The sequence below is a fragment of the Saccopteryx leptura genome, chromosome 13 (genome assembly GCF_036850995.1).
Source record: "Saccopteryx leptura isolate mSacLep1 chromosome 13, mSacLep1_pri_phased_curated, whole genome shotgun sequence".
Taxonomy (NCBI): Eukaryota; Metazoa; Chordata; class Mammalia; order Chiroptera; family Emballonuridae; genus Saccopteryx; species Saccopteryx leptura.
The window spans coordinates 31,744,028-31,869,025 of record NC_089515.1 but is presented as its reverse complement, the minus strand read 5'-3'; the positions used below and the strand labels follow the sequence as shown (position 1 = coordinate 31,869,025).

The 124,998-nt window shown below is 43.4% G+C and overlaps 1 protein-coding gene across 1 annotated transcript; it reads left to right on the top strand.

The window, feature by feature from the left end:
- Window positions 1–7,010: 7,010 nt before the first annotated feature.
- On the top strand, window positions 7,011–121,873 carry ENTPD1 (ectonucleoside triphosphate diphosphohydrolase 1). Its single transcript, XM_066354837.1, has 10 exons — window positions 7,011–7,640; window positions 70,905–71,032; window positions 91,410–91,527; window positions 93,087–93,237; window positions 96,319–96,478; window positions 97,132–97,371; window positions 98,550–98,807; window positions 111,756–111,872; window positions 116,124–116,261; window positions 119,257–121,873. Exons 1-10 carry the CDS (start codon window positions 7,625–7,627, stop codon window positions 119,461–119,463), a joined length of 1,533 nt encoding a protein of 510 aa, XP_066210934.1. The 5' UTR covers window positions 7,011–7,624; the 3' UTR covers window positions 119,464–121,873.
- Window positions 121,874–124,998: the final 3,125 nt, after the last annotated feature.

The following is a 124,998-nucleotide window of genomic DNA, read 5'->3' as shown; positions in this document are numbered from 1 at the left end:
ATTGAATTTGTATAGTGTCTTTCAACACAGTTTTCTGTGCCCTGAGTCTTATAAACTGGTAGTTATATCTAGAGGTTTCAATTTTTTTGGCAAGACTACATCAGAGAGTGTGGCATGTGTTCCCATCAGAAGGCCTGCAATGAATATTTGCACTTGCTTTTGTGACATAAGCAGTCATTGATTGTTGTTTAGCATCATTACTTGGTTATATGTTTGTACAATTTTATTCTTTCATTTATTGGAATAGTTTAAGGACACTTTCCCTCATCAGCTATTTGGTTGTCCTGTAGTACAGTTTGTACAGCAAAGACATGTTGAGTGTTGATATTTCCTCCTTTTATTTACTTGTTTTCCAAATAATAAATTGGTTCCAAAGGTGAACAATGATTTATTTATAGCATCTTTACGAACATCTGGGTGACTAACATACCTGATATGTTTCAGTCCATTTCAGTTATTATTTCTTTTTGCTGCTCAAATTTTTTACTGTGTTGGCTAGTTGGCTCCTGACTCCTTTTGACACACCCTAGTACTTTTAGGCAGTGTCCTTGCTTTCTGGTATGACAAAATATTCCATTTCATCTTTTATACTTACTGCCTCAGAATTGGAATCAGCCATTTTAGAGCCTTGGTTTGTTTCAGTGGAAAATAGTACTTAGAGCTCACAATCTTGTGAGGGGTAAAAGGTAAAGTAAAGACCTACAAGTAATGAGAACGTGAGCTGTGTGGATATGTGGGAGAACAGCACTCCAGGCAGAAGACACAGTGGGTGCAAAATATCTGAGGCTGGAACAGAGGAAGCAAAGAGAGGCAAGTAGGAAAGAAAGTCAGAAATGCGAAGGGGAGCAGGCCACTTGGAAGGTCTTTAGTTTGTTTGGAGTGAGATGAAAGCCATTGGAGGGTTTTGAACAGATAAATGACATGATTTTTTTTTAATTGAATTATTATACTATGGGTTCTGGGTTGAGAATGTACTGAACAGGGTTAAGATTAGGATCTGGAAGAAGAGTATCACAGTAAACCAGGTGGGAGCAGTGGAGGAAATAGGAGGTCAGGTTCTGGATATGTTTTGAAGATGGAAACCAAAGAATTGGACTTGGATTGTGAGGAAAGAGAATTGAAATGTGACTCTATGGTTTATGGTCTGAGACATAAATGAAATTGTAACACATCATGGTACTATGACTGGCATCTCTTCTGTGAGTCAATCCTATGTTTGTAGAAAATTGGGGGAAGACTGAAGAGGCGTCAGGCAGAGCTTCACAGAGGACTACGTAAACTGAATCATGAAGGGTAGGAGGACCAGGTGAACAAGAGTAGAAAGAGCATGCCTGACCAGGCAGTGGCGCAGTGGGTAGAACATCGGACTGGGATGTGGAAGGACCCAGGTTCGAGACCCTGAGGTCTCCAGTTTGAGCGCGGGCTCATCTGGTTTGAGCAAAGCTCACCAGCTTGGACCCAAGGTCGCTGGCTCAAGCAGTGGGTTGCTCGGTCTGCTGAAGGCCCACGGTCAAGGCACATATGAGAAAGCAATCAATGAACAACTAAGGTGTCGCAACGACAAAAAACTAATAATTGATGCTTCTCATCTCTCTGTTCCTGCCTGTCTGTCCCTATCTATCCCTCTCTCTGACTCTCTCTCTGTCTCTGTTAAATAAATAAATAAACAAAAAAATAAAAAAAAAAGAGTAGAAAGAGCATTCAGAGCAGAAGGAACAACTTGTATAAATGCAGTCGTGTAAGGACTATGGATTGGGAATTATAATTCATTTTTAGGGGCAGGGACCTAAGACAGGAAATGAGTCTAGAAAGGTAGAGAGAGACCCTATATATTCCATGATAGGAATCTGAATTTTATTTTATTAATGCTAGGAAGACTACAATTTTCTAAGCCTGGGAATGACATTATCAGGTATATACTTTAGAAAGATCATCTGGGCAGCAGAGTGAGAGAGAATGAAGGTATAGAAAAGAATGAAACTTCAATCATTCTAAAACTTATCAAAGACTGTTTTATCATTAAAAAAATGAATATCTTCACCCCTTTCTAACAAGCCTCTTTATTTTTGTGAGTGCAGTTTTTATTTTCTACTTTTTACTACAAATAACAATAATCTAAAGAGTGATAATCTTTTGTTAAGAAATAGAGTTTATTGCCTGACCAGGTGGTGGCGCAGTGGATAGAGCGTCGGACTGGGATGCAGAGGACCCAGGTTCGAGACCCTGAGGTCGCTAGCTGGAGTGCGGGCTCATTTGGCTTGAGCAAAAATCCCACCAGCTTGAACCCAAGGTTGCTCACTCCAGTAGGGGGTTACTCAGTCTGCTGAAGGTCCATGGTCAAGGCACATATAGGAAAACAATCAATGAACAACTAAGGTGTTGCAACGCGCAGTGAAAAACTAATGATTGATGCTTCTCATCTCTCTCTGTTCCTGTCTGTCTGTCCCTGTCTATTCCTCTGACTCACTCTCTGTCTCTGTAAAAAAATTAATTAATTAATTAAAAAAAAAAAAGAAATAGAGTTTATTTTTTAAGATGAAGTCTTAGGCCTTTACAGAGATGCACAAAAACCTCATCTTTTTTTTTTTTTTTTTGTATTTTTCTGAAGCTAGAAACGGGGGGAGACAGTCAGACAGACTCCTGCATGCGCCCCACCGGGATCCACCCGGCACGCCCACCAGGGTGCGACGCTCCACCCACCAGGGGGCGATGCTCTGCCCCTCCGGGGAGTCGCTCTGTTGCGACCAGAGCCACTCTAGCACCTGGGGCAGAGGCCAAGGAGCCATCCCCAGCGCCCAGGCCATCTTTGCTCCAATGGAGCCTCAGCTGTGGGAAGAGAAGAGAGAGACAGAGAGGAAGGAGAGGGGGAGGGGTGGAGAAACAGATGGGCGCTTCTCCTGTGTGTCCTGGCCGGGAATCAAACCCAGGACTTCTGCACACCAGGCCGACGCTCTACCACTGAGCCAACCGGCCAGGGCCAAAATCTCATCTCTTTTTAAATTATTCTTAGATAAAGGAGAAGTAATATTTATTTAATCATCATGTTTTTTTGTGTGTGTATGTGTTTTTTTGTTTGTTTTTGTACCTTTCTAAAGCTGGAAACCGGGAGGCAGTCAGACAGACTCCTGCATGCGCCCGACTGGGATCCACCTGGCATGCCCACCAGGGGGCGACGCTCTGCCCATCTGGGGCATCGCTCTGCCGCAATCAGAGCCATTCTAGCGCCTGAGGCAGAGGCCAAGGAGCCATCCCTAGCGCCTGGGCCATCTTTGCTCCAATGGAGCCTTGGCTGTGGGAGGGGAAGAGAGAGACAGAGAGGAAGGAGGGGGGGGAGTGAAGAAGCAGATGGGCGCCTCTCCTGTGTGCCCTGGCCAGGAATTGAACCCGGGACTCCTGCACGCCAGGCCGATGCTCTACCACTGAGCCAACCAGCCAGGGCCTAATCATCATGTTTTATGATGCTGAGGAGGGTGTGAACATGAGACAATATGATTAAAATTGTAGCACAAAGCGTGCTACCATAAAAGCATTAAATGTCAAAAGGTTCACAAAATATAAGTTGGGTGTTAAAACTATGCTTCTATTACTGTATTTTCAACTCTGATGAACTTCAAAATTTTATGAAGTGTTAGTTATTATAATGAGATTTTTGCCTCTTCTGGTTGGACTAGAAATTGGATACATTACTTGATAGCTTCTCTCTCTATGATGAAATTGAAAGAGATTGAGTCAATTGTTAAAGTAACCTTTAGTCAATGATGTTCTATCCAAGTAGAACATGATAGGAGTCTTTGAATTTCAAATTTATTTGAAATAGAGAACCGTTGCCCCAGTGCCCAAAGTGGAGCTCTCCCTGACTTGTTGTTCAGGTGCTGGTCTGTTTCTTTTACCTAACCCCTCACTCACTTTGGATCTTCCCCGCCATCATTATTTTCTTCTAGTTTCAATGATCTGTTCTTCATTCAGTAGACACACTCTTTTCAAAATTTTCTCCAAAACAATGATGACAAGAGAAAACAATGATGACAAGATAAACCCATTATAAAAATTGTTTTCCCCCGCCTGACCAGGTGGTGGCGCAGTGGATACAGCGTCAGACTGGGATGCGGAGGACACAGGTTCGAGACCCTGAGGTCACCAGCTTGAGTGCGGGCTCATCTGGTTTGAGCAAAGCTCACCAGCTTGGACCCAAGGTCGCTGGCTTGAGCAAGGGGGTCACTCGATCTGCTGAAGGCCCACGGTCAAGGCATATATGAGAAAGCGATCAATGAACAACTAAGGTGTTGCAACGAAAAACTGATGATTGATGCTTCTCATCTCTCTCTATTCCTGTCTGTCTGTCCCTATCTATCCCTCTCTCTCTCTTTCTGTCTCTGTAAATAATAAAATTTGTTTTCCCCATATATCTCATTATATTACTTAAAAACAATTTTACCACAATAGGATGAAATCAATGTTCTTTATTAGACAGGAGTCTAAACTGGCTCTGGATGAGGCATCCATCTTTTTTCTATTTATTGTAATTAGTTATTATAAATGCAAAATCCTGCAACTATGAACCATTTAGTAAGATAAAGAGTCTTACTGTACAGACCCAGATTAAGGTAGCAAACATTTATTAAGCATATACTAGGGGGCAGGAGCTGTGCAAGGTAACAAAAGAGATGCCTAAACTAAAGTTATCTCTGCCCTTATTAAAAAAATGAAAGTGATTGAAAGTACAGGCATGTACCAAATAACAATGTTTTGGTCAACAACAGACCACATATATGAAGGTGGTCCCATAAGATTATAATGGAGCACCCTGGCCGGTTGGCTCAGTGGTAGAGCGTCAGCCTGGCGTGCAGGTGTCCCGGGTTCGATTCCCAGCCAGGCTACACAGGAGAAGCACCCATCTGCTTCTCCACCCCTCCTCCTCTCCTTCCTCTCTGTTTCTCTCTTCCCCTCTTGCAGCCAAGGCTCCATTGGAGCAAAGTTGGCCTGGGTGCTGCGGATGGCTCTGTGGCCTCTGCCTCAGGCCCTAGAATGGCCCTGGTTGCAACAGAGCAACGCTCCAGATGGGCAGAGCATCGCCCCCTGGTGGGCGGGCCAGGTAGATCCCAGTCGGGCACATGCGGGAGTCGGACTGCCTCCCCATTTCCAACTTCAGAAAAATACAAAAAAAAAAAAAAAAAAAAAAATTAGGGCCCTGGCTGGTTGGTTCAGTGGTAGAGCGTCGGCCTGGTGTGCAGGGGTCCCGGGTTCGATTTCCGGCCAGGGCACACAGGAGAAGCGCCCATCCGCTTCTCCACCCCTCCACTCCTCCCCCTCTCCTTCCTCTCTGTCTCTCTCTTCCCCTCCCGCAGCTGAGGCTCCATTGGAGCAAAGATGGCCCAGGTGCTGGGGATGGCTCCTTGGCCTCTGCCCTAGGCGCTAGAGTGGCTCTGGTCACAACAGAGCGATGCCCCGGAGGGGCAGAGCATCGCCCCCTGGTGGGTAGAGCATCGCCCCCTGGTGGGCGTGCTGGGTGGATCCGGTCGGGTGCATGCAGGAGTCTGTCTGACTGTCTCTCTCTGTTTCCAGCTTCAGAAAAGAAAAGAAAAAAAAAATTATAATGGAGCTAAAAAATTCCTATCACCTAATGATGTCGTAACCATGGAAACATCATAGTGCAGTGTATTACTCAAGTGTTTGTGGTGATGCTGTTGTAAACAAACCCATTGCACTGCCAATTGTATAGAAGCATAGCACATAGAATTATGTATAGTGCATAATATTTGATGATATAAACAACTATGCTATTGGCTTATGTATTTACTATATTTTATTTTATTTTTTTATTTTAGAGTGTACTCTTTCTACTTTATATAAAGTTTGCTGTAAAAACTGTGCTGTTATGTCATAGCAGCCTCATAATCTCTTGTTTACTATGTCTCTTGATTGCATTACTTTATCTTGTGCTTGATTTAATCTCTGTTGTTTAGTACAGTAACACACTGTACAGGCTTGCACTCAAAGGCAATAGGCTCTACCATATAGCCTAGATGTGCAATAGGCTATCATATCTAGGTTTGTGTAAGTGCACTCTGTGATGTTTGCACAAGAATGAAATCACATAACTGCATTTCTCAGAACATATCCCTGTCATTAAGCGGCACATGACTGTATAGTTAAGAATATATTTTCTGTACAGAATCAAATACAAATTTCAGTGGTCACAAATTTACTAGTTGATGTGAACAAAATGTCTTGTGGTATGATTGGGCTTTAGACAAACATTCTCATGCTGGAGAAGCAACATAGAAAAAACATAAACTGGGAATCAGGAACCAGATCTACATTCCTGCTTTGCTGCTATTCATTCATTCTTTCATTCATTCATTCAACCACTCATCAAATATTTATTGAGAGCCTACCAGGCGTCCCCAAACTACGGCCCGCGGGCCACATGTGGCCCCCTGAGGCCATTTATCCGGCCCCCCACTGCACTTCCGGAAGGGGCACCTCTTTCATTGGTGGTCAGTGAGAGGAGCACTGTATGTGGCGGCCCTCCAACAGTCTGAGGGACAGTGAACTGGCCCCCTGTGTAAAAAGTTTGGGGACCCCCCCTACACCATGGAAGAAAGGTATTAGGTGCTGCGGAGCATGGTAGCAAATAAGAGAGACTCTTCTTTATCTTTGTGAACATGTGTGGCTTAATTTTTCCACATCTCTAACTTTGGTTAGACTAAATGTCTGTGGTTTCTTTCAAATTTAAATTGCTAAGGTTTCTGACAGCCTCTTGTAGAGACTTGAGGACCTACCTTCCTCTCGGATGATTAGCTCTTATCCTGATTTCAAAATAACTTTGTATACACAGTTTTAAACTCTTTTGGTCAGCTTCTTATCTTGCATTTGGGTCATCTTAGCAAAGCCTGGGTGTGGCAATTCCTGTTCAGAAGATTTCTGAGGTAGGAGGTCATAGTTTGGGGTGGGGTGGGGGGGAAGGTGTACAACTTGCTCAGTACAGCTGGCGACCTTTTCCCAGCAAGCAGTCTCCTCTGTTGTTGCATCGGCCTTCTGTCCAGTAACACGACTTCTGCCACAGCATCGGTTGCTTGGGTGAGCCCCTGCTCTTCTGGTCTAATAGCCTCCTGAGGGATTGCTCATCAGGGGTCAGAAGGGATCAGCCTCATGGGTCGGGAAGAACAGTCCCTGAATCCCAGTTTTCCCAGTGGGTATCAAAGTAACAAGTTTCTTGTTATCTGGCTTCAAAATTGCAATAAGTAAATAGCATTTTTGCTTGCAGTCAAGAAACATTTTTCAAGGAGGAAAATGGATTTCTGTAACAATGAGAGGAAGAGAGCGCGAAAGAGATTATTTGAGCACGAATACAAAAAAAGTTACAACCCTGGGAAACCTGGTAGCTTTACGGAAATGAGCTGCTGGACTCCTCCGCCAAGGCCAATCTGTCGTTTCCAGTCAATGAAAAAGACAGAGTTTGAGGTTCCTTCCTAAACGGGCCGGCTATTTTAGCCCCTCCCACGAGCCGGAGGGTCTGTTATATCTCTGTTCCTTGAGTACCTCTCTCACTGAGACCGACCACAGCAAGCAGAGGCTGGAAAAAAAAAAAGAGCAAAGAGGAAGAAAACAAAAGCTGCCAATTATGGAAGATGTAAAGGGTAAGAGCAAAATTGATTTGATCTGAATCCTTAAGAACAGCAGCAACAACAAAAAACAGAGGGAAAAAAACCCCCCAAAAGCCCAGACCAAAAGCAAGTACTTGAAAGAGCAAGAGGCAAAAAGCCCTAAATGAACTTTCCCACCCTCTCCTTCTGAGAGGAGGCAGAGATAGAACGTCGGGAAACTTTTTAAGAAGCAAAGCCCCGTGGTTGATGTCAAGAGAGGCTCTTGAGGCAGCTGAAGGAGCTCATGAATATTCATTACCATTTGTAGTCAGATCTGTTTTTTTTAAAGAGGTAAATGACTTCTTCCGTCCTCTTCCAGTTTAAGAGGCAGCTGCCTCATTTATAGTCCAGAGTCGCCTTGCTTCCTTTAGTACCTCGGCGTATTTTCTTTGAAGATGCTGGGCTCAGTGTGTAGATTTGTTTTGTTCTCGAATTTCCTGCGTGCTTTCCTGTTGTGAAATTAGCAAAGTCTTCTCTGCAGGGAGTTCGAGAAGTTAATGTGGCAAGAGGCTGTCACTACAGGATGCCAGAGCACGTCTTGAAAAGACTGAAAGTTTCTTAGGAGGAGTGGGGGGGAGTGTGTATGCACATGCGGGGGCGGCAGCGGAGAAACGGGATGGAGGGCCAGGGAAGAACAGTTTTATCTTTAAAAGCAAGGCATATTTGACTGACTATATTTAGATTTTGTCTAAAAACTACAAGAGCAGCCTGCTTTGCACAAATGGTGTGCAGCCTCTGCCTTTTACCTCTTTTGGGCATTTTCTGCCAGGACGGAAAGCTAGCTGCTTGCTAGTCTGTGGGAGCCGGGAGGAATCTCTGCAGCAGTGTGGGATGCAAACCTTCTTCTTCGTTGTCTCTAACCTCTAATATCCCCAATCTGTTCTGTATCACATAGAATGAGAAGGAACGGGATGAGCAGCCAAGAGGTTTCTTAATAAGGGTAATAATGATAGTTGGTAACGTTTACTAAGTCTGGGTGCCGGGAGCTGTTCTAAGCATGTTACACGTGTGATTGATTGCTTACATCAGTTTAGGAAATGCGTGCTACATTTCCAGCCCGATTTTACAGATGATGGAGTTGGAAGTGTGGGAGAGGAGCTTGCTTTGGGATCACACAGCAAGTGGGGAATTCGGATGCAGGTGATGTGGACGCAGAGTCCACGGGCCTTTCTGTTCCCTTAGACTGTTGCTATACTCTCAAGGCTCCTGCAACTGCCCTCCCTCCACTGTTGATTTCAGGTTTTGCAAATTCTTAAAGCTTCTGGGGTTATCATACTGATGAAATTGCAAGTCTGGGAAGAAATTTGTGCTTCCCTATCAAGTTCATGTACTTTTTTCTCATTTGGTATTACTCATGGCCTTTTTTCTACAGTAGAGCCCAAGTGATGTCATTATTGCCTTTTTAAAAAAGAGAGAGATTGAGGCCAAGAGGGTTAGGTGACAAGAACCACACAGTGAGGCGGGACCAGAAATACCCTGCCTCTGGCTTCCCCTCGAAGCTGCAGAGCAAGCCCAGTCACCACTGTACTTCTGTCCCCACCCCCAGCCACTTTCAGTTCCCAGAAAGACCTTGCTGCTTTCCTCTCTCCCGGACTGGTGCAAGGAGCTTATCTCTGTCTTGAAGGCCTATCTGGCTTTCTCCTGCCTCTTTAGTCTGGAGCCACGTTGCCAGGGTTTGAATCGCAGCTCCACCATTTATTAATTGTGTACTTTAGTTTCCTAATCTGTAAAATGAAGAGAATATGATATCTTCTTCATAGGGTTGTATAAGGACTAAATGAGGGACTCATGCAAGGTTCTTAGAACTGGGCTCTCAGTGGTAGAGCATTGGCTAGGCATGTGGATGTCCCAGGTCCAATTCCAGTCAAGGCCACACAGGAGAAGCATCCATCTGCTTCTTTATCCTTCCCCCTCTTGCTTCTCTCTCTCTCATCCTCTCCTGCAGCCATGGCTTGATTGGAGTGAGTTGGTCCTGGGTGCTGAGGATGGCTCCATGGCCTCCTCCTCAGGCACTAAGGAGAGCTCCGTTGCTGAGCAACGAGCAGATGGGCAGAGCGTCGCCCCTTAATGGGCTTGCCAGGTGGATCCATGTTGGGGCTTTGCAGGAGTCTGTCTCTGCCTCCCCTCCTCTCACTGAATTAAAAAAAAAAAAAGAATTGGGACTTATGCATATAGTATATGCTCAATAAATGTTAGCTGTCACACTCACTCCTCATGCCTCGTCTTGGTTGTTAGGTTCCCCTTTAAGCCTCCTCTAACCCTTGGAGCCTTAGATTAGGCTCCGTCTTAGATGTTTCTACAATACCTCACCACTTAATGCCTAAGGTAGCTTGTTATACTTGTCCACATTCCTGCCTTCTGCATTGCCTCCCCACTCCTCCAACTATAATTTATTTATTCACATGTGGATCTTCAGTGTCTAGATCAATGTTTAGTATACAATGGGCACTCAGTAAATATTTAGTAAACTAAGTATTATTTTAGTTTATGTTCATCCAAGAGTTAGGAGGCTGATTTAAAAGGGGACCTTTGAGTTTGCTCTAGAGTTCCCGCCGGTACATACAGATCTTGTGCAAGCTATAAAGACATCCCTCCAAGTAAATACTCTGAAAAACAAAATGCATCCGTACTGGGTGGTGATATTCAAAGCTGGCGTGGTCCCATGCCAGGGCACCTAGTTTGGCCAGTCTAGCTCTAGCTGAACTTCAGCCCCCATTCCTCCCTCAGCCAGAGGACAGTTGGAGATTTCAGATGCTTTATAGCCCAACCTCACCCTCTCTGAATAGAATATCTGGAAATAATGTCTCCCAGCCCCATTTTATACCATAGTCTGAGACAATGGACTCCGGTAATAGAATAAAACAAACACAAAGAGGTTGGCTCTGGGTAAAATCATGAAGTACATTAAATTTGCTTCTAGCACCCTCCCTTTCCTCTTCCTGGCATACCTTCAAACCAATTTGACAAATATTATTGTGTCTACCATTTGTAAGTCCCTATGCCAGATGTGTGGGATATAAACAGTTTGCTCACAGTCTAGTAAGAAAGACAGACATATATACAACCAACTCTAATTGAAGCCAGACTTTCTGAAACCTTAGTAATAATAGCTAACATTGATTCAGTATTTATGTGCCAGGATTTTTATGATGCATTGTCTCATGTAAGCTTCAGAATATACCTATGATATAGTTTTCTGCATCTCACAGCTGTGAAGGGAAGTTACGTGGCCAAGGTCACACAGCTAGTAAGAGGCAGAGGGGGAATTTAGACCTATATAGTTAAGCTGCAAAGCCTGGGTTCCTGATGCATATGTTCTCCTACCTCCCTAAGAGCTTTAATGTGAGTCTAAAGAAAATGTTTTAAGAAACAATAGAAAGTGATGGTTTCTGGGAAAACTTCTCAAAGAGTGGGACACTTCAGTTGGACCTAGAAAGATGGTGCCCACAAGTCCTTTCCCAGTCTGAGCAATGCTTAAAGATCTTTATTTTTCTCTCTTTTATCAAAACCACAGCCCAGATTTAAGAATAAAAAGCTCTTTCACCTTTTCTTAGTTCTGAGTGGGGAAACTATTTGCATGTCTATCCTGGAAATTTGAAGGCAGAGTCCAGAGTTTAGCTTTGACTATTAATTTGAGATTATCAGTCATATAATCAAATAAACTTTTACAAAGTAATCAGCTGCATATTAAATCATTTCCTTAATTATGATTATCTTGCCTGGTCATTAGGTACATGTGGTAAATAGTTTTTACAAATGCTGGTGATTGGTTTTGCTTTAACTTGGCTAAATCTCATTTTAAGACTGTTTTCTCCCTTGTATTGTCTTTGGGGTTTCTTCTTCACTCTCTTTAACCAGTAATTGTGCCCAAGGGCATTAGATATAATCCCACTTTGAGTTGGGTGGTGCTGGGCTCAGCCTCTCAGAGTGGTGAGACCTGGGACAAGTCACAGTCACAGAGGGTCTGTTCTGTTGTGAGCTGTGCTCCCTGAAACAGTTTGGAGCGAGGCCAGAATTGAGGGCAGCCCTTGTGGAGAGTCACCCTCCCTCTTGATGGTTTGATGGAAGCGCAGAAGAGCGGCAGGCACGTGCTTTGTGTTGGTGAGTGTGTGTGCATATTCTGAGGCAGGGCTTTTCAAACTTTAACATACATGGTAGCATTGGAGAGACAGACAGAGGAAGAGAGAGAGAGGAAAGGGGGAAGGGAAGCATTCATTTGTTGTTCCACCCAGTCCTGCATTCCTTGCTTGCTACCTGTGTGTGCCCTGACCAAGGATTGAACCTGCAACCTTGTTGTCTTGGGGATGATTCTCTTAACCTACTGAGCTAACGGGCCAGGGCCTAGTCTGTATTTCTTTTTCTCTGTGTGTGTGTGTGACAGAGCCAGAGAGAGCCAGAGAGAGGGATAGAGACAGACAGACAGGAAGGGAGAGAGATGAGAAGCATCAATTCTCCATTGTGGCACCTTAGTTGTTCATTGATTGCTTTCTCATATATGCCTTGACCTGAGGGCTACAGCAGACTGAATGACCCCTTGCTTGAGCCAGTGACACCTTGGGCTCAAGCTGGTGAGCCTTGCTCAAACCAGATGAGCCTGGCAACCTCAGGGTCTCGAACCTGGGTTCTCCGCGTTCCAGTTCGACGCTCTATCCACTGTGCCTGGTCAGGCTAGTCTGCATTTCTAACCAACTCTCAAGTGATGGTAATGCTGCTTATGGAGTGGCATGTTATAGGGTCATTGCATGCTTTATTTAGGTATCAAATGACCAATTTCTTCCCTAGCCATCAATTTGAGTCATTGGTTAGCTGTGTCATTGCAGGATAACAGAAAGCCTAATTCATTCATTTGTTCGTTCATTTGTTTGTTCTTTAGTCAAGATATGTCCAGCCTGACCTGTGGTAGCTCAGTGGATAAAGCGTCGACCTGGAATGCTGAGGTCGCTGGTTCAAAACCCTGGGCTTGCCTGGTTAAGACACATATGGGAGTTGATGCTTCCTGCTCCTCCCCCTGTTCTCTCTCTCTCTCTCTCTCTCTCTTTCTCCTCTCTCTCTAATAAAAATGAATAAATAAAATCTAAAAAAAAAAGTAAGATATATCCAGAACAGGAAGTTGAGGCCCCCAATTAGTCACACGAGAAACAAGTCTGAATATCCCACAAAACTATTATTATGAAGAAAAGGCCTGGGTTGGATTTCCTAAACATCTCCCATCTTTTCTCCATGGCTCCAAATTTCCCTGAGCGGCTTTCATTCCCTGCCTCCAACCTGAGAAGCACCGGAGCAGAGCCTTTGTCTGGCTCCAGACCCTTTGCTGGGTGTTTGGAGTGCCAGGGCCCTGGGGTAGCGAGGACACAGGGTCTGCGACTGGGAAAGGCATGCCTGGGGCGCTGTCTTTGTGCTACAGAAGTAGAGTGGGAAACATCCCAGGTGCAGAGAAGCAAAGTGGGTGCAGAGAGGATGAATGGAATTTCTTTAGGTTTGGAAACTTGAAGGGATTATCAGGAAAAAAAGAAGTTGCCAAAGAAAAGATGACAGGGGAGAATTTGCCTAACGTGCTTTCATCCTGCAGTTTCCGTGCTAGAATATCAAAATAACGTTAGAGACCCAGGAACAATGGCAGTACACGCCCTATATAGAGATGTTTCCTTTTGATTCATAGGAAGAATGTAGACAATTCTTTCAAGTCTATGAGGTTGCCGTTTCGTGATTCATAGGAATAATGTAGACAAATCTTTCATGTCTATGAGGGTGTAAGTAATATGGCACATGTCCATTAAAGAAAACATGAAAATATAGATTAGAGGAGAAAAAAAAAACCTAATCACTTGTGACAATACTTTGGTGTATGCCTGAGTTGTTTCTCTCAGCACTTACTTGACTAGGACCTTGAAAAATTGCGAGACGGCTTGCCTTGTGGTTAGGCTGTGTATAGGTACAATTTTAAGCCTGGCTTTTAGTGTAGCAGTGAAGCCCAAGTACTTTCCACCTTACAGCATAGTCTTTGTTATTATAATTTTATAGTTAAATCGTTTATTTAAATATTCCTCCTTGCTTGACCTGTGGTGGCGCAGTAGATAAAGCTTCGACCTGGAAATGCTGAGGTCGCCAGTTCGAAACCCTGGGCTTGCCTGGTCAAGGCACATATGGGAGTTGATGCTTCCAGCTCCTCCCCCTGTCTCTCTTTCTCTCTCCCTCTCTCTCCTCTCTAAAATGAACAAATAAAATAAAATAAAAATAAAAATAAATTCATTAAATATTCCTCCTTTATTGAACATTTATTTTATTGCCATTTTCTTTTTTTTTTTTAGAAGTTATTCTTTTTTTTTTTAATTTTTCTTTTATTAATTTTTAGAGAGGAGAGAGAGTGAGTGAGAGAGAGTGAGAGAGAGAGAGAGAGAAGGGGGAGAGGGGGAGGGAGGAGCAGGAAGCATCAACTCCCATATGTGCCTTGACCAGGCAAGCCCAGGGTTTTGTTTTTTTTTTTCTTTTTCTTTTTTCTGAAGCTGGAAACAGGGAGAGACAGTCAGACAGACTCCCGCATGCGCCTGACCGGGATCCACCCGGCACGCCCACCAGGGGCGACGCTCTGCCCACCAGGGGGCGATGCTCTGCCCATCCTGGGCGTCGCCATGTTGCGACAAGAGCCACTCTAGCGCCTGGGGCAGAGGCCACAGAGCCATCCCCAGCGCCCGGGCCATCTTTGCTCCAATGGAGCCTTGGCTGCGGGAGGGGAAGAGAGAGACAGAGAGGAAGGTGCGGCGGAGGGGTGGAGAAGCAAATGGGCGCTTCTCCTGTGTGCCCTGGCCGGGAATCGAACCCGGGTCCTCCGCACGCTAGGCCGATGCTCTACCACTGAGCCAACCGGCCAGGGCTGCCTATTGCCATTTTCAATTAAACATCTTTGTGCATGCCATTGTTCCCTATGTAGGGTTGCACGCTGAGGACAGGGTCCCAGAAGTACAATTACTGGATTAAAACCTGTAAATGCCTTTTGAAGTTCTTGATTACTATCGCCTAATTGCTATCCCTCAGAGTAAATCCTTCATGTTCCCACAAGCAGTTCCTGTTTTGATGCATTTCTGATAGTTTTGGTGTTTTTCTTCATGTTTTAAAAATAATCTTATCTACTTTTACGTTGTTTTAGTTTGTGTTTCTTTAACTACCAGTAAATTTGACACTTTTCACATAATGTGCTACTTCTTTTTTTTTACCTTTTTAAAAAAGTTTTTATTTAGAAAATTAACTTTAACAGGGTGACATTGATAAATAAGAGCACATAGGTTTTGGCCCTGGCCGGTTGGTTCAGTGGTAGAGCGTCGGCCTGGCGTGCAGGAGTCCCGGGTTCGATTCCCGGCCAGGACACATAGGAGAAGCGCCCATCTGCTTCTCCACCCCTCCCCCTCTCCTTCCTCTCTGTCTCTCTCTTCCCCTCCCTCAGCCGAGGCTCCATTGGAGCAAAAGATGGCCCGGGCGCTGGGGATGGCTCCTTGGCCTCTGCCCCAGGGGCTAGAATGGCTCTGGTAGCGACAGAGCGATGCCCCGGATGGGCAGAGCATCGCCCCCTGGTGGGCGTGCAGGGTAGATCCCGGTTGGGCGCATGCGGGAGTCTGTCTGACTGCCTCCCCGTTTCCAGCTTCAGAAAAATACAAACAAACAAAAAAAAAAAAATTAAAAAAAAAAAAGTACATAGGTTTTAGGTAAACATTTCAATAGCATTTGAACTGTTGATTATATTGTATACCCATCACCCAAAGTCAAATTATTTTCCGTCCCTCTTTACACCCTTCCTCCCACCCCTTCTCTGCACCCTCCTACTGTCCCCGTCCGCCTGGTAACCACTTTTATCTATGCCCATGAGTCTCAGTTTTATATGCCACCTATGTGTGGAATCATATAGTTCTTAGCTTTTTTCTGATATACTTATTTCACTTAGTATAATGTTCTCAAGGTCCTTCTGTGTTGTCATAAATGTCACTCTGTCATTGTTTCTGATGGCTGAGGAGTATTCCATTGTATAGATGTACCTTCTTTATCCAGTCCTCTGTTGAGGGACACTTTGGTTGTCTCCATGTCTTGGCCACTGTGAACAATGGTGAGATGAACATGTGGGTGCATGTGTCTTTACATACCAATGTTTTTGAGTTTTGGGGATAGATACCTAGTAGAAGGATTGCTGGGTCATATGATAATTCTATTCTTTTTTTGTGTGTGTGATGTGCTACTTCTTATGTATTGTATCTGTTTATATTCTTTCCTTGTTTATTACTTATTTGGATTTGATATTTTTATTAAGTTTTTTTTTTTTTTTTTTTTTTTTTTTGGCGAGAGAGAGAAGTATCAACTCCTAGTTCTGGCACTATAGTTGTTCATTGATTGCTTTGCATACGTGCTTTGTCTGGAGGTGGGGGGCGGGATGTGGGGTGGGCTCAAGCTGAGCCAGTGACCCTTTGCTCAAGCCAGCAACCTTGGCTCAATCCAGTGACCTTGGGCTTCAAGCCAGTGACCTTTGGACTCATGTCAGTGATCATGGGATCATATCAATGATTCGATGCTCAAGCCAATGACCTTGGGGTTTTGAACTTGGGACATCAGCATCCTAGGTCGACATTCTATCTACTGTGCCACCACTGGTCAGGCTGGAGATATATATAAAATATAAATTTTTTTTTTCTTAAGTGAGAAGCAAGGAGGCAGAGAGACAGACTCCCACATGCACCCCAGCCAGGTTCCACCTGGCAAACCCCCTATGGGGTGATGCTCTGCCCATCTGGGGCCATTGTTCCATTGCTTGGCAACCAAGCTATTTTAGTGCCTGAGGTGAGGCCATGTAGCCATCCTTAGTGCCCAGGGCCAACTTGCTCCAACTGAGCCATGGCTGCAGGAGGAGAAGGAAGAGATAGAGAGAAGGGAGAGCGGGAGGGGTGGAGAAGAAGATAGGTGCTTCTCCTGTGTGCCCTGACGGGGAATTGAACCTGAGATATCCACATGTCAGGCTGATGCTGTACTGCTGAGCCAACCGGCCAAGGCCAGATTTTATATTTTTAAATTAATTTATGTGAACCCTTCATAAAATAAAAGTATTCAAGTTTTTCTGCCATATTTGCAATTGTTTTTTCTGAATCTTCTCTTACTGTTTTTTATAAAGATTTATAGCTAAGAATAGATCCAATACATTTTTATCTGTGGTGTTTTAGTTTTCAAAGTAGTTTGATAATGCATTTTTTTTTTTGACAGAGACAGAGAGAGTCAGAGAGAGGGATAGATAGGGACAGACAGGAAGGGAGAGAGATGAGAAGCATCAATTCCTCGTTGCGGCACCTTAGTTGTTCATTGATTGCTTTCTCATATGTGCCTTGACCGGGGAGCTACAGCACAGTGAGTGACCCCTTGCTCAAGCTGGTGACCTTGAGCTCAAGCCAGCAACCTTGGGCTTCAAGCCAGTGACATTTGGGCTCAAGCCAGTGACCATGGGGTCATATCTATGATCTCAGGCTCAAGCCAGCGACCCTGTGCTCAAGCTGGTGAGCTCATGCTCAAGCTGTATGAGCCTGCACTCAAGCCATTTACCTCGGGGTCTCAAACCTGAGTCCTCCACGTCCCAGTCCGACACTCTATTCACTGTGCCACTGCGTGATCAGGCTGATATTGCATTTTTATTGTCTTTTTAACACAGGATAATAATTTTTTAAGTTCCAAGTGATAGTTATTTTTCTTTAAACCATTAGTTGTAACTAATTTAAAATTTATTTTATTATAGAGAATATAGTTTTATAATTTAAGGCTTCTTTGTACCTAAGCATGTAGTGAATTTTTAGAAATCTTGTCAAATATTAATGGATCATAAAGGTTTATAAGTTTCACAATAAGACAACTCGGCATAGACTCCCTTTCATAGATTTTTGCCTAGGATATGGTGAACCTGCTTGATTTCCAAATTCAGGACTTCTTTAGGAGCAAGAAAGATTCCTCTTGTCATAACTTTGATCAGTGTTTCTGCCTTGTTTGTTTTTCTTCTTCAGAGACCTATTATTTAGATCTCTGATGTCTGAAACCAATCTTTTCCCTTCCTTCCTTCTTTCCTTCCTTTTTTCCTCCCTCCTTCCCTCCCCCCTCCTTTTCCTCCTTCCTTCCTTCTTTCCTTCCTTTTCCCCTTCCTTTCTTCATTCTATTCCCTTTCTCCTTTTCTTCATTTATTTTTCTTTGTATTCTGAGAATATTTTCCTAAGGTTGTACTCTACATGACTGACTGATCCAATTTTCCTTAATTATCTCTAAACTTTCATTCAGTCACGGTGTTTTTGGTTTCCATGAAATATTTTTCTTCCTCATGAAATCTGTTATCTTAGTTTGCTCTCTTCTTGCAGCAACATCCTCTTGTATCTAACTAAAAAAACCCCAGATTTTTCCAGTTTTTTTCTTGCATCATATCTATTTGAAAGGAAAGATTTTTCTTTTTTTCTTTTTTTCTTTTTTTTTTTTTTGTATTTTTCTGAAGCTGGAAATGGGGAGAGACAGTCAGACAGACTCCCGCATGTGCCCGACCGGGATCCACCTGGCACGCCCACCAGGGGCGACGCTCTGCCCACCAGGGGGCGATGCTCTGCCCCTCCGGGGCATCACTCTGTTGCGACCAGAGCCACTCTAGCACCTGGGGCAGAGGCCAAGGAGCCATCCCCAGCGCCCGGGCCATCTTTGCTCCAATGGAGCCTTGGCTGCAGGAGGGGAAAAGAGAGACAGAGAGGAAGGAGGGGGCGGTGGTGGAGAAGCAAATGGGCGCTTCTCCTATGTGCCCTGGCCGGGAATCAAACCCGGGTCCCCCGCACGCCAGGCCAATGCTCTACCGCTGAGCCAACCGGCCAGGGCCAAGATTTTTCTTTTTTATTCTGTCTACTTTATCACAAAATTATATAATCTAAGACTTTATTCTTGAAAGAAAAGGGATTCCTTTTGTATGAGTGTACAAATGAATATATGTATTTTCACTTTATTCTAAAAGGATTTAAGGAAGCATAAGCGAGATTCATTGCCGTCCAATCAATGTTAGAGAGGGTGGGAACGCGTGGTCTACCCTCGGCTCAGATTCTGTTTGCATCCTGTAAGAATGCAGTCACCAGATGCTAGATTCCCCTTCTGTGTGTGAGGAGACAATCTTCTAGCCAAAAACACTCTTTCGGATCCAAAAATCAAAAGTCCTGTCATCATATAGTCATGTTTCAGAGAATAAGAGAGGCTAGGACACTCATAATTCTATCAATGTCGTTTTCCAGAGATGTAAAGATATTTAGGAAGGACCCTTCTCTGGGCCCATTTCCCTGCTCTTGCCCCCTCCCCACTGACGGCAAACCTCTGGTGAACTGGGGAGCGAGCGAGCTCCTATTTCATTTAGTGCCTTGCCCAAGTAATGCCTTTTGCTAGAGATCACTTGTAAAGTCTTTATACTCATGGTGGACATATGGCTGCCAGTTCACAGAGGAAACAAACACCCAAACAAACAAAACAAAGAAAGACAAAGCAACAAATCCAGGGTTTCCCAAGGAGGACCCATCCCACTCTGCCGTTCTTCTTCCACAGTGCACTTTTGTTGTTCCAAAGTTAATGGGTTGGGAGGGCCAACCTAGTCCTCTACATGCTTGGCTTTAGTCATGCTGCCTTGTCTCAGAAGAGGCGATACTGACCATTAGTGTCAAATATTAATTCTAATGTATTGGCATTTCATTTGGGAAAAATAAACACTTCTTTTTTTTTTTTTTTTTGGATATATATAGATGTAGGTTTTCACAAGAATGTAGGAGGGTGTGGCAAAGTATTTAAATTTATGTTATTATTACATTCAGTGGTCATAAGATTTGACTTTATGAGTCTGGTATTAGTCTAAGGAATGAACCAAGAAGTTGGTGAGCAATGAGGAGAGACAAGTATTGGGCTCCTGCATTAGTCCAGTAGGTGAGAGATGATGGGAGCTGCACCTAAGGCATTAAGTGGGGGGTGGAGGGGAGGGGCCATCTTTAGACAGTATTCCAAGGTAGAGTCTGAGGTAGAGGGCTAGGCGGTTTGTTGAGAGGGAAAGAAAGGAAGATGTCAAAACACTTTCAAGTTTAGGCCCTGGCCGGTTGGCTCAGCAGTAGAGTGTCAGCCTGGTGTGCGGGGGACCCGGGTTTGATTTCCGGCCAGGGCACATAGGAGAGGCGCCCATTTGCTTCTCCACCCCCCCCCCCTCTCCTTCCTCTCTGTCTCTCTCTTCCCCTCCCGCAGCCGAGGCTCCATTGGAGCAAAGATGGCCGGGGCACTGGGGATGACTCCTTGGCGTCTGCCCCAGGCGCTGGAGTGGCTCTGGTTGCGGCAGAGCGACGCCCCGGAGGGGCAGAGCATCGCCCCCTGGTGAGCAGAGCATCGCCCCTGGTGGGCGTGCCGGGTGGATCCCGGTCGGGCGCATGCGGGAGTCTGACTGTCTCTCCCTGTTTCCAGCTTCGGAAAAATACCAAAAAAACAAAAAAACAAAAAACCTTTCAAGTTTAGATTTGGATTGGTGGGTCCATAAATGCTTATCTATAAGGTTGGGAATGGGGGAGGGGAGTAGATTAGGCAGAGGAGGAGGAAGATAAGTTCATCTTGGCATATGCTAAATATTAATGTTTACAAGACATCAAGGAAGAGATATTCTGTTGGGTGCTAGAAATTTGGGTCTAGAGCTTGGAAAGGTCTGGCAGAAATGAAGAGATATTAGGAATTGGAGGTGGAGCATGGAGTCAGTGTTAAAAATATGGGCATGAATACATCACCCTGGAAATTGTAGAGAATGAAAACAAAGAGGATGAAGGCTGGGACCTCAGGAAACACCAACATTAATAGAGGAATGGGAAGAGAAAGAATTTAATAGATTCAGAAAGAATGCCTAGAAAGGTAATTTCTTGAGAAAGCCAAGGAAGGAGTCCAAACCCTGTAGCCAAAGGAGAGAGAGGGTGTTTTGAAAAAAGTATCAAGAAGAAGTACCAGAGTTGAAGAATAGACAAGAAAATAAGAATAGTGTCTATTTTCTCCTCTTCAAGCATACCTCCTCCTGCCATCTACCCTTGTTCCGCAGTGTAATTGATGTGTTGAGGAATTGGGATACATTATATACTATAATGTTTCCTACCCATAATCTCTTTATCACCCCCAACAACCCCACCCACACCCCAAACTTCAATGGTACATTTTACAGTGGGAGAAATGTGGTGATTTTTTGGGAAAATTTGGAGTTTATAAGTGTCCTTGGTGAAAACAGATTCAGTAGAATATTTAGCCATATTAAGAAGTTAAAGAGCAGAAGTTAAGAAAGTAGGAATGGTGAGTTAGTGGAGGGAAGGAGAGAGCCAACTTGTGGGATGAGTTGGATCAAGGAAGAAGGTTAAAGCTGGAGTGAACTTGCTTACGTTTGATAGATAAGAGCCTGCAGAAGGGAGATAGACTCATCCATTCATTCAACAAATATTTGTTGAGCAAAGAGTACGTGTCAAGCACTTTTCTAGGCACTGAGAATATAGCAGGAAATAAAACAAAATCCTTAACTTCATGGGGCTTATGTTCTGGGTGGAGGTGTGGGGGAGACAGACAATAAGCAAAAAAAAAAAAGAAAAAGTAAAATGGATGGTAGATTATGTAATGATAAGTACTAAGAAGAAAATGAAAGTAGGGAAGGGAGAGTAAGAAATGTTGGGAGATTACCATTTTAGATAGGGTAGTAAGCTAGAAGGTGATTTTGAAGAAGGATCTTAAAGAGGTGAAGAAGTGGCTATCTCCAGGAAGAGCATTCCAGGCAAGCAAGCACAAAGTCCTGAAGAGAAATGAGGTGTTTAAGGAACAGCTTAAACAAGAAGTCTGTGTGGCTGGGTTGGAGAGAGAGCAAGGAGGGGAGAGCTGAGAGGTGGGTTTGGCCTAAACAGATCTTCTAGAACCTTGGAGGCCATTGTTTATTTAGCTTTGCTTTTACTTATAGTGCAAGAAGAAACCGCTATGGGTTTTTGGCAAGGAAGTGACTCAGTCCAACTCACATTTTAAGAGGATCACCCTGGCTGCTAAAGAGAGAATAAACTGAAAGGGGGGCTAGGGCAGAAGGGGAGAGACCAGTTGGGGGAGAACCTCAGCAATACAGGTAAGAGATGATTGTGTCCAGTTCTAGGTGGGAGCAGTCAGAGTGGGGAGAAATGATTGGATTGCGGATCTATTCTGAAGATAGAGCCAATAGCATTCTCTGATGGAATCTGGCTGGGAAACCAAGGGGAAAGGAAACTGATGCCAAGGTGTTGGGCCTTTAAAGAAACCGGAAGAGTGGTGATGCTTTGAGCTGAGTTGGAAAGATTGTAGGCAAGAATAGGTTTGAATGGGAAGATCAGAATCCCAGTTTAGATGTTTTATGTTTGCGATGCCTATTTAATAAGAAATACCTATCTGGCTTGACCAGGCGGTGGCGCAGTGGATAGAGCGTCAGACTGGGATGCAGAGGACCCGGGTTCGAGACCTCGAGGTCGCCAGCTTGAGTGCGGGCTCATCTGGTTTGAGGAAAAGTCCACCAGCTTGAACCCAAGGTCGCTGGCTCCAGCAAGGGGTTACAAGGTCTGCTGAAGGCCCGTGGTCAAGGCACATATGAGAAAGCAATCAATGAACAACTAAGGTGTTGCAACGCGCAATGAAAAACTAATGATTGATGCTTCTCATCTCTCTCCATTCCTGTCTGTCTGTCCCTGTCTATCCCTCTCTCTGACTCACTCTCTGTCTCTGTAAAAAAAAACAAAAAAAAAACCTATCTGACATGGAGATTTTTGAATTGAAAAGATGAATATGATAGATATGTAAATTCCAAACTGCCCTCTTGATGTTCCGCTTATCTGTCAGACCTCACCCTTCCTGGACTATCGCCCCTGAGACAAAGGAATTCCAAAAAGCTGAGAAGCCACCCCAAGGAGGGGCTCCGGACACACCAGGACTTTTGATTCATCACCCACAGGCTCCAAGCCCCCAAGGAGGAGCATTCTGGACATACCAGAACTTTTGGCTCAGTATCCCCTCAGGCTCTCCCAAACACTATATAACTCGCCCCTAGTCTGTAACCAGCACTCTTCTCCCCCGGGGGAAGTGCCCGGCAGGGTTCCTTCCTTCCTTTCAATAAAGCCTGTTACTCTGGTCTTTCGGACTCCCATGGATTCCAACAGAATATACAAGTGTGGAGTTCAGGGGAGAAGACTGGGCTGGGGATACAATGGGCCATCAGGTGTGTTTAAACTCAGATTGGATTGCGATGTGATGAGAGTGGATGAGATCACCATGGGAATGGTTGTAGGTAGAAAAGAAATTTCAAGAACTGAGGCTTGGGATGCTTAAACTTTAAGGGCTGGGGACAAGAGGAGAAACTATCTAAGAAGATTGAGAAAGCGAGAGGAGTGTTGGGGTGAGGAGAGTGGGCTAAACGAGGAGAGAATGGTGTCCTGGGAGCCAATTAGAGTATGTCATAAAAGAGGAAGTGGTCAGCTGAGACTAATGCCGCTCATGGGTCAAATCGGGTGAAATTGAGAATTGACTATTGTATTTAGCATACTGGACGTTGATGGTGATCTTGATAGGAGCAATTCTAGTGGAATACTGGGAGCAAAAGTCTTACTGGAGTTCATCCTATTGCTGCTCCTTCCCCGCCTTTCCCATCCCCCACCTCCCTCCCTGAACTAAGGAGAAACAAGTGACAGCTGAAGAACATGATTGAGTGTGAGGAAGGCATGGTTCCTCACAGGAAGTTCAAGAGTCCTGGTACTAGAAGGGGAAATAGGTAGACACTTGGCAGACAATACAGCATATGTTCACTTCAGCTAGAAATAGCCTGTTTCTGTCTTGTGTATCCTTTCCACAGCCTCTAGCATCAGCTATCTGAAAACTGTTTGAGGAATGGAAACTTTTATGGGAAAGTATGTAACCTGCTGCTGAAAGACCATCCAGATTGCGGACGTTTTCTGTGAAAGAAAAGCCAGAGTCCCTAGGACCAAGAACTGCGGTCTTTTATATACAAATGTGTCTTTCGCAGTGAGCTCACTCCAGGATTCAGACTGTGGAGACAACCCAAACTCCAGGCCCCAACCTATTATTGTTGCATTCCCTTATGGTTTTGGAGTTTCCCCAATGATCAGAGGACTTTGCACTTTATGGGAGAACTATGGTAGGAAAGGAATGAGAAATCACAATTTAAATGTGGTTTAGGTATCGCTGCATTTGGCATTTCAAAAAGACTCCATCAGTGCTAGTGTTGGAAGAAACTTGAGTCTTCTCAAATCTCATCATTAAATTAAACTTAATTACATTTGCTATCTTTTGCTATTATTTTAGTTTTATTTATTGATTTTAGAGAGAGAGGAAGGGAAAGAGAGACAGGGAGAGAGAGAAACATTGATTTGTTGTTCTACTTATTTATGCATTCATTGATTGCTTCCTGTATGTGTTCTGACCAGGGATGGAACCCACAACCTTGGTGTTTCTGGACAATATTCTAACCAACTGAGCTAACCGGCCAGGGCCTACCATATAATTTTTAATTGCTGAAGATACTATTTCATCATTTGAACATATACCATATATTTAACTATTTCCTTTTATGAAACATCTAGGAAATGTCCAAATATTTTACTATCATAAATAATGGCTTGTGGATCAAACTTAGTGCATGTCTTTGAAGATTTCTTTAGTATAAATTCCTAAAAGTTAAATTGCCAAATTGCTCTCTAAATTACAATAGTATAAGGATGACAAAAATACCGAAATCTTGAATTGAGAAGGATTGTGCCCAACCTACCCAGCTGATCAGTGGTTGAGTGAGTTTTGGAGTACAACTTCTCTGCCTTTTAAAGGACCCCTTTTCTTTTTATTTTTTTAATTTTCTTTTTCTTTTCTAAGTGAAAGGAAGGGAGATACAGAGACAGATTCCTGCATGTGCCCTCACCGTGATCCATGCAGCAACCCCCATCTGGGGCCAATAGTCTGCCCATTTGGGGCAATGCTTGCAACCTAGCTATTTTTAGCACCTGAGGCAGAGGTTCCAAGGAGCCATCCTCAGTGGCTAGGGGGCCGATACACTCAAACCAATTGAGCAGTTGCTGTGGGAGGGGGAAAGAGAGAGAGAAGGGAGAGGGGTAGGGGTGGGGACGCAGACGATCACTTCTCCTGTGTGCCCTGACTGGGAATTGAACCTGGGACATCTACACACCAGGCTGACGCTCTACCACTGAGCCAACCAGCCAGAGCCCAAGGGCTTCTTTTCTCGACACCATGCTTCCTGTTACATTTAGCCTGTAGTTATTGAAGTCCTGTAGACCTTCATGACATAATTATTTCCTGCGAACTCTGTGGCTCCCACAGATACTAGACTAGTTCTCTAATTCATCTGTGAATATAATCTGAACAATTAGAGATATATTTTTTTCATGAGAGAAGATGGTGTTCCTCAGATACCTTTCCCCTTCAGAGCTATAAATGTTTCCAGCATTTTTCGAGAGCTTCCACCCACTGCACATTCCCTCATACACCAGAAGCATTCCTGGGTTTTTTCTAACTTCTTTTTAGCTTACTGGTTATATATTTTCTGTCCAAAATCCTCCTTCACTGTAGTACTTCTCTATAGGAAGACCATCTTTCAGTAGATGCCAGAAATTGAGTCCTCATCATACCCCAGTTGTGGTTCACTTTGATTCACCCAACCCATCTGCAGACTGGCAGTGTGTGTGTGTGTGTGTGTGTGTGTGTGTGTGCGTGTGTGTGCGCGCGCGTGCACGCGCGCGCTCGCGCACGTGTCTGTAAGTTGGGGGTGGGCAGAGAATGAAGAAACTTTCCTATACCTTTTTGGTTTCTAACAGCTTGTCTTATAATGAAATAAACTCACAGACATAGAAATGGGGGAGGAGGACAGGAGAAGGGATGGGAGGAGGGTATAAAGAAGGACAAATATAAGGTGACAGAAAATGGTTTGACTTCGGTGATGGGTGTACAGCATAATCAACAGTTCAAATGCTATAGAAATGTTTACCTAAAACCTATGTACTGTACTCTTTTTTTTTAACTTTAGTTATTCATTTTAGAGAGGAGAGAGAAAGAGAGAGAGACAGAGAGGGAGAGAGAGAGGAGAGACAGAGAGAGAAGGTGGGGAGGAGCTGGAAGCATCAACTCCCATATGTGTCTTGACCAGGCAAGCCCAGGGTTTCGAACCGGCGACCTCAGCATTTCCAGGTCGACGCTTTATCCACTGCGCCACCACAGGTCAGGCACTGTACTCTTAATTATCAAAAATGTCACATGTTAAAGTTCATTTTCTAAATAAAATTTAAAAATGAAAAAGGAAATCAACATGAGACAGATTAATAAGAGAAAATAACCAAATTTAATTACATGCAAACATATGGGAACCCCACATACATAAGAGAGTCAGAGACTTCACATACATGAGAAGTGCAGAGACAGAAAATTAGAGTGAGGTATACATGGTATTCTGAGCTCAGGGTGAGATAAGGCAGGTCAGGACTTCAGAGGGAGAGAGGTCATCCTCAGGACAGTAAGAAGAGCAGATGTTTGATAATTATATGTTTGCCTTGTCCTTGATAAGACACAAAAAGTTATCTCTGGTAATAACTTTTATTATGGAAAAGGCCCCTAATTTAAATTCTTTAAGGGAGACGTAAAAGTTTTTTTGTGAGCCCGCAGGGTCTCCATTGCCTTCTGCTGAAAATAATTCACATGGCAGAATGGCACATTTCCAGGAGGTCTGTGCTGAAACCCTTCTGCAGAAGCACAGCCGGGCCTTCACATTACAGCAGGCTGTACCAGCAGCTCTTCCATAACCAAGAGGCTTTTAAAAGACAATGGCAATTTGGCCAATTTTTAACCTGTAATACCTTCCCCAATTTTACAAATATATTTCTTTTTTAAAAATTTTATTTAGAAAATTTAATGGGGTGACATTGATCAATAAGAGTACATCGGTTTCAGGTGAACATTTCTATAGCATTTGAACTGTTGATTATGTTGTATAGCCATCACCCAAAGTCAAATCATGTTCCGTCACCTTATATTTGTTCCTCTTTACGCCCCTTCCCCCGGTAACCACTTCACTTGTATCTATGTCCATGAGTCTCAGGTTTACATCCTGCCTATGGTGCTTTTTCTGATTTACTTATTTCACTCAATATAATGTTCTCAAGGACCATCCATGTTGTCGTAAATGTCACTATGTTATCATTTCTTTTTTTTTTTTGTATTTTTCTTTTTTTTTTAAGGTTTTATTTTTTGTTACTGTTGTTGTGTTTTTACAGAGACAGAGAGAGGGATAGATAGGGACAGACAGACAGGAACGGAGAGAGATGAGAAGCATCAATCATTAAATCATTAGTTTTTCATTGTGACATCTTAGTTGTTCATTGATTGCTTTCTCATATGTGCCTTGACCGGGGGGCTACAGCAGACCAAGTAACCCCTTGCTCGAGCCAGCGACCTTGGGTTCAAGCTGGTGAGCTTTGCTCAAGCCAGATGAGCCCGTGCTCAAGCTGGCAACCTCGGGGTCTCGAACCTGGGTCATCGGCATCCCAGTCTGACGCTCTATCCACTGCGCCACCGCCTGGTCAGGCTTTTTTTTGTATTTTTCTTAAGTTGGAAACGGGAGGCAGTCAGACAGACTCCTGTATGCACCCAACCGGGATCCACCCAGCATGCCCACCAGTGGGCGATGCTCTGCCCATCTGGGGCGTGCTCTGCCACAATCAGAGCCATTCTAGCGCCTGAGGCAGAGGCCACAGAGCCATCCTCAGCGCCCCGGCAAACTTTGCTCCAATGGAGCCTTGGTGTGGGAGGGGAAGAGAGAGACAGAGAGGAAGGAGATGGGGAGGGGTGGAGAAGCAGATGGGCACTTCTTCTGTGTGCCCTGGCCGGGAATCAAACCCGGGACTCCCACACGCCAGGCCAACGCTCTACCACTGAGCTAACCTGCCAGGACCTTGTTATCATTTCTTATGGCTGAGTAGTATTCCACTGTATACATGTACCACATCTTCTTTATCCAATCCTCTATCAAGGAACACTTTAGTTGTTTTCATGTCTTGGCCACTGTGAATAATGCTGTGATGAACAAATATATTGCTTAGGCTGAACCATTTGAAATTGACAGGTTCTAAGTAAAAACTGTCAAGTATTGGTAATATCTTATGATTCATCTTAATACGTAAAATGATGCTAGATGTCAAGAATATGCCATAGAAAATATCCCAGTTTGCCCTGGCCGGTTGGCTCAGCGGTAGAGCGTCGGCCTAGCGTGCGGAGGACCCGGGTTCGATTCCCGGCCAGGGCACACAGGAGAAGCGCCCATTTGCTTCTCCACCCCTCCGCTGCGCTTTCCTCTCTGTCTCTCTCTTCCCCTCCCGCAGCCAAGGCTCCATTGGAGCAAAGATGGCCTGGGCGCTGGGGATGGCTCTGTGGCCTCTGCCTCAGGCGCTAGAGTGGCTCTGGTCGCAACATGGCGACGCCCAGGATGGGCAGAGCATCGCCCCCTGGTGGGCAGAGCGTCGCCCCTGGTGGGCGTGCCGGGTGGATCCCGGTCGGGCGCATGAGGGAGTCTGTCTGACTGTCTCTCCCTGTTTCCAGCTTCAGAAAAATGAAAAGAAAAAAAAAAAAAAAAAAAGAAAATATCCCAGTTTATCCTTAAGATAAATTCTGGAAGGTCTGCCATGATTCCTAAGCACCCCATCAGGGCTGTATTTCTCACATAACAAAAGGCAAAATTATTTATTTTAAAATGTCCATTATTCTTGAAAATATGGGGGAAATTAATATTCCCAAACTGTTTTTTTTTTTGTTTTGTTTTGTTTTTTGTATTTTTCTGAAGCTGGAAACGGGGAGAGACAGTCAGACAGACTCCCGCATGCACCTGACTGGGATCCACCCGGCACGCCCACCAGGGGCGATGCTCTGCCCACCAGGGGGCGATGCTCTGCCCCTCCGGGCGTTGCTCTGTTGCAACCAGAGCCACTCTAGCGCCTGGGGCAGAGGCCAAGGAGCCATCCACAGCGCCAGGGCCATCTTTGCTCCAATGGAGCCTCGGCTGCAGGAAGGGAAGAGAGAGACAGAGAGGAAGGAGGGGGGGTGGGGTGGAGAAGCAGATGGGCGCTTCTCCTGTGTGCCCTGGCCGGGAATCGAACCCGGGACTTCTACATGCCAAGCTGACGCTCTACCACTGAACCAACCGGCCAGGGCCAATATTCCCAAACTGTAGATGGGAGTGCAGTGAGTCAAGTTTTCTAGAGAGAAAGTTGGCTATAATTATTTTAAGTCTAAAAAATGTCCACATTCTGACCCGGCACATCTACTATGAGAACTTACCCTAAGTAAAGCAGCCTGGATGTGTGTATTGATTGTACCCACAGGATAGTTATTAGAGTTTTGTGTGTAATAATGAACAGTTGCAAATAACCTAAAGTAATGTATATCCATACATGAAACAATAATCAAAGAATGTAAAAGAATTTCCAAGGACAAGAGAAATAAACATTGTAAGAGAAAAACAAGTTATAAAGTTGAACAACCAAGACCTATATTGTCAAAAAAATTTTATTATTATTTTTTATTCAGTGAGAGGAGGAGAGGCAGAGAAAGACTCCCGGATGTGCCCTGACTGGGATCCACCAGGCAAGCACATTAGGGGGCGATGCTCCGACCATCTGGGGCTTTGCTCTGTTGCTCAGCAACCGAGCTCTTCCTAGTGTCTGAGGTGGAGCCATGGAGCCATCCTTAGGCCCAGGGCAAACTCACTCCAATTAAGCCATGGCTGCAAGAGGGGAAGAGAGAAAGAAGTGAGGGGGTGGGGGTGGAGGGGTGGAGAAGCAGATGAGTGCCTCTCCTGTGTGCCCTAACTGGGAATCAAACCCAGGACTTCCACACACTGGGCCAAAGCTCTATCACTGAGCCAACTGGCCAGGGCCAGTAAAAAGAATGTAGACATTAAATATACACAGGAGGAAGACTAGCAAGATATATAGTGAAGAACTAAAAAGACAATTTATGGGTGATCAAAAGAGTACATTTTATTTTTCCTCTTATATACTTTAATGTATATTCCAAATTTTTAATAGTAAGCATAAATTAATTTTATTTAGAAAACTTTGTCATGGAAAACATTTAACATTAGATGGAAACTAATCAACTAGCAAAAAATTAAGCATATTTAGAAGGAATATGTGAAAGAGTAAATTGACTGCTAGCCTTATTTTAAATTTTCAAATAAAATGTGGGTGTTAATTTCCCCAAAATCTACAAGTATAAGAGGTCTCCTTGCTTTCTGAGAGCCAATGCTATAACAGAATATCTAAAAATTATTTTTTTAAATTATTTTTAAAATGTTTTTTTTTTTAATTGATTTTAGTGAGAACGGAAGGGAGTGAGTGTGCACACACCCGAGAGAGACAGGAACATTAATCTGCTCCTGTATGTGCCCTGACTGGGGATTGAACTGGTAACCTCTGCACATTGGGACGATGCTCTAATGACTGAGCTATCCAGTCAGGGCAGAATATCTAAACATTAGATATGACTATTCCAGAAAATAATAAATTCTAAAAAAAGGAAATGCACCTGAATTTGAAATAACAAAAGCAGGTGAAAATAAGAATGAAACTGAAACGAGGAAATTATAGATTAAAAAAAAAAGTGTTTACAATACTGAAAACCCTTAAACTCTTAGAATATCAATTTAGCAAGATTGGCTACAATTCTCCTTTGTAAATGAAGTTTCCCAGCAATAACAACAGTTCCACTAGGGGACAGGAAATCAAATAACAGTCTCAAAAACAGAACAGAACTTGATAATTACCTAGTTCAGCGGCTCCTGGATTTTTTTTTTTTTTTTGTATTTTTCTGAAGTTGGAAACGGGGAGGCAGTCAGACAGACTCCCACATGCGCCTGACCGGGATCCACCTGGCACGCCCACCAGGGGGCGATGCTCTACCCATCCGGGGTGTTGCTCTGCCGCAATCAGAGCCATTCTAGCGCCTGAGGCAGAGGCCGTAGAGCCATCCTCAGCATCTGGGCCAACCTTGCTCCAGTGGAGCTTTGGCTGCAGGAGGGGAAGAGAGAGACAGAGAGGAAGGAGAGGGGGAGGGGTGGAGAAGCAGATGGGTGCTTCTCCTGTGTGCCCTGGCCGGGAATTGAACCCGGGACTCCTGCACACCAGGCCGATGCTCTACCACTGAGCAAAGCAGCCAGGGCGCGGCTCCTGGATTTTTTTAATGGATGGACTGGCATAATTTTTCTTTCTTTCTTTTCCTTTTTTTAAATCAATATTAATTTTAGCCAAAGTAATGCATGCAAATACAGGGTGGGGCAAAAGTAGGTTTACAGTTGTGAGTGTGCAAAACTCCGAGTTTATTCTTGTATTATTATTTATTGTTTACTGTATTATTTTCCATACGAACAACTGTAAACCTACTTTTGCCCCACCCTGCAATTAAAAGTCAAGATTAATTAGTCATAATAAAATACTGCTTTTGCCCATCACTTTCTGTCTTATGTCTACCCTTAAGTCCTATTCTCCAGAGTATCTGCTTTTAATCTTTCTAGTATATTTTCTGGTATTTGTGCTTACACTGCTAATGTAGATGTTACTTGTTGCTTTCATATTGTGGTAGCTGGGTACTTTGTTTTCAAGCCCATTCCCTCAGGAGTTGCCCTCTCCACACCACCCCTATGTAGTGATGTCACAATTTCTAGTTAAATCAATACCCACTGTTTGCCTTAGCATGTCTAGGTAAGTATTGTTTCTGCTTTAGATTTCCTTTCCTGTATGATTTTTTATTTTTATTGGCATAAATCCAGGAGCCACTGAACTAGGTAATTATCAAGTTCTGTTCTGTTTTGAGACTTCATTTTTTTCATCTGCTTAGTTTTCCACGTCTCTATTAGTACTTCTTTTTTTTGCAAACCCTTCAATATAATTTCTTGCATAGTCAGTAATCTTTTATTTTTTAGCCCTTTTCTTGTCTCTTCTTTTTTAAAACCTCCTTTCTTTTCTAGGTTGTCTTCTTCTGCTTTCCTGGTCTGCTGCAGAGTTGTCTTCCTGGGCTTCTCTTGATCTCGATTCTGTGCTGATTCTCTTTGTACAACATCTCTTCCTCTTTCTAGGTTCACTACCTCATTTGGGTGGAACACATCCTGGAGTAACCTCCTAAGACAAGGTGCAGTAGAGTAAAAATGAAGAGGTGTCTTTTAGAATTTTAAAGTCCAATGATATTCTTATTCCCAATTATTTTTGTTATCACTTGTTTCTCCCACTGTACCCTATTTCCAAGAAGCATTTAGGATTTTTTTCTTTATCCTTTATGTACTAAAAATTTATGGTGATATACTTTAGTGTGTGTTTATTTTCATCTGTTTTGTTGAATAGTTAGTTCCTTCTGTCTGGCCACCCAGATCTTTCAGTTCTGGGACATTTTTTCACATGATTTCTTTGATAATTTCTTTCCCCTGGTTTCTTCTGTTCTCTCTCTAGAAAACCTATTAGTCAGATGTTGCCTTTTTTTGTTTGATTTTTTGTATTTTACCGAAGTTAGAAGTGGGGAGGCAGAGTCAGACAGACTCCCTCGTGCACCTGACCAGGATCCACCCAGCATGCCCACCGGGGGGCAATGCTCTGTCCATCTGGGGCATTGATCCTTTGTGGCCAGAGCCATTCTAGCGCCTGAGGTGGAGGCCATGGAGCCATCCTCAGTGCCCGGGCCAATTTTGTTCCAGTGGAGCCTTGGCTGCAGGAGGGGAAGAGAGAGATAGCAAAGAAGGATAGGGGGAAGGGTGGAGAAGCAGATGGGTGCTTCTCCTATGTGCCCTTACTGGGAATTGAACCCAGGACTTCCAGACGCCAACCAGTGAGAGCCAGATGTTGCCCTTCTTGTATTAAAATTTTAATTTATTCTGTTTTCTCTCCACACTCATTGACAATTGGCTCTACCTTCTAGGATATTTCTTCAACTTTATCTTTTAACTGATTTATTAAAATTTATGTCAGATATTATAGTTTAAAATTTTAAACACTTGTTTTTATTTTCTGATGGTTTCTTTAAACAAAACTGTGGACTCTTGGTTTCATCTCTCATATTGCATCTACATCTTGTAGATACAATCTTTTTTCATTTTTCTGAGAATAGTAATTGAAGTTTTCTGTTTCCTCTTTTGTTGTTACTGTTGTTTTCATCTCTGTCTTTCATGTTTAAGACTTTTTCACATATTATGATCATCAGACAATTCTGTCAGGCTAATATTAATATTTCTCTCATTTTATAGTTAATGGGTTTTAGAGAGTATCATTGTTTTATTTTTCTTACCATGGGTGCCTGAAAAAGTTATCATGGACCGGCCAGATCCTTAGTCCAGCTTCTTGACCAAGTTGGATTCTATAATGAAGTCTTAAGATTTCTTCTTACTCTCCTGTACCTAACCTCCCCTAACCTCCTAAGGCAGTTGTCTTACTATATTAGACAGCACTGTTAAAACGATCTGATCTTTAATTATTTCTTATTTTCTGCATTCTTCTCTCTGCCATTAGCACTACTAGTTCTGCCCTCTGGGCCACAGAGATGGACCAAATCTAAATCACCTCCATAAGATAGTCCCTTAAATGGTTAAAAGGATATTGTCATGAGTCTTCCATGTCTGCCATTCCCAACCCGAAGAGGCCCAGGCTCTCCTACTGTATTTCACTCCTTTATTTATTTATTTATTTTTGATTTTTCTGAAGTGAGAAGTGGGGAGGCAGAAAGACAGACTTCTACATGCGCCCAACCAGGATCCACCTGGCATGCCCACCAGGAGGCGATGCTCTGCCAATTTGGGGCATTGCTCCATTGCAACCAGAGCCATTCTAGCATCTGAGGCGGTGCATTCTAGTGCCTGAGGCAGAGGCCACGGAGCCATCCTCAGCACCCGGGTCAACTTTGCTCCAGTGGAGCCTTGGCTGTGGGAGGGGAAGAGAGAGACAGAGAGGAAGGAGAAGGGGAGGGGTGAAAATCAGATGGGTGCTTCTCCTGTGTGCCCTGGCTGGGACAGTCAAACCCGGGACATCCAAACAGCGGGCCAATGCTCTACTACTCAACCAACTGGCCAGGGCCTATTTCACTCTTTTGCCAATCTCTATTTATTTAACATTTTGGAATGCTTTGAATTTGCTCCTTGCTGTCAAGATCTCATTTTAAGTGTGGTGTCTATAACTTCATACAGAGACCACATGTGCTTTGAAAACTGAGCCTTGAGTGAGATGCTGACATTATATTAATGTGTCCAGTGATTAGTTTAGTTTTAACCTGGAAAGTTTCATGTGCTCTAACATCTTTCCTAATAGGTGGTACTTTTGACAAGTTTCTTAAAATTTTAATTTCTAGGACTGTTCCTTCCCTCCCTCCCTCCCTCCCTCCCTCCTTCCCTCCCTCCCTCCCTCCCTTCCTCTCTCCCTCCTTCCTTCCTCCCTCCCTCCCTCCCTCCCTCCCTCCCTCCCTCCCTCCCTCCCTCCCTCCTTCCTTCCTTCCTTCCTTCCTTCCTTCCTTCCTTCCTTCCTTCCTTCCTTCCTTCCTCCTTTCCTTCCTTCCCAGATAGACAGGAAGGGAGAAAGATAAGAAGCATCAATTCTTTGTTGCGGTTCCTTAGTTGTTCATTGATTGCTTTCTCATATGTGCCTTGACTGGGGGTGAGGGGGGCTACAGCAGACCAGGTGACCCCTTGCTCAAGCCAGCGACCTTGGGTTTAAGCTGGTGAGCCTGTGCTCAAACCAGATGAGCTCGCACTCAAGCCGGCGACCTCAGGGTTTTGGACCTGGGTCCTCTGCATCCCAGTCCAATGCTCTATCACCTGCACCACCACCTGGTCAGGCTACTTATTTCTTTTTCAATTAGGGTTATGGGTATGTTGTCTTTGTTGGTCACTGATTTTATTTTGGTCAAGACCAATTACAGTTGACCTGAGACAAGCGGAGGTGATAGGGATTATATTAAAAAATGGAAAGATTTTGTTAATGTGATATGCATAAATTAAAACATACCATATGCATATTTGAAAAGGAAAATACAACATAAACGGGTTTCCCAGGCCTATATTAAGTACTTTGCACATATTAACTCATTTGACTTTTACAATAATCTTACGAGCTCTGAATTACTGTTATTCAGTAATTCAGGTGGGGAAGCAAGGCCAATGCCAAAGAACTAGGAAGGCCAAGGATTTGATACAGACATTGAAATGTCAGACTCAAGGCTCATACGTTACATTTTATGCTTATTATAGCTGATGCTATTGAATATAATTATCTTATACAGTTGACCCTTGAACAACAATGGGGCTTAGAGGCACTGACCCCCCCGCCCACAAAGTCAAAAGTCCATATGTAACTTTGACTTCCCCAGAATTGAACTTGTCTTAAGATATCTGTGAGGGATTGGCTCCGGAACTGCCCCCCCCCCACCCCAACCATGAAAGAAAATCCAAGAATGCCTGAGTTCCTTACACGGAATGTGCACATACAGTCTATTGGGGTGTGCTGCATCTCTCTCTTTTCTTACACAGAGCATACCAGACATAAAAACTTTCACTTGGTAGTCAAGGTGATGACATTGACATTCTGAATGCTAATTTCTACGGTTCTTTAAGAGCAAGGATTAAGTCTTGTTCATATTTATATATCCAGTACCAAGCACATTCCAGGCAGTCTGTGATTCAAATCAGTGCAAGCGTGAATATATGAATTTGTACATAATGAACGAATGAAAAAAATTTTAAGACAGCAATGACTATTAAAGTTTCTTAAGTCTATTAAAGTTATTAGACCTATTTGCCTCGACACTAAATCCTCAGTTGACCGTTTTATGAGCTCATATGTCTGCTCTTTGTAATTTTTTCCTTCCTGACTGTCCATGTTCTAAATGGAACATCTGTAGACATGAGATATGCTTTAAGCTCTGCAGATGGGAGAGAGTAAAGAGAAGTTGCCCTGGGTAGATCATTGTAGCCAAAGGAAAGGAATAACTTCATGTTTGATCCAGGCCATGGCTGTATTCGAGGATTTTGATCCGAGGTGTGGGTCCAGCTGCAGGGGCACCTAGACAGATGCATTCTTGGTCTCTGGCCAAGGTATTGGATAGGGAGGTTTGTCTGAATGAGTACCAGAAAGACACCGGAAACAGAGCAGATCCTACATGGAAGGAGTGGACTGAAACCAGCAGAGGGAGTCAGCCCCCTACCAATTTGATCAACATTTGTGGTCAGGCTCTAGTGCTAGGGCAGAAACGAAATGCGGACCAGGGCCAGGGTAGCCAGACAGACTGTTACACACTCTGGGATGGATTTAGCTAAGGAGGTTTGCACAGATTCTCCCAAAGGGTGAGGGCAGAAACGAAATGCGGACCAGGGCCAGGGTAGCCAGACAGACTGTTTACACACTCTGGGATGGATTTAGCTAAGGAGGTTTGCACAGATTCTCCCAAAGGGTGGGTTAAATTCCTTCCAGGACATTGGTCCCCGGGCATGGGAACAATCAGCTGTTTTCTGATGCTCTCCCACAAGGGTGAAGAAGTTTCTAATGCAGACCAGAAATTAGGTGGAGTTGATTCTCAGGGGACAAACCTATAAGGTTTAGGCAGGACAAAGCTGGATTGGGCAGGGCAAAAAGAGAAGGACAAGTTGCTGATGGAAGTTCTGTAAATAGGAGCTTCCTTCTCTTCTTTTTTTTTTTTTTAAATTTTTTTTTTATTTGTTCATTTTAGAGAGGAGAGGGAGAGACAGAGAGAGAGAGAGAGAGAGAGAGAGAGAGGAGAGACAGAGAGAGAGAGAGAAAGGGGAGGAGCTGGAAGCATCAACTCCCATATGTGCCTTGACCAGGCAAGCCCAGGGTTTCGAACCGGCGACCTCAGCATTTCCAGGTTGATGCTTTATCCACTGCGCCACCACAGGTCAGGCTCCTTCTCTTCTTTAGACCTCCCTCCCTCCAGTTTGTTACTGTCTCTGAAAATACACTGCTTTGAACTGAAGTTAATACTGCAGAGATGGTGCTATAAAGGCAGAGGTTTGCAGGGATCCATAAGGGAATTCTGTTATGTCAGGGCCTGGGCTAAGTGCTAGGCTTTCTGCTTCATTTACCCTTAACCCTTTTGCCCCATCAAGATATAGAGCATTTTTATCACCACAAAAAGTTCCCTCGTGATTCAGTGCATATTTACTTACTTTTTGGTTGATTTATTGAATGGAAAACTGAAAGGCACTTTATGGGCGGTACATTTTCTTTCTGCATTACATTGAAAGTGAGGTTTTGACAAACTGGGTGGGTGAGCATATCCAGAATGGAACGAGCCAGAGAGAATGTCAAATAAGGAACACATGTCAAAGGAGGTAGTGACACAAATGGGTCTGGTACTAGTATGACAGCTCCAAGAAAAAATTGCAAACTTGCTCCTAGTCAATCATGAAGTTAAGCCAAAGTTTTTAGAAGACTACCAAGTACTAGAGGAAGAGGGCATTTGGGGAAGTCCAGTCATGAGCAAGAAGGATGTGAAGGAGGAAGAGAGAATATCCTCTGTTGCCTTAGTGACTTTGTCCTGCATTAGTTCATCTAAGTTCTTCCTGTTTTTTTTGCTGTTTTTTTCCCCCACAGACTTGCCATTACTTTATCAGTTTCTGAATTGATTCTCTAAAAGCTCTTAGGCTGCTTTTTAACAACCCGGTCCTCTGTATCACAAATCTTAGTGGTTTCACGATTCTTGGGTAATCGTGCGAATGGTGAGGTAGAGACGGTGAAGAACATCTACGATAAAAAGACACGGGACTGGAAGTGGAAGTCTTGGTTGAACTGTGCAGCAAGCCACATACCACATACGGGTTGGGCAAGTTCCCTTTCTTTTTAGCCTCAGCTTTTACATACCTGCAAAATGGGATTGTGCATGTGTGTGCATGTGTGTATGTATATATATCCTCTGTGGTCTTAGGGAGTTTCTCTGAGTATCAAAAAAGAGAGTGGACATAAATATGTTTGCAACTCCTGTTGAGACTATAAGATGAAAAGTTTTATGAGCATCTCTATTGCTATTGTAACACTGATATTTGCTAGTCCCCATTTAATCTGGAAGCTTGTCAATTCTCAGTGATTTGTGTAGTGGAGTCATTACTGTGTTGGAGCCTTAAATGGAGGCTCAACTAGGATTTCTGAAAGGTCATCCACCCCAGAGTCACATGAGAACAGAAAGCAAATCTTGTTTGTTAATTGGTTTCAAGTACTGTCAGCTTCAAATGGAGATCTCTGGGGGTCCTTGGCAGGCACGTCAAGGGGACATTTCAAAGAAAAAAGGCTAACTCTTGACTAAGACCTCAGAGCAAATCTGTATTCGTTGCTTTGCTATTTCCTTTCTTAAAAAAGGAAGCTGGCCCTGGCCGGTTGGCTCAGCGGTAGAGCGTCGGCCTGGCGTGCGGGGGACCAGGGTTCGATTCCCGGCCAGGGCACATAGGAGAAGCGCCCATTTGCTTCTCCACCCCCCCCCCCCCCTTCCTCTCTGTCTCTCTCTTCCCCTCCCGCAGCCAAGGCTCCATTGGAGCAAAGATGGCCCGGGCGCTGGGGATGGCTCCTTGGCCTCTGCCCCAGGCGCTAGAGTGGCTCTGGTTGCAGCAGAGCGACGCCCCGGAGGGGCAGAGCATCGCCCCCTGGTGGGCCGAGCGTCGTCCCTGGTGGGCGTGCCGGGTGGATCCCGGTCGGGCGCATGCGGGAGTCTGTCTGACTGTCTCTCCCTGTTTCCAGCTTCAGAAAAATACAAAAAAAAAAAAAAAAAAAAAAAAAAAAGGAAGCGAATTCTACTGTTAGAGTGCATGTGAGCCTATGTTTATCAGTTTGTTTTAATCCATTTTCCGAAAGCCTTCCTTTGCTTGCTCCATTTGAAAGAGTTACTTCTTTAATATCCCCCTCATTTTATATTCTTTTATTTTCAGACTTTCACAGCATTTTTAGAAATTTTTGCAAGTATGCATAAAAAACCAATATTCATTTATATTATTTCTGGCATTTTGATGGTAGGAAAAATAGCTGAGCTTATATTTAGAGCAAGTCACATGACAGAAAGAATAACAAATATTTGTAGTTGCCTTGGGAACTCAGTATCTAGATATTACTGATTCTAGTAAGGAGGGACAGATTTGGAGATGGAACAATTTGGTGACTAAGTAAGAGAACAACAGCAGGAGGCCCTGTAAAGAAGGGTGAAAAGAGATAGAAGATCTATGTAAAAATACAAGTTCCTAGTCAAATGTTTTCTTTTTGTCTGTTTTTGATTACTATATCCTGCCTTCCTGAGGAAAGAATATAGTGGGATGCGCTTTATAACACGTTATTTTCTCATTCAGCTTTTCCTTTGTTGTGGCAAAGATCAGGGTAGCAATTTGACCATTTGCCAAATTATCCATAAAAGAGAAGATATCAAAGGGAGGAGACACCGAAGCCAGGAAATCCAGCTCTTTGTATTCTTGGATCTTTCTTTTTTTTTTTTTTTTTTTTTTTGTATTTTTCTGAAGCTGGAAACGGGAAGAGACAGTCAGACAGACTCCCGCATGCGCCCGACCGGGATCCACCCGGCACGCCCACCAGGGGCGACGCTCTTCCCACCAGGGGGCGATGCTCTGCCCCTCCGGGGCGTCGCTCTGCCGCGACCAGAGCCACTCTAGCGCCTGGGGCAGAGGCCAAGGAGCCATCCCCAGAGCCCTGGCCATCTTTGCTCCAATGGAGCCTTGGCTGCTGGAGGGGAAGAGAGAGACAGAGAGGACAGAGAGGAAGGAGGGGGTGGGGGTGGAGAAGCAAATGGGCGCTTCTCCTATGTGCCCTGGCCGGGAATTGAACCCAGGTCCCCCGCACGCCAGGCCGACGCTCTACTGCTGAGCCAACCGGCCAGGGCCTCTTGGATCTTTCTTGAAATAACCTATTATTATGTGTGACATCTAAGAGATAGCACGAGCTGTTCATAAATACAAGTTCCTTAGAATACACAGACTTTATGGGAGCACTAAAAATGTCTTCACGGCTTGCTGCTAGCATTTCCAGCAGACTCTCACCAGCAGCTCTTCGCTCTGGTCAACATCAGCGTCGTGGGGACTCCTGTGAACTCCGATGTCTTGTGTAGAGATCGGGGCGAATTTCAGGGGGTAGAGGCCTGGAAGAATCTGGCTTTGTTCCTCAGCAACCCTAAGACTTTGGTGGGCTTGGAAAGGGGAAGTGGTGGAGGTCAGTACTTGTATGGCCTGCTGAGTTGCACACTGCCTCAGCCTTGTTCCCCCAGGAAGCATTTGACGCACACCCAGAGCACCCAGGGCCTGTGGGATAGCACCCCTAGGCCTCCGTGCTTCTTCCTCTGGGGCCGGTGGGCAGTGAAGGAGGAGGAAGTAAAGAGGGAGGCTGGGTGTGGGGGTAGGGTTAGGGTACCTGGGCCTGTGAGGCCCACAGCTCTAACCAGTCCGTCCCATCAGGCGGGATCGTGGTGGGCTGTGAGGCAGGGAGTTTAGGTCTAAGGGACTGTATATGTGTGAGGCACAGAGGACAAGGACTGGATTCAGTTACCTGAGGTGATAAGGGTTGACAGGCCACATGGAAAAGTCAGGAGACACAGGTAAACAGAGTCTAGTGCTGTGTATCAGCTGGAGTGGGAGCTCTTTTGATGAGGGCGGAGTGCCAGGTCACATGACCGCCCAGTCACTGTGGAAGTCACCCATCTGATGGCTCTTCCGTTGTAAAAACTCCGCTCTGCTCTGACTCTTGCTCCGTCTGCATCTCCTGCTACAGCGGCTAGGCGGCTCCGCTTTGCTGTCCCAGACTGCGTTTAAGAGGGTCTCTGCACTTCCCCCCGCAAAGGAGGCAGACCACCAGAGTGTTCAAGCATTGAATGAACCAGCCTTCCAGCCCTAGTTCTGCCCCTTACTAGCTGTAAAACCTCAGGCAGTTAACTTAATTTCTCTGCATGTCACTTTTTCTACCCCTACAATGGGATAAATATTAGTACTTAGTTTACAGCTTTGTTATGAAGATTAAATGATATACTGCAAGTTCGGCCCAGTCTTTGGTTCAAGCAGCACTTGCTGGAACAATCTACTCTGGCCAAGATCATAAGGTCACAGAACATGAAGGTTGGCCACAAAACCAGCCTAATAATTTATGAAGCAGAAACACCCTGTAGCAACTTTTCTCAGAAGATGGCTACGTAAACTGGCCACACCTGACTGAAGGAAGTGGGTAGGTGGCTAGAGTGAGAGTGGGGGAGGGGACAGAAGAGAGAAGAGTTAAATGAGTAGCAGTTCCTCTTAATACTTAAGAGCACAGAATTCCCAGCGTCAGACAGGTTTGTGTTCAGATTCCAGCCCTGCAGTTTCTGTGTGACCAGGAGCATACTACTCAGCTCTTTGATCCCTGGTTTTCTCAAGTGCAAATGAGTTAATGATATCTACAGTGTTGTGAGGGTTTCATGAATAATGCATGTAAAGTGTTTAGCACAGTGCCTGGTACCCAGCAAGCACACAGCACATGATGATGAGGATGACTGTGAGGATGATGGGAGTTTTTCTTGTCTAGAGTCCTGCAATGCTGCTCTTTTCATCTGAAGAGAGGGGGTGGGTAGTTGGTAAAACTGGGTGCTGGTGAAGTAGACATGTTGTCTGGGGCCTCATTTCTGAGCCTCTTTTTCTACCTCTAGACCCTTTGTCCTTCTGCCTTATTGTCCTAACCATTTTTGCTCCCCAACTGCCCCGAGGAGTGGTTTGCCCTTCCCCTTCCTACACTGCCTCCAAACTCCTGTTCTTTATGTTTAGCCTTGTCACAGCCAGGTTTTGAGAACAGAGTCCATCCCAACAATTCACTCTAAAGTGTGAAGGACTGCCTGATCGGTGGTGGCTCAGTGGGAGCATTGACTTGGAACATTGAGGTCCCCAGTTTGAAACCCTAGAGGTTGCTGGCTTGAGTGAGGGCTTTCCAGTTTGAGAGTGGGGTTGCTGGCTTGAGCAAGGGGTCACTGGCTCAGCTTGAGCCTCGCCCCAGTCAAGGCACATACCCAAAGCAATCAATGAAGTGAAGCAACTATGAGTTGATGCTTCTCATCTCTCTCCTCTCTCTTTTTTTTTTTTTCTTTCATTTTTCTTAAGCTGGAAACAGGGAGAGACAGTCAGACAGACTCCCGCATGCGCCCGACCGGGATCCACCCAGCACGCCCACCAGGGGCGACGCTCTGCCCACCAGGGGGCGATGCTCTGCCCATCCTGAGCGTCGCCATGTTGCGACCAGAGCCACTCTAGCGCCTGAGGCAGAGGCCACAGAGCCATCCCCAGCGCCCGGGCCATCTTTGCTCCAATGGAGCCTTGGCTGTGGGAGGGGAAGAGAGAGACAGAGAGGAAAGCGCGGCGGAGGGGTGGAGAAGCAAATGGGCGCTTCTCCTGTGTGCCCTGGCCGGGAATCGAACCCGGGTCCTCCGCACGCTAGGCCGACGCTCTACCGCTGAGCCAACCGGCCAGGGCTCTCTCTTTTTTCCTGCCTTTCTCTTTTCTAAAACAAATCAAAAATAATTTAAAAAGTGTGAAGGACCATGCAACTTCCTTTCACTTTAAAAGCCATCAGAGGTATTTCTTCTTCTTTTTTTCCCTTCTTTTCCAAGTGAGAGGAGATATATAGAGAGAGACTCTTGCATGCACCCCAACCAGGATCCACCCGGGAACCCCTATCTGAGGCTGATGCTCTTGGGGCCATGCTTGCAATCAAGCTATTTTTAGAGCCTGAGGCAGAGGCTCCATGGAGCCATCCTCAGCACCTGGGGGCAGTGCGCTCAAACCAATCAATCCATGGCTACAGGAGATGGAGAGAGAGAGAGAGAGAGAGAGAGAGAGAGAGAGAGAAGGGGAGCGGGGAGGGTTGGAGAAGATGATCACTTCTCCTGTGTGACCTGACCAGAAATCGAACCTGGGACATCCGCATGCCAGGCTGATGGTCTACCTCTGAGAAAACCAGCCAGGGCTGAGGTATTTCTTCTTTAACTCTCCTAAATTAGAAACTAGTAGAGTGCGAAGCAGTGGAGGACAGAGGGTACTTTAAGCCCAAGGACTTCCATATTGCCCTGAAAGGAGCCTGCAAGGCGTGTCTGGAGGAAGGGGCAGGTTTAACAGGGGAGGAAGAAGGTGTGGGTTTCCCCTGCCTTCCTACTACAACCCTGTTCTTCGCCTGAGAAAGTGAACCCTGATTCTAGAATTTGAGGCTCCCATGGAAGAGGGCAACTCAGGACCGGTACGCACCAAGCCAAGCTTAGTCTTAGATTCTGGCTCCCCAATACCCACCATCAGCAGCAAAAGCTGGAAAATGCTGAAGTCAAAGCCTCAGCCGCCCTACACTTCCTATCAGGAGAAAAAGAGGAACTTGAAAATTTGGGAAATTTAAAAATTTTCAACACCATTTACAACACATTTTACACCATTTACAAGAATGGGCCTCCTGATTGATCAATGGCAATAAAAAGCTTCTGGTTACTTGGGTATTGCATATTTACATACTTGAGTTTATATATTGGTTACAAATAAAGTTATGGCCTTATGAACTATAATCATCATTATCATAAACATCATAATTGGCCCTGGCCAGTTGGCTCAGTGGTAGAGCATCAGCCTGGTGTGTGGAAGTCCCAATATGATTCCCGGTCAGGGCACACAGGAGAAGTGATCATGTGCTTCTCCATCCTCTCATCTCTCTCTCTCTCTCTTCCTCTCCTGCAGCCATGACTCAGTGGTTCAAGCAAAGTTGGCCCCGGGTACTAAGGATGGCTCCATGGTCTTGCCTCAGGTGCTAAAATAGCTTGGTTGCCAAGCAATGGAGCTGCCGCATAGACAGGCAGAGCATCGCTTGGTAGGGGGCTTGCCCAGGGGATCCCAGTCAGGGTACGTGCAGGAATCTGTCTCTACCTTCCCACCTCTCACTTAATTAAAAAAAAAAAGCATCATAATCATTGAATTTATAGTTCATATGGCAGCTTCTTATACATTATTCAATTTAGTTTAATCCTCTTAACAACCCTGTTAGGTAGGTATTACTATTAATCCTCATTTTACAGTTGAGGAAACAAAGGCTGAGAATGTGACTTACTCAAGATCCCAGATCTAGTAACCTCTAGCTCAGGGGTCCCCAAACTTTTTACACAGGGGGCCAGTTCACTGTCCCTCAGACCATTGGAGGGCCGGACTATAAAAAAAACTATGAACAAATCCCTATGCACACTGCACATATCTTATTTTAAAGTAAAAAAACAAAACGGAAACAAATACAATACTTAAAATAAAGAACAAGTAAATTTAAATCAACAAACTGACCAGTATTTCAATGGGAACTATGGGCCTGCTTTTGGCTAATGAGATGGTCAATGTGCTCCTCTCACTGACCACCAATGAAAGAGGTGCCCCTTCCGGAAGTGCGGCAGGGGCCGGATAAATGGCCTCAGGGGGCCGCATGTGGCCCGCGGGCCGTAGTTTGGGGACCCCTGCTTTTGCTTTGCTTTGGTTTTGATTTAGGTGCACCATTCTAATTATTTTAGGTGTACCATGAAGCATGATAAACTTAATTTTCAGGAAAAGAACTGAGAGAGAACAAAGAGTAAATCTGTGATTCATTGATATAACTTTCAGGGAAATTTGATCACTTTAGTATTTCAAGCTTTATTTTGACCATCTTCACTTTTTATTTCCAAATCAAATTTTAACCTATTGAAATTGATATGCTGCTTCTACTCTACATAAACATGAAGCTCTACATGTCACAAAAGGCTGAGAAGAATGGGCCTCCTGATTGATCAATGGCAATGAAGTCTATTTCTTATTCAAAGACATAAATGATTGAGGAGAGGGAAGGAATGTTAAAGATACTGCTTGTCTGTATAAATATACAGAAGCATAAGGCTTGCAGCTCCATGCAGGGCTTTGGGTAATAATACAAAGGAGGAAGAATGAAAAGCACATTGTTGTGTAAGATAAACTACCCAAGTCAAGTGGAGGCTTTGGGTGAAATGGTTCTGTTATAAATTACAAAGCCAGGGCAGGAGCAAAATAGACCCATCAATGGAAAATTTCAACTAAAGGAGGGATTTGCTCAAAGGAAATGAAAATTATTTGTATTTTTAACATAGTCTATCACCTTGGTCTTGGGAAGTTGCTTAACCTACCTTATGTGTGTTTTTCTTATCTGTGAAACAGGAACTAAAATAGTACTTAACCTGTAGGACCTCGAAGAGTATTAAATGAAAAAACAAGTATGTGAAGTGCTCAGTATAAAGAAAGTTGCAATAGATTTTGGCAACACTTTCTTCCGTAATTCTCCACCACAGCCCCTTTCAATTATGGAATTCTGAAACACTGTACTTTATTTTATCCAGTAGATATATATAGGCAATCTAATTTTACAAAAATAGAACATGTGAAAAAAATTTTTATTTTTCTTGCAGATACTTTTTTCAAGTTAGACAAAGATATTAGCACCCTTCTTCCTTTATTTAATTCTGATTCAAAAGAAAGTTGTGGTTAAGAAGGTAGTTCATTTAGGTATTAATAATTCTGAAGGGGGACAATGTGAACCAACCAGACAGATGGCCTCAAGTTTTTAAGCAGGAAGATTTAAAAAAAAAAAATCAGAAAGATGATAGGTGTTAATAGGTGAAATCTTATAGATTTACTAAAGAATGTGGCTCAAAAAAGGTAAAAGTCTAAAAATAAAATAACCAGCTAAATGAGAAATCTGATTATGTAATCATGAGTAATCTTAAGGGGTAAGAAGAGTGAAAGGCATTTAAAACATTTATTTGACCAGAGTGACTTTGGTAAGAAGCTCAGAAATTATGGGTGAGTTTAACTTTTATTCATTTATTCATTCATTTATTTATTTTCTAAAAGTTTCTATGATGATCACGACTTGTATAAAATAAAAAGTTTTTCCCTAAGGATTTTTACAATAGAGAAAAAAGATGGCAAATAATTGAAAAGATTGTTTAGACACTTGGCGATGAGGCATGCAGGAAAAAATGCTAAAAATAATAAAAAAATGTTATTGTGGTTACGGTTCAGTGCTGGGACATGAACAGAAAGAAGAATGCACAGTGATAATGGATGATGCATAGGAATCGGAACCTCTGAACTATGTTGCTTCAATCTAGCTTAATCAATTCAAAGTAAAACAGGCATCAGTAAGAAGTCGTTGAAACACGTGGGAAGTAATTGAGAGCCCCTAACTCCTAAATGACTTCAAAGAACTTTACAAAGATGATGTTCTTTAAATTCTCAGATTTAGTCACCTAAATCAATGGTTTTCAACTTTTTACACTTGGGGACCAGTGAAAATAGGAGAATTGTTTCAGGGACTCCTAAGGCAGAACTCCCCCTGAGTATAAGCAAACTCAGCCAAAGTCGCTGGGTCATACCTCATCAGGTGGGTAACTCTTTTGTGGACCAGCACGAAATTTCTCGCGGACCGGTGCACTGACTGGCAGTTGAAAAACATTGACCTAAATCATAAGATGTGGAAAGGATGGGTTCAGAAAACTCCACGTGAAGTTGATTCTTGGCACAATCTTGAAATAAATATGGAAAATTTGTTAGTATTGCTTGAAACTGGCCTGGATTTGCTAAATCAAGGTATATCAAATTACCTCAATTTGGAAGACGTGTAGGAGAGTGCTAGAGTTAATAAATTTTGGCAGCCTTTCAAATTCATAGAAATAGTGCATTTTATTTTAGCAAGAGGTTTGCAACTTTATTTAGTTCCAGGAAATTTCAAAGACAAAAATGAAGAGATTAGTATAATATTAGCAATATCCTGAGACTTTTGTTTCCTCTATTATTCTCCCCTCTACAAATTTTGTTGTTGCTGTTAGCATTGGGATATTTTAGAGCAAATCACAGATATTGTATCATTTTTACTTGTAAGTACTTCAGCATGAGATGTATAACAGTCTTTCATGATATGCTTAAAGATGAGCTGGAGAAATAAAAACTGGGTAAGACTCAACTAAGAGAATTGGTATTAGCATGAGTCATGACTACATCATAATTGACAAATGGTTGGAAAAACTCCCTTAAGGAAAGGTTACAAGGTTCTGTCCTTTCCCAGTCTTGAAAGACACATTTTATTAATGATTTGAATGAAGACTTAGAAAGCATGTTTAGAAAACTTGCCAACAATCGATAGTTTTTAGTGAGTGTGCAATGTATTACATTAAAGAATCAAGTATCATGGAGCTGGAAGGATGGGCTAGGACCATAAGGTTCACATTTAAATGACACACTCAGGATGAGAATCCTGACTTGGAGGTAGTTAATGTGAAAAAGATGTCTAGGTTTTACTGGACCACAATTCTTTTTTTTTAATTTTAATTTTTTTATTTTTTACAGAGACAGAGAGAGAGAGTCAGAGTGAGGGATAGACAGGGACAGACAGACAGGAACGGAGAGATGAGAAGCATCAATCATTAGTTTTTCGTTGCGCATTGCGACACCTTAGTTGTTCGTTGATTGCTTTCTCATATGTGCCTTGACCATGGGCCTTCAGCAGACCGAGTAACCCCTTGCTTGAGCCAGCGACCTTGGGTCCAAGCTGGTGAGCTTTGCTCAAACCAGATGAGCTCACGCTCAAGCTGGGCGACCTCCGGATCTTGAACCTGTGTCCTCCGCATCCCAGTCCAACGCTCTATCCACTGTGCCACCGCCTGGTCAGGCTGGATCACAATTCTTAATATGAGTACCTAAAATACCTAGAAATATGAGGTGGTGTCAATTAAAGTTTCCAGATCAAGGATGTAACAACTCCACTATATTTGGAGTATTATCCTCAGTTTAGAGCAGTGTGTTTTGAGAGGGCCCGTATTGGTGGGTGACATGAGATTTGGCAGTTGTGATATGTAGAGAATAGTAATGGAACTGGGGTTATTTAGTCTCAAGAAAAGGGAACTTGTGGATGGGATTTATATACTGGCTATCCTTGAGGATTTGCAATACAGTTTTTTTATTGAAGAAGTAAGCATGGCCTGACCTGTGGTGGCGCAGTGGGATAAAGCGTCGACCTGGAACACTGAGGTCGCCGGTTCGAAACCTTGGGCTTGCCTGGTCAAGGCACATATGGGAGTTGATGCTTCCTGCTCCTCCTCCTTCTCTCTCTCTCTGTCTCTCTCTCTCACAAAAAATCAATAAATAAAATATTAAAAAAAAAAAAAGAAGTAAGCATACTCTGTGTTGCTTCATAGCTTAGAGCTGTGGTCAGTGAGTAGAAGTTAGAATGCAACAAAATCTTGGGTCAAGATAAGAGCATCCGAGCAATCACAGATGTTTGGCAATGGCCCCGACTACATGGACACGCACTTCTATTACTACAGTACTAGAAAAGCTCACTGTAGAAGTTAAACAGCTAAGATTCTGTAGAAATGGGTTGGCCACTTGGAAAGAAGTTTGAAAGCTTGGCTGTACCTTAGAATCACCTGAAGGGCTTTCAAATGACCAGATGCCTGTCCCCAGAGATTCTAATGCAGTTGCTCTGCATAGAGCTGGGAGAAGTCCCAGGTGATTACCCTGTGCAGTCAGGGTGGAGACCTTTGGAGTTTATGAACTCTAAGAATCCTTTCAACTTGGAGATTTTTTTTTTTCATCTGAAAAAGATTTATCACTTTGATGGGGTATTTAAAAAGTTAGAATGGTAGAAAATCTGAAGATGACAGTGTAGGCAGACACAAAACTGAGCTCAGGGAACACAGTTGTTTAAGTGACATTAAAATTGCCAGAGATTACCAGGAGAGAGTACAACGTGGAGAGAGGGTGCCTGTCTAATTACAAAGTAAGAAGTAACGAGGTTGAGTAGGAATGGTACAACAGATGGATAGGGTGACTGAAGAAGATAGGGCTTTGAAGAATGCCGGGGTCCAGCCCCGGGGGGGATCCAGGGGTCCCACAGGAAGAGATGGCGTCGGCACGAATCGAGTGAGAGAGCCGAATTCTTTTCTTTCTCTTTATTCTCTGGTTAGCATTTACTGCCAGGCATCTCCGCCAATGGCTGGTCTAACATTACTTTTTATGCACACACACTAAGTTACAATCACATGGTATTTTGAATACATCATTGTTTTAGTTTCACTATGGTTACATATTTCCAGATAATGGTTAATTCATATCTATAAGCTACAAATCAGGTGGTAAGTCATTCAAAGTACAGTTATACAATAACTTGAATAGTAATAACAATATCGGTACAAACTTCTAAAAGATTAGTACTAATTAATAACTCTCTTTTACTGTTGTTGTGAGTCAAGGGTGCAGAGAGAGATAACAGACGAAATCATCAAGGACTAGCAAAGGACCACCGCTTGCTCAGGCAAATAGCCTTGAGTTCATGTAGTGTCCTAACTCTTTTTTCACAAGACTACAAAAGGCTTGCTATTTAAGAAACTGACATAGCATTAAGAATAACTTTTACTTAAAGATACATAGAGTGCACCTGCAAGATAGCTAGTAGCAACATAATATCAGAAGGCATTAATTGCTATTGCTGCTATGAATCCTACTACATTCCTCTCCTTATTCTTGGAAAATACAAAAATCTCATGAGAATGTTTTACTGAGAAAAGCCCAGCAACTGCCTTCAGTCACAAAACAAGTCTTTTAACAAAACATTCTTTACTTGCCAGCTGCGCTCCCATCCAAGGCCACGCAACGGGCCACTCCACTACACCTTACCTAAGATTCTAATGTCTAGTTAAACTTTATTCATTTACTATATTTATACACTAGTTAAGTTCTAACTTTATTCTTTCTAACATGATTAATAAGAAGAAATTCTCCTACAAACTTAACCCTTTACGAGGGATATCATGGCCAGCTTCTTATGTTTATGAGCCCAGTTCAAGGGGCTTACAGGCTTTTCTGTGGAACTCACACCCTCTGTCTCATTTCCAAAGAAATTACTATGAATCTGCAGGGAAAGCACGGTAATATTATCCCTGTGCCATAAATAATAGCACACACCCAGGAAAGGGGGGATATAAGGCCAGATTAATTCAAAAGATCAAAGGGGGAAGTATCGTTGTGCCTTTCCTTTGCGGTGACTTTGTCAACCCGCAGCTGTTGGTCTTCACTGCGGTGACTCTATCAACCAATAGCCATCGATCTTCTTTTGCTGTGACTTTGTCAATCAGCAGTTGTGGATCTTCTCCTGCTGTGACCTAGTTAGCCAGCATTAGTGGATTGGCTCCCGACAGAAGAAAATGCGAAAGCCACGATTGTCAGGGGAAAATGGGACAGTTGGTCACCCTAAGAGTGCCCTACCAACTCCTAAATGAGAGTGGCACAAGCAAAGCTTTTGTTGTCCCACTCACTCCCCTTGCAGAGTGAAGATGTGCTGTGTATGTATCTGAATGCATCACGCTGGCATACTGAGCAAAGGTTCACATGGGTGTTCTCTAGCTGCTTATTCCAGGGACAGTGCCTTGCTTGCTTGCCTGGCATCTTCCCAGGGTGCTGGTGTTGGGCTCCGTAGCTCTTTTTTTTAAATTTATTTTATTTTATTTATTGATTTTCAGAGAGAGAGGAGAGAGAGAGAGAGAGAGAGAGAGAGAGAGAGAAGGGGGAGGAGCAGGAAGCATCAACTCCCATATGTGCCTTGACCAGGCAAGCCCAAGGTTTCGAACCGGCAACTTCAGTGTTCCAGGTTGATGCTTTATCCCACTGCACCACCACAGGTCAGGCAGGCTCCGTAGCTCCTTTGGGGTGACTTGGAATTTCTTACTCTGCTTCTCCCTCCTGACCCCTGCTGAAATCTCCAAAGCAGGGGTCGGGAACCTATGGCTCACGAGCCAGATGTGGCTCTTTTGATGGCTGCATCTGGCTCGCAGACAAATCTTTAATAAAAAAAATAATAATGTTAAAAAATTTATAAAACATTCTCATGTATTATATACAATCCATTCATTTCCTACCGCTCATGTTCATGGTTGCAGGTGGCTGGAGCCAATCACAGCGGTCTTCCGGGACAACACCGAATTTTTATTGGATAATGTGTAACATACATGGGTCGTTGTATGGCTCTCACAGAATTACGTTTTAAAATATGTGGTGTTCATGGCTTTCTCAGCCAAAAAGTTTCCCGACTCCTGCTCCAAAGTGATTTTGAAGCTTGTTTCTGTTGAAGAGTTTCTTAACAATTCCCCTGGCTGCTGTTTCCCCTCTCCTCCCACCATTGTGTTAAACAGTCCTGAAGGTGATTTCACAAAGCTGGCTTGCTTCAGGGTGGGGAACAAGGGTGGCTGAGGAAATTGCCAATTAGCAACTGATGGGAGGTGTGCTGCCCCCACTTAACTTCATAATCTCTTACAAAAAGAGAGAATTATGGGTGGGACCTGTTGAGTTGTTTACAAAAATAGCACAAAGAAAATCCCTCTGAAATCATGGGAGAAAGATTGATGATCACGTTTAAATATGAAGAATAAACTGGGTAGTCTTCACCCACTGTACCCCTAAAAGGCCTCACAACTGCTTTTTCTCTCTCTATTTTTAAAGAATGATCAGTCACTAGGGGTTAGCTATATAGCAAAATAGGAATTAAAGCAGTGGTGTTCAAAGTGTGGTCTGTGGACCAGCAGCAGCTTTACTGGGCAACTTGTTAGAAATGCATGCTGTCCAGGTAGAGCGTCGGCCTAGCGTGCGGAGGACCCGGGTTCGATTCCCGGCCAGGGCACACAGGAGAAGCGCTCATTTGCTTCTCTACCCGTCCGCCGCGCTTTCCTCTCTGTCTCTCTCTTCCCCTCCCGCAGCCGAGGCTCCATTGGAGCAAAGATGGCCCGGGCGCTGGGGATGGCTCTGTGGCCCCTGCTTCAGGCGCTAGAGTGGCTCTGGTCGCAACATGGCGATGCCCCGGAGGGGCAGAGCATCGCCCCCTGGTGGACAGAGCGTCGCCCCTGGTGGGCGTGCCGGGTGGATCCAGGTCGGGCGCATGCGGGAGTCTGTCTGACTGTCTCTCCCTGTTTCCAGCTTCAGAAAAATGAAAAAAAAAAAAAAAAAAAAAAAAAAAAAAAGAAATGCATGTTGTCCAGCCTCACTCCAGACAAACTGAATCAAAAACTCTGAGGTTGGGGCCCAGCAGTTTTTGTTTTAACAAGCCCTTCTAGGTGATTCTTGAGCAGTCTTATGGTTGAGAAGTGGATTACAGAAACTAGGTCTTTAGAAGGTTCTCTGAAACAAGAAAAGTACAAGCCGAAGAAACTTCAGTCTAACCACTAAGCCAGGATAGGGAGTGGGGTTGACATTTGCTTAGTAAAACAAGTCAAATTACAGGAGAGAAAATGGATAATAGGAAAAAGTCAAATAGAATCAGAATGAAGCAGTGGCCAATCTAATGAATGCATGCCCTTACAAAATTAGAAAGGCACTATTCAAATGACTATGATTACTAATATTTATATATACCTACATAAAAAGAAATTGTTTGATATGAATTGAATTTCTTAATATGCTTTGTTTCACCTTGGAGATGTGGCTTGTGAAAATAATATGTCTAGTAGGTTTTGTTCAGTCCTTAATTGAAGCTCTATGTTGACAGGAAAATAAAAACTTGCTGAATTTTCAGATGATTTGGATGTTATAATTTTATTTTCTTGGAATAACAGATGCCAAAAATGTGACAAAAGTTATGATCTTAATCATAATAAATCGACCCTAACAACAACAACAACAATAATTGTAACTATAGTTACCATTTATTGAGTGCTTTCTGAGAGCTGACAGTGCTGTGTGCTTGGCACCAGGGATGAAGTTGTGGATAAGCAGACACGGCCCTTGTCCTCTGAATCAGTGGTTCTCAACCTTGGCTGCACAGTAGATGCACCAGGAAACCATTAAAAAATAGCAACACTGAGGCTGCACCTCAGTGATTCTGATTTTTTTTTTTCTTTTCATTTTTCTGAAGCTGGAAACGGGGAGAGACAGTCAGACAGACTCCCGCATGCGCCCGACCGGGATCCACCCGGCACACCCACCAGGGGCGACGCTCTGCCCACCAGGGGGCGATGCTCTGCCCATCCTGGGCGTCGCCATATTGTGACCAGAGCCACTCTAGCGCCTGAGGCAGAGGCCACAGAGCCATCCCCAGCGCCCAGGCCATCTTTGCTCCAATGGAGCCTTGGCTGCGGAAGGGTAAGAGAGAGACAGAGAGGAAGGAGGGGGGGGTGGAGAAGCAAATGGGTGCTTCTCCTATGTGCCCTGGCCGGGAATCGAACCCGGGTTCTCCGCACGCCAGGCCGACGCTCTACTGCTGAGCCAACCGGCTAGGGCATGATTCTGATTTCATTAGTCTGGGGTGGGACTCTGGAGTTAGTCTTTTCACAAAGTTCTCCAGTGAATCGAATGTGAAGCCAAAATTGAGAATGAATGATGTGGGGGAACACTTAAGCATTTAGATGATTAATTATAATAACTTTAAATGATATGACTGATGAGTTTAGAGTGATATGAGGAGCACCAACTAGTGTGGGGTTCATGGGAGTGGTCTCTGTGGCATCCATGAGGAAGTGACTTTTTAGCTGAAATCTGAAAGCTGCGTAGAAAGTAGCTAAGCGAAGGGAGGAGAAGAGGCTTCAGGCGGAGCACAACAATGCCCTAGGGCTCTGGCAGCGGAGGGTTGTTGAAGTGAGGGCTGAAAGGAGGCCTTCCTTTAAAGAGATGATTTGGTTGCTACAATTCTATTATCCTGGAGTTAATGGTAAAGAATCACAGATACCAAAAATGTGGAAAGAAGTTGTAAAATGTGAACAGAGTGAGGAATGGTGATTAAGAGGCTAGAAACCTGGGAGGGGCGGAACCTGGAGGGCCTGTCGTTTACATGGAGGATTTTGGTCTTTATTCTAAAGTAACGGGTGTGTGTGTGTGTGTGTGTGTGTGTGTGTGTTATGAAGTATTTTACGTAACTAGTGGGTGATCACATAGACATTTTGAAAAGATCGCTGTGGCTGCATTGCGGAAAGCAAGTTGTCAAGAGGCAAGAGTGGATGTAGGGAGACCCATTAGGGGCGTGCTGTGGGAGCTGGTGGTGGACTAGGAAGGGGAAAGTGAGATGGAGGGGTTGGGTGGGCATCAGAATCTTTGGGAGGTAGACTCTCAGGACTTGATACAAGGTCCCAGTAACATTTGATGAATGAGTGGGTTGCCTGGATGTGAAGTGGCAGGGTGAGGAAGGAATGGAGGGTGATCTCATTGTTCTTGGTCTCACTACTGGATGATTAGCAGAGATGTTCACTGAACAATGGATATTGAAATATGGAAAGCTATAGGAGGAACAGGTTGGGGGAGAGGGGAAAGCATGAATTCTGTTTGGGCAGAATGGGCTTGAGGTGTCTATGAGTCATCCAAACTAAAAGGTCGAGGAGGCTGCTGAAAGGTCAAGAATACATAAGTCTGTGCTAAATATATGTTAGAGTATTTCCCACATATGAACAGTAGTAACTGAGGCCATTGGGGCTGGTTGAGATCACTCTAATCACTCTTTTCATATAGAGCTCACTAGATCCCCGCATCAGTTTCCCAAAGTAAGTGATGGAATTTTAGTCAAGAAAATGAAGATTTAGAAAGGTTAAGTAACTTACCCAAGTCACACAGCTTGTAAAAGTCAGGGTTGAGAATCCATCCTACTGGATCATTACATAGTCATAAATAAGGAGATGCATTATTACCTAAGTATACTATCTGTCTTTAATCAGAGTGACTTCTTCTCTGAAACAATGCAGAGTTAACCATGTTTGCTTAGAAAGGACTAAATGTATAGTTCCTTCTATTACAAACATATCATTTGAGTCTATCATTTTTGGTGATTGAGTGAGAAACTATTCCATGGAGTTTATGACTAAGCTCTGGGATCCAGGTTTGGGATTTACTGACCAAACATCTGTCCTCTTGCTTCTTAACAATACATGCAAACTGAAGCTGAGGTTGCCTGGCAGCTCACTAAAAATAGAACCATGGCGTTGAGAAGTTAAAACACATTTGTAATAATCAAATATCCTCCCCCCCCTCTTGATGGAAACCACTGTGGACTAAAAGTTCAAATCAATCTTAGCCATTCATTTATTCAACTAACGTAAGTAATACTGACATAGGCCAGACCCTTTGATGGTTTCTGGAGATCTAAAAGGTACACTCTATTCTTAAGGTGTTCTCCTCTATGAGACCAACATGGTGAAAGGCCATTAGAGTATTGTGGGAGGGGTGCTGAGAGAGATGCAAAGGAGGGTATTTAATTAATCATTAGAAGAGTGTCAAGAGACTTTCAGGAAGACTTCCTGGAAGTGGTGACACATAAACTGATGATTGTCAGCCTCAATTTCCTCATAAGTTGGAGTTAGCTAAATGAAGAAGAGAGAAGAGTGTTTTAAGCAGAAGAAACAGCAATATTGTACAAGGCATGAGGATATGAGGAAAAAGGGCCAATTTAGAGACTAATACCTTGAACAACAAGATAGGGACATAGCCTTAAAATTATTTTTAGAGTTGGACACATGGGAACACTGAAGAAGTTGACACTAGTGGATTGCATGATCAGGTTTGCATTGTAATATTGATCATGTCAGCTTCAAAGTGGAGGATGGACCGGAAAAGGAAGAGCCTAGATGTGGGGAGGCCTCTACAGAAGTTTTTTTTTTCTTTTGTATTTTTCTGAAGCTGGAAACGGGGAGAGACAGTCAGACAGACTCCCACATGCGCCCCACCGGGATCCACCCGGCACGCCCACCAGGGGCGACCCTCTGCTCACCAGGGGGCGATGCTCTGTCCCTCTGGGGTGTCGCTCTGTTGCGACCAGAGCCACTCTAGCGCCTGGGGCAGAGGCCAAGGAGCCATCCCCAGCGCCCAGGCCATCTTTGCTCCAATGGAGCCTCGGCTGCGGGAGGGGAAGAGAGAGACAGAGAGGAAGGAGAGGGGGAGGGGTGGAGAAGCAAATGGGTGCTTCTCCTATGTGCCCTGGCCGGGAATCGAACCCGGGACTTCTGCACGCCAGGCCGACGCTCTACCACTGAGCAAACCGGCCAAGGTCTACAGAAGTTTTAGGAGTCCAGCCAAGAAATCAAGAATGGACAAATGAATTTGAGAAATACTTAGTGGGCAGAATCAACAAAACTGGGAGTTTGATTAGAAGGAGGAGGAGTCTAAGGTAAGTGGGGGCATGGTAGTGACCTTCACTGAGACTACGCAGAAAAATGTGAGAAAGAACATTGAGATTTAGACATAATGTGTTTAGTTTGAATGGGAACTTCAAAACAGAGATGTCCAGTGGGTGACTAGAATTATAGACTGGGAGTCAAGAGAAAGTCCTGGACTGGAGGTACACATCAGGGAACCATTGCTGCAGAAATTAGGGAGTCATCCCCATAAAGATTAGGGAGTCATCACCATTCATTTGGGTTCATGTATATGAAGTGAAATGAGCCAAGGTACCAACATGGAGCTCTGTGGCTCATCCCTATTTACAGGGTATGAGGAGAAAGAGAAGCCAGCAAAGTAGAGGTCAGAGAAGTTGGAGGACTACTAGAAGAGCCCAGTGTCATAAGAGCCAAGAAAGGACCCTTTGTAGTAAGAAATTAACAGTGCCAAATTCTACAGGAAGTGTAAATACCGTAAAGCGTCCATTGCATATTTATGTAAATGGCTTTATGGTGGGGCAGAAGCCAGGCGTGGTGGATCAAAGAGTGAGTGGGTTGTGGAAAGTGGAGTTTAGGAATGCACAGAATACAAGGAGAGAAAAAAAAAATCAAGTTAAAGGAAGTTAAATAAAAGAACAGGTGTGGCATAAATCAGCTCACTGGGGATGCTGAGGGAGAGAGCTGAAAGTAAGAACGGTATAATGAATATACCGGCACCATATAAAGTTCTTTTTTTTTTTTTTTTTTGTATTTTTCTGAAGCTGGAAACGGGGAGAGACAGTCAGACAGACTCCCACATGCGCCCGACCGGGATCCACCCGGCACGCCCACCAGGGGCGACGCTCTGCCCACCAGGGGGCGATGCTCTGCCCCTCTGGGGCGTCGCTCTGCCACGACCAGAGCCACTCTAGCGCCTGGGGCAGAGGCCAAGGAGCCATCCCCAGCGCCCGGGCCATCTTTGCTCCAATGGAGCCTTGGCTGCGGGAGGGGAAGAGAGAGACAGAGAGGAAGGAGGGGGGTGGGTGGAGAAGCAAATGGGCGCTTCTCCTATGTGCCCTGGCCGGGAATCGAACCCGGGTCCCCCGCATGCCAGGCCGACGCTCTACCGCTGAGCCAACCGGCCAGGGCCCATATAAAGTTCTAAGAAGATAGAAAGTAGCCGTTGCCCACCCAGTCCTGGGAGCATAGGTAGAGGGTGGGCCTAGTAGTGTCTGTAATTCAAGATAACTATCTTGTCCCTAAAGATGGGTCTGCCAATGCATCATTCCCAGAGTTGGTTGTTAACAGAGACTTTCCCAGAAGATGGACTAAAATTTTGCTTTTCAAATCACGTGCTTCCCAGAGTCTTTGATTTTGCAGTAATTTCTAGAAAGAATTTAAAATATTTTTAAAAGATTCTATTTACTGATTTTACATAGAGAGGAGTGGGAGGAGTGAGAAGTATCAACACATAGTTGTTGCATCACTTTAGTTGTTTATTGCTTGCTTGTTGTATGTGCCTTGACCAGGCAAGCCCCGTGTTTTCAACCAGTGACCTCAGCGTTCCAGGTCAACGCTCTATCCACCGTGTCACCATAGGCCAGGCAGAACCTAAAATATTTTAGCCATCATTTCCAAGTACCGTAATGTATGTTTCCTTTTGTTGGGTATCTTGAGCTTTTGCTGAGCTGAATATACTTTTTCTTCCATTCAGAACATTATTGTAATTCCAAAAAGGAAAAAGCATATGGAATCACTCTGATCTGCTTTGGCCCCCAAGTCTGCTTCCTTGTCCCCCGGCACCCCTCCTACCTTGGTGAGCCTGAGCAAATAGGAAAGCAGACCTCCTGGCTATGAACAAGAAGTGCACAGATTGTGCTGTACACGTGCTTCCTGAGGTCTCTGCATTGCATCTGTATTCTACAGGCAGCCTGTGTCTTACAGGGAAAGACAATCTGTTTCCGCTTGTGGAATGAAAATAATAAGAATCCTGTGAAACCAAAGATGCATAAGATGAGTATAGAAGGCACAGTACCCACTTATTGTTTAACAATGATCAGCTCACTTTTTTACTCTGTAGAGAAATTATGGCAAGATAGTTTGGTGAACATCAAGTAACACTGGGGACAGTTAGTTTAATTATTTTAGGGGGGGGTCATCTTTCATCATTATGGAGAAAGAACTTTCAGGGAAATGGCATACTTGTATCCTGGGCCAAGGTACCTTCTTCCCCCAGGCCTTGCTGCAGACACAGCACGCTGACCAGTTTTTTTTTCTGTTTGTTTGTTTGTTTTACAGAGACAGAGAGAGAGTCAGAGAGAGGGATAGACAGGGACAGAAAGGCAGGAACGGAGAGAGATGAGAAACATCAATCATCAGTTTTTCATTCTGACACCTTAGTTGTTCATTGATTGCTTTCTCATATGTGCCTTGACCGTGGGCCTTCAGCAGACCGAGTAACCCCTTGCTCGAGCCAGTGACCTTGGGTTCAAGCTGGTGAGCTTTTTGCTCAAACCAGATGAGCCCGCGCTCAAGCTGGCGACCTCAGGGTCTCGAACCTGAGCCCTCCGCATCCCAGTCCGACGCTCTATCCACTGCGCCACCGCCTGGTCAGGCTGGTCAGTTCTTTTAGTTGCCTTTTCACTCCACACAGATGACCCCAGATCACCATATTCACACATTCTTTCTTCAGCCAGGGTACAAAATTGAGAAGGATGCCACTGCTTTTGTTGTATTCTGGATTTCAGGAAATATTCAGATCAAAAGCCTGAGCATACTTTTTAAAGTGTGGGCAATTTTGGTAGGAGCTGCTTTCCTCTGTTGTGTGTTGGTCTCACTAGTTTTGTTTGAGGAGGACACTCCTTTCTTCAAGGTCCAGGCACCTTTCTCTAAAAACCCTCCTGCTTTCTGCCTTACTAAAGGAGTACAGAAAATATGCTTTAAAAAAATCTAGGGAACTCTATTGGGGGAAGACCCTTGGAAACTTGCATCTGATTTCCCCCAGACTTTGTCTCATCTTTTTTTCTTTTTGTTGATTTTGCTTCATATCCGTTCACTATAATGAATCTTAGCTGCAAATATGCCTATATGCTTAGACCTGTGAGTCCTCCTACTTAATCTATAACTTTCAAGAGATATCTATGCCTTTACCCAATGAGAACATACTGCACATATTATTCCATATCTTGCTTTTAACATATAAAATGTATGAATACAGTTTGCATCAACATTCATGGATCTCAATCTTCCCCATGCCTCCATAGTATTATGTGTAGCTGTACTAGAATTTACATAGCCAGACTGCAATTAATGGACTCTTAGTCGCTTTCAGTCCTGCTATTACAAATAATGCTGCCTGACCGGGCGGTGGCGCAGTGGATAGAGCGTCAGACTGGGATGCGGAGGGCCCAGGTTTGAGACCCCGAGGTCGCCAGCTTGAGGGTGGGCTCATCTGGCTTGAGCAAAAAAAAAAGCTCACCTGTTTGAGTCCAGGGTCGCTGGCTCAAGCAGGGGGTTACTCGGTCTGTTGAAGACCCACGGTCAAGGCATGTATGAGAGAGCAGCCGATGAACAACTAAGGTGTCACAACGAAAAACTGATGATTGATGCTTCTCATCTCTCCCTCCATTCCTGTCTGTCTGTCCCTCTCTCTGACTCTCTGTCCCTGTAAAAAAACAAAAAAAACAAACAAAAACAAAACAATAATGCTGCACTGAACTTCCATATACATAAATATTTTCATACATTCATAAATATTATCAGCAGGTTTAATGCCTAGAAGTATGATTCTTGGGTCAAAGGATATATGTACTTGACTCTTTGATGGATATTGCAAAAATGCCCCCCACCAAAGAGATAATATGAATTTTTACTCCTACCAACATGTAAGATGTGCCTGTTTCTCCACATCCTGGTTTATATATACCATTTCTTTATTGAATTTTCAGTAAAATTTACCCTTTCGGGTGTACAGTTCTATGAATTAGCAGTTACAAATATAGATAGTCATCTAATCACCACTCCAATCAAGAGTATTCTATCAGTACAAAAAGTTCCCTTGTGGCCTTTTGTAATTGAGTCCCAGTCTCTGCAACTTCGCCCACTACTTTAACTTTTTGTCCTTAGTTTTGTCTTTTCCAGAATGTCATATAAATGAAGTTATACAGTACATGGCCTTTTGAGTCTGACTTCTTTCACTTAGCATAATGCTTTTGAGATTCATCTGTGTTGTTGCATTTATCAGTAGTTTATGCCCTTTTTGTTGCTGAGTAGAATTCCATTATATGGTTGTATTACAATTTTGGTATATTCACTAGTTGATAGGCATTTGGGCTGTTTTGAGTTTTTGATGAAAAAAGTCATTAGAAATGTTTAGGAACAGGTTTTTTATGTAGACATATGTCTTCAGTCTTCTTTGGTAAATGCCCAGGAGTGGGATTGTCTGGTCATAGGGTAAATATATGTTTAACTTCATAAGAAACTGCCAAATTCTTTTAAAAGTGTCTGTGCCGTTTTATATTCTTAGCAGCAATCTACAAGAGTTCCAACCTATTAGGTTGTGGTGCAGTCAATAAAACATCGACCTAGGACACTGATGATCTAGGTTCAAAACCCTGAGGTTACTGGTTTGAGTGTGGCCTCATCTGGCTTCAGCGCAGGCTCACCAGCTTGAGTGCGAGGTCGTTGGCTTCAGCGTGAAATCATAGACATGACCCCATGGTCACTGGCTTGAGCCCAAGGTTGCTGGCTTGAGTAAGGGGTCACTGACCCACCTGGAGCCCCCTGGTCAAGGCACATATGAGAAAGCAACCAATGAACAACTAGAGTGCCACAACTATGAGTTGATGCTTCTCATCTCTCTCCGTTCCTGTCTGTCCCTCCCTCTTTCTCTCTCTATAAAAAAAAAAAGAAAAAAGAAAAAATGAGTTCCAATTGCTCTGCATACTTGTTAACATTTGGTAGTGTCAGTATTTTTATTTTAGTCATTCCAATAAGTATGGAATATATTATATATTTATCATACTTTTAAAATTTGCTATCCTGATAAATGATAAAGTATCTCATTATATTTTCATTTACATTTTTTTAACTAAGGATAATTTGAATAAATTTAATATTGAGAATATATATTTCTTTTTTTGAATTATCTATTCATGCTTTGCCTATTTTTCTATTAGGTGGATTGATCATTTTCTTAATGATTTTTAATGACTATATATATTAAGGAAACCAACCAAATCATGTTTGTTATAAACATTTTCCCCAGTATGTCAATTTTTACTTTGTCTATGGCATATTTTGCTGCAGAGATATTTTCCTGTTGCTTTTGACTTTTGTACTTCATGGGTACAAAAATGAGCAAGTAAAAATGAGAGAACTTATTAGGTATAGAACACAGGGGACAGTAAAGCTGACCTGGGTGGGTTAGTTCACCACACCCCCATGATCCCCACACTAATAATATACGGTCAGTACAGATTTTCTCACTGGCTACAAATAACCAAGGCTTGTTGAGAAATGCAGCTGCTTTCAGAAAGTGTAGAGTCCCCAGGGCATAATTCTTCAATTTCAGATGTGGTAGAGGATTCATTTAGTGGAAGCAATGTGCTTATTGCAGAGACCATCAATACCCAAGATTGTTATGCTCGTTGGCTGGGACACAGGGAATTCCTGTCTGCAGTCTCAGTGATATCACTTTGACGGAAACAACCCTTCTCCTTGCCAACCCTATATTTGAATGTGGGGGTTCCACAATGTCCACAAAGACCTATTGTGCTCCATGTAATCTATGGGTAAAAAAAATTTAGGAGAGGCCAGCGGGGCGTGGGTAAGGAGGTAGATGGTATGGTGTGAGGAAGTGAAGAGGAGAGCACATACAAGGCCCATGGTGGCATTGGATTTTTGTAGTCATTAACATTTTTATTTGTTTATTTTTTTACAGAGACAGAGAGTGAGTCAGAGGGATAGACAGGGACAGACAGACAGGAACGGAGAGAGATGAGAAGCATCAATCATTAGTTTTTCGTTGCACATTGCGACACCTTAGTTGTTCATTGATTGCTTTCTCATATGTGCCTTGACCGCGGGCCTTCAGCAGACCGAGTTACCCCTTGCTGGAGCCAGCGACCTTGGGTTCAAGCTGGTGGGCTTTTTGCTCCAACCAGATGAGCCCGCGCTCAAGCTGACGACCTCAGGGTCTCGAACCTGGGTCCTCTGCATCCCAGTCCGACGCTCTATCCACTGCGCCACCGCCTGGTCAGGTGTCATTAACATTTTTAGAATTAGGCACACCAACTGCAAAGTCAGTTGCTTGCTGCTAATCTGAGAAAAGCACAGCCCACAGCAAGAAGAACTGTGGGGTGGGGAGCGTAGGGTGGACAAAATCTGATCGGCAGGAGGAGCTTGCCCTCCCCACCTTCCAACCCCCGTTTCCACTGCCTGTGTGTCACTAGATGGGCTCTTCCCACCCAAAGCTGAGCCTCTGAGGAATCCATGCAGGATCAGCCAGGCTAGTTCAAGATAAATGCATTCTTTTTCTTACTAAGAGCTGTGAACTGCCTGACCTGTGGTGGCACAGTTGATAAAGTGTCCACCTGGAAACACTGAGGTCACTGGTTCGAAACCCTGGGCTTGCCTGGTCAAGGCACATATGGGAATTGATGCTTCCCGCTCCTCCCCTGTTCTCTCTCCCTCTTTCTCTAAAACGAATAAAGTCCTAAAAAAAAAAAAAAAAAAAAAAAAAAGAGCTGTGAACTGAAAATAATCAGCTAATTAACATTTCAGAGAGTAGAAATGAAATATTATAAATAAAGCAAATAACTTACTCTGAAGTCCATGGTTCAAAAAAATCAGTGGAATAGGACACAGGTTATTTACCCAATTACCTCTCTCTCTACCTCTCCTTTCATTCTCCTCAACACACATCTTTCTTCTGCTCTTACTCTCTGCCTTCCCTGTGTCCCTCTTGTTTTCCCTCTGTCTCCTTTGCCTTTAACTAACCTGACCTCACTGAGGCCTTGAAGTTCATTTTTAGCATCTGTGTATTTATTGACATTGTACTAACTTTCTTGATTTAAAAACAAGCAGGAAAAAACACAGCCAAATACACTGCTCTACTTCAAACTTAACTCTGAATTTATTAATTGGGAAAATATGGGTGTGGGGGGAGTGTGTGTGAAATAGACTAAGAACTTTCCATTTCCATTGGGTGAGTTGTTTTGCATTGGGTCAGCTGAGAAGGAATGAACCTGAGTAATTTCTACACATTTCTAATGCAGGACCATGGTTGAAGCAGAGGAGCAGAGTAGAGATACTTGGATCAAATCCTTGCACAGTGTTTGCAAGAGTCAAAACTTTGAGCAAGTCCCTTAACCTCCCTGAGAATCACAATCTCAGCCTCTGCCACTTAGCTGTAAGCTTCTATCAGGGACCAAAGACTCTTTATTTTAAAAGATACAACATTGCCTGGTATCATTAATGACAACAGTCTGGACAACGTTTCCAGCCAAATCACTGAAGTTAGTCACTTTTCATTTCTGGATGATGAGACTGGCGCCCACATACAGCACTAGTACCATGTACCAGGCACTGTACTAAGCCTCAGTCATGTGGTCTAGGGGAGGGCGGTAGTGGGAAGCCTAGCCTCTGGACCCAGGATGCCTATGTTTAGTTCTTGATACCAACATTTACATTAGTGCAACTTTGGGCAACTTACTTAACCTCTCTGTGACTCAGTGTCCTCATCTAGTAAAGTGACAATAATGATGATAATAACAGTACCTGTAATTATGACTTTATTTAGAAGTCGTGCCTTTGCAAATGTAATTAAGGATCTTAAGATGAGAACAGACAACCGACCTGTGGTGGTGCAGTGGATAAAGTGTTGACCTGGAATGCTGAGGTTACCGGTTCAAAACCCTGGGCTTGCCTGGTCAAGGCACATATGGGAGTTGATGCTTCCTGCTCCTCCCCCCTTTCTCTCTCTCTCTCTCTCTCTCTAACTCTCTCTCTCTCTCTCTCTAACTCTCTCTCCTCTCTAAAATGAATGAATAAATAAATAAATAAATAAATAAACCCGACAAAACACTAAGCTTTAAAAAAAGAAAAAAAGATGAGAACATTCTGGATTTAAGGTGGGCTCTAAATCCAATGACTGATGTCCGGTTAAGTCCAAGGAGAGAAAAAGTCCATGTGCAAACAGAGGCGGACATTGAAGTGATGGAGCCACAAGCCAAGGGTCTCCAGGAGCCAGCAGAACCTGGAATAGGCGAGAGGAATCTTCTCCAGGGCCTTTGGCTCTGTTGACACCTTGATTCTGGACTTCTGACATCCAAATTGTGAGAGAATAAATTTCTATTGTTTTAAGTCACCGAGTTTGTGACAATTTTTTGTGGCAGTCCTAGGAAACTGATAAAATGATAATATCAATAGTACAATTTAGCTCATAGGATTATAGTGAGGCTTATATTAGTGCTATATTTAAAGAGCTAAAAGCAAAATCTGGAATACAGCGAAGGCTCAAAGTGTAGTCTGCTATATACTATTAGCAACTCAATGAAGTAGGCTATTAAGATTCCCATTTGCACATGAGGATATGGAAGCTGAGAGAGACTGAGCAAAGGTGAGCTTGTCTGGACTCTGCTTTCACTTGAGCCACTCCTCAAAAGTCTGTGGAGTCGGCTTTCTGCTGATGGATACTGGTGACTGTCGGTTTGGCAACCCCTCACGATGCTCTTTAGTCCTGACCTATCAAGACCAGAAGATATAGAGAAGACCTCCCATGAGATGGTGTTTACTCCTCCATGATGTGTCTTCCCAGCCCTGGTCTTGGGACAAGCTCCACTCCAACAGAGCCAGGCCCTCTTCAGACTTGGTGTGTGGTTGTCCCATGACCTGACCTCACTGGGGTAGCCTCAGTACCTCCTCACAGGAGGCAGGGGTGTGCTGCCAAAAAGCTACACCCTCCCTCTCCAAGGACTTCAAAGGCGCCAGTGGTAGTGCTGAGTATAGATTATACAAATAATTAGAAATAAGTCAGATCACTTTAGGTAAGGGAAAGCTCTCATCAGAACTTGTAAGGCCATACAAACAAAGCAATGGTTATGGGGTATTCTTCCCCCATCACTCTTCCAGCCACACTGGCCTCCTGGTCAGGCAATTCCCCATCTCAGGGCCTTTTTACGTGTAGTTCTGGTTGCCTTAAATGCTCTTGCTGTAGGGTATGCATGCATTCTCCTTATACTCAATATCACCATCTCAGAGAGGCCTTTCCTAGTTGCCCTATTCTTCCTCTTCATTTTTCCTCCGTTAGCAGTTATGATTATGTAACAAACTGTATTACTTATTTCTCTTGTTCATTGTCTTTTCCTCCAAACTAGAATATAGCACCAGCAGGACAGTGTCATTTATCTGTTGTATTCACTGCCATAGCTCAGAAACTAGGGCAAGTCTAGCGCATAGTTAGTATAACACATTCAATAAATATTGATGGCTAACTAATGTCAAGAATGCATGAAGTACACCCTCTCCTCAAGAATAAAGATGTTACTCTCAAATGGAAATGGGTCAACCCATTGAATATCTAGAGCCGTGATGGCGAACCTTTTTATAAAAACCGCCCACTTTTGCAGTAATGGTCAACCTGGTCCCTCCTGCCCACTAGTGGGCGTTCCAGCTTTCACGGTGGGCCAATTGCGGCACCGTTTGGTTGCTCCGCTACCGCCCATTTATTTACTTATTATAAATAAATAAATAAAAGCACCTGCACTCAGACAACTTAGATTCTAGTGGTCATATCATTAAGCACTATAATCCTGAGCACAAACGTTTGTTTATTGGAATGGTGAGATGGGAAGGGCTCAGATTTCTAAAGGGCTGTGAAGTCCAGGTAGACCGGTGTGGCTTTCATCCGCCAGGAGGAAGCTACCTTAGATTCTTGGTAAGGAAAAGCTCTGGAAATGTCAGTTATGGAAGCTTTCTGCAGCCACACGAAGGATGGATTCTGATAAGGAAGGGCGTTAGAAAGGGCGAGAGATACCAGAAAGGGCTGTTACAGAAGAGGTGGGGTGGTTGGAATGGGGGTGGGGGGTGGCGGTGGATAGCACCATAGAAGAGGGTGGGTCTAAGGCAGCTGGAATGAAGCAACTCAGAAAGGACCTTAAAGCCTGAATGTGAGAACGATTTAAATATGTCACCAAGAAGAACTCTCTGATGGAGAGGAAGGAAGAGATGGCGGAGATGGTGTGGCAACTTTGATTCTGGGAACTGGAAAAATGGCCAGGCCAGATCAGGGCCAGTTCCCTGAGCTCAGTGATTGTTCCATCACGGGGCTGTGTAAACACAGGAAGGACCGTAGCACGGCACTCTTTCTTCGCCCATGCTTGCCCACGTCTGCTGCTTTGTTCTCCATAGGACAAGCCAAGCTTGGTCCGGATGTGGCCCGTCAGAAACTGGCAATGATTTGAATCTCATGAGTCATACTGGAGTTGCAGAGCAAACTTATGTTTTTGCCTGAAACCCACCACATCTGCCAACACCCCAGATCTTTTTATTAATGAAATAAAATGTTAAGATATTATATCTTTGTATATCTTTGGTATCATGAAGTTTGAGATACTGAGATTTCTCTGTACAGCAGAATTTTGACTAAGGACAAAATTAAATAATTCTGATCTTCACTTTAATAGGATGCTAGCTTCACTTTAATAGGATGTCATGATGACTTTCTGTAAGAATCAAACACTTATTTTTTTTTTGCCCTCTGACAGCAAATTGGCTTGAAGTCAGTCTGTGTCAATTCAAAGTTTGGGTTTCCTTCAGTTTTGTGTTTCTATTAAGTGAAGAGTTGAAGTTTCTACCTGCTCTCTCACCTTAAACAGAAAGCCTTCTCACTTGTCTCATGAAAAGAAAAAAATGAGAGGGAAGTGGTAGTCTTGAATTCTCCAATACAATGAGACAATTCTTAGGAAAACACAACACTTTGCCATTAGATATTTTTGGTAAAAATATTTCCTGAAACTGTTTCCCATTGTACAATAGAAACCACATTTCTCTGATCCACAAGGCAAATGAAAGGCTTTGCAGGGGAAGACGGTCATTGTGAATTTTCCATGACAGAACTTGACTGTGGTAGTCACGACACCTGAAAGAGCTCTAGGGGTTCGAGAAGAGGAGGCAGTCAACTAAGTGATTCCCTTTTTTTTTTTTTTTTTTTTTTTTACAGAGAGAGAGAGAGAGATAGATAGGGACAGATAGGAACGGAGAGAGATGAGAAGCATCAATCATTAGTTTCTTGTTGCAACATCTTAGTTGTTCATTGATTGCTTTCTCATATGTGCCTTGACCGGGGGCCTTCAGCAGACCGAGTAACCCCTTGCTCGAGCCAGTGACCTTGGGTCCAAGCTGGTGAGCTTTGCTCAAACCAGATGAGCCCGCGCTCAAGCTGGAGACCTCGGGGTCTCGAACCTGGGTCTTCCACATCCCAGTCCGACACTCTATCCAGTGTGCCACCGCCTGGTCAGGTATAAGTGATTCCCTTTTCATGATCACATCCCAGATAAGTCCACCTGGGCCCCATGTCTAGTACTACTTCCTAAGAAAAATCTGGCTTCCTGCATGTGATAGGGGCTTTTGAAGACAATCTCTCATAGGCTTAAAAAACATAATATTTAAATGATTCATCTCTGGGTAATCAAGTTAGTTACAAGAAAAATAAACAGTCATTCTTTTTTCTTAATAAAACTTTTGAAAATTGTGTATGAAAAATCCTAAACTTTCTAAGGTTTTTTTCTTATCATTTCTTTAATAAGAATAGGATGAAAGGGTTGAATTATATTCTAATAATTTGGATATCATTGCAAAAGCTGGGAAAATGTGGGAAACTATACTGTCAACTCTTCCGGGATAACAATGAATTAGTAAATATTCTCCTTAGTAAAGTAAAAGGAAGAAACAATTAGAGTCACACCGAGATATTTCCTACCTCAGGACATTTGCAGTTGCTGTTCCCTCTTCCTGAATGTTCTTACTCCTCATAGCTGGTGTTTGGTCATCACCCAGGTCTCAGCTCAAATGTCACCTTCTCAGAGAGGTGTTCCTGACCCTAAATGGAATCCCCCCACCTCAACTCTAATGCAGGTCACTATATAACATTCCTTGGTTTTAATTTCTTCTGCTTTATCTATCTCCCCAACTAGGGTGTGAACTCCAAAGAGTAGGGACCTGGTTGGTCTTTTTCATTGGATGCTAAGATTAGTGCCTGGATAGATGTGGAAGGAAAATAAGATAGAAAAATTGTTATACTTATAAAAACAAATGAACTAAATAGGTGGACCTTTATGAACAGCTTGAGTAAAGCATTCAGAATTCCACGATAGCAGAAACACTGCTGCAGTGTGTTACCATTGGGTATTAGATTTGGAATTGTTCATCCAAAGCATGTGGTTGTTATAAACTGTGTTTGTCAGTATCACAACTTTTGGAATCTTCAGGTAAGTGGTACTTAGGAGACCCTCTTCCAGATTCCAGAGCTCTGACATCAAACAGGACATTTCTGCCACACCAGTTGTATCAGGACATTTTGGCTTCAAGGTACTGATATCCTGACTGTAATTGGGTGTAAGCATAACTTTAATGAAAGGATTGGATCAGGGTTGGCTGTTTTAGCAGCTCAAAGTGCCATCAAGGGCTCATTCTCTCCATCTTTACTCAGCCATCATTTGATGTCATTCTATCCAGGTAGGACAGTGTGTGAGGAAGAAGAGAGAATGCTTCCTTTCTTTGCCTAGACTTGCCCAGCAGACTTCTGCCAGGGCCTCATGGGCCATCTTGGGGTATATAGCATTTGCTGAACCAACCACTGGTCAGGGCTTGTCCCTGAGCTGAGGGTTGTATTCCTTAACCGTGAGGTGTGTGGGTTACTTGGAGGAATAGCAGGCATCTGAACAAACTTGAGGTTCTTTTGGGAGTGGAGAAGATGGGAAGTGCTGTATAGTTCATCTGTTGTTCTTTGTTTGGAAGCAGTAGATAATGGTGTTGCTAAAACTTTCCCCCTTGTTTTATACTGTTTTATCTTATGGGCAAGGACTGGTTCGAGATTCTAGAAGTTGACCTTGTGCATTGTTGATGGGATTACATATTGGTATAGCCACCATGGAAAACAGTATGGAGGTTCTTCAAAAACTTAAAAATAGAACTATCTTATTACCCAGCAATTCTGCTTCTGGGTAGTTATCTGAAGAAATCCAAAACATTAATGTGAAAAGATATGTGTACCCATATGTTCATTGCAGCATTAGTTACAATAGCCAAGCTATGGAACCAACCTAAGTGCCTGTCAATAGATGATTGGATAAAGAAGAGGTGGTACATACATACAATAGAATATTATTTGGCAATAAAAAAAATGAAATTTTACCATTTGTAACGACCTGGATATATGTAGAGGGTGTTATGCTAAGTGAAATAAGTCAAACACAGACAAAAACCATATGATTTCACTTACGCATATGTGAAATCTAAAGAACAAAATAAATGAACAAACAAATACTCATGGATACAAAGAACAAACTGATGGTTGCCAGATGGGAGGAAGGTTGAGGGATTGGATGAAAAAGGTGAAGGTATTAAGAAGTACGAATTGGGTCCTGGCTGGGTGGCTTAGTGGCTAAAGAAAGCATTGACCCAACCTGCCAGAGGTAGCGGGTTCAATGCCCATCCCTCCTCCATCAGGGCACATACGAGAATCAATCAGTGAGTACACAACTAAGTGGAACAACTAACTAAAATGATGAGTTGATACTTCTCTGTCTTTCACTCTCCCATCCACTCTCTCTCTTTATCTCTCTCCCTCAAATCAATGAAAACATTAAAAAAAAAAAAGAAGTACAAATTGGTAGTACAAAAATAGTCACAGGCATGTAAAGTACAGCATAGTATAGTCAGTAATATTGTAATGATTATGTATAGGGCCAGGTGGATACTTGAAATATTGGGGGGATCACTTTTAAATTATATAGATATCTGACCGCTATGCCGTATACCTGAAACTAATATGAATATAATATTGAATGTCAACTGCAATTGAAAAAAAAATGAGTCTAGAGGCTGATACAGACTGAAGACCCATACAGTTAAGTCCAGATAAGACCAAGCTTCTGCTCCAGAGCTTGAGAAGTGCCCGTTTCAGTGTACAGGCTCCCTTTTCAACTGTTTTAATCCCGTGCCAAGTGCAGTGTATCCTGGAGAACCCGTCTCATTTCCACATGTGTCTTTTTTACTTTATTCTAACCTTCTTGCCCAAAGCCAAAGAAAAAGCTTTGGGGATAGCTTGGGAATTTGAGAGAGGATGAGAGTGAATTGTCAGAGTGGAGGAAATAGGGCAACCATTCCATTTCCCGTTTGCCTGCATCATATGCTGTTTTTTTCTGACCCAAGTTAAGTTTTGCCTTTTATGTAATTCTCCTGGAGCTTTTTTATGTTCACAATAAGGTGAGACTAAGAATAGAATCGACAAGATAATGTGAATGATGAAACAGTCAAAACTCCACAGCCTCTGCACAATTACCAATTAACAGACCAATGTGGTTGAAATGTAAGGGATGTGGCCAACCAGGAAACGTCATTGAATTGTGGGGCTTTGATGTTGTCTGATGATGTATTCTGAATACCTTTTTAGAACTCAAACATTTTGTGGTAGATTTTAAAAATGAGGAGAGCTATTCTACTTTTTGTTATTTGTTGCTTGTACCTTAATAGACTTACGTGACCTTTGAGACAAACTGCCAACTTGGGGTTCTCTTCCCTTTCCTCATTCCCTATCTGATTATAGACCTCATTCTGCCCATTTTCCATATGACAGACTCTAACTCAGTCTTGGCTGTCATCACATTACAGACAGACCCTTTTGTTCTTGAATTGTTACCCAACTACTGTGCAAGTACCTCATGGATAAATATTCTTTTATCTTGGATGTCTCCAGATACCTAACACTAGATCATACAGAAAAGGGAGGGAAATCAATGTTTATTGCTTTCTTATTGATAGTTTCTGTTCTGCTTTTGGTTTTAGACTCTGGACTGAAGGGATTTTGTTCCAGACATATACTGATCATCCTTGGCTTCTCCTTTGTCATGGCGGTGATTGCTTTGGTCGCTGTGGGGCTGACCCAGAACAAACCATTGCCAGAAAATGTTAAGGTAACTCAAGTGTGTGTGTGTGTGGGGGGGGGGGCGGGGCAGAGTGAGAAGGGAGGGTATGGATGGTAAGTCAGAGCATACAGGAGGAGATGAGGTTCTGGCAGCCCAGGAACAAGTCACACTATCTATTGGATTAGGGAGGTAAAATGGAAATGGATGCTCATTCTGGAAGAGGGAATGCCTTGAATCAATGAACAATGGGAAGACTTTATGGTTGTTCAGCAAATTACTTATATAAATAACAGAAACAAAGACTTTATTCACCACATCTGTATCTGTGTTATACTGTGTTGATACTTTACTGTCTAGTGTTATCTCTGTTTCTTGCTCATTATTCACTGCAGGTGTGTCGCAACACTGTACTTTTTGTTTTTCTTACACCATCATTATCACCATCACCGAGATAATTGGGAAGCTTTGTGTAAAGCACTTTGGAAGTCAAAGATTGTAGGGAAGACTTATTCCTCCTCTCAAAATATCAAAGAACTCAGCAAAACCAATTAAGAAAAACCCCAGAGAAACAAGTATCAGATATAGTAATTTGAAATTAATTCATGGATGGACAGATTTCTTGTGAAATTTCCACATTTGAAGAGTTAGTTAATATCATTAAAGCCTGACCTGTGGTGGTGCAATGGATAAAGCGTCGACCTGGAAACGCTGAGGTCGCCAGTTCGAAACCCTAGGCTTGCCTGCTCAAGGCACATATGGGAGTTGATGCTTCCAGCTCCTCCTCCCCTTCTCTCTCTCTGTCTCTCCTCTCTCTCTCTCTCTCTCTCTCTCTCTCTCTCTCTGTCTCTCCCTCTCCTCTCTAAAATGAAAAAAAAAATTAAAAAAATATATCATTAAAAATAATTAGGGGCATTCATTAACTCTGCTGTGATTTATTTCTCCTTCCTTTCCAATTCATCAAAGTAAAATTTCAAAGACATGAATATCTCACGAGTACCTTGTAACATGGCCAATATTTTATTTAACCCATTAACTAAAAAGCATGTAGTAAACTTAAATTTCTGTTGCAAATACACCATTTTAATCTTTCATTGAAATTATAGTAAATAACTCTACAAGAATATACCAATATACTAATGAGCACATATGTACATGTGGGTGGCGACATATCCGTAAGTTAACTTGACCATGGAGGCCCTGGGATATATGTGCAGAAGTGTATTTTCTTATATTTAAAGACATTAAACTGTGAGCCTGGAAATATGGATGCATATGCCAGGCCACTGAAACTTTTGCCATCCACCCAAATCACTTGCTGTACAGCAAAGGCCTGGATGTTACACTGGCGTCTGTTTGCCATACAAATTCAACTCAACTGCCCTGTGCACAGCAGCGCCTTTGTCAGCACGCGACGCTGATGTTGTCTCATTGGCAATGGTCTCTTGCCTTTTAATGTTGAGTGATGTCGGCTCTCTTGGCAAAACTTCACTCACAGTTGAAGCCTCATGACATCTCAGTTCTGTTATTTGTTTACCAGTTCCAAAAGTACATGATTGCCTTCTTTTTTTTTTTTTTCCACGTGGCGTGATTGCCTTCTTGATTTGACCTTTTCATATGTTCATTATTACATAATGGTAAGGGGGACTGCCTACGAGACAAATCCATGACAGACTTGAGCTCTGTGTTCCTAATGATTACTTGTTATAGATGACCTTCTCTTATTCTCAGTGGTCATCTGAGCCTGTTGTGACTCATGTTGTTATGTTGGCCTGGCAAAATGGAGCAAGGTCTTTGGCATTCTTTATATAAAAGGTATGCGTATTTGAAGAGCAGACATTGGCATCTGAAGTGAATCTTTATAGCACTATCATTGGCTTATTTTACTCAAAGGCCATTTCTTATATGTTATGTATGATCTTTGAGTACAACTAGACATTTGTTGAGGTTATACACTAATTTTAAGAAGATCTCTGGCCTGACCAGGCAGTGGTGCAGTGGACAGAGCGTTGGACTGGGATGCGGAGAACCCAGGTTTGAGACCAGAGGTCACCAGCTTGAGCGCGGGCTCATCTGGTTTGACCAAAGCTCACCAGCTTGAACCCAAGGTTGCTGGCTCGAGCAAGGGATTTACTCGAAGGCACTCATCATAATTAGGGGTTTCATTTGGTGGCACTCATCATAATTATAATTAATATTTTGTGTAATCTATTAAATGTGTTTCCTTCCCCAAATGGTAAGCTCAGTCATAGCTCTATTGGCTTCCCAGTTGTGTAGCCCAGGGCCTGACTTAGATACTTAAATACTTAAATAATAATTATTTATATATAAATTTATGAACATGTGAATAAAAAGATGCTAAATGAGGTATGGTCATAAAGACATGATGTATTTTAAAACAAATATACCAGGTACAAATATCTAAATGTGTTATCTCTAAATCATCAATTTAGACCCCTGCTGAAGGCCCGCAGTCAAGGCACATATGAGAAAGCAATCAATGAACAACTAAGGTGTCACAACGAAAAACTGATGATTGATGCTTCTCATCTCTCTCTGTTCCTGTCTGTCTGTCCCTGTCTATCCCTCTCTCTGACTCTCTCTCTGTCCCTGTAAAAAAATAAAATAAAATAAAAGAAGATCTCTGGCATATATTGAAGGCAAAAATATTTTAGGAATTGTCTTTGGTGATGGCTTTAAGCTAGGTATGCTGTCTTAATTAGATAGTCATGAGCCACATGCAGTTCTTTCAATTCACGTTAACTAAAATCAAATCAAATAAAACAAACTTGATCTATATTTTCACTAGCTACATTTCAGCTGCTCAATAGGCTCATGTGGCTGGTGGCTACCGAACTGGACAATGCAGGCACAGAACATTTCATCGCTGCAGAAAGTTCTGTCAGACATTGCTGCTTTCAAACATACTCTTTGCTAATATCTCTGGGGTTTTTTTGTTTGTTTTTTTTTTTTTGGTATTTTTTTCTGAAGCTGGAAACGGGGAGAGACAGTCAGACAGACTCCCGCATGCGCCTGACTGGGATCCACCCGGCACGCCCACCAGGGGCGATGCTCTGCCCACCAGGGGGCGATGCTCTGCCCCTCTGGGGCGTCGCTCTGCTGCGACCAGAGCCACTCTAGCGCCTGGGGCAGAGGCCAAGGAGCCATCACCAGCGCCTGGGCCATCTTTGCTCCAATGGAGCCTTGGCTGCGGGAGGGGAAGAGAGAGACAGAGAGGAAGGAGGGGGAGGTGGAGAAGCAAATGGGTGTTTCTCCTATGTGCTCTGGCCGGGAATCGAACCCGGGTCCCCTGCACGCCAGGCCGATGCTCTACCCCTGAGCCAACCGGCCAGGGCCTATCTCTGAAATCATTCAAAACTAAGTTTGATGAAGAAGGTGCATGATAAAATATGTTTAAAATCTAAAATTAGGAATAATAAATGAGGCTTTTTTTCTTGCATGATTTGTAAATTAATAACAAATATCATGAGCTACTAAATTCTTTTGAGTTGTTTGTTGGAATACATGTATTTTCTTCCAAAATTGATGATTTAGAGATAACACATTTAGATATTTGTACCTGGTATATTTGTTTTAAAATACATCATGTCTTTATGACCATACTTCATTTAGTGTCTTTTTATTCACATGTTCATAAATTTATATATAAATAATTATTATTTAAGTATTTAAGTATCTAAGTCAGGCACTGGGCTACACAATTGGGAAGCCAATAGAGCTATGACTGAGCTTACCATTTGGGGAAGAAAACACATTTTTTTTTTCTTTTTTTTTTTTGTATTTTTCTGAAGCTGGAAACGGGGAGAGACAGTCAGACAGACTCCCGCATGAGCCCTACCGGGATCCACCCGGAACGCCCACCAGGGGCGATGCTCTGCCCCTCCAGGGCATCGCTCTGCCGCGACCAGAGCCACTCTAGCGCCTGGGGCAGAGGCCAAGGAGCCATCCCCAGCGCCCGGGCCATCTTTGCTCCAATGGAGCCTCGGCTGCGGGAGGGGAAGAAAGAGACAGAGAGGAAGGGGGGGGTGGAGAAGCAAATGGGCACTTCTCCTATGTGCCCTGGCCAGGAATCGAACCTGGGTCCCCCGCACGCCAGGCCGACGCTCTACCGCTGAGCCAACCGGCCAGGGCCGAAAACACATTTAATAGATTACACAAAATATTAATTATAATTATGATGAGTGCCACCAAATGTAAGTGTTGAGGGCCAGGGCAGTCCTCCCTGAAAAAAAATGACATTAACAGTGATATCTGATGGATGATTAGAAGTTAGCTGGACAGAGGTGAAGAGGATTCTAGGCAGAAGGAAAGCAAGTGCAGGAATCTCACAGCAGGAAATAGTTGGATACCTACAGGAAATTGGTTGGAGAGCAAGAGTGGGTCACGCATTGGATAAAGGTGGTGAGGGAGATGGTGGGCAGGGACTTGCAAGTCAGTCTGACGATTTTAGAATCAATCCTAAACCAGTGGAGGTCAGTGACATGATAACATTTGTGTTTTGAAAAATCACGCTTGCTGCAATGAATTAAAGGGAGGAGGGTTAAGAGTATGTGTAGGAGATTAGGTAAGAGGCTATTATAATAGATTGGAAGGAGGGGAAGGTTTTGAGTTCAGTTGTTGAACAGTTGTTTTTGAGGTACTGAATATGCACGGGAAATGTCACAGAAGCAGTTGGATATTCAAATCAGGACCTCAGAAAAGAGACCCGCACTGCTCAGTAGAAATATTGCAAGTCACATTTCAGTTTTTCTAGTAGCCACTTTTATAAAAGTAGAAGAGGTGAAATTAATCTTAGCAATATATTTTATACTAGCTTGAGTTCTTGGAGTCTCGTGCATCAAGTCCCCAGCCTCCTGTTGCCTAAGTATTGTCAGCAGCATTATGATAATAGACCAGCTTCTGCTACTAAAGTTCAAAAAAGCATGCATTTTATTTATTTATTTGTATTTTTCTGAAGTGAGAAGCAGGGAGGCAGAGAGACAGACTCGCACATGCACCGACCAGGATCCACCCAGCATGTCCACTAGGAGGTGATGCTCTGTCCATATGGGGCCCTTGCTCCATTGCAACTGGAGGCATTCTAGTGCCTGAAGCAGAGGCCATGGAGCCATCCTCAGTGCCTGAGCCAACTTTGCTCCAGTGGAGCCTTGGCTGTAGGAGGGGAAGAGAGAGACAGAGAAAAAGGAGAGGGGGAAGGGTGGAGAAACAGATAGGCGCTTTTCCTGTGTGCCCTGGCCGGGAATTGAACCTGGGACTTCCATACGCTGGGCTGACGCTCTACCACTGGGCCAACTGGCCAGGGCCAGAAGCAAGTATCTTAAAAATCTCAGCATTATTTCTTTCTTTTACCTGATGGATGGTGATTTGGTTACTTGGGTATAAATGTGATTGTGTTGTAGTAAAGAAATAAATTTCTTTTTTGCCAACCGCCCCCCAAACAAAAACCCAGAAACAAACCCTACATGATTCTGTAGAACCAATATTATGTCACCTTCAGAAGAGCATCAAGCAAGGGACGATTGGAAAGACAACATACTTGGAAAGTCTATATAAATAAAATAAATGCTTTTAGTAATATATTTTATGTAACTCAATATATCCAAAATATAGGGGTGGGCAAAAGTAGGTAAGAACTCGGTGCCACAGTGTGCTGAGTGCGGCAAGCCGACTACACAGATGTGTAAAGGATGAAGGCTGCCAGTTTGAACACTTACGAGATTGCACCTAAGTGCACTGTGCCAATGGGACGTTCTTTTGAGTTAATAAAGCTACTGTAACACTCATAAGCTGCATGTCTTTTCCCACACGAACAACTATAAACTTACTTTTCCCACCCTTGTATTATTACTTCAACATTTCATCACAATAAAAAATTATTTTTATTGATTTTAATTTACTGTGTTTACATAGATTCAAGTGTCCTACCGAATATATCTCCCCCTACCCGCATGTTCCCCTCGACACCCCCCTTGCCCCTCCCCCTAACGCCTTCCCCTCTTCCCCTCTTCCCTCCAGGATTTGCTGTGCTGTTCTCTATAACGCTGTGTTATGTCTGTATAATTTCACTAATCTGTTTCCCTTCTCTGATCCCATCCTCTCCTCCCCTTTCCCTCTGACCGCTTTCCCTCTTGTCCCTTTGATCTCGCCTCTGCCTCTATTCTCCTCAGTTCACATTGTTCACTGGATTCCTCAAATGAGTGAGGTCATATGATATTTTTCTTTTTCTACCTGGCTTATTTCACTTAGCTAACAGTTTCCAGGTCCATCCATGTTGTTGCAAAAGGTAAAATTTCCTTCTTTTTCACGGCCCCATAGTATTCCATTGTGTATATATACCACTGCTTTTTAATCCAGTCATCCACTGATGGACACTTGGGCTGTTTCCAGATCTTGGCTATTGTGAACAATGCTGCCATAAACACGGGGGTGCATTTCTTCTTTTGAATCAGTGATTTGGTATTCATAGGATATATTCCTAAAAGTGGGATAGCTGGGTCAAAAGGCAGTTTCATTTTTAATTTTTTGAGGAATCTCCATACTGTTTTCCACAGTGGCTGCACCAGTCTGCATTCCCACCAGCAGTGCAGGAGGGTTCCCTTTTCTCCACATCCTCACCAGCACTTATTCTGTGTTGTTTTGTTGATGAGCGCCATTCTGACAGGTGTGAGCTGGTATCTCATTGTGGTTTTAATTTGCATTTCTCTAATGATTAGTGATGTTGAGCATTTTTTCACATGCCTGTTGGCCATCTGTATGTCCTCTTTGGAGAAATGTCTATTCATTTCTTTTGCCCAGGTTTTGATTGGATTGTTTATCTTCCTGGTGTTAAGTTTTGCAATTTCTTTATAAATTTTGGTTATTAATCCTTTATCAGACATATTGTTGAATATGTTCTCCCATTGTGTGGATTGTCTTTTTATTTTGTTCATATTGTCTTTAGCCATGCAAAAGCTTTTTAGTTCACAGTAAAAAATTATTATTGAGATATTTTACATTCTTTTCTTATACTATCTTAAATTCCAGTGTGATTTTTCACTCACAGCACATCTCAATTCAGACTAGTCACATTTCAAGTGCTCAATAGCCACATGTGGCTAATGGCTACCTTATCGGACAGCACGGGTCTAGACCAAAGCTATGTGTCTAATGTCGTTGATGTACTGATGCCTTAGAAATGGATGAGATCATAGGAAGGGGTAAAAAGTGAGAGAAGAGGACAAGGACCAAGTCCTGAGGAATTCTTTCATTTGGCAGTTGAACAGTAAAGAAATTCCTCCTAAACCACAGTGATAACACTGTTTTATACCCTACGTTGCAGTTTGTGAATCATTTCTTTTTTTTTTTATAATTTTAATTTTTTTTAAATTTATTCATTTTTAGAGAGGAGAGAGAGAGGGAGAGAAAGAGACAGAGAGAGAGAGAGAGGGGAGAGAGACAGAGAGAGAGAAGGGGGAGGAGCTGGAAGCATCAACTCCCATATGTGCCTTGACCTGGCAAGCCCAGGGTTTTGAACCGGTAACCTCAGCATCTCAGCATTTCCAGGTCGACACTTTATCCACTGCGCCACCACAGGTCAGGCGTGAATCATTTCCACACTCAGTTTAATTTCTTCTTCCCAGAAGTGCTGTGAATAATGAAAGATTATCCTCATTTTATACATAAAAAAATGAGGGTCTCTGAGGTTCTCAGAGGTGGAGGTGGGGCAACATTTTCTGACCCAAAGATTAAAGTTCTTTCCATTTGTTTTAGTTTGGCCAAGCAACACATCCTAATAAAGGAATCGAATGCAGGATTTTAATATTGAGAAGTGATCTCCAGCAAACAGGGAAGGAGAGAAAGACACCCAAAGGAAGGTGTTATGAGCATATCACCACATTGGGCACCTGATGCTTAAGTTCTCCAGGACCCTCAGAAGAGCAGCCTGTCGGGCCCTGGCCGGTTGGCTCAGCGGTAGAGCGTCGGCCTGGCGTGCGGGGGACCCAGGTTCGATTCCCGGCCAGGGCACATAGGAGAAGCGCCCATTTGCTTCTCCACCCCCCCTCCTTCCTCTCTGTCTCTCTCTTCCCCTCCCACAGCCAAGGCTCCATTGGAGCAAAGATGGCCCGGGCGCTGGGGATGGCTCCTTGGCCTCTGCCCCAGGCGCTAGAGTGGCTCTGGTCGCGGCAGAGCGACGCCCCCTGGTGGGCAGAGCGTCGCCCCTGGTGGGCGTGCCGGGTGGATCCCGGTCGGGCGCATGCGGGAGTCTGTCTGACTGTCTCTCCCCGTTTCCAGCTTCAGAAAAATACAAAAAAAAAAAAAAGAGCAGCCTACAGGTGACAAGTTGCCACTTGTCTTTATCCCTGCTTTGCCCACCTGACTCACCCTTGTCCAGCCCAGCTCAGGTCAGCCCTCCTTGGTCCTGATGATTCAGTCTTGCCATCTTCTCGTCTAACCCAGTTTGGATTAGGCCTTGTTGGGGAGGTGGTGGCCTCAGGCCTGGGTGACATCTGGCAAAACACAAGAACTCCTTAATGTAGTGATGTGTTTACATGCCCAACTACCTAGGTTGCAAGCATACTGAGGACAGGGACTGGGTTTTATTTGTTTTTGCATATATTTTATTATTCACTTCATTCATTCATTTAACAAATAGTCATTGACCATCTACTCTATTTTAAGCCATGGAAATCTGGCAGTGAGCAAGACTGGCAAAGCCTTACCCTCATAGAGCTTATAGTCTAGTGGAAGAGACAATAATTAATCAAATAATCACAAAATAAATGTTAAATTGCAACAAGCACAGCATCTGACTTGGGTGGTTACCTCATAAAAGTTTGCTGACTCAGTGAACAAAGTGACAGGTAAACCTACTCCCTCCTTGGGCCACCCAGATAGCAGGTTTGTCAGTGTGGGAGGCAGAGCCCAGACTCAGGGTCCTCTAGGATCCTGGTTCCCCATTCTCACCCCAGAGCCTCCTCTGTCCCAACCTCCAGGTTGCAGGGCCTGGGAATCGACACTTTTTTTTTTTAGATTTTATTTATTCATTTTAGAGAAGAGAGAGAGAGAGAGAAAGAGGGGAGGAGCAGGAAGCATCAACTCCCATATGTGCCTTGACCAGGGAAACCAGGGTTTTGAACCGGCGACCTCAGAATTCCAGGTCGACGCTTTATCCACTGCGCCACCACAGGTCAAGCAGAATCGACACTTTTAACAGGCATCGGGGCATTCTCGTGCCAGTCAAGTCTGAGAACCACTGTCTTATAGCTAGCAATGACCACTTAAAAAAAACAACATAGGGTTTAATGAAGAATCGTTAGCTGTACCAGAGTGTCCCCTGAGAAAGTGCTTTCGTCCTGGTGAACCAGGGTGGGAAGGTAGCTCTGAGGTCTGCTTGGTTCACCACTTCCGTAAGTGTCCACTCATCCCTGAACCCCAGGCGGTTTGCGAGTCATCAGACATTTCTTTCAGCATGAACATTCCATACTCTGGAACACACAGAGTGCCACAGGGTTCTCTCAAAGGCACCAGACTGACTCAATACCAAACCACATGCCTTCATAAAAGCTGTCTACTTCTATGCAGTGCTGGCTCAGGGACCAGATGACCTTGATTTCTTTTTAATTTAGAAGTTAAATTTAATGGGGTTACATTGGTCAGTAAGAAGACATAGGTTTCAGGTAAACACTTCTATAGCATTTGAAGTGTTGATTGTGTTGTGTGCCCATCACCCAAAGTCAATCATTTTCCATCACCATATATTTGGCCCTCTTTACTCCCTTCCTTCTCATCTGGTAACCACTTCACTTTTGTCTAAGTCCATGAGTCTCATTTTTATATCCTACGTATGTGTGAAATCATACAGTTCTTAGCATTTTCTTTTCTTTCTTTTTTTTTTTTTTTACAGAGACAGAGAGAGAGTCAGAGAGAGGGATAGACAGGGACAAACAGACAGGAACGGAGAGATGAGAAGCATCAATCATTAGTTTTTCGTTGTGCATTGCGACACCTTAGTTGTTCATTGATTGCTTTCTCATATGTGCCTTGACCGCGGGCCTTCAGCAGACCGAGTAACCCCTTGCTCGAGCCAGCGACCTTGGGTCCAAGCTGGTGAGTCTTGCTCAAACCAGATGAGCCTGCACTCAAGCTGGCGACCTTGGGGTCTCGAACCTGGGTCCTTCTGCATCCCAGTCCAATGCTCTATCCACTGTGCCACCACCTGGTCAGGCCAGTTCTTAGCATTTTCTAATTTACTTATTTCACTTAGCATAATGTTCTCAAGGGCCATCCATGTTGTCGTGAATGGCAATATGTCATCATTTCTCATGGATGAGTAGTATTCTATTATATATATGTACTATATCTTCTTTATCCAATGACTTTGATTTCAATCCCAGATCTGCCATTTTCTAGCTATGAGGCTTTGGACAAGTAAATTCCTCTCTACACCTCAGTTGCCTCGTGTGTAAAATGGATATAGTATTTGCGTTGAGGATGATTGTGAAGACTATAGTACCAGTGAGTCACTTATCACAGTGCCCGGCACATTGGAAACCCGCAGTGGAGAGCAGCTGTCAACATTGCTTTGAGGGAGATGAGTTCTCGGCAAGGCCTCACCTGTTAGTGTGTTATGGTCACTGAGTCAGCATTCCCAGAATATCCAACTGCTACTAAAGGGGAGTGGCCTGAACCCATGCATCTGCTTTTCACACAAGAAACTAAAGTACTGTTTTTTTTCTTTTTTACAGAGACAGAGATAGAGTCAGAGAGAGGGATAGATAGGAACAGACAGGAACGGAGAGAGATGAGAAGCATCAATCATCAGTTTTTCGTTGTGACACCTTAGTTGTTCATTGATTGCTTTCTTATATGTGCCTTGACCGCGGGCCTTCAGCAGACCGAGTAACCCCTTGCTCAAGCCAGAGACCTTGGGTCTAAGCTGGTGAGCTTTGCTCAAACCAGAAGAGCCTGCATTCAAGCTGGCGACCTCAGGGTCTCAAACCTGGGTCCTCCATATCCCAGTCTGACACTCTATCCACTGTGCCACCGCCTGGCCAGGCACTAAAGTACTGTTCTTCATAAGCATTTGTGATTTTATCTTTTTACGGAAAATTTGGAAGGATTTACTCTAATTTTCAACCTCAAATACGCCTGGAAAGTAGCTATACTATTTTTACTCCACTGGATTTTAATGTCCCATTTAAAAAACAATACTTGGAGATGGGTGCTGGTGGTGATTTCACAACAATATGGATGTACTTAGTAGCACAGGAGTATACACTTAAAATGGTTAAAACGGTGAATTTTATGTTCTGTGTTTTTGACTACAATGAACAAAACGAAACAAAACAAAACTGTGGTTTGTACAGAAGGTCTAATAACTCTAAAGAAAAGAGAAAGGAAGAAACTGGTTTCTAATTGTTTGTACGTCTGCCAGCATTGCTGTAGCTAATGGCGACCTGATTTGTTTATAGAGGACTAGAGTCACATTCAAAAGGATAAGCTTTGTTTATTCAAAAAGACTCACTGAGACAGACTGATGAGGCTGCTGAAGTAACTATTAAAGCTACAGGAACTTAAGAAAGATTCTGAAGAACCAATTGTGTGTGAAGGGTCCAAGAAAATTTAGTTATCACACTCTGTGTTTCCTGGCTTATGGTTTTTTGGGGGGAGTGATGGTGGTGGTGGTGGTGAACTCAACCCCAATGGCACGGCTTTTTATTAGATTGTGAATATCAACCCCTTTTAGGACTGGAAGAAGTTTAGGAGCCATATAGTTCTAACCCCCCTCAATCATTCATTTGATTCAACAATTGTCTATTGAATTCTTTCTTTGTGCTCAACATATAGTAAAATATACCAAAGCGGATACTGTGTGTACCATGGTGAGCAAAATAGACCTGCCCTAATGTAGCTTATAGTCTGATAGGGAAGACAAACATTAATCAAGTAGCCACATAAATATGGAATTACACACTGTGGAACACTCGGCCTTTAAAGGACATCTTCAGGTGCTCCGAGATGTGGATTAGGAGGGCAGGCTTTCATCTGAGACTGTCAGAGAAGGCTGGGACTTCAGGGAAAGGGCGTTCTGGGCAAAGGCTCTGGAAGAGAAGCAGCATAGCTCCTGTGGAACTGAGAGCAGGCCAGGGTGAGGGTGGATGTTTTCTGAATGAGCAGACTCAGAAGACAGGGAGAAATATCCCACTTCTGCAGAGCCAGGAATAGAAGTAGGTCATTTGCTGCTCCAGTTTTCTCTTTTCCCCCCCCACATCTGGGGAGACTTACCCAGAGGCTTGGGAGTATGACATTTACACAGGTAGAATTATTTCCATCCTGAGAAGGGGTCTGCCCCACCTCCACACAGCCTCCAGTCTCTGTGAGCTGAGGGCCTGCTGCCACCCACCCTTCAGGTCTTCAGCAAGGCCCCTACGTTGGGGTCTCCATGAACCGAGCAGGGTCATTTTGACACTTTTCTCCCACCATTGTTTCTCAACATAGCTCATGAAGATCAGTTATGATGGCTGAAATTATGTGTTTGATCAAAAACTAGCTTAGGACAAAGTTGTCTGTGTAGTAAGATGACACCTCTATAAAAATCACCATGCATTAAAAAAAAAAAAAAAAAAAACCTGCAAGAAAATAAATATAAATATCTAGTTGGTGGAATTTTAAACATCTTTTTCCTTTTCATTTTATTTTCTAGATGCTGTCTGAAATACTTTTATATTCTTAAAATAGAAATAATATTGAAATGATAATATTAAGGAAATGTCAGATCTCTTCCTCACTACTTAAACTTTAGCTTTTTCTTTAGTGTGAAGGACATACTCACAGGAGCTTTTAAAAATGTTTTAAATACGAGTTACAGAGAAACATTGGGCAAGGGTGCTAGCGTGGCCAGGCACAGCATTTCAAAGCACTTCTGTAGGGTAGAGGTTTTATTTAAGACAGAACTCTGGGCCCTGGCCGGTTGGCTCAGCAGTAGAGTGTCGGCCTGGCGTGAGGGGGACCCGGGTTCGATTCCTGGCCAGGGCACATAGGAGAAGCGCCCATTTGCTTCTCCACCCCCCCCTCCTTCCTCTCTGTCTCTCTCTTCCCTCCCGCAGCCAAGGCTCCATTGGAGCAAAGATGGCCTGGGCGCTGGGGATGGCTCCTTGGCCTCTGCCCCAGGCGCTAGAGTGGCTCTGGTCACAGCAGAACGACGCCCCGGAGGGGCAGAGCATCGCCCCCTGGTGGGCAGAGCGTCGCCCCTGGTGGGCGTGCCGGGTGGATCCCGGTTGGGCACATGCGGGAGTCTGTCTGACTGTCTCTACCCGTTTCCAGCTTCAGAAAAATACAAAAAAAAAAAGACAATTCTGGTGTCCGCGTTGGAGGCATGCGGCTTAGACAAGGCTGAGCAGGTTGCACCACTGTCACACAATTCCCTGAAGCCTCGCTGCCCCTCTGGCTCTTGAGCCCAGGAAAGGGGGAGAACACGCAGCGTTCCCCAAGCGTCTAGGAAAGCCAGTGTGCCCAGATCCCTGCAGGCGCAGTGCCCTCCAGACATGGAAAATACTGGTGGGGTGAAAGCGAACCAGAGGTGGTGGTTACCTGGGTTCTAGATGGGTGGTAAGGCATTAATTATCTGTATCTATTAGGCAAGTCCTTGCATACTTCTGGACACGTTTCTCCTCTATAAAATAAGAATAACTGCAGTGGACATTTAGCTCTAAAATAGACCAGATATAAAAGTGAGTGGGTGTGCTGACAGTTTTGTAACAATGAGAGGCAAACTCCTAAAATGTTCAAACTGAGAATTTTCAATTAATCTTTATCTGTCCCTCAAGCAGCAAACGATGTCAGTTTTTTTGTTTTGCAAACCATTTCAGCAAACAAAAATATCTGGCCCAGTTCAACAGGTTAGCATTCCAGTCTGCTGTAGACACAAGATGAAATGTCTGTAATTCCTGCGTTAAAGTATTACCCTGTTCTTAAACACGTGCCAAACGAAATGTAGTAAAAGCCTTCATTCCTCAGCCACTTCATTGGGCAAGGCCTGGGAGAAACAGCCTGATAGAAGCAATGCTGGTTTCTTTGTTCTACTAGAAGAGTGACTTTTATGTCAACAAAGTCAGACAGAACATCCTGACTCCAGATAAAGGCTGCTCATTGCTGTAGCCTTGCTAACTTTTTATCATATGCTGCTGTGGTTGGAACATTTTCTGGCAGGAAGAATTCAGGGGCTCTGCCAGGGAACAATATTTTGTCCTGTGTAACCCCTGAGCCCCTTTCTCCACCTGGAGATTTCTCATGGACCCTCATGATGGCTCAGTGACACCGCTCTCAGCCCTCTACGGTCACACCTAAGCCAGTCCTTGGTTCCCTCCCGCTGTAAGCCTAGCTGCAGAAGAGTCTGTCCAGCTTGCTTCCCTGCCATTCCCACAGCAAGAATGACACAGACCCTTTCTTTATGAGGACATAATGCCAATTACCACAGGGAATCCTCTGCTATGTGCAACGAGGAGAGAACACTGTGGAGGTTATGAAGGTCAAGGGTCCTCACACTGCAGTGACGATACTCCCGGGCCTGTGGTTAAATACAGTAAAACGACTCCTCAGAAGACTCTACTTTTAGCTATTCCCAGTGGTCTAAGGAGATCTCTTGAACCCTCATTCTTGTCTTTTTTTCTCCCTGAAAGTTAGGTTCTTAGCATGTGATAAGACAGAATGAGGGGATCTATATGAAAAACTGCTAAATTTAAAGCATTATGCTGGGGAACAATTTTTTTTTTCATTTTCTGTTGCATGAGGTTTTAGAACTGTTTCTATATAGTTCTGCATTGCTGATTTCAAATCTGAAATGAGTTTTTTGATGCATGCTCTAATTTTTATGCAATTTTAATTTTTTTGTTACACTTAATGGCATGCATTGGTTTTTAAATTGCAGTTAAAGGGCAACGACTCTTGGATTGAACATAATCACAGGTAATTAATGTTTTACAACCATCACTTTTACATAATTGTAGTTTTTTTTAAATGTAAAAAATTATCTGATAAAAAAACACCCTCTTATTTTGTTTTAAGATTGAATCATGTCTTCTTCGAGTAGGTGTAAATGTAAGAATAGTCCTGACACCTTCCGTTATACATGTGGCTGTTACACACTTCAAGGTCAAAGGCGCAATATTTCATCATTTGTGACACGTGCATATATTGCCTATTTTCAAGTTCCCCTTGGCGATCAAGACAAGAATTGGGCTCCTCATATTGTGAGTCATAATTGTGAGGAAATGCTTCGTGACTGGACAAAAGGAAAATGCAAAGGAATGCCTTTTGGTATTCCCATGGTTTGGTGTGAACCTAAGGACCACAGCAGTGACTGTTATTTCTGACTGATCCATACAAAGGGCATCGGCAAGAAAAAACGGCATGTGATTGCATATCCTAATATTCCTTCAGCAATACGACCTATCCCACACTCTGAGACACTCCCAGTTCCAGTTTTCAATGGTTTTACTTCTTCTAAGGATGAAGAAAGTGAACATGGTGATCAAGTGTATTTTGATAAGATGCATGAGAAAATGGTTGTAGAATCTGAAAGGTCTTCTTCTGATGCCAAGCAGTCATTAACCCCTCAGCAGTTTAGCTAACCCAAATTGAATGACTTAGTAAGAGATTTGGGCCTATCAAAGAAAGCAGCTGAGTTATTAACCTCCAGGCTTCAAGAAAAGAATGTACTTCACCGGTCAGCTAAAGTATCCAATTTCAGGAAGCGTGAACAAATCTTTGTGGATTTTTTTCCAAAGACAACATTTTGTTTACTGTGATGATATCAGTAGTCTTCTCAGCCAGCTAGGTGTTACCACTTACAGTCCAACAGATTGGCAGCTATTTCTTGACAGCTCTAAATGGAGTCTGAAATGTGTTCTCCTACACAATGGTAATGTTTATGCAGTGGTTCCAATTGGCTATTCAACTCATCTGCGAGAAGATTATAATGACATAGAAATTGTCCTCAACTTACTGAAGTATGAGGAGCATAACTGGATCATTTGTGTGGATCTTAAAATGGTAAATTTCCTGCTAAGACAACAGAGAGGTTTCACAAAGTATCCTTGTTTTTTGTGTTTGTGGGACAGCCGAGCTTGGGAGAAACACTGGACACAGAAGGAGTGGCCAAAACGTGAAGCTCTGGAAGTAGGGATGCAAAATAATTGAGAATGAACCTGTAGTTAACTGAGACAGGATAATTTTCCCCCCACTTCACATCAAACTTGGCTTAATGAAGCAGTTTGTTTAGGCTTTGAATAGAGAAAGTGAATGATTTCAACATATTATTTCTGCTTTTCCTGACTTGTCTTTTGAGAAGATAAAAGCAGGTGTATTCAATGGACCCCAAATTTGAACCATCATACGTGACGAAGAATTTGCCAGGAAGATGAATAAGGAGGAGAAAGCAGCATGGCAGTCTTTTGTGGCAGTTACAAAGAACTTCTTGGCAACAAAAAAGCAGAACTTCTGGTTCAAGGGATGTTGTTGGCTTTCCGCGATATTGGATGGAACATGAGCATTAAGATTCACTTCCTGAACAGTCACCTTGATAAGTTTCCTGAAAATCTTGGTGCTGCTAGTGATGAGCAGGGAGAATGCTTTCATCAAGATCTGAAGACGATGGAAGAGCATTGTTAGGGGCGATGGGACAGAAATATGATGGCAGACCACTGCTGGAGCTTCAAATGAGATTGTCCTCAACAAGTACACAAACGCAAAAGCTACAAACGCAGATTTTTGCCTGAATAGAATTTAAATACGTTTTGCACAAATTTTATGATTAAAATAAGTGTTTTAATATGTTCTATTTTGAAATTGTAGACAAATTCTGATGCAATCATATCTTTTAGTATATTAGTGTATTTATTGCATTATATAAATTATTACATTTTCACAAAGATTATGCCCAAGAAGACATTCTACTTCATTATGATAAACTAAATGTTGAAAATTTTACAATAAGATGAAAACCTAAAGTATTGAATTGCAGAAAGACTGTAGCGCACAGAGAAAAACTAATGTCAGATTTGAGATCAGCACACTCGAATTAGGTGAGAACAAGTGTTTTTGTGGATGCAACAAAAATTTTGTTCCCCGGTGTCACCAGGGGCAGAACACACCTGGAGGTCCACAGCTCCACTGAGCAGCACAGTGTGATGAGAGTGGTTAGCTCACACGTTAGATGCACTTCCTGTTTCTCTTCTTTCTGGTCCCCTGCTTACCTTTCTCCGTTTTCCTCTCCAGTATAGGAGTGATAAATAAAAAGTACCTGTGTCCCTCACAAGCCAATGGCAGACATTATTATTCAATCATGGCGTTTTTTTCCTTATTAAACCCAAGGATGTAAGCAAAGGTGAATATATTCTTTAGTCTACTTTCAGGTAAATACCCCCGAGAAATGAGAGCTTGTACAAAGTGGAATGTACAAGAATGTTCTTGGAAGCTATATTCCCAATAGTCCCAAACTGGGGAGAACCCAAATGTTTTCATTATTAACAGTAGAATGGATAAAAATATAGTACATGGAAATAATGGACCACTCTACAGAAATGAAAAGGGGCGAACTACTGATGCACACAGTTTGAATGCATCTTAGAGACACCGTGTAGAGTGAAACAAATTAGACATAAAGGAGGCATTAGACATTAAGTCAGTCCATTTACTGCAGTTCAAAAAAACAGGCAAAAGTCATCCTTGGTGACAGAAATCAAGACAGTGGTTACCTGTGGGGGAAACTGACTGAGAGGGGCACCAGGAAGTCCTCTGGGGACTAGAAAATGTTCTGTATCTTGACCTGGGTGGTGGTTTATACAGATGTGTACATATGCAAAAACACACTGGGATGCACAGCTAAGATTGGCATGCTTTGCTTTAGTTCTCTTTCATTAAAAGTTCTAAAGGCCTGGCCAGTTGGCTCAGTGGTAGAGTGTCGGCCTGGCGTGCAGAAGTCCCGGGTTTGACTCCCGGCCAGGGCACACAGGAGAGGCACCCATCTGCTTCTCCACCCCTCCCCCTCTCCTTCCTCTCTGTCTCTCTCTTCCCCTCCCGCAGTGAGGCTCCATTGGAGCAAAGATTGCCTGGGCGCTGGGGATGGCTCCTTGGCCTCTGCCCCAGGCGCTAGAGTGGCTCTGGTTGCGACAGAGCGATGCCCCGGAGGGGCAGAGCATCGCCCCCTGGTGGGCAGAGCATCGCCCCCTGATGGGCGTGCCGGGTGGATCCCAGTCGGGTGCATGCGGGAGTCTGTCTGACTGTCTATCCCCGTTTCCAGCTTCAGAAAAAATACCAAAAAAAAAAAAAAAAGTTCTAAAAAGGAGGCGACAACATGAAAACTACTGCCTAGTCCTTGCTCCTATATTTCTCTCTATAAGGAGCATAAGTTCTTGAGTCTGACTCTGATTCAAATTCAAGCACTGTCACCGATGAGCTGAGTCTCTTGAGTAAATTATGTAACTTCTTTGTACTTCAGTCAGTTTCTCACCTATGCAGAGGGATTAAAAATAGTACTTAATTTACGGCACTGTTCTGAGGGTTAAGTCAGGTAGTTCCTATAAAGCGCTTTATGTAACACCTGCCGGGTATATTTAATATATTATGTAATGGGAGGTGGGGACTTGGTTGTTCTTCGTTTCTCCGAGTATCTTGTTCTTAAAAATGCTGTCTTTCCCAGCACACATTTTCTCTTCCTTTATTCTTTTATCTCCCCTACTCCCAAACATGAAGTAAAGTACATATCTCCTAAAATTTATTGACCAGGCAGTGGTGCAGTGGATGGAGTGTTGGTCTGACATGCTGAGGAGCCAGGTTTGAAATCCCGAGGGCGCGGGCTTGAGCACGGGCTCGCCGGCTTGAGCATGGGCTCACGAGCTTGAGCATGGGGTCACTGGCTTGAGTGTGGGATCATAGACATGACCCAAAGGTTGCTGACTTGAGCCCAAGGTCACTGGCTCGGCTGGAGCACCCCCCCCCTTGAAGGCACATATGAGAAAGCAATCAATAACTAAGGTGCTGTAGCTATGAGTTGATGCTTCTCATCTCTCTCCCTTCCTGTCTGTTTGTCCCTCTCTCTCTCTAAAACAAACAAATAAAAAATTTGAATACAACTTATATTTGTAATAAAAAAGCAAACAAGTTTAGTATTTTCCATGTCTCTCTTCCAAATCCCAGACCGCACATCAGACCTATTAAATTATTCAATATATATCTGGGCCCTGGCCAGTAGGCTCACTGGTAGAGTGTTGGCCTGGTGTGTGGATGTCCTGGGTTCAATTCCCGGCCAGGGCACAAGAAGCACTACTTCTCCATCCCCTTCCCCTCCCTCTCCCTCTCTTCTCCTCCCCTCCTGCAGCAGCCATGGCTCGATTGGTGCAAGGGTGAGGCGCTGAGGATGGCCCCATGGCCTCCACCTCAGGCACTAAAAAATGGCTCTGGTTGCAGCGGAGCAAGAGCCCCAGATGGGCAGAGCATTGTCCCCGAGTGGGCTTGCTGGGGCACATGTGGGAGTCTGTCTCTGCCTCCCCTCCTCTCACTAAAAAAAATAAAAATAAAAATTTGAATTATGGTACATGTCTGGGTGGTAGAACATAGGCTTCAGTAGCCTTTGGAATTGTGCAGGCGATTCTAATGATTTCAGTGTGTATACAAATTTAGGAACTACTAAATTAATGGCTTTCCATTCCCTCCATATTGTGTCACTCATTTCAGCATTTGGTTTAGAATCTTGCCTGCATATTAGAACCACCCAAGAAGCTTCTAAACAATACTGATGCTCAGGCCCCACCCTGGGTAAGGCCTGGATATTTCTAATGAGCTGCCAGCACTGACAGCCAATATGCTCAAGAGGTTGGAGTGCTGGTAGATCTTGTGATCAGGGCAACTCCAGGCAACCTCTCTCCTGTTCCCCCACTTGCAATGTTCCTCGTGTGTGTGTGTGTGTGTGTGTGTGTGTGTGTGTGTGTGAGTGACAGAAACAGAGAGAGACAGAGAGGGATAGACAGGGACAAATAGACAGGAAGGGAGAGAGATTAACTCTTTGTTGCGGCACCTTAGTTGTTCATTGATTGCTTTCTCATATGTGCCTTGACCAGGGGGCTACAGCAGACCAACTGACACCTTGCTCGAGCCAGCGACCTTGGGTCCAAGCTGGTGATTCTTGCTCAAACCAGATGAGCCCGCGCTCAAGCTGACGACCTCGGGGTCTCGAACCTAGGTCCTCCATGTCCCAGTCCGACGCTCTATCCACTGCGCCACACTGCCTGGTCAGGCTCCACATTTCTCTTAAATTAATATACTTTCTCCTCATGTTTTTCAAAACTCCTGTCTTTGTCTATTTTCTGTTGCAAGCTCAATACGGAGAGGAACAATGTAATGGTGACAAGTTCTCCGTTTGTTTTGCCCCCAGTATGGGATTGTGCTGGATGCAGGCTCTTCTCACACAACCCTGTACATCTACAAGTGGCCGGCAGAGAAGGAGAATGACACAGGGGTGGTGAATCAGATAGAAGAGTGCAAGGTAAAAGGTAAGGTGCAGTAAAAGGGAAGGGGCAGCGGGACGTGGGGCGCGCTGGGCAAGTGGAGCACAGGAAGTAAAGCAAGTCAAGTGAAGAGCACAGCGGCGCTGCTATTGTTATTTTATCATCGCTATAAAAATACTATTGAAATCAGTGCTTAATGACCCAGCTAGCTCTTGACACATAAACAGATTTAAAAATAACTGAGTAATAGTACCTCCTATCAACAGGACAGTTCTGTGTGCTATGCACCAACCTAGATACTAAAAATATTATTTTTGAAGATGATCTCCCTTGGAGGTATGTATCATTATTCCCATTTTTAAAGACAAGGGCACTGAGGTTGAGAGATGTTAGGCCACATATTTAAGGGTGCTTGAGCTAATGATGGATCTGGGATTCAAGTGGAGATCTGCCCAACTTCAAACCCACGTCTTAGCCAGTGGTTCTCAAATTTAAACTACCTGGAGGGTTTGTTAAAGTACAGATGTTGAGACCCACCCATTCTTGAAGGCCAGACCTTTTGAATTAAAACAATTAGGTGATAACTTACAAGTTGATTTTTTCATCACAGCTAAGTAACTGGGCAGTTTAAAAACTTATGAGTGACTACCCTATCTGGATAATTATCTTTAAGCCAAATCCTCACTATAAAGCCCCAATAGTGAGGATGTTTATCTTAGAGTGAACTGAAATTGTTAAGTGTTCATTTCAAAAAGTTTAAGGAATCTTGGCTCTAATCCTCTCCATAGCAACAATTAGTTTTGCTCTAAAACAGGAAAAACAGTAGTATTACTACGGAGGCAGGGTATCAGAGAGGAAAAATCACTAAGGAGACAGGGATGCTATTCTGGTTTCTTCTAATAGGAAGACAATCTGTTTTGTAAATTTTAGGGATCTAGCTATGATATGATCACATAACTATAATCACATAGCTAGTTAGTAGCAGTTTCTATCTTTTCAGTAAAAACCAATGTGCCTGGTGTTTAATTTTTGTTTTAAATGCCATATTTCTCATTTTATATCTTCTAGGAATTAGTGTTAACTATAATTCTGTGGAAGGAACGTGAAAAAGTATCTATATTGAGTAGCTATCCATAAGATTAACATTAAAATCTGAATGTAGTTATGCAATTGAATGTGAAAATTGCGCCATCCAGTGGCAAAATTATTGAACAGCATACAGGCACAGTCCAAGGTCTGAAAGTATGTCGCTACCAAGACTAATTCAGTGAGTTACATTCTCAGTAAAGCAAACTAATATATGTCACATCAAGAACTTGTCTTCTTGAATTTTATCAGAAAACACCAGTATTTTCCTCTAATATTGTCAAGGTATGTTCTATACTTTTGAAAAACATTTTCAGATAGAGGGTGACGGAGGACGATCTCTCTTTGGGTGATGGGTATGCAACAGAACTAAATGACAAGATAACCTGGAAATGTTTTCTTTGAATATATGTACCCTGATTTATTGATGCCACCCCCATTAAAATAAAAAATTATTTATAATAATTAAAAAAAAACAAAAAAAAACCATTTTCATCTGCTTCTATATCTTTTCCTAGGTCCTGGAATCTCAAAATATGCTCATAAAATACATGACTTGGGTATGTATCTGGCTGCATGCATGGAAAAAGCCAGGAAAGTGATTCCAACATCCCAGCACCGAGAGACTCCTGTTTACCTGGGAGCGACGGCAGGCATGCGGTTGCTCAGGTACAGCAACGTCTAGGGACCAGGAGCAGCTGGGAGTTAGGTTTGGCAGTTCAGGAGCCTCTGAAGTTATGGGAGAGTGCCACACTTCCCTAACACCTACAATACAATTCTAAATATCCTGACTCTCAGTGGGCAAAACTCCCAAACTCTTAGTATGTGGAAAACTCTGAGTATGTGTCAGTTTGGTAGTTTAAGTATGTTTTTAAAAATCCTTCTTGCCCTTCTCCCCACAGGAAATTCAAGGTGGCAAGGGCACAAAGAGAGAAGGATAAGCTTTTATGTACTATGAGGTTTGGGGCTACAGATTTAGGGAGTCAGTCTCTGGGAAGGGGAGACCCAAGGAGAGTCACACGTGTCCCGAGACACAAACACAGCTAGCACATCTTTATTGGTTACCACTTAGTATTTGTGTGGATGATTTGTTTGCTGGTTTGTTCATTCATTCATTCATTCATTCATGCAGCATATACTGACTGCCTCCTCTGTCCCAGGATATGGAGGAAGTAGGTGACTTCAGCCCTCGAGGAGATCAGCATTTCATTACAGGGTGATCAGTTTTTTTTGTTTTTTGTTTTCATTTTTCTGAAGCTGGAAACAGGGAGAGACAGTCAGACAGACTCCCGCATGTGCCCGACCGGGATCCACCCGGCACGCCCACCATGGGGCAACGCTCTGCCCACCAGGGGGCGATGCTCTGCCCATCCTGGGCTTCGCCATGTTGCGACCAGAGCCACTCTGGCGCCTGAGGCATAGGCCACAGAGCCATCCCCAGCGCCCGGGCCATCTTTGCTCCAATGGAGCCTTGGAGGGGAAGAGAGAGACAGAGAGGAAAGCGCGGCGGAGGGCTGGAGAAGCAAATGGGCGCTTCTCCTGTGTGCCCTGGCCGGGAATCGAACCCGGGTCCTCCGCACGCTAGGCCGACGCTCTACCGCTGAGCCAACCGGCCAGGGCTGATCAGTTTTTTAATAGAAGGCTGCTCAGAGCTGCTACACTTTGTCCTGCCCAGAATGGGAGGAGGTCAGGGGGATTTACCAGAGAAGGGGACACATGAGCTGAATCACGAAGGATGAGTTGGAGGGTGGAGCAAGGGCATCACATGCAGGGCAATCCTTTTGCATTCCATAACCTATGTTTATCTGGCACCCATCATGTGTCAGGCAAAGAGGACAAAGTCCCTGCCTTCCTGCAGCTTGTGTTCTAATAGATATGCAAAAGCAGGAACGTGTGAGAGACCAGGGCATGGTCAGGGAGCTGTAAATAGATAGAACATAGGATGCAGATAGTAAAATAATAATAGTCGTAGTAATACTATTTGTAATTGTTGAGCCCTAACTATGTTCTTATCCCTGCGCCGTAATCATCATAATTCTATAAAGTAAGAGGTTTTTTTTGTTTATTTTTTTTTTGTATTTTTCTGAAGCTGGAAACGGGGAGAGACAGTCAGACTCCCGCATGCGCCCGACGGGGATCCACCTGGCACGCCCACCAGGGGCGACGCTCTGCCCACCAGGGGGCGATGCTCTGCCCCTCCGGGGCGTCACTCTGCCGTGACCAGAGCCACTCTAGCGCCTGGGGCAGAGGCCAAGGAGCCATCCCCAGCGCCCGGGCCATCTTTGCTCCAATGGAGCCTTGGCTGCGGGAGGGGAAGAGAGAGACAGAGAGGAAGGAGGGGGGGTGGAGAAGCAAATGGGCGCTTCTCCTGTGTGCCCTGGCCGGGAATCGAACCCAGGTCCCCCGCACGCCAGGCCGACGCTCTACCGCTGAGCCAACTGGCCAGAGCCTAAAGTAAGAGGTTTTATTAACTATTATTAACCAGAGAAGGAAGCTGTTCCTTACAAATATTAAGTAAGTCACCCAGGGTCACACCTGGTTCGTGGTAGAGCCAGGGTTCTGAGTGGGATTTGGAGAGGAAGCCTGAGAATCCACTAAGTGATGTTACACAGTCGGTATCACCAGCAGAGAGGCAGGCTGGAGGAACGGAAAACGAGGGTTGAGAAGGGAGCCAGGTGTAGGTATGGAGGTCACACAGACCAGAGTTTACAGGAGTCTAATGCGAGAGATCACAGAAGTCTAACGCCAGCTGCCAGGCAGCATCCGCTGCCCCAGAGGCTCTCGGTGTTGCGCAGCCTACGTCTTGGAAGCAATTGCATCCCGTCTTCATTATGACAGCCCTGGAAGATTTCTCCTTTAGGTCGCAAGGTCTCAGACAGACCACAGGACTGAGGACAGGATGAGGAAGATTTTTCCCCAGGGTGGCACCAGTGGGGGGTGGGTATCTGTCCCAGGGCATTTGGGCATTTGCCACCTGTTGTTGTGTTCTTAATTAAGAACCACAAGCAGAGCCTGAGGATGTAACCAGCTAGGAGCCACCAGCAATGGCTAGTGTGGCACACATTGGCTTAAGGCAGGGGTCCCCAAACTACGGCCCGCGGGCCACATGCGGCCCCCTGAGGCCATTTATCCGGCCCCCACCGCACTTCTGGAAGGGGCACCTGTTTCATTGGTGGTCAGTGAGAGGAGCATAGTTCCCATTGAAATACTGGTCAGTTTGTTGATTTAAATTTACTTGTTCTTTATTTTAAATATTGTATTTGTTCTCGTTTTGTTTTTTTACTTAAAAATAAGATATGTGCAGTGTGCATAGGGATTTGTTCATAGTTTTTTTATAGTCCGGCCCTCCAACGGTCTGAGGGACAGAGAACTGGCCCCCTATGTAAAAAGTTTGGGGACCCCTGGCTTAAGGTGTGGTAATCAAACAACACCCAGCTATGACCACCACAGTAATTAAAATTTCATTGGTAAGTTTTTGGAGCCAAGAAACAACAACAAAAATGATATTTTAGGAAGATGAATCTATCCAGGGATTGGGAGGATTTGGATTTAGAGAGAGGGGGCAAAAAGGTAGTTCTGCCTTGCTCAAAAGGAGGGCCCCTCAGGCAGCCGTGTGTGGTGGAGAGCTCCATCTCTCTGTTTATTCCAGTGAGTTATGATTCACTTCCTGGGAGAAGTGACTGCAAGCTGTGGCTGACATGAGTAGTTGCAGTTATTAAAACTGGTAACTTCAGCTCTTCCTTTGTGTAGATTAGAAAATGAACAGTCGGCGGACAAGGTTTTGGCTGAGCTCACGGAGATTCTCAGGAACCAACCCTTTGACTTCCAGGGTGCCAGAATCATCTCTGGCATGGAGGAAGGTGCCTATGGCTGGATTACTATCAACTACCTGCTGGGAAAATTCACTAAGGTGATTATCTTAAAGCACACATAGAGTGGCTCCCTGGGGCCCGATGCTGTTGCTGTCTCAGGCAATACTTGATTGCTAATCAGACTGAATGATGGATGAATGAACAAATTCACTTACTCCCACATTTGCAAGAGTCACCAGAGGTACAATTCTCTTACAAGAACTTTTACTATTGGAGAATAAGGAAGCCATATCTTCACTTTAGAGAGACATAAAAATATATCATTAAAAATAAGAATGGCTAATATTTGCTTGGTGCTATGCCAAGCACTTTCCACATACTGTATGATTTAATCTTCAGAACAACTATTCTCTCATTTTAGAGCCCCAGTTGACAGCTAGAGAAGGTTGGTTATTCTACTCAAGGTTACACAGATAACGAGCAAATGAATGAGTATGTGAACTGGAGTCTTTCCAGCTCCAAGCCCCTTGTTCATAAACACCGACGACTGCTTCTAGATTGCTGCAGTCTGAGCTATGTCTTTGAGGGCCCTCTTTTCTTACTGATCTGATGTGGATTCAGGAACTTCCAGTAGCTTGGTGTCACCCTTATGCCCCTTGATCCTTCACACTAGGAAGTTGCTGAGTCCAAGAAATAGTGTGAAAAACGGGGTGTCCAGAGACTTCTATCACTGGCAACTACTCTTTTTCAGAAACTGAAATGGCTCAACCTGATGCCTGGTGAAAGCGATGATCAGGAAACTTATGGAGCTTTAGACCTTGGGGGAGCCTCTACGCAAATCACTTTTGTGCCCCAAAACCAGACAATTGAGTCTCCGGAGAGTGCTCTGTACTTCCGTCTCTATGGCAGGGACTACAGCGTATACACACACAGCTTCTTGTGCTACGGGAAGGACCAGGCGCTCCTGAAGAAACTAACCAAGGACGTTCAGGCAAGTATAACTGAATCCAGACCCCACATCTGGGCGGCCAGCCCCCACATCCTGTTGTTGGCTCTCTCTACTTCAGTAATTGGTTATCGTACTTTCCAAACCTTTTCAGGCGGGATCTAAGTACATCTGGTAGACCCTTATGAATCCTTCCCTCCAGACATCACCTCCTATATTTGTTTACTGCACTATCTCCAAGGACACGACTCAGATCCCTTCTTGGGAAATAATTTCTCACCCCTGTGGAGTTGACAGTGAAAATTACATGCTAGGATATTGTTGCAGGGGAGGGTGTGTGCAATTTATAACCACTTTTTAAATCTCCATTTCTTACAAGCTACAAAAAACCAGGGTTGAGAAAAGGAGGAGAAAAAATACTTCAGGGAAAACACCAGGTTTAGGAATCAACACTTCAAATCTTGTCCCCAGACACTCTCTGTATTTTTAAGGCAAGAAAAGTTAAACATACTTGAAATTATGCGAGTACCAGGCACACCCTGATAAACAAACACAGAGCCAGGTTGTCATATCCAGCTGTTCCCTGTCTCCACTAAAAGGACAAGCAGTTCTCTTCTCTCCTCCCAAGCTCCCTTTCTGGTTCTCAGAAGCACTATCCATAAGACGACTTCCACTGGACTGCTGAGAGGTGCCTACTGAGCCCCAAGACTCCATTAAGCCCCTGAGCCACAGCAGTCCTCTTCTCTTGAACATACTGGGTTGTGGGTTAAAAGCATTTTGATACTCCTGGCTTAAATAACCTTAAGGAACTTCCAGCTCTTGGAGTTCTGCTCTTTTGCTTGGAGTTGGGGGGCAGGACCAACTAACTACTGGAGAACTACCCCAGGCTCTGAATTTTGAGAGTCTTCCTGGTTTTCCTTGTGAATCTGCTTTTGACCTATGTGATTAGAACTAAGCACTTAGGGAACATTCCAAACCAATGGCATTTCTGGGCCTAGCTTGCACTATATTAGCTTTCTATGAATAGAGAAAGTTTATTTACATCTGATACCAGTTCTGGTACCTGTTATTCAAATCTGACTATTCCCAAGGCTGAAAAACGCAGGATAGAGGCATACCGATGCCAATGCTGGGATATTGCACAATTCCTACACATTCATAAAGTCAGGCTGGTGCTTTTGTACCCAAAGCATGTGATCCCTTCAAGTGACTTTTCCGTTTAGGGGACAGATGGAACCATCCAGGACCCATGTTTTAACCATGGATACAGCAGGATAATGAACATAAGTGACCTTAATGAGAGCCCCTGCACCAGGACATTTCAGACGACTCTTCCGTTTGTTCAGTTGCAAATCCGTGGCGTTGGAAACTACCAACAATGCCAGCAAAGTGTCCTTAAACTCTTCAACACCAGTAGCTGCCCTTATTCCCACTGTGCCTTCAACGACATTTTCTTGCCACAGCTTCAAGGAAATTTTGGGGTAAGTTTTTGATGATAAGGTATATTGGTTATGATGATTTTGGCTGCAGTTATAGAATATGTGCCTACAAGGAGTTTAAGTAAGAGGACTTCTTTTTCTCTCACATGATAATAAGCCTTGAGGTTAGTTCTTTGGCTTAATCATATGAGGACTTAGGACCAGCTTTCCCATTATCTTCTTGTGGTGTTAAGATGGCAACTGTTGGTCTCAGTAATATGTCTTTACATGCAAAGCCAAAGCAGGAAAGAAAGAAGTCTCTCTTGCATACATCTTCAATTTTGCAGAAGTGCCAACAAACATCTTTATAGATACCATGTGTCAGAATTTACTGACATGCATACCTCTAAAACAATTCATGATAAAGGGGAATGGATTACCATGGTTGGTTTAGAGCAATCACTGTTCATCCTCTGGAACTGGGTAGCCTTTCCTGAGCACGGTGCTTTCATTGCTTTCTCCTACCTGGGTACACTCAGGAATCTGTAAGCCAGAAGAAGGGGGACAGGCTGTTAGGTAGGGGACGGGCTGTATGGTAGGGAGTGGGCTGTTAGGTAGGGGATGGGCTGTTAGGTAGAGGACGGGCTGTTAGTAAGGGGACGGGCTGTTAGGTAGGGGACGGGCTGTATGGTAGAAAACGGGCTGTTAGGTAGGGGACGGGCTGTATGGTAGGGGACGGGCTGTTAGGTAGGGGACGGGCTGTTAGGTAGGGGACGGGATGTTAGGTAGGGGACGGGCTGTTAGGTAGGGGACAGGCTGTTAGGTAGGGGACGGGATGTTAGGTAGGGGACGGGCTGTTAGGTAGGGGACGGGATGTTAGGTAGGGGACTGGCTGTTAGGTAGGGGACGGGCTGTATGGTAGGGGACTGGCTGTTAGGTAGGGGACGGGCTGTTAGGTAGGGGACGGGCTGTTAGGTAGGGGACTGGCTGTATGGTAGGGGACGGGCTGTATGGTAGGGGACGGGCTGTTAGGTAGGGGACGGGCTGTTAGGTAGGGGACGGGATGTTAGGTAGGGGACTGGCTGTATGGTAGGGGACAGGCTGTTAGGTAGGGGACGGGATGTTAGGTAGGGGACGGGATGTTAGGTAGGGGACAGGCTGTTAGGTAGGGGACGGGCTGTTAGGTAGGGGACGGGATGTTAGGTAGGGGACTGGCTGTTAGGTAGGGGACGGGCTGTTAGGTAGGGGACGGGATGTTAGGTAGGGGACTGGCTGTATGGTAGGGGACAGGCTGTTAGGTAGGGGAGTGGCTGTTAGGTAGGGGACGGGCTGTTAGGTAGGGGACGGGCTGTTAGGTAAGGGACGGGATGTTAGGTAAGGGACGGGATGTTAGGTAGGGGACGGGCTGTTAGGTAGGGGACGGGCTGTTAGGTAAGGGACGGGATGTTAGGTAAGGGACGGGATGTTAGGTAGGGGACGGGATGTTAGGTAAGGGACGGGCTGTTAGGTAGGGGACGGGCTGTTAGGTAGGGGACTGGCTGTTAGGTAGGGGACGGGATGTTAGGTAGGGGACTGGCTTTTAGGTAGGGGACTGGCTGTTAGGTAGGGGACGGGATGTTGGGTAGGGGACGGGATGTTGGGTAGGGGACAGTTTGGTAGGGGACGGGCTGTATGGTAGGGGACGGGCTGTTAGGTAGGGGACTGGCTGTTAGGTAGGGGACTGGCTGTTAGGTAGGGGACTGGCTGTATGGTAGGGGACAGGCTGTTAGGTAGGGGACTGGCTGTATGGTAGGTGACTGGCTGTATGGTAGGTGACTGGCTGTTAGGTAGGGGACGGGCTGTTAGGTAGGGGACGGGCTGTTAGGTAGGGACTGGCTGTTAGGTAGGGGATGGGCTGTTAGGTAGGGGATGGGCTATTAGGTAGAGGATGGGCTGTTAGGTAGGCACCCATTAGGATCTGCCACAGGCGCCTTCTCAGATGTCAGAGGAGCAGAAGCAGAAGTTAGATGTCTTGGCTAAAGTTTTCCTCTATAAAGACATTCAGGAAGCAGAAACTCAAAACCCCATGGAAATACTGAAGATAGACTTATTTTCATTACAATTTAGAATTGTGAGACTATTTGAATCCCAACTCCAAAATAAGTAAGATATTTGAGCAGCGGTAGAAGACGTGCCCCTTGATCTACTCATTATTCACATTTCCTACTTTGGGCCTGGAGAACAAGCATTATTACTGTAATCATAGTATAGCAGTATATTGCTAAATTAGCTATCATCAATCAAGTGCCAATTATTAACTAAGCGCTATACTGTATATGCATTATATCACTTAATCACTTAAAATATCATTCAAAGAAGCAAGGGTTTTTGCCTGCTTTTATATTTTTTCTTTCTTTTTCAGAAAAAAGATCAACATGTAAAAAGAGAGGTTTAACTCTCCATCAGGGACCCAGCAGGAGAATTTCTCTCCAGGTGTTCTTGGCCTACCCCAAGGTCACAGAGAGAGCTCCCTGGAGAGAACACAGGCGCTAGAGCAACCACACCTGGGGTTTTTTTTTTTTTTTTTTTTTTTTTTTTTTTTTTTTTTTTTTTTACAGAGACAGAGAGTCAGAGAGAGGGACAGATAGGGACAGACAGACAGGAACAGAGAGAGGTGAGAAGCATCAATCCTCAGTTTTTCGTTGCGACACCTTAGTTGTTCATTGATTGCTTTCTCATATGTGCCTTGACCGCGGGCCTTCAGCAGACCGAGTAACCCCTTGCTCGAGCCAGCGACCTTGGGCTCAAGCTGGTGAGCTTTTTTGCTCAAGCCAGATGAACCCGTGCTCAAGCTGGTGACCTCGGGGTCTCGAACCTGGGTCTTCCGTATCCCAGTCCGACACTCTATCCACTGCGCCACCGCCTGGTCAAGCCACACCTGGTTTTAATCTTGGCTTTGCCACTTGTGTACTATGCAGGCTCTTCATCCTTGGTCTCTGGGAAAACAGCAGTGTGCGCCTACCTTGGCCATGGCCCAGACCGCAGTTTTCCGCCCCTGAAGGCTCCTGAGGGAGATACAGGACAGGACGATGACTGGCAGAGTAAAACTTGGTTATTCACTGGTTCCAAACCCAAATTCTGAACAAACGAGGACCTCACCTAGATGCTCTAGAGCTGAGCTGGCACTGGCTGCCCATGTTGGGCTTTTTTTTCAGGCCGAGGCCTTTGCATTGGACCCAACTACTAGAAGAGAAACAAGGGTGCCACGAAAGGGAGGGAGGTGGCCAGGGGTGCTGGGGACAGCCAAGGGCCCTTCCATTCCTGTCACCGCTAGGGAGTACATCTGAAGGAAAAAGAATATACTCTTGTGTGTTGACTTTTTTAACTTTTCTAAGAGTTTTGCCTCCTAGGAAACATGGCCCAATTCTTGCCTTCAAGCTTGAGTAAATGTTTCCCTCCTGGGTGGTGGGGTTGGATGGTCGTGGTGGTAGTGGTGGAATTTCCTGCCTTTAAATGTGATGCTTTCAACCAAGGTAGGGAGACAGGGAGTTGGAAAAGGGTGGAAGAGTCCTAAATGTCTCCTGGAGGCTTTTTTGTTTTGCCCCTTAATCCCTCATTGAAACTATCCTCATCACAGCCTTCTGAACCTCAACGTGGCAGTCTTCGTAGAGTGCCTTCCTCTGAATAGGGTCTGCTTTCTCTGAATAGAGCCCTTAGGGCCAGGACTGTTCCTGCACTGATTCCTGTTTGGACAGTGTCGTTCTATCTTAGATTCTTTTTGTGCCCTCTGTAATTTCTTCCTTAATCCTACAGATTTTTAAGATCTGTTGTCCCATTTATAAAATGAGGACAGAAATACTTATTGCATGACTAGCTGTGTGTGATAAGCCAGACGAACAGAGGTGGACTGATGAATGTTTTACAACCATCTCTCTGGGGATGAGGGAACTGATTTGTTGCATTTGCCAATTTGCATGGTGTAAGTACGCCCATGATGGCCTATTTTAAGCTATCAAGATGATATCAACTGGCTCAAAAAACTCCTGAAATTTTAACAATTAGTTCTTTTTTTTTTTTTTTTTTTTTAGTTCTTATGAGTGGGTAAGAGCCAGCTCCCGTATATCACTGCAAATAGAAAAAAGCTAACATACTATTGCACCCAGTGGGCCCTTGAAAGAGTTTGCTCTTTCTCCTAACCCCATTCTAGGCCTTCACTCCTGCAGGAAGTTACCACTGCAAAGTCCTGCATCTTGAAGCATAATGATTTGCAAAACTCAATTGTATTTTAATTATTTCCAAAACCAGTTAGCCTGGGTATTCTCAAGCCACAGAAAAATTTCAGGGAGGTAATTTTTGCCACAATTGCATTGAGCACCGATGATCTAATTCATAGTACTCTTACAGTTTGGCTGCACTGTGGCCTTGGTTGCTAGACAGAATCCAATTTGTAGGCAAATAAGAAATACCAAAAAGGAAGAGGGAACATCTGTGGGGAATTACTTATGTGGTAATTTAGGGCTTTTTAAAAAGATCACATTGTATCATTTATATAAACAAGAAAAGGTATAAACAAATTCAACAGGGAGCTGGAACTGAAGAACATTAAAATTTGTTTGTTTACATATGTATACATACACATGTGTATATTTATGTGTGTGTGTGTAGGGAGGGTATATAGATCTGAACTTCCCAGTAGCCAAGGGAAAAAAGAAGACATAATCAGGTACATAATTTTCACTATATCCAGCATACCCAGTCCCAGGCCAAAGCAGAGCTATTCTAAAATCGAATCCCAAGGATATTTTATAAAGGAGATTTTGCTAGACAATGTCTCTGATCATATTTTTTTTTAATTGCAATTTTAAATTTTTATAGCAACTTTAGCCCAGAGGTATAATATTGAAAGGCCAACTAAGTGATAGCAATTCTGTGATGGACAGAGGCAATATGAGTTTTTGATACTCATCTTGATAGAAGAAAGGGTTTAGAGTAGCTGGAAGAGGGGAGAGACATATTCTTCAAATCATCTTCCATAGCCTGACCAGGCGGTGGCTCAGTGGATAGAGCCTCGGACTGGGATGTGGAGGACTCAGGTTTGAGACCCCCGAGGTTACCAGCTTTAGTGCGAGCTCATCTGGTTTGAGCAAGGCTCACCAGCTTGAGCCCAAGGTTGCTGGCTTGAGCAAAGGGTCACTCGGTCTGCTGTAGCCCCCTGGTCAAGGCACATATGAGAAAGCAATCAATGAACAGCTAAGGTGTCGCAATGAAGAATTGATGTTTCTTATCTCTCTCCCTTCCTGTCTGTCTGTCCCTATCTATCTGTCCCTCTCTCTGACTCTGTCTCTCCCACACACACACACACAAATCAAATCACCTTCCATAAATACTGATTGTTTAAGCTAGCAAATGAAAGAAGATGAGGAGCTGACCTTTTGAGGCTATGTTCTCTGAAGATATCCTAAAGTGTTCCTATTCTGAGGTGCTGCTTAAATATGGACCCTCAGATTATAGACGCTAATCCAATAAAGGTTCATAAAGTAAGGCTATGGAAATCAGGGAGCTAATCAGTCTGACCTCAGTGGGAGGGCATCCAAGCCGGGAATTCCTAGAGCTAAGTCAGCATTTCCCTCCACAACTGCCCTTAGGTCCATTGTGGAAAAAAGAACATCTGACGAAGTGAATCTCCAAAGTCTTACCCAAGAGTAAGATCAAGATGATTTTTTTCTTAAAGACATTTAAAGAGTCACCTACCACAGCCATAGGAAGAAACTTGAACCATCTCATGTGTCCTTGAACCATCTGATTTTGAGCAGTGAACCTTCCTTGGGGGTATTAAAAGAAGAAGGTGGTTTTTGTCATTCAATATAATTCTTGGGATTAAAAATGGAAATGTTGTAAGGTTAAGGTGTCTTTTGCATTATATAATATATGTAAATTGAGAAAAAATTCATCCTCAACTCTTATCACCTTATCCTAGTAACACTTTCTTTATCTGGGTTCAATTCCAACACATGTTGGTATAAGCAATATTCCACTCTAGGAGAGACGTTTCCAAGGGATTGAAGAGGCCATCTTAGATAGTAAACACAATATAAGTGGATTTCTGAAGAACATATACACACAGGAAAAACTACCATTTAGACCCTGACACATTGAAGACTTCCACAAAAATAGACAGGTAGATGGAATGAAAAAAGATGACTATAATATGAATGAACTGGCTCTGGAGCAGGGGAGGAGAAATTGACCTCATTAGAGCCCTTAATCTAAAACAAAAAGTACAGCCCTGGCCGGTTGGCTCAGCGGTAGAGCGTCGGCCTAGCGTGCGGAGGACCTGGGTTCGATTCCCGGCCAGGGCACACAGGAGAAGCGCCCATTTGCTTCTCCACCCCTCCGCCGCGCTTTCCTCTCTGTCTCTCTCTTTCCCTCCCGCAGCCAAGACTCCATTGGAGCAAAGATGGCCCGGGCGCTGGGGATGGCTCTGTGGCCTCTGCCCCAGGCGCTAGAGTGGCTCTGGTTGCAACATGGCGATGCCCAGGATGGGCAGAGCATCGCCCCCTGGTGGGCAGAGCATCGCCCCATGGTGGGCGTGCCGGGTGGATCCCAGTCGGGCGCATGCGGGAGTCTGTCTGACTGTCTCTCCCTGTTTCCAGCTTCAGAAAAAAAAAAAATAATAAATAAATAAAACAAAAAGTACATTAAAAACTAGAGATTAGGCCCTGGCCTGTTGGCTCTGCGGCCCAGCATGTGGAAGTCCTGGGCTCGATTCCCAGCCAGAGCACACAGGAGAAGGGCCCATCTGCAAGTTAAGATGAGTAATGAAGTTAGAATGGGGGGTAGGGGAATAAGGCAAGTGGTTGGTTTGGGCAGAATATATAGACTGTAATACCTGGTCTTTCTGTGACTACAATGCTTCGTTTAATCTTTTTTTGCCAAATTACTATGTTTTTTGTTTGTTTTCTGAAGTGAGAAGCAGGGAGGCAGAGAGACAGACTCCTGCATGTGCCTGATCGGGATCCACTCGGCAAGCCCACTAGGGGGCGATGCTCTGCCCATCTTGGGTGTTGCTCCATTGCAACCGGAGCCATTCTAGCACCTCAGGTGGAGGCCACAGAGCCATTTTCAGCGCCCGGGCCAACTTTGCTCCAATGGAGCCTTGGCTGCGGGGGGGGGGGGGGGGGGGGGAAGAGAGAGATAGAGAGAAAGGAGAAGGGGAAGGCTGGAGAAGCAGATGGGTGCTTTTCCCATGTGCCCTGGCTGGGAATCGAACCTGGGACTTCCACATGCTGGGTCAATGCTCTACCACTGAGCCAACCAGTCTGGATTCAATGTTTTTTTTTTTTTAATTTTTATTAATTTTAATGGGGTGACATCAATAAATCAGGGTATATACGTTCAAAGAAAACATCTCCAGGTTATCTTGTCATTCAATTATGTTGCATACCTATCGCCAAAGTCAGATTGTCCTCCGTCACCTTCTATCTGGTTTTCTTTGTGCCCCTCCCCCTCCCCCCTCCCTCCCTCTCCTACCCCCTCTGCCCTGTAACCACCACACTCTTATCAATGTCTCTTAGAATCATTTTTATGTCCCACCTATGTATGGAATCATGCAGTTCTTAGTTTTTTTCTGATTTACTTATTTCACTCCATATAATGTTATCAAGATCCATCCATTTTGTTATAAATGATCCGATGTCATCATTTCTTATGGCTGAGTAGTATTCTATAGTGTGTATGTACCACATCTTTTTTATCCAGTCATTTATTGAAGGGCTTTTTGGTTGTTTCCATGTCTTGGCCACTGTGAACAATGCTGCAATGAACACGGGGCTACATGTGTCTTTACGTATCAATGTCTCTGAGTTTTGGGGGTATATACCCAGTAGAGGGATTGCTGGGTCATATGGTAGTTCCATTTTCAGCTTTTTGGGGAATCACCATACTTTCTTCCATAATGGTTGTACTACTTTACATTCCCACCAACAGTGAATGAGGGTTCCTTTTTCTCCACAGCCTCTCCAACACTTATTACCTGTCTTGTTGATAATAGCTAATCTAACAGATGTGAGGTGGTATCTCATTGTAGTTTTGATTTGCATTTCTCTAATAGCTAGTGAAGATGAGCATCTTTTCATATATCTGTTGGCCATTTGTATTTCTTCCTGGGAGAAGTGTCTGTTCATGTCCTCTTCCCATTTTTAATTGGATTGTTTGTTTGTTGTTGAGTTTTATGAGTTCTTTATATATTTTGGATATTAGGCCTTTATCTGAGCTGTTGTTTGAAAATATCATTTCCCATTTATTTGGCTGTCTGTTTATTTTGTTGTCAGTTTCTCTTGCTGAGCAAAAACTTCTTAGTCTGATGTAGTCCCATTCCTTTATCTTTGCCTTCACTTCTCTTGCCTTTGGAGTCAAATTCATAAAATGCTCTTTAAAATCAAGGTCCATGAGTTTAGTACCTATGTTTTCTTCTATGTACTTTATTGTTTCCGGTCTTATATTTAGGTCTTTGATCCATTCTGAATTAATTTTAGTACAAGGGGACAAACTGTAGTCGAGTTTCATTCTTTTGCATGTGGCTTTCCAGTTTTCCCAGCACCATTTGTTGAAGAGGCTTTCTTTTCTCCATGTGTGTTATTGGCCCCTTTATCAAAGATTATTTGACCATATATATGTGGTTTTATTTCTGGGTTCTCTATTCTGTTCCATTGGTCTGAGTGTCTATTTTTCTGCCAATACCATGCTATTTTGTCATGGCCCTATAATATAGTTTGAAGTCAGGTATTGTAATGCCCCCAGCTTCATTCTTTTTCCTTAGGGTTGCTTTGGCTATTCGGGGTTTTTTATAGTTCCATATAAATCTGATGATTTTTTGTTCCATTTCTTTAAAAAATGTCACTGTAATTTTGATGGGAATTGCATTAAATTTGTATTTTGCTTTGGGTAATATGGTCATTTTGATTATATTTATTCTTCCTATCCAAGAACAAGGAATATTTTTCCATTTCATTGTATCTTTTTCGATTTCCCTTAACAATGCTTTGTAGTTTTCATTATATAGGTCCTTTACATTCTTTGTTATGTTTATTCCTAGGTATTTTTTGTTGTTGTTGTTGCAATCGTGAAGGGGATTATTTTTTTGAGTTCGTTCTCAAATGTTTCATTGTTGGCATATAGAAAGGCTATGGACTTTTGTATATTAATTTTATATCCTGTGGCCTTACTGTATGGGTTTATTGTTTCTAGTAGTCTTTTTGTGGAGTCTTTAGGGTTTTCAATGTATAGGATCATATCATCTGCAAAAAGTAAAACCTTTACTTCTTCTTTTCCGATATGGATGCCTTTTATTTCTTTATCTTGTCTGATTGCTCAGGCTAGAACTTCTAGCACCACGTTAAATAAGAGTGGAGAGAGTGGACAACACTGTCTTGTTCCTAATTTAAGGGGGGAAGTCCTCAGTTTATGCCATTTAATATGATGTTAGCTGATGGTTTATCATATATGGCCTTTATCATGTTGAAATGTTTTCCTTCTATACCCATTGTATTACGTTAACTGTTTTACATATGTTGAACCATTCTTGAGATTCTGGGATGAATCCCACTTGATCATGATGTATTATTTTTTTAATATGTTGTTGTATTCGATTTGCTAGTATTTTGTTTAGTATTTTAGCATCTGTATTCATTAGAGATATTGGTCTATAGTTTTCTTTTTTTGTGCTGTCCTTGCCTGGTTTTGGTATGAGGGTTATGTTGGCCTCATAAAATGTGTTTGGAAGTGTTGCTTCTTCTTCAATTTTTTGGAAGACTTTGAGTAGAATAGGAACCAAGTTTTCTTTGAATGTTTGATAGAATTCACTAGTATAACTGTCTGGGCCTGGACTTTTATTTTGGGGGAGGTTTTTAATAGTTTTTTCTTTTTCCTCCCTATTAATTGGTCTGTTTAGGCTTTCTGCTTCTTCATGACTCAGTCTAGGAAGGTTGTATTGTTCTAGGAATTTATTCATTTCTTTAGATTGTTGATTTTGGTAGCATATAGTTTTTCATAGTATTCTACAATAATTCTTTATATATCTATGGTGTCTGTGGTGATTTCTCCTCTTTCATTTTGCATTTTGTTTATATGAGGACTCAGTATGTTTGACTGGAGCACTGGAAAATGATTTAAGAAACCATTTTTCGGGCCCTGGCCGGTTGGCTCAGTGGTAGAGCGTCGGCCTGGCGTGCAGAAGTCCCGGGTTCAATTCCCGGCCAGGGCACACAGGAGAGGCACCCATCTGCCTCTCTACCCCTCCCCCCTCCTTCCTCTCTGTCTCTCTCTTCCCCTCCCGCAGCGAGGCTCCATTGGAGCAAAGATGGCCCAGGCGCTGGGGATGGCTCCTTGGCCTCTGCCCCAGGCGCTAGAGTGGCTCTGGTCGCAACAGAGCAACGCCCCGGAGGGGCAGAGCATCGCCCCCTGGTGGGCGTGCCAGGTGGATCCTGGTCAGGCGCATGCGGGAGTCTGTCTGACTGTCTCCCCGTTTCCAGCTTCAGAAAAATACAAAAAAAAAAAAAAGAAAGAAAAGAAACCATTTTTCTTTATTTATGGATAAATTTGGTTTTAGATTAACTTTCTGGATTTGTTTCCCTGAAAACCTGGTAAAGGTGTAATGTTATTACATTACGGGGCAACAGTTCTCAGGTTTAAAAAAAATGACCCCTGAAATAAATTGCATTAGATCTGGAAGAAATTATAAATGAACTATGCCTACTCTGTGGGCTTCTCTAACCTGCATTAAGGGTCTATATATGTGGGGTATGTAACAAAGGCTTTATTTTTATAGCACTTGCTATCATCCTTCCTATCATCTATTATATGTTGGAGTTCGGCTGCCTTCTGCTAGAGCAGTGGCCCCCAACCCCCGGGCCACGGACCAGTACTGGTCCTTGGGCCATTTGGTACCGGTCCACAGAGAAAGAATAAATAACTTACATTATTTCCATTTTATTTATATTTAAGTCTGAACGATGTTTTATTTTTAAAAAATGACCAGATTCCCTCTGTTACAATGTCTAAGACTCACTCTTGACACTTGTCTCGGTCATGTGATACATTTATCTGTCCCACCCTAAAGGCTGGTCCGTGAAAATATTTTCTGACATTAAACTGGTCCATGGCCCCAAAAAGGTTGGGGACCACTGTGCTAGAGGACAGTGATTTTTGTCTGTTTCAATTCTTGCTTAGAACACCGTTGGTATTTATTTGTTGAACAAATGAATGAATGACATGCAGCCAAAAGTCAGGAAGAGGGAATGAAGAAAATTTTTTGATTATTATTTTGGCAGTTAGGAGGTTACTGGTGATTTTTTTTTTTTTTTTAAGTGAGAGGAGGGCAGATAGTGAGACAGACTCTCACATACACCTGGACTGGGATCTACCTGGTTGGGCAGCAAACCCAGTCTGGGGCCTGATTCTCGAATCAACTGAGCTATTTTTAGGCCTGAGGCCAACGCTTGGACCAACCCAGCTATCCCTCAGTGCCAGGGGCTGATGCTGGAACCAGTCGAGCCACTGGCTGCAGGAGGGGAAGAGAGATAGAAGGGGGAGAGGGAGGAGAAGCAGATGGTCCTTTCTCTTGTGTGTCCTGATCAGGAATCAAACAGGGGACATCCATATGCTGGGCCGATGCTCTATCCACTGAGCAAACCAGTCAGGGCCTGTTACTGGTGATTTTAATGAGCATGGTTTTAGAAACCATGTCACAGTGGACAAAGGGCTCCCTGGGAGATTCTCGAGTTGTACTTGTCTTGTTTGAGAATCATATTTCTTTTCTCTAGTCACTTCTAGTTTAGTAATTTTACAGAAGGAAAATATAATCCCTAATCCAAATACTACTAGCACAGGGAACCCTTTTCAATCCCTTCCAGTAATCACAATAGACTCCGTGAGTCAGCCCACACTGCTTGGCATAGGAGTTCAGGGTGTTTGCTGAATAAGCAAATGATGTGCTCTTACGGCTTCCAAAGTGATTTCCTCCAAAAACTGGCATTCTTTAAGACAGGAAAGAGAAAAGCTACCAGAGTTGGGGTTTAAGTTGCTTCATCGAGCAAGCTCTGTTCAATTAGTTTTTTTCATACACACACACACACACACACACACACACACACACTGTATTAAAAGGTATAAAAGCAAGTTACAGAATAGTATAAAGTATGATAAAAATTAGATACATACATTAGAATGGAGGTAAAAATTTATTTTTTCCTTCACCAAATTAAATACTAGTTGTCTCTAATGGATAAAATTTAGGTAATTTTAATCAAGTGTCTCCTTTTTCACTCATTTGTACTTTTAACTTTTTCTATAGTTCTCACTTATGATTTTTAAAAAAACTTTTCAGTTATGCCTAGCTCATGACAGATTTGCAATAAATATCTGTTAAAGATTGACTATTAAAGGAAGCAATAAAAAAGCCTTATAATTACCAGAGATAACTCTTAATACCCTTGTATAGAATTTTCCAGTTTTTATTAAAAGTTCATATAAAATACATAGTTTTTGAAGATGGGATTTTTGTAAGCTCTTCCTCTCTTTTATCTTCTCTTTTCCCATATTTCTTTCTGGTTCTCCCATTAAAATTATAGATAAAATGAACTATCAGCAGGCTCAGAAATACATGTCAGTAGCAAATTAACCCTTCTGCTAGGGTTCAAATATCAAAAATCCTGTGAATTTACTCAACAGAGATTTCCAGGTACTTCCACGAAGGGTATGGCATTCTGGAAAGTGGTCATTGTCCCTCTGTGTTGGAATGCAGTTTAAAACCTGCATTTTTCGGGCCTGACCTGTGGTGGCGCAGTGGACAAAGTGTCAACCTGGAAACACTGAGGTTGCCGGTTCAAAACCCTGGCTTGCCTGGTCAAGGCACATATGGGAGTTGATGCTTCCTGCTCCTCCCCCTTCTCTCTCTCTTTCTCTCTCCCCCTCTAAAATGAATAAATAAATAAATAAATAAAAATAAAAAAAAAACCCTGCATTTTTCTCTTGCAGGCATTTTCAGCTTATTACTATGTGATGAAGTTTTTAAACCTTACATCAGAGGAACCCCTCTCTCAGGAAAAGATAATTGACACGATGAAGAAGTTCTGCGCTCGGCCTTGGGAAGAAGTAAGTGGTTAGAGACAGCAACTGCGGCTGTTGTTCTGTGTTCTTGGCAACATGGAGGATGTGAGTTTGCCTTTCAAGTCATGCTAATTTGACCAAGATACAGCAAACATGTTAGGGAAGTCCAAATGGGGGCACTCAGAAATCGGCATTTCTTTATAACTTGGCATTCAATGGCTTAAACAAAAAAGGTCTTATTTTTCTCACTTAATGTGAAGTCTGGCAGCTGCTGGCATGGGGCTAGCAACTTGACTCTATCCCAGCCATTACTTCTTCAGTTCTGTCGTTATGCCAATTTTCTCATGGACACAAGATCTAGCCTCAGGGGTCACAGCCATATGCAAGGTCAGAAGGGTAGAGCCAGATATCTCCATTCCTTTTTACAGGAAAATCAAAACTATCCCTGAAGCTCCTTAGCATTGGCCAGGGCTGACTGGGAAAGCAGGGTGCAAGGTGTTATGACTGGTTTAGAGCCTTAGATTCTTCATGAGCTGCTTTCAGGAGCTGGGCATGTTGTTACCCACTCCCCTCCCCAAACACCCAAATCAGTTTTATTAGCAAGAAAGACGGGAAAGCCTGACCAGTGGTGGTGCAGTGGATTGAACTTCGACCTGGGACTCTGAGGCCCCAGGTTTGAAACCCTGAGGTCACTGGCTTGGGCACGGGCTCATCTGACTTGAGCGCAGGCTCATGCAGGATCGCTGGCTTGAGCATGGGATCATTCACATGATCCCGCAGTTGCTGGTTTGAGCCCAAAGGTTGCCGACATGAAGTCTAAGGTTGCTAATTTGAGCCCAAGGTAACTGATTTGAACTAGGGGTCACTGGCTCAACTGGAAACTCCTGGGTTAAGGCATGTATGTGAAGCAATCAATGAACAACTAAAACTGATGCAACTATGAATTGATGCTTCTCATCTCTCTCCCTTCCTCTCCTTTCTCTCTTTCAAAAAAAAAAAAAAAAAAAAAGAGCAATTCATAGCATCTGCTATAGACACTATTGTGGTAAGACCCTTTCTCCACTCCTACTTATTCATAAATTTGAAGCACTTTTTTTTGTCTGAGGCACTGAGTCATTCAAGATTCAGCACTATTTGATGTTTCCAGGAAGACAGCTATGGGGGTCTACTCTGATTAAATTGACTCAGTTGCAAGAGTAAACAGTGCGTTCATTCTGAAAAAATGCTGTTAATTAAAAATGGATGCAATTCTCATCAGCACTGACAAAGGGGGAAGAAAGGTTATGCAAGAGCCTGGAGATCTGGAATTCTCCCTATTCTGAGTTAAAATAGGAAGAAGGGGTATTCCGAGCTTTTCGAAAGAGCTGCTCAAATATGCCGCAGCACTGTACAGTTTACAAAATACTTAGGGGAGCATTTTGCAGTTGGTGGTGAACTGTGGAGGAAATGAACACCTTGGAGATTAGGAAAACTGACATCAGGCCAATGTATGGATGGCTGCCACAAAAGTAGATTTACTGACATCAGGCCAATGTATGGATGGCTGCCACAAAAGTAGATTTAGGCTGCTCTTTGAAAAACACTACTTTTTATTCAGAGTGAAAGCTCGGCCAAGTTTCTCTCCTTACCTCATCTATTTTTTATTTCACCAGACTACATTAGATTGAGAATCTTACAGTATGCAGACCTCTAGTTCTGCTCAGATAAGTCACATGAGGATTGCTCAGAGGCTGAGGCCCGGGAAGTAAGCTCAGAAAGGCCTGCGTTTGGGAGAAATCCTGAAACACTTGGCTGGGGGGGGATGCAGGAATACAGGGTGGATAAGGGGTGGAGTTGCAAGTGAGATTCAGATCCTCACAGAGCCTAGAAGGTTGAGATGGGTGTTATGACCCAGTGTTCATTTTTTTCTAACTGTTGTCTATCTGTATGGAAAGCATAGTGCTTTTGTCAAATATTGGGTTATAGGATAACTCTTTTCTCCTTTTCCTGCTAACCTCAGCCTGAGGAAGGACCGCTACCCCAGCATGACTTTAGTCTGGGGATGTCCCTTCTAGAGACCTCTTGCAGACAGAGAACTAACAATTGTTAAGCATATACTGTGTGCTGAAAAGTGGGCTAGCTGCATTTTACATATTATAATAGTGCTGCCTGTCCCTGCTTTGGCAGGGGAAATAAAATGCAACGGAGGGCAATCCATTGCCTCATTTGGACAACATAGTATTGAGTCTAAAAAAACTAACACGATCAATTCTGGGGTGTAAAAGGTAAAGGGGTTAATAATAATTAAAAAAAACCCTCATAGACACAGATGGTCTGATGATTAACACAGGGAAAGGGGATAGAGGGAGGTAGGAGAGGGTCAAGTGGGGATAAATGATGATGGAAGGAGACTTGACTTTGGGTAGTCACCACCCAAAGTCATATAGATGTATTAGAGAATTATACACCTGAAACCTATATAGTTTTATTAACCAATGTCACCCCAATAAGTTCAATAAAAAATCTCATGCAAAAAAATACAAATTGTCTTCATATAAAGTGCAGCACAGGTAATATAGTCAATATTATAATAAATATGTATGGTTTCAGGTGGGTACTAGACTTTTTGGGGTGATCACTTTTCAAGTTATATAAATGTTTAATCACTGTTACACACCTGAAACTAATATAATATTTTATGTCAACTGTAATTGAAAAAAAAGATCAATTCTGGATTGATGAACCAGGTAGATGCCTTTGGCTTCTGTATTGTTGGCTGGTATCCTAATTAATTCTCAGTAGGTTAGACTGCATAGCCAATGCGGTTTTTCAGGAGGAGAGGGATAGGAATGTTAAATTCAGGGAAATTAGGCCAAAATGGTATTCTCTCAAGGGATAGGAAAGCCTTCAAGAACCTACAAGGTTGCAGCAGTGGATTCTTACAATTCTTTATCCCATAATGGTCTTTTGTTTGACTGGCCTGCCAAGACTACATCAAAAGGGAGAAGAGGCCTTTCAGCAAAGGAAATTAGAGTGCAGAAAGAAAGGGGTAGGAACCTGGACAGGCGAAGTCAATTGATGTCACACCAAGGTCTCAGGAGAATGTAGAAGAGTTGATCCAAGAGTAATTCCAAGGGCTGTAATAAGAAGAAAGGTTCCAGGCTGGGTCACTCCAATAATTCACTCAAAGCAGGACAAGGTAAGCTAGGTATGGAATTAGTTTTCCAGAGATTGAGGGCTAGGAGAAGCCACGTGAGAAACAGATTCCACCTTGCACTTAGGGTTTATGTTCATTGTGGGGGGAGAGAAGTCTGGACAATAGGGAGGTAGGCAGGCAGCCAGGAGGCCCTATATATAAAACATCTGGCATAATTCCTAGTACATGCTTAGCAAATGTTGGTTCTCTCTCTTCCTAGGGTGTACAAGAGGGAATGCCTATCGCAAGGGCTGAGTAATAGGGCAGTAGAAAGTACTCTGAGCTGAACTAGAGATGTCCTGGCCTGCTGACTTTGATTGAGGGGAGAAGAGGAGCAAGGGGGCATCTGGGCATATATTCACAACAGCTAGGCAAGGTAAAGGCAATGGCTGGCAGGTAGCCACTGATGTCTTCATTCAGGAGTAGGGTGAATACATGAAGGACTCAAGAAGATCTCTTTGCATGACTCAGATGCAAAAAAAGAGGTTAGGTAAGGATAGGACAGAACGTAAAATGTTGGCACTTTTAACAATGCTGAGCAAAATGCTTCCTAAACTGTGTTCCAGAGCTCTGTTTCTTAAATTTCATCTGATCTCATGCTGCGTTGGCCATTCTGAGTGAGGACTAACACGCTCCTACGGGATAGTGATGCTTGTTAGTCCAGGGATTAAACTGAGTGGCTCTTTATGACAGTTTCCTTAAGATGTTTACAGAGGCTCTGAATGAATGACTGATCAAGAGCATATAGAAAACTCTGATTAAACAAAGATTAATGGATTTCTTTCATGCAAGATTTGTCATACCTTTAACATGCTAATCTGTGAAACTTAAGTTTCACAAGGAATGAAAAGTGTTTCTGAGCTATTGGACAACAGAAGAGACTTTTTCCTGAAACACTTACTACTATCTCAGAATCTTAGAAGAAAACTTCTCCCAAAAGATTCTAATCTATAAACTATAAACCCCTGCACTCACAGAAGGTGCACCATTCTAAAAGCCCTCTGGAGAAGACAACTTTCAGGTCTATGTGAGCTGGGGCTTCCTCCTCTCTTAACTGAAAAAAAGACCTTGGAGAGGTAGGTGCCTGTTGTTCAAGTATATTTCCTTCACTTTATTTCCAGCTGAAGATACATTTTGGTGACGTGAAGGAGAAGTACCTGAGTGAATACTGCTTTTCGGGGACCTACATTATCACTCTCCTTCAGAACGGCTATCACTTCACATCTGATTCCTGGGAGAATATTCATTTCATGGGCCAGGTAATTTGGGCACTCGTTGGGTTGGGGAGAAATTGGGTTCTTGTGACTGAAGCAGCTTTGGGTTTGAAAGAGGAACGATCAACCTGATTTGTTTGGGTCTCATGCCCTATTCTACCACTTCACTTCTAACCAAGCTGGCATTTTGTGCTAACCCCTCCTGGGTTTGTCAGCCAGCCAGTTGTGGATATCCTATCTAAGGAGAGCTACCTGCATTCTCAACCTCTCCTTTCTGCTTACATAAATGACAAATTCACTCTAAAACAAAAAAGTGAGATATTAAAGTAATGTTAACAGTATTTTAGTAGCCAGAGTGATTGTGTTGACCTCAACATCCTTCCTAAAGGCCCCTTCCATGAATCTGGAAGGGGGTGATCATGGTTTCTCATAAAGAGTAAAGGCTTTGTTGGCTGTAGCTTCAAGGCCGACCAGTCTGAAAACTCGGTGTGAATAAAAGGATGAGTGACTGTGAATGAGGGTCTTTGCTTAGAAACCTGGCTAAGCGTGAGCCTTAAAGCAGCAGCCTGGCCTGTGGTGTTGCAGTGATAAAGCATCAACCTGGAATGCTGAGGTCACTGGTTTGAAACCCTGGGCTTGCCCGGTCAAGGCACATATGAGAAGCAACTACTATGAGTTGATGTTTCTTGCTTTTCCTCTCTCCTTCTGTCTCTCCCTCTCTTTCCTCTTTCTACAAATCAATAAATTAAAAAAAAAAAAAAAAAAAAGCAGCAGCCTCATTGTTGTGCTTTACCATAGCGCCACCTGCAGGTCTCCAGGCATAGAGAAACATTTATATCCACTGTGACTCGGGCAACTCCTGCTTGAAAAATATCAAAGCAGTTATTTCTCTACATTTTATGCCCATACTCAATAATGACAAAAACAACTTACCCCCTTTATTAAATACGGTGATTTCAAGCAAAACAAAACATCAAGGCAGAGGACTGTAGCAACCTTGAGGATACAGTTTCATTATACACTCTTGCCAGGACCTTGCTAAGTCAAATACAAATCTTTCCTTGTTTTAATATCCCAGTCTTCCTTCCATTCCATCAGTTTGCCTATTTGAAGGACATGTCTATGTCAGATTTAAAGTGATCTACATTCTCTGAACTACAATGAATGATTCAGAATTTCTGAACCCTACCTAGGTAATAACTCTGGAGCCTTCTTTGGCACACACAGTCAGATAAGGTTCCTGTCCCTCATAAAGGGAAATGTACTTAAAAAAAATTTTATTTAGGCCCTGGCCAGTTGGCTCAGCGGTAGAGTGTCGGCCTGGCGTGCGGGGGACCTGGGTTCGATTCCCGGCCAGGGCACATTTGCTTCTCCACCCCCCCTCCTTCCTCTCTGTCTCTCCCCCTCCCGCAGCCAAGGCTCCATTGGAGCAAAGATGGCCCGGGCGCTGGGGATGGCTCCTTGGCCTCTGCCCCAGGCACTAGAGTGGCTCTGGTCGCAGCAGAGCGACGCCCCCTGGTGGGCAGAGCATCCGCCCCTGGTGGGCGTGCCGGGTGGATCCCGGTCGGGCGCATGCGGGAGTCTGTCTGTCTCTCCCCGTTTCCAGCTTCAGAAAAATACAAAAAAAAATTATTTAGACAATTTTAATGGGATGACATTGGTCAGAGTACATATATTCAGAGAAAACATCTCCAGATCATTTTGACATTTGATTATGTTGTATACCCATCACCCAAAGTCAAATTGTCCTGTCACCCTTCATTTGGCTCTCCTTATGCCCCTCCACTCCCCCACTCCTCCCTCTCCTCCTTTCCCCTCCCCCTGGTAACCACTGCGCTCTTATCTATGTTCATGAGTCTCAATTTTATGTCCCACCTATGTGTGGAATCATACAGTTCTTAGTTTTTTCTGATTTACTTATTTCACTAAGTATAATGTTATCAAGGTCCATCCATGTTGTCGTAAATGATCTTATGTCATCAGGAAATGTACTTTTTGTAAATGATTAATTCCAGTATTAATTGGTAAAGTGTTAGAAGAGAGAAGTATTTCCACATGGAACTGGCTGGAATGTAAATTGGCCCAACATCTGGGGAGACTATAGTGGCATGGCAATATGTGTCAAGAGCTCTAAAATATGCACCTTATTTTATCTAATTACATTTCTAAGAATAAAGTGAGTAAAAATGAACATATAAGTCAGTTCATGCCACTGATGTTCTAGAAATCCCTTAAGAGACATGGAATAGTCTGACCAGGTGGCACAGTGGACAGAGCATCAAACTGGGATGCAGAGGACACAGGTTTGAAACCCTAAGGTCACCAGCTTGAGCACAGGTTCACTGGCTTGAGTAGGAGTCACACTGCTGTCAAGACACATATGAGAAAGCAATCATTGAATAACTAAGGTGCCGCAACAAAGAATTGATGCTTCTCATCTCTCTCCCGTCCTGTCTGTTCCTATCTGACCCTGTCACCAAAAAAAAAAAAAAACACACAAAAAAAACCTTCTCATGCATATGCAGTCTTCCAAGACTGACTTGGTGGGATTATTTGCCATATTTCCCTAATTGAATCATAATGTCCTGGTTTTATATGGATGAGATTCCTGGGCCTGACATAAATGTAAAAGGCCAGGGACAATCATTATTCTCTTACCCTTTGCTTGCTTTCTGTCAACTACTTGCCTTCTACACCCCTGACCTCCAACATTCACACAAATAACAGAAGAGGAATGCAAATCTCAAAAGGCCTATTTATGTTCTTCTATTTCTGTTCTTCAGGAGAATTGGCACTCTTGTCACCAAGATGCACATTGAATTTTGGGAATATGGTAGCAAGGCCCTAAACTCTCCTAAATCACTTGCTCCTTCTTCATTTTCCCTACAACCCAATTCCCAGTTTAGAACATAGAAGTAAACCCTGTACAGAACTAAATGTGATGCTCTCCACCTTCTGGTTGCTCAGTGTTATGAATGGGGTTATGTGAAAGCTCACTTACTTCTCAGACCAGAAACAACAGCTTTCCCTTTGTTTGCAGATCCGGAGCACTGATGTGGGATGGACTCTGGGCTACATGCTGAACCTGACCAACATGATCCCAGCTGAGCAGCCATTGTCCAAACCTCTCACCCATTCCACCTACACCTTCCTCATGGTCCTCTTCTCCCTGATCCTGGTCGCAGTGGTTGTCATAGGCTTGCTCATCTTTCACAAGCCTTCATATTTCTGTAAAGACATGGTATAGCAGGAGCAGCTGAAATCTGCTGGCTAGAGTGAGAAAAAGACTTGTCCAGGGAACACTTTCCTCCACAGTGATGTACAAGGTCATCCTTCCTTGCTCACCAAGGCCAGTCTTAACCAGTGTGAAGTTTCCTTGGCTTTGCTGAAGCCTTTCCTTGGGAGGTATTCACCACCTTCTTTTGCTTCAAGGACTTCCTGGCAGACGTGAGTCTTTCCCAACTCAACCTTTCCCCCATTTTTGTACTCTGCTCATGTAGGTCTTAAAAGCCTGCCACCTTTCATGGTCTTTGCTTTATAAACAAACAATATTGGCTTTGTCCAGACGAACAGAATCCTGACTCCTATGCTGAGAAGTTGTACTGACTAAAAGAAGAATCTCAGCTATATGCTTACCTTTTCTCTCTCATTTCCCATTTATTAAGAAAGCCATACAATGCCTTTGGAGAGGGCAGACAATACCCCATTCCCAGCCTGCCCTTTGCATGGGATAATTTTCTAGACTAGGCAAATGTGTCCTAGGACCAAAGAGTCTTGCAAGGGAATTTATGTGCCTGTGCAGTTAATACAATATTTAATAGAACCCAAAACAGAGATGTGGATGAATCATATTCTGGGTGATGCCAAAATGCTACACCAAGACCAGAGATTTAAAAACCGCTGATGTACATATAAACATTCAGATATCAGGGCATATATTACGATAGGTATATACATGTCAGGAAGAAAAACATAGTTATAATGAAGGGCTGGGAAATGCATATTCCACTGCATTTACTGGGGCTTTGTTTTTATTGTAACAAAATACATATAAAACTCACCATTTTAACATTCAGTGGCACTGCATTGACCATGTTGTACAACCATCACCACTATCTAATTCCAGAACATTTTAATCACCGAGAAATATGCTGGAGAGAATACCATTCCTGGGTAGGCACCAACCACCAACCTTTCAGTTAATAGGCAAATATACTAACTATCTGCACCGCAAAGATGCTACTGAATTTTAAAACCATGCCGTATCTTATTGTCCTGGGTTTATTTCACTGAGAAAGCTGCATTAGTGTAGTGTGGCACACCTTTCTGCTGTCATGGTATCTACACATCAAACTGTGCCATGAACCAGTTCTGAAAAGTGTTGATGCCACTCCTATCACAAAAGAATGGGTTCTGTTTACTTATTCCATGGAATATTCTGTAGAAGCAGCAGCTATGGACCTTGCCATGGAAATATGAAGAGAGCCTGTACCTCCTTTCTTTAAGGTTTGCTGTAAGAGTTAACTTTTGAACAGGACGGAGTGGTGATGTGTCCCTCTGACCTTGCCCCAGGTTCTCCACCTCTGGATCTGGCGAGTGACTGTGGAGCTGATGCAGGGAAGGGTGGGTGGGAGGGAGGAGGAAAAGCCCTCCCACAAACTAGAAGCCAAATATCCCTACATCTGTTGAGTAGTCAAGTCACTGTTGACAACATCCAGGTGAATGGAAGTGTGATAAAGCTGTGGGCAGAAACAGCTTCTTTCCTGATACCCACAACTGAACTTGTTGGTCAGGAATGTTAAGCCAAATTAGGACATGTTTAACCTTTTTCTAGTAGTAGTGAGCTATATTGTTATAGCCAGTATTTATTGAGCACTTGTATGCCCAAGTGTATTATATTCATTTTCTCCCTTAATCCTCACAGTAATCTGAAGGTAGGTACTACCATTCTACTTCACAGAAACAGAAAGGGAGGCTCAGAGAGGTTGTCATTTGCTCAAATGGTTGAGCTAAAGCCTGGCATGCACTTGACCATTATTTTCTCTCCCAAATATACTCCTAGATGGTCTCCTTAGAACTTCAAAGCGTGCACTTAACTCTGCATGAAAACAGGGCTTATGGGCATGGTGGAAACGGAAGTAGACACATGACCCGTTTCCTGATGGACTTGGAATATAATATTGCTTTAACTCCAGAAAAGCTGTCATGGCAACACTGATACTCTGTTCATGTACTCTGCATGACATATGATGCTTATCAACGATTCCCATACTCCTGGCTTCTTAACTATACTGCTTGCTTACTGCACAGCAGTTCAGAATCAAATAAATAGAAGTTAAGATAATGATGAAAATAAAAGGTTATATAAATAGAGCCAATAGCAGCTCCTTTTCCCTTATGTTTGCATATTTAAAAGTCAGGCATATTAACTATTCTGGTCCTAAAAAACACCCTATGAGGGTGTTAAGTATTATTTCTGTTTTATAAATAAGGATCATACAAACTAGTACACGGCAGAGCTGACATTCAAACTTATGTCTCTGCCCCACATTAATTGCTTTGTTTTTTCTAAACTGCTCCTCAGCAAATTGGAATTAGAATTCACAAGTGTCCTTCTGTAAACACTGAAATCTTTTCTTACTCCATTATTGTCTTATTGCCTGGATCAAAAAAAAAAAAATCTTAAAGGTATTTGGGAGCCAAACTCCACTTAATATAAATCTCAAAGCATGGAGATGATCAGCAGGCACAACCTACTCTGTTGTAGGGAAAGAGGGTCTGAGACAGATAATAGGAATCTGCTTTTGGCCATTCTGGTCAGGACCACCAAATAAAATAGGTTACTAACAAATAATTTTAATATTGGGTTTCCCATTGGATAAATGATTACTATTCCTTGGACTTTCACCCAGACTTGGTTCTGGTGATCCCATTCCTTTAGAAGGTGGGAAACTTTTTATTTCTGTGAACCTACAAGGGCAATCAGAAGTGGTTACTTCTACAGGCAAAAGAATTGAAGTTAACTGGGGTGGGCATGTGCACGTGTGTGCATGTGTGTGTGAGAAAGAGAAATAGAAAATTTTCACTTTAATAAATATAAAATATAATATAAATGAAAGTTTTTAAAAAGTATACTTCATTTTTATGTTGTATCAGTCGAGACCTGTATAAGAAAAATATGGTATAAACTGGGTAACTATGGAGTTTAATAGTGACTATATTCAAAATATTAACATTTTAACATGTAGCTAATGTAAAAATTATTGAGATGTTTATTTTTTTCATATTAAGTTTTTGAAATCTGTTGTGCGTATATTATACTTACCACACATCTTAAGCAGGACTAACTATATTTCAAGTGCTCAATAGTCACATGTGACTAGTGGCTACCATATTGAATAGCACAGGTCTAAATATACATTCAAAACCAAAAAGACACAGATAGTATTCTTGTCTTTCTCTTGAGGGAGGATTTTTTAGAAAAACAGCTATAGATGCTATAACCTTATTATTATTTATTATATATGAAGTTTAACCTTATTCTTGAACAAGCTTTTAAGATTCCAGTCTTGGCCCTGGCCGGCTGGCTCAGAGGTAGTGTCAGCTTGGCATGTGGAAGTCCTGGGTTCGATCCCCAGTATGGGCACACAGGAGAAGCATCCATCTGCTTGTCCACCCTTCTCCCTATCTCTCTCTCTATCTCCTTCCTCTCTATCTCTCTCTTACCCTCCTGCAGCCAAGGCTCCATTGGAGCAAAGTTGGCCCAGTGCTGAGGACAGCTCCATGGCCTCCGCCTCAGGCGCTAGAATGGCTCCGGCTGCAATGGAGCAACGCCCCAGATGGGCAGAGCATTGCCTCCTGGTGGGCATGCTGGGTGGATCCCGGTTGGGTGCATGCAGGAGTCTGTCTGCCACCCCGCTTCTAACTTTGGAAAAATACAAACAAAAATAAAAAACAAAAAAAGATTCCAGCCCAGTATTTCAATTTATTACTCAGGTTTTGTCGCCTTTTTGTGAAGGTAGGGATGCCTTTATTCAGGCCAACTTGCCTGGCCTTTGGAAAATTCAATCTTGATTCAAAGATTTTACAAGTAATTTTAATGCTTATTATTTTATAGTCAAAATGAACACTTGAACATTAAAATAAAGACAAGCCTCTTAACAGTACACAAACTTTATCATAAAGAGGTAAAATAGCTATTAAGAATATATTCTCAAAGAAGGTATAACACACATAGACAATGAAACTCTACTCAGCCATAAGATAAGAGGAAATACTGCTATTTGCAACAACATGGACGGACCTTGAGAATATTATGCTAAGTGAAATAGGTCAGTCAGAAAAAGCTAAGAACTGTATGATTTCACTCATATGTGGGATATAAAACTGAGATTCATAGACATAGTCAATAGTGTGGTGGTCACCAGAGGGAAGGGGTGGGAGGACGGTGGTGGGTAAAGGGGGCCAAACATGGTGACAGAGATGATTTGACTTTGGGTGATGGGCACACAATGCAACACACAGATCATGTGTCACAGAAACGTATACTTGAAACCTTATGATCCTATTAACCAATGTTACCCCAATTAATTTTTTAAAAAGCCTGAGAAAGAACCATCAAGTATTTTGTGATTTCTGTAGAATAAAATGTCAAATTGATAAGAACAACCTCAAACCTTCTTGAAATTAAAAAAAATAATACATTCTCCTTTACTGTCAGTTTACAAGATGAGCCAAATTTCATCCCAATTAGCCTGGTCCCTCTCTGATTCAGATTCTAATTATTGCTGTCTTATTTGAACTTGACAGTTGCTTCTAGTTAGCTGTGCTCATTAACCATTAACCAACTGTATGTTTCAGTTTGTTAATTTTAATTTTTATTAATTTTAATGGGGTGACATCAATATATCAGGGTACAAATGTTCAAAGAAAACATGGTAACAACCTCAAAGTTTCAGTGGCTTACCATAGTAAACACTGACTTTTCTGTTCATGGGTCTGTCAGCTGAGAAGCTCTGCTTCAGGTGGCAGGTGCTGGCCTGCTGCATGTTTCCTAAGTCTCCTTGCCTGGTGGCTTCCTAAGTCATGCTCTCATGCTGAATGGCAGGAGCACAAGAGTGAGAGGAAACACAGAATATCTCTTAAGGCCGTGGCCAGGAAGGCCCGTCACTTCAATCCACATTCTGTTGACCAAAATGTGACCAAGCCCAACATTAGCCAAGTTGGAAGAACACTGGGAAGAATGGCAAAGTCATATTGCAAAGGACATGGATGATTAATTCTAACACAGAGAAGGAGTGAAGCATTGGGCCCAGGTTTACTCTACCAGTGTCTCATTAACTAAAATGTAAAGTGTGTTTTATGTAAATTAACCTACTTATCTTTCTAAGGAATATTCTTTTAAAAATATGTCATTACTTCCAAGACATCATCAATCTGCAAGTTGTTTCCACAGCTGTAATAATCAGTGGTCTGGAAGCTCCCAAATTAACCTCACACTCTAAAATGGTAGATTTTCTAAGAGACCACGCATCTATCGTCCTTATTTTGTATGTTTAGGACTATAAATAGTTAACTATCCAAATTTTTATTTGCACATGAATCTAACACAACTGAACACATTTGGTTTTATCACAAGTACAATGGGTTTTTTAAAAATGGGGAAAGTAGTGTCTTCGAAAGCCTCCTCTTTAGAAAAGTGTTATTTAAGACTGTATATGTGATAAAAGCATTGCTGTACCTTTTGCATTTCTCTATTTTAAATAAATAAATTTCTAAATTT

Excerpts from the sequence above, each read along its gene's own strand:
- ENTPD1 (XM_066354837.1), top strand. Across the intron at positions 91,528-93,086 it reads AGAAGAGTGCAAGGTAAAAG|GTCCTGGAATCTCAAAATAT; the intron begins GTAAGGTGCAGT and ends ATCTTTTCCTAG. Across the intron at positions 116,262-119,256 it reads ATATTCATTTCATGGGCCAG|ATCCGGAGCACTGATGTGGG; the intron begins GTAATTTGGGCA and ends CTTTGTTTGCAG.